Source organism: Dipodomys merriami, unplaced genomic scaffold, assembly GCF_024711535.1.
Source record: "Dipodomys merriami isolate MVZ:Mamm:240054 unplaced genomic scaffold, mDipMer1.0.p SCAF_7, whole genome shotgun sequence".
Lineage (NCBI taxonomy): Eukaryota > Metazoa > Chordata > Mammalia > Rodentia > Heteromyidae > Dipodomys > Dipodomys merriami.
In genome coordinates, this window is record NW_027206290.1 from 39,942,303 (window position 1) to 40,085,601 (window position 143,299).

At 45.6% G+C, this 143,299-nt stretch overlaps 1 protein-coding gene and 1 non-coding gene across 2 annotated transcripts; both read left to right on the forward strand.

Annotated features, from left to right (window-relative positions):
- The first annotated feature begins 27,782 nt into the window (after window positions 1–27,782).
- On the forward strand, window positions 27,783–103,766 carry Man1a2 (mannosidase alpha class 1A member 2). The gene is made up of 13 exons (XM_070006440.1): window positions 27,783–28,229; window positions 38,640–38,895; window positions 42,114–42,210; window positions 46,645–46,763; window positions 54,797–54,877; window positions 64,561–64,655; window positions 73,865–73,988; window positions 76,500–76,593; window positions 86,419–86,534; window positions 88,934–89,153; window positions 92,970–93,142; window positions 96,935–97,050; window positions 100,616–103,766. The coding sequence occupies exons 1-13, from the start codon at window positions 27,928–27,930 to the stop codon at window positions 100,746–100,748; spliced, it is 1,926 nt and encodes a 641-aa protein (XP_069862541.1). The 5' UTR covers window positions 27,783–27,927; the 3' UTR covers window positions 100,749–103,766.
- On the forward strand, window positions 76,189–76,319 carry LOC138817377 (small nucleolar RNA SNORA38). The gene has a single exon (XR_011368834.1). It is a non-coding gene; the product is annotated as a small nucleolar RNA SNORA38 (small nucleolar RNA).
- Window positions 103,767–143,299: the final 39,533 nt, after the last annotated feature.

Below are 143,299 nucleotides of genomic sequence, written 5' to 3' on the forward strand. Positions count from 1 at the left end.
GCCTCCCTCTTCTTTTCCCCTCTTTCTCCCTCCCTCCTTCCTCTTTCCTCCTCCTCTCCCTCCCTCCCTCCGTCCCTCCTCTCCTCTCCTTCCTTCCTTCCTTCCTTCCTTCCTTCCTTCCTTCCTTCCTTCCTTCCTTCCTTCCTTCCTTCCTTTCCAATTTATTAAGCTACAATCACTATTCTAGCATTTTGGAATGTGTGAATAAGAAGACAAAGTCCTGGTTCTCAAGAAATTATAGACCATGAGGATTCTTAATTAATCCTATCTGAAGCTCTGTGATATCTGAGTTCCTCTGTTTGTCATAGGGTTCTTGATAGGATTAAATAATCTTTTGTTTATTCTCCTTCAATATGTTATTTCCCCGAGTGGAATAAACAGTGGCACATGGCTGAAGTGGACTCCAACTCCCAGTTATCACTTGTCCTAAGAACCATGCCTTGCTACAACATTCATGAACTGAAAAGGAGTTTGGTGCCTCAGGAAGATGAAGTGGTCCAGTGCTGGTGGCTCAGGCCTGTAGTCCCAGCCATTCAGGAGACTGAGCTCTGGGGACTGTAAGTGTAAAGCTAACACAGGCAGAAAAAGTCTGCAAGAGTCTTATCTCAAATTAAGCAGCAAAAAGCCGGACATGGAAATGTGAATTAAGTGGTAGTCAGTCTTGAACAAAAAAAGCCAAGTGAGAACACAAGGCCCTGAGTTCAAGCCATAGAACCAATACACACACACACACACACACACACACACACACACACACACACACACACACACACACACACACACACACACACACACACACACACACACACACACACACACACACACACACACCCCACAGATGAAGTAGGGTACTTCCTTAGTTGCTAAACTGGGAGGAAAACAATTATGTGTCATATTAAAAAAGCCAAGCATCCCCGCCCTGCTACCCACAAACACTCAAGAAGTGAATATGGATAGTAAGTCTTAGATCTAAATTATATGCATCATTCTAGCCAAGGGGGGATGTTGACATATTACCAAAAATTGAAAGGAAAGAGAACTAGTAACTGAGAAGTGTTTATATACCTTTAAAAATATCCACACCAACAGCAGACGGTAAACATGGCCATTTTCCAATTTCACAGTGGGTACCACAGACCCAACAGGGTTAAATAACTTTTCAGAGGCCCATGGCTCTATCTAGCATTGTTTCCAGTAGCAATTTTAAAGACCACATATAAAATGTGTATCCTATAATCATGCTTAAAGTGAACATGCATAAGTTGCTATGTACAGGACTCTTACAGAAGGAAGATTAATTCAGTAAGTGGTAATAGGTTACCTACTGTATTATTTTAAGGTTAATAAAAAGAGAAGGAGGGCTGGGAAGGTGGCTCAGTGGTAGAGCGCTTGCCTTGCATGCATGAGGCCCTGGGTTCGATTCCTCAGCACCACATAAGCAGGAAAAAAAAGCCGGAAGTGGTGCTGTGTCTCAAGTGGTAGAGCGCTAGCCTTGAGCTGAAGAGCTGAGGGACAGCTGCAGGCCCAGAGTTCAGGCTCCACGACCGGAAAAAAAAAAAAAGAGAAGGAAGATTGGAGAGACAATGGAAAGAGGACAAACCAGGAGCAGGTACACCCAGTGATGTCTTTGGACAGAGGAAGAAATCCTAGTGTTATAGCACAGTAGATTTACTTCTATCCTTTGTGTATATGTGTGTGTAACAGTACTGGGACTTGAACTCAGGGACTAGGCTCTGTCCCTTAGCTTTTTCTTTCAAGGCTGGTGCTCTACTACTTGAACCATACCTCGACTTCTGGATTTTTGCTTGCTAATTGGAATTAAGAGTCTCATAAACTTTCCTTCCCCAGGCTCTCAATTTTCTGAGAAGCTAGGATTATAGGCATGAGTTACTTACTGATCGGTGACAGGATAACTTTTGCTGACAAAAATTAATTCAATATCTCAAAATTGCTACTAGAGAGGATTTTGAATGTTCCCAACACAGAAAGGTGATAAATGCCTAAAGTGATAGATATGCCAATTACTGACTTGATCGATAATTATACATTGGACCCACGGATTGAAATACCATACTGGACCCCATGAAAGTATGTATAATTACTAGGTGCCCATTAAAATCAAAATACGTTCTCATTCCTGAAACTAAAATAACCTCTAGATGGATCAAAGATTTACATGAAAAACACGAAATCATTGGCAACATAGAAAAGCAAAAGGATGTGCATACACACATGCGTATATATACATATATATCCTTAGAATCGACAAGACTTTTAAGAAATACAACAAAACCCAGAAATAATAGTGGATTAACATCACATTTGTGACTTGGTTTTTTTCCTTTGTTTCTTTCCTTCTTTCTTTTCTTTCCTTTTTTTTGGTCGGTTGTGGGGCTTGAACTCTGGGCCTGAGCACTGTCCCTGAGCTCTTAAGCTCAAGGTGAGTGCTCTACCACTTGAGCTACAGCACCACTTCTGGTTTTCTAGTGGTTTATTGGAGATAAGAGTCTCATGGACTTTCCTGCCCAGGCTGGCCTTGAACTGCAATCCTCAGATCTCAGCTTCCTGAGTAGGTAGGATTATAGGCATGAGCCACCGGTGCCTGGCTTTGGCTTTTTTTTTTTCTATATGAGTGCTAGAATTTGAACTCAGAGCCTCACATTCTTGCTCAGCTGTAGCTCTATTTCTTGAGCTACATACAGCTTCACTTTCTCAAACCCAGAAGTTATAAAGGAAAAGTCTGATTATATAAAAATGAGAGTTTGTACAGCCAACATCAATCCCTATTTTTAAAAAAGAGCAAGAGAAATATTTTCTTTGCTTTGAGAAAGCTTAATCTAAGATCTCACCTTGGGCTACATTGGATTTTAGAGTCAATTACTAGCAGGTAATCAACTCTAAGGGTGATAACTCTAGCGTCTGGCTGTATCTTGTACTCATAGATCTTGCTTGACAAAGTGTTAGCAGACACCCAATTAGAAACAGAATGGAGGATCAGTATTCTGTATCCTGGACTGTATGCTTTTTGCTAGTCTCAAATTACAACTCATTCATGAAATTGTACTTGGGGACTTCATGTAGGAAAAAAAATGCCTGAGGCTTCAAAAATTGAATGAATAACTGTAAAACACTTGACACACGTAACAGTGAGAGCTGAGATGCCAGATAGCCAGAGTTTTGTTTGTCTGTTTAGACACAGCCCAACCTGATTTTGAACCTGAGAGACCCCTGCCTCAGCTCCCTGCCTGCTAGGGTTACAGGTGTATCCCATTGTGCCTAGCACTCCTTGAAACTGGGTTTCAGTCACAGAAGACAGAAAAAGCACAGGATGAAGAGGAAGGAAACCCCACTGGGTCCTAGATGGAACTAGGTGTTCCTGCACTAGGTACAACTTTGTTTGAAAGATCTCTAGTTGAGAAGAAGCAATAACTGAGTTTTGGGGCTTTCCTTAGCAGAAGGATAGATATGTCCATTTAGAAAACATATCTGCAAGCCTCAAAACTGGCAGGCCTCAGAAGCAAAATACCAGTGTGGTAGCACAGTGCTGACCAGAGCTCAGATTTCCTGATTGATCACTAGGGGTGGGACATGGGGTCTGAGCACTTCCTGCAAGCTTTATCTGGTACAGGAAATGGAAGCAGGTTTCTGGAGGATGTCAGGGGCCTCGCGCTTGAGGTCTATCCTCAGACCCAAGATGTTTTTCCATATGAGTGGCTAAGCATCTGGGAACTGTGGAGCAACTATTCCGGGAATGTTACCAATTGTAACTACACAGGTAAAATTGCTAAGCTCTCCGAGAACCGAGAGAAGAAAAAGCTGGAGACACCCTAGGAGGGGAGACGGGTGAGATAAAAAACCCAGGCCCGGCTCGCTGCAAAGCAGCAGTAACTAAGACAGAACACATCAATCACATCTCCAGCTGCCAGTCCAAGAATAGGCTTCCAACTGCATCCTGCTGCTTAGACCCCAGACGTTCAGGAGGAAATCCCCATGGAGAGGAGGAGCCGCCAGGACCCACTGGGACAGTTACTAAACTGCTAAAAGGCAAGGGCCTGACCTCGGCCCTCACCTCCTCTGAAAATCTATAGGTAGCTGTTGAGAGCTATGAGAGGCTGCAACCAAGAAACAAATGGGGGCAAGGATGGAGAAGAACTGGAACGTGGCCGAACAGAATTGTTCCTTGGTGGACACCATAGGGATGTGCCAAGTGGCAAAGCCGTCTTGAGTCTTCCCCAAGGTCACGCAGCAGCAGCAGCAGCCCAGGATCCAGTAGGCACTAGAGGCCCAGGGGAGCCGTTGGGCCTCCTGTGACAGCAATCTCTAGGCCCCTGGGGAGCTCCAGGGCTCAGAACTAAATTGAAAACAGGAAGGAGGGATTTGATGTGTAAGCAGTTGGAGAAAGCAGGTCTCAGGCCATTATGACCTGCCCATCTTGCCAACAACCTGCATGTGACCTGCGTCCCTACACGAGAATTGCTGGGGAAGGATTCAGTGACGTTGGAAACTGTGGGTACAGGACTGGCATTTTCTGAAGGAAGGGAAGAGGTGGACGTGGACAGCAGTGGCCGTGTGCCAGGCGGCTACCCAGAGATGTCAGGGAACCCTGCATAGATGATAGAGAGGGAGAAGATCCAAAGCCATTGCTCTTGAGGGTGTCCCAATGTTCCCTTCCTGTGAATGGGAACATATTCAGGGGAAGTAGCACTAGCCAGACACTGTGGCTCATGCCTGTAATCCTAGCTACTGAGGCTGAGATCTGAGGACCGAGGCTCAAAGCCAGCTGGGATAGGAAATTCCCTGAGATTCTTATCATATAAATTACCAAAAAAGCCAGAAATAGAGCTGTGGCTCAAGTGGTTGAGCACAAGCCTTGTGCAGAAAAGCCTGGGACAATGCCCAGGCCTTGTTGAGTTTGAGCCCCAGGACTGGCACGTATACACACACACACACACACACACACACACACACACACACACACACACACACACACACACACACACACACACACACACACACATACACACACACACACACAAAATGGTAGAGGTGTTACCATTAGGAGTACAAATGTTGGGAAATCCCAACGTAGAATCGCCCCATCAGCATTTGCCATTTTCCTCTTTCATGGCACTAGATTTCATCTGTAAAGTGCATTTGTTAATAATATCTAGACCTGGAGATGAAATCATACCACTCGCAAGTTCTCTGAAGTCATACATAGATGATTTCATGGTTTCTTTTTATTCCCTACAGTCACAGAGTTTTGATAACCTCAAAATAGACACTGACAACCGCTGCTCTCCCAGCAGGCGATCCAAGGCAAATACTGAACAAGGAAATTACTGAGGACAGGATGTCTGGGCAGCTCCTCGGCTTAGCGACTGGAAGCCAGATGCAAAAGGGGCATTATTTTGAAACGGCTTGTCCCTGTCCTCCCTGGCCCCTTCTCATTCAAAAACCTTCCTGTGACCCAATTAGTAATTATCAACCAATCATAATACAGTGGAACCTAATTATAATGGGGTCAACCAATCAGCATAGCACAAAATATAAAAACCTTAGAGCCACCTGCAGAAGATGAAAGAATGGACAATGGAGGGAAAGAACACAGGGCAGATGGATAAAAAGAGGGAGCAGCAGCCCAAGTAGTTTCTGTGGCTACAGGGCCAGAAGGGCTGGGTGGACTCGCCCACCAAAAACAAGGGCAGAAAATTCTGTATCCACACTGACTATGTCTAGGGGTTTTTAAAAAGAGGTAGCCGAGTAAGAACCACACCACACATGTGGTTTTCAGGTAAGGGGTAGGTTTATTCATCGTTCCAGCTGGCACCAGGCCATCTTGGTCCTCCATGCAGTGGGGAAAGCCCTGGGAAAGAGCTGGGAGAGTTGGGAAAGAGAGAGAGCTGGGAAAGAGAAGAGAAGGAAAGAGCTGAGAAAAGAGCTAGAAAAGAGTTAGAAAAGAGCTAGAAAAGAGAGCATCTGGGCCTGGGCTAGGTCTTATCTGGGGTATGGGTAGAGAAAGGTGTGGCCACATCAAATTCAGATGTGACCTCAGCGGATGCAGATATGACCTCTTCCAGGTGTGCCAGTTGCTAGGTAACGCAGGTACTGGGTGGAGACTTTGTTGCGAGGAGGGTGGAGTCTGCTCGCCATCCAGGAGCGGACCTTACAGGAGTCTGGCTTAATTTGTCCATGCAGAGTGCTAAATTCTATTCATATATAAATTATTATTATTATTAATTTGTTGGTCATGGGGCTTGAACTCAGGGCCTGGACGCTGTCCCTCAACTCTTCAATCTCAAGGAGAGCACTCTACCACTTGAGCCACAGCATCACTTCCAGTTTTCTAGTGGTTTTTTGGGAGATAAGAGTCACAATTTCCTGCCTGGGCTGGCTTTGAACTGTGATCCTCAGATCTCAGCCTCCTGAGTAGCTGGGATCACAGGCCTGAGCCACTGGCACCCAGCTAGAGTGCTAAATTCTATTTCTATTTTTTTAAGCTTCCCACAAAGTTCCTTACTGTCATGATGAGGAAGTATGTAGGCCATGACACATCAAGATTTTGGTTTTTATTAATTAGGAATCATTCAAGATGAACCCATTAATCACAAGCAATGCAATCCTTGCAAACTTTTCCTTAATTACATGAAGCTCTGCTTTATGGTTAGAGTGTGTGTGTGTGTGTGTGTGTGTGTGTGTGTCTGTGTGTGTGCACATATGTACTGGTATTGGGCTTTGAACTCAGAGCCTGGACACTGTCCTTTAGCTTTATCACTCAAGGATGGTGCTCCACCACTTGAGTCACAGCTCCACTTCTAGCTTTTTTTTGTTGGTTGTAGGGCTTGAACTCTGGGCCTGGGTACTATCCCTCAGCTCTTCAGTTCAAGGCAAGCACTCTACCACTTGAGCCACAGTGCCACTTCCAGTTTTCTGAGTGGTTTATTGAAGATAAGATTCTCACGGAGTGGGCTGGGAAGGTGGCTCAGTGGTAGAGCGCTTGCCTTGCATGCATGAGGCCCTGGGTTCGATTCCTCAGCGCCACATAAGCAAAAAGAAAAAAAGCTGGAAGTGGCGCTGTGGCTCAAGTGGTAGAGCACTAGCCTTGAGCTGAAGAGCTGAGGGAAAGCGCCCAAGCCCAGAGTTCAGGCCCCACAACCGGACCCCCCCCCCAAAAAAAAGAAGATTCTCACGGAGTTTCCTGCCCTGGCTGGCTTTGAACCTTGATCCTCAGATCTCAGGCTCCTGAGTAGCTAAGATTACAGGCATTAGCGCTGACGCCCAGCCATTTCCAGCGTTTTGGTGATTATTTGGCCATAACAGTCTCACAAAGTTTCCTGCCTAGGCTGGCTTTGAACTACAATCCTCAGATCTCAGCCTCCTGAGTAGCTTGGATTACAGGTGTGAGCCACCAGCACCCTACACCTTCACGATTTTTGTTCTGTCCTTGTTCTTAATGTTTTGTTTTAAATTGGTGCATTTTAAAACCTTTTTGAGAAGAACCCTTATATTGAGTGACTATAAAAAGAAAACTAATATCGCTTGCCATAAATAGGGGAAACTTACATAATAAAAACCAACACAAGGTTACACAGCTCTAGCAAGATTCCATTACACATGCCAAAAGCTCTTGGCCTGAGGCTTTTCTCTCTTTTCAAAAGGGAGATTAGCAGGTGATGGACTTTCAAGGACCAAATGGGAACTTTCTTCCTGAAGGAACAGCCAGCCCCGGGGGAGCACGGGGAGCATGGGGGTGGGGGGGGGAGGGAGCACAGGGAAGCACGGGAGCGGGAAGAAGCTTTTCAGTGGGTGACTCCCTGCCATTCAGCAGCAGCGTCTGGCTGGCTCTGATAGCGGCTCTCAGGCCACTGGGCTGGAGAAACCCAGGTCCTGACCTCCAGAACAAATGGGGAGAAATGCATCTTATTGCCCGTCGGGAATCAGAGAAAGAAGGCAGGTTTCTTTTTAAAGGTGGGGGAGGGTGAAAGGCCAAAAATAAATAGTTTGGACAAATAAAGAATCAGAAACAAGAAAGCAGGCAGATGAGTGAGCAGGAATCCTCCCTGGCACACAGTGAACAATAATCCACAGTCAGATCTCATCAGGACTTCTCCCTAGAGGGGCAGAAAAGCACAGGCCAGTTCTGACCAGCTGAGACACCTGTGCGGTAGCATGTGCACATGTGTGTATGTGTGTGTGCATGTGTGTGCACATGTGTGTGCCTGTGTCTTTAGCCCAACAAACTTCACTTAAGGATTCATGAATATACATTGCATCTCATTTCCTCAAGATCAGCTCACTGCTGTTATGAATGCCTCCCCTTCCGTCTCCTCCCCTCCCCTTCTCTTCTCTCCTCTCCTCTCCTCTCCTCTCCTCCCCTCCCTTCCCATTCTACCTCCTCCCCTCCCCTCCCCTCCCTCTCTCCTGGCTTTGTGTGTCTTTGTTCAATTATTTGTTGGGGACACCAAGAACATGAGCTCTTCACTCCCAACTCCCACCCCCCACGTAACAGCAGGTGCAAAAGACACATCAAGGTAAGGCAGAACAGGAAGGAAATCACAAAGGGTGAACTTGTGCTTGAACTTGAGCAAGGACAGCTCAAAAAGGAACAAAGGATACTAATGAAAGACAGAGGTCCACAGTGATGTCATGTCTAGTCAGGATGACGCAAGAGAAAATCAGGGAATTATTCAAAGAAGCCCTCCTCCCCTTCCGGGGGAGGAGGAAGGGAAAGATGGCGGATGCCTACCTGTTGTACCTCCCACAGCACCAGAGGGCTGAAGCTGCAGGCCCAACGGGTACTTCAGGTATTCCAGCTGCTCTGAAAACGAACCCATTCTTAATTTTCCCCTAGAGAAAGATGGCAAATTGTCCAGCTGATTTTACTTCTCAGATAGCTGTTTTGCATGGAGAATTTGAATTGCCCATCCCTTAATTTGTTTTTCTAGAAGGTAATAAAATGTAATTTATAACTGGTGGGTTCAGTAGCCAGGGAGATAAAAATTCAAAACGCAAAGCATTGGTATTCAGGACCTTTAGCTATTCTACTATGTATTCTAGTTTACAGCAAAGGGAGATGGTCACTTGTGGATTCTGTAGTACCATTTACAGCTCAGAAAATCATTTTTCGTGATTGAGGCAGAATAAATACTTAGGACCTTAATATAGCTCCAGGCAAAGCCTATGCTTAGATCACAACAGAAGTTACATGTTTATCTTGTGTGTGTGTGCGCGTGTGCTCCCATACAAGGGCTTGAACTCAGGTTGGGGCATTGTCCTATAGCTTTTTGACTCAAGGCTGGTGCTCTACCACTTGAGCCACAGCTCCGCTTCTGGCTTTTTGGTGGTCATAGAAGAGTCTCATGGACTTTCTTGCCTGAGCTAGCTTTGAATTGAGATCCTCAGATTTTAGCCTTCTGAGCAGCTAGGATTACAGGCATGAACCACAGGTGCCTGGCCACATATGTTTATCTTTTAAGTCTAGCATTTACATATGCGAGAAAACATGTGATCTTTGCCATGCTACACCCGTCTTACTTCACTTACTGTGATGGTCTCCAGATGCATACATTTCCCTGCAAACAACATCATTTTAGTTCTCTTTTTGGCTGAATACTCCATACTTGTTTCGTGTTATTTCATGCACTCTCGGTTGAAGGGCAGCGGGCTTTGGTAAATAGCTTGCCGTGTGCTGCGTGTGCCATGCTGACTTACACCCCAGAGCTGTCTTCCTCAATCCTAGGTTGGCTCTCATTTTCATTTTTTTGTTTTGTTTTGTTTTTTAAGGACCCTCCGTATTGATTTCCACAGTGGTTGCATTAGCTTTGCTTCTCACCCCTCTCAGCCTTGAGGATGGCAATGCTGCCCCCAGTGAGATAAAATCACAATGCCATGTCCATTTTATTTCTTTAATGGCCAAGAACACTGAACGTCTGTAGATATTTGTTGGCCATGTGTCCTTCCTCCTTCAAGAAGGGTGTCTGCCCCCTCTGCCCAGTGTGTTTCTGTGGGAGTTCAGGCGTCCAAGCTGCCCATGTGCTCTACTTATCAAGCTCTTATCAGATGTACAGAGGGCAGATTTTCCGCCTCTTCTAGAGGTTTGTCTTTTTAGCCGGGTGACTGTTCCCTTTGCCGAACAGAAGCTTTGAGACTTGAGGCAAGCCCATGTGTCAGACCTTGCTCCTACTACTGGAGTTCTTCTATCCTTGCCAGTCCTGGGGCTTGAACTCTGGGCCTGGGCACTGTCCCTGAGCTTCTTTTGCTCAAGGCTAGCACTCCACCACTTGAGCCACAGCACCACTACCAGCTTTTTCTGTGTATGTGGTGCTGAGGAATCCAACCCAGGGCTTTATGCGTGTTAGGCGAGCACTCTACCACTGAGCCACCTTCCCAGCCCTCTACTGGAGTTCTGTTCAGGAAGTTACTTAGGCATGCGTGGCTTCTTGAGGTGGTGTTTGCATCCAGAGCCCAGAGCTGTGTATCTAGGTACATTTGGGAAAGGAGAGAGAGAGAGAGAGAGAGAGAGAGAGAGAGAGAGAGAGAGAGAGAGAGAGAGAGAGAACTTCTCAGGTAGGAATGAGGCTAGTGTTTGAGCGGCAGGCAAACAAGAGGTGACTCACCACTCCAATTTAAAAGTTTCTAAAAAAAACTTTTTGGGATTCTTTATTAAAGAGTGACATAAGTACCCTATTACTAATATTTAATTTCATGCGCTGTAATAGGGGACCTTTATCCCTCTCTCCTTCTGCAAGTTTATAGCTTGCACGTTAAATTTTAGAGGTTTAAATATATCATCTCTTCACGACTCTGTAGGTTTTAATTATCAAAGTAGCTACATCAGTTTTTTTTTTCCCCTAGCAAAATCACGGTGACCTTATTTTATAACTGAAACAAAGCCCAACGCTTGGTTTCCACAGCAGGCAGTTAATAGGTCACTGCATAAAGATTTATCTCTACTGTGTGGCCAGAGAATTTCCAATCAGGTTGGTGAAAACCTGGGCTCATTTCTTTAAACACTTCAGACAAGTTAGGCCTTACTTCCATTAAAGGCCACATCTTGGACCAAATAGGATGTATTTTTTATGGAGACTCAAAAAAAAAAAAACCAACAAACACTGCCATTAGTCAATGTGGAGAATAATCAATGTAACAACTAATTTTAATCTACCTACAGGGAAAACCTTGACCACGTTTTCTTCTGTTAGCATGAAAGCAGCTCTATTCCTGAGACCTGAAAAACAGGCAACGTTTTGTAATTGTGCTTACTCACCTGACAGGAGAAATTTGTCCTCCAAATATTAAATATTCCTCCAAGTGAAAATATTCCTCGAAAAGGAAGCAAGAAATAGCAGATATATATGTGGGCCTGTGTGTGTGGTGGGAGCGTGGGGGTCTTTCTTCTCCTGCCTCTTAGATCCAGCAGTATCAACCTATCTTGTTTACTACTGTGAAATCCTCCACCTGCCCTCTCCCCCAGAATTGTGATTAAAATCCTCAGTCTCTGTATCCCCATCCCCACACCAGCTTTCCTCTCCCGGCATAAAATCTGGTGCCTAAACGCCTCTTCTGTGATCTCTTCTTGTGTGGGATTTTTCCTTTGGAATAAGAGCTAAATCAGGAAAAGGCCTTGACCACAGCTCACTGCCTCTGTCCCTACCCAGAGGCCAGTTGGGGACCCGCAGTCTCAGGGCCCCCGCTACTTAGCACAGACGCAGCTGCTTTGAAAAGCAGCTTCTCTTCCCTGCTAACCTCATGCAGCAAAATGAAAATGGGAAATGCAGTGATATTCTATTCCGTTTCCTCTGCCCATTCTAGTGAATGTGCGATGGGAGTGAGATGTGGTTTTTCTTAGCAAATAAACATTTGTTAAGTATAAAACACAGTTTAGAGAATCTACTTTGAAAAAGAAAATCCTTAGCTGGTCATTCCTTGTCTTCTGTCAACAGAGACCTGGAGCCGCCATCCTCCTTTTAAAAAATACAACATTAGAGGCCAGGGCTGGTGACTCACGCCTGCAATCTGAGCTACTACTCAGCTACTCAGGAGGCTGAGATCTGAGGAATGGAGGCAAGGCAGGGCCACAGCCTGGGGCTCTGGGTTCTTAGGGGTCCAGGCTGTCTGCTGAGATCTCTGGCTTCTTCCTATTAACTCTGATATTGGGAACTTTATTTATTTATTTGTTGGTTTGTTTGTTTATTTTTGGCTGGTTGTGGGGCTTGAACTCTGGGCCTGGGCACTGTCCCTGAGCTCTTAAGTTCAAGGCGAGCGCTCTACCTCTTGAGCCACAGAGCCACTTCCGGATTTCTGCTGGTTTATTGGAGATAAGAGTCTCATGGACTTTCCTGCCTGGGCTAGCTTTGAACCGTGATTCTCAGAGCTCAGCATCCTGAGTAGCTAGGATTACAGGAGTGTGCCACCTGCACCCAGCTATTGGGGACTTTAATTCCTTCCTTCCTTCCTTCCTTCCTTCCTTCCTTCCTTCCTTCCTTCCTTCCTTCCTTCCTTTCTTCCTTCTTTCCTTCTTTCCTTCCTTCCCTTCTCCTTCCCTCCCTCTCTCCCTACCCTTCTCCTCCATCTCTTCTGTCTGTCTGTCTGTCTTATCAATATTGTGGTACAAGATGAGAGGGAGGTTTCATTGTGATGTTTCCATACATGTAAACAGTGTATCTGGACACCCCTCACCCCCTCCATCTCTCTCTCTTCCATCCCACTCCCCTTCTTAAAACAATTTAAACAGGTTCCATTGTTTGTTTTATGCAAATACATGATGTAGATCCTATACATCCTCATTCACCCATATATATGAGGTCCCTATAGTTCCATTCACCCTTTCATTAGATTCCCCTCTCACTGGAACCCCCCCCCCACACACACCTGTTTTACTTTCCTGTCATTTTCTTTTAGTGTGTGTTAATTACCCCAAGTCACTTCTAGGGTTTCAATGTGCATAGGCTGTGTTTTGCTCAGAATCAGCCTCTCTTCCCCTCTCCTCCAATCTCTCTTGATCAACAACTTAGATTGAGGTTCCTTATACAGAGTTACCCTGGCTTCCTATCTACCCTCTGTCTTCCTTTTTCCCCCGTTCCCCTTCCCATGTTGGGGCTATTTTTCAACCTCTCTAGTTTTGATAGCAGCCCTGAGTTCTATTATCTCTAAAATGGAAATCACTAGGTTCTAGACATTCTAAGAGCGAGTGTACGTGAACTTCCTGGCATAGGTGAGCCCCTCTGCAAAGGTGAGGTGTTATCCTTTGAGAGTGGCGCAGAGGTGAGGCTTTCAGAGGGCCTGTGGTGGGTGGCTGACGGCTCTGGCATCTCTGGACCTGGGTAGTGAGTGGACAGCGAGGGCTACTTTCTGCCTGGTTGTAAATGATGGCTCTTATTCCTGTGTGCAGTGTGGGGCTCCTTTCTGGTTTCTGCGTGGAGCCGCAGAAAGGAAGGAAGCCGAGTTCCCAGCCAAGCCGGTGTTTCTGCTCCGTGCTCCGCCTCTCCACGAGCTGTCTAATGAACACTGGTACAAGTCTGCCTACAAGACCTGCCAGCAGTGACCTCGGACCTTTCACTCTGTCCGCCCTGTTTTCTTGCGGAGGTAGGTTGATATGACAGTTGTGGTGGTAACGTCTATTTTTATTAAATAAGGAAAGGAACCGAATTAGAGGAATTAGGACAATTAGGGTGCACGTGGTTTGTGCTGGGTTTTAAACCTGTTTTAACTGTTAACGTTCACTTCATTCTGGCACTTTCCAGTGCTTTCCTCATTGCCCTGTCCACTCATCACTGCAAGAACCTACACAGAAGTTACTTTAGCTTGACATCACCGAGGATCTGAGAGGGTGTGTGGCCGGCTCCAAGTCATCCAGCCGAAAGTGGCCAAGCCCTAAGCCATCCAAGCTACAGCTGTCTCTCTGCTCCTCATATATATGTCATTTTTTGTCCTGGTCCAGGGGCTCGAACTTAAAGAGTCTGGGTGCTTGTTCTTCGGTGTTTTCTGCTCCAAGCTGGCACTCTATCACTTGAGCCATACCTCCACATCTGGCTTCTTGCTGGTTAATTGGAGATAAAGAGTCTCACATGTTTTTTTTCTGCCCAGACTGGCTTTGAACCATGATCCTCAGATCTCAGCCTCCTGAGCAGCCAGGATTACAGGTGTGAGCGCTGGCATTCACCACCCTCTCCCTCCTCCCCCCCACCCGCTCCTCTTGGACTGCTGCTGTTTGAAATCATTTATGTAGATTAAGACACCTAACTAAATCACTGTTATGTTCTTTGGGCAGTCTCCCAAATAAACTTGCTCCCACTCATGCCCACCCCAGAGCTTTTGTCCAGTACCTCTATACCTTTGTGGGCCAGCCAGATGGCATAAAGCTCTCAACTTTCAGAGAAGCCATAAACAAAGGTGTCTACTCAAGCCTGATCTGAGGGTTGAGGTTGGAAGCCAGTCAGGGCAAGAAAGTCTATGAGATTCTTATCTCTAATTAACCACCAAAAAGCTAGTAGTGGAGCTGTGGCTGAAAGTAGTAGAGAACTTACCTTTAATGCAAAGGATCAGGGATAGTGAATAGGTCCTGAGTTCAAGTCCAAAGGCCAGCACACACACAAAAGAAATATGAGTCTCATAGCTCTCATTATTGCCTTTTTAATGACTGGAAACTTCTAGTCTGTAGATTTCCGGATTCCCTTTTAGTGGTTCCAATAGGCTTATGCCTGTTCAACCAGTCCTCTTCTAGATTAGACTTGAACTTTACTTGATTTTTTTCAGGCTCAAATTGGGAAGGCTGAAATCTACATTTAATTTGCATTTTGCTGTACAGTCAATATAAAACCTTATAATTCATAATTCGAAATTTGCAAGTCCTGTAGGCCATTTTCATGCTTGGAAGCTATTAAGCAAAGTGACTTTAGAATAACAGCTTTTTAATTTCTAGCATTTTAGTTGTCGAATATGTGGCCAACTCATCAACCCCAGCTATGGAAAAATTGTTCACAGTGTTGAAAAAAATACTTTCAGTGTTTGTCATGAGGTATGATGCCCTTTCCTAACTTCTCTAGGGCTTTTGTGATGTGGAAATGTTGACTTTTGCCAAAAAGATTTCTCTGTACCCATGGAGATGTTCATATGACTTTTGTTTCTGTGATTTATTCTATTTATTGGTTTGCATATAACGAACCATCCTTGCATCCCTGGATTGAAACCAAGTTTATCACAGCAAATGGTCTTTATAATGTGCTGCTGAATTTTGTTTGCAAGTATTTTGTTGAGGACTTGCATCTATGTTCATCAGGGAAATTGGTCTGTACTTTTCTCTCGAATGTGTATCTTTTCCTGGTTTTCATTGCAGGGCAATTTTGGCTGCACAGAGTGAGTTTGGAAGTGTCCCTTCCACGTCCATTTTGTGGAACAGGCTGAGGGCCGTTGGTGTTAGTTTGTTCTTAAAGTCTGAACCTGAAGGTCTTCATCACCGCTTCAGTCTTGTTTCTTCTTATTGGACTGCTTAGGTTGTTTATGTCCTCCTGTTTCAATTTAGGTAGGTCCCACTGATCTAGACATTTACCCATTTCTACCAGGTTTTCCAAATTATTGTAGCATAAGTTTTCAAAACACTCCCTAATGATCCTTTGGATTTCAGAAATATTTATTGAACTCTCTCGTTTTTATCTCTAATTTTATTATCTCATTGTTTTGGTTAATTTGATTTTAGCTTGTCAATCTTGCTTATATATATAAATGATATATAAACAAATATACAAACATATTTATCATATATATGTATATATAATCGTGTGTGTGTGTGTGTGTGTGTGTGTGTGTGTGTGTGTGTGCATGTGCCAGAACTAGGACTTGAACTCAGGGCCAGAGCATTGTGTTGCCCTTGGTTTTTTCACTCAAGGCTGGTAGTCTATCACTTGAGCTATATCTCTACTGCTGGCTTTTTGCTGATTAATTAGTAAGAAAGAGCCTCAGACTTTCCTGCCTGGGCTGGCCTTGAACTGCCATCCCTGACTCCCAGCATCCTGAGTAGCTAGGATTACAGGTATTGAGTCAATAGTATCTGGCTTGTTTATCTTTTAATTTTTTTGTTGTTGTAAAGGTGATATATGGAGGGAATACAGCTACATAAGGTAATGAGTATATATATATATATATATATATATATGTATATATTTTTTTGGTTGGTCGTGGGCTTGAACTCTGGCCTTGGATGCTGTCCCTGCTCTCTTCAGCTCAAGGCGAGCACTCTACCCCTTGAGCCACAGCGCCACTTCCGGTTTTCTAGTGGTTTATTGGAGATAAGAGTCTCACGAACTTTTCTGCCAGGGCTTTGAACCGTGATCCTCAGATCTCAGCCTCCTCAGTAGCTAGGATTACAGGTGTGAGCCACTGGCGCCCGGCTGAGTTCATTTATTTTTGAAGAGTGTTACCCCCTCTCTCATTTTCTCCTGCTTCCCCCCCATACCCCTCCCTGCAAGTTGTAAAGCTCATTCAACATAGTGTCTAGTGAGTATCACTGTTGCATTGGTTTATCCTCTGTTCCGCCATTTCTGTGATTCCCCTTTACTTCTGCAAATCAGATAAACATATATACAAGACCAGGGGTAGAGAAATCCCTTTGTCTTATCGGTTTTTTTGGTTCGTCAGTCTTGGGGCTTGAACTCTGGGCCTGGGCGCTGTCCCTCAGCTCTTTAGCTCAAGGCTAGCACTTTACCACTTGAGCCACTGTGCCACTTCTGGTTTTCTGGTGGTTAATTGGAGATAAGAGTTTCACGGATTTTCCTGCTCAGGCTGGCTTTGAACCGTGATCCTCAGATCTCAGCCTCCTTTGTAGCTAGGATTACAGGGGAGAGCCACTGGCGCCTGGCATTTGTTTATCTTTTAATACAGCAGTGGTGAACCTTTTTTCTGCTAAGGACTGCTTGGATATTTACAACATTATTTGCAGGCTATATGATATTCTTAGTTCAGGCTGACAGGCCTCAGTAAGCTGTCCAGAATATGTGTCTGTCCCAGCATGTACCAAGAGATTTCTTGGGCCCTCAGGCCAGACATTTCCCACTCCACCAATTCTGTTTCATTGATCTTTCTATTGTGCTATTAGTCTTCATTTCATTAATTTTTAATCTGATCGTTAACTGTTTCTCTACATCTACTAATTTTGAGTGTGGCTTATGATTATTGCTCTAAGGTCTGGAAGAGCATCATTTGCTTATTTATTTAAGATGTGACCACTTAATGTAGGCTCTTGTAGCTCTGAATTTCCCTCTTAGGACTGTTTGTTGCAGTATTAAATATCCCAAAGGTTCTCTGAAGTTATGTTTTCTTTCATTTCATGGCAGGGATTTAAAAATGTCCTCCTTGGTTGTCTTCTTATTTCTATGGTCAGTTGTGATGAATTTATAGTCCTTTTGTATATAATTAATGTTTTCCCTTTGATAACTTGATTTTATCTTTAGTTCTGTAATTTCCCTATATGACAAAGGGTTTAGTGTGCTCATATCTGCACGCTAACTACACACTATGTTCTGATATTTTTTTATTACAACACTTTCAGCATCTCCACTGGCTTTTTTTTTTTCTTTTCTAGGGGGGTCCAGTCGTGGGGCCTGAACTCTGGGCCTGGGTGCTGTCCCTCATCTCTTCAGCTCAAGGCTAGCGCTCTACCACTTGAGCCACAGCGCCACTTCTGACTTTTTTTTTTCCTGCTTATGTGGTGGAGTGCTAGCCTTGAGCTGAAAGAGCTGAGGGACAGCGCCCAGGCCCAGAGTTCAGGCCCCATGACCGAACCCCCCCAAAAAAATAATAAAAAAATTTAAAAAGCCTATTATTTTTCTTTTTGGGATTCCTTTAAGATATAAGTTAAAGCCAGTCAACATAACACCATGAATCTGATCCCCACCCCCTCACATTTTCTATTTATATCCCTTTTATTCACTGCTCTTTCTCTTCAACTTTGGCTAACTCCAGTGACTTTTTCATGTCAATGAACATGATTTTATTTTTCAAGGTTTCTATTAGTCTCTTTTCATATTTACCAGTTACACATGAAGTCTGAGTGAAGAACTGGTAAATATGACATTATTGATCTGAGAAGACAAAAATACATAGGTCAATAATCTTTGCCAGTTTCATAAAGTTATGTTTATCAGGAGTAAATTCACTTCACTTTCTGAGTATTCATTTATTGAATGACTTTCTTCGTGCCAAATATTTCTATATGTTTGGAACATGGTGGTTGGGCTCATTGCTGGGGAGGCGTTTCTAGTTGCTTTTTTTCTATTTTGTTTTAGATTATATTATTATTATTATTATTATTATTATTATTATTTTAAAATCTCATTCCCTCTGTGGTCTCCTCTCCCTGTTTAGTTTTTCCTTTACTGGCCTCCTAGCTTTCTAGTGTCCTGTTGGCATTTGGAGGTGCCTATCCCTTGGAAGTAATTTGGGGACATAGCATCGCCTGTCCCATGGCCAGCTGCCTGTCCAGGCTCCTAGTTCCAGGAGGAGCTGTCCCTGCCTCTCCAGGTAGTAGGGCAGTGTTTTCAGAGTCTCCTTCACCAGCTCTCCTGTCCTCCATCTTGAACTATCTGAACTATCTTTTGCTCCGATCACCCTGCAAAAGACAACACTTTTGGCTTTGGTTTTGGTCAGTCATGGGGCTTGAATTCGGGACCTGGGTGCTGTCCCTCAGTTCTTCAGCTCAAGGTGAGTGAGTGCTCTACCACTTAAGCCACTGAGCCACTTCCAGTTTTTTTTTCTAGTGGTTTATTGGCAATAAGAGTCTCACAGACTTTCCCCACACGGGCTGCCTTTGAACTGTGAGCCTCCGATCTGAGTCTCCTGAGTAGCTAGGATGATAGGCGTGAACCAATGGTGCCTGGCAACACTTTTGGCGTTTGAACCTGAGACTCCATGAGCGTTTCAGTGGAGGTATTTCCTATTTCAGTCCCATGAAAAATGTTTTATTTTGCTCTGCGCCCGGTTATATCCTTTTGGTTTTCTCTTTTTACATTTTAGCCATTGGTGCTGTTTCTATATGGAAGAAAGGGAGTGATCAAGTATGACCTTACTGCACCAAATGGAGCAGAATTATTTGTGTATTTCTTCCTTTCTTTTACTATCCTTTTAGGGTTTTTATTTTTATTCTTTGGCAGTACTGTGGTGTGAACTTAGGGCCTCATGTTTGCTAGGTAGGAGTTCTACCATTTGAGCCATACCCCTGCCCTCTTGAGCAGAACATTTCTGTGTGTATCTCTCCATCCTTCTCTCTCACAATCCTTCCCTGCAGTGCATGTTCTAGACATAATGAACTACTTTTAGCTTCTTCAGGGTCAATAAGTTGCATGTCTCCTGCACCTGGAATCCAAGGAGACAGTGAAATAAAGATTTAAAAAAAAATTCAACATAATTATAGATAAGTTAATAAAAACATCTCTTGATCTGAAATCCCAAAGGAGTTGACATTACAATCTGGTGACTCTCAAACCTGGTGGATTCCAGCCTCAAAATAAAGTCACCAGAGGGCAAAGTTGGGTGTGTAGAAAAAGTGTATTTTATCCAGAATGAATGTGCCAGGCTGGCATGGGAAGGGAAAAGAGATTGAGTCCTCGGTCATTAGGGCCTGTTTCTGAATGAGTTCCACCCAGCCAAGAACTATGAATCAATGAACATTGACACTACTCCCAAGTCCAGTGTTAGTTACTTTGGTGTAGCTGTGATCAAAGTACTTAAGAGAACCACTTAAGGGAGGAGAACCACTTTTGGATCATGGCTTTTGGGGAGTCAGTCCCTGGCCTTTGGCTCTGGTACTGAAGGGTCTGTGGTGAGGTAGAACATCATGGTGGCCAGGGCATGCCCAGGAAGCTCTTCATGTCATGGAAGCAGAGAAAGGAATTCCAGTAGGAGGTCCAGGCCCACCTGCTAATGTTTCTACCACTTCCCAGAACAGTGCAGCCAGCTGGAGACCCAATTTTGACTCACAAGCCTGGGGAGCAAATTCCACCTTGTACCATGGCATCCAGTAAACTCCCGAGCACAGAGAATAATGAATAGAGTCTGGAGCCTGAAGCTCCAGTGCTCTGTGGTCATCCCGTTCTTCTGGGGTTGGGGAAAGGAGCTTCTCCCCATACTTGCCATGCACTCTGTCCCTTTTTAAAATCTGTTGTGGACTTGAACTCAGGGCCTGAGGGCGCTGTCTCTGAGCTTTTGTGCTCAAGGCTAGCCCTCTACCACTTTGAGCCACAGCTCCACTTCCAGTTTTTAGGTGGTTCATTGGAGATAAGAGTCTCAAGGACTTTCCTACTCAGGCTGGCTTTGAACCATGATCCTCAGATCTCAGCCTCCTGAGTAGCTAGGATGACGGGTATGAGCCACCAGCTCCTGGCTACATTTTCCTTGATACAAGTGTTGTCTAAGGCTTTCCCCACCATTTCTCCTGCCAGTTCCGACTTGTCCTCATGGCTATGATAAAACAGTAGTGAAGTTACTGAATTCCAAGTAAGGGGGAACATTACCCAGTTTAATCTCTATAACACCCCTAGTGAAATATGCATTTTTATTTTCATATCACGAATAAAGAAACTGAGGACAGGGAACATTTCCAATATTTTGAAGATCTTATCTTGGAGACAAGATTAGACCCAAGTCTCTTGACCTCTGGAGGTCACGTTCTCTCCATCCTATGCAGCTGCACCCCATTGGTAGTTCATCTTATATGCCTAGCACACTGCATAACACCTGGCACAGTGAGTGTCAATTATATTTAACTAAGGAGTATATAAGTCAATGAAACACATCCTCAAACTAGTGGCCAAGAGGAAGCTTAAAACAACTCTGTTATGAAGATTTATGAAGAATGCTTCACCGTCTTTGGCATCAGATTCCCTTTTCGTAACGGTGGATGCAATGCATCCGGTCATGCAAGCTCCCCGTCAAGCACTGGGAGTTTCAGGGAACTCTGCTGCCCCTTCCATCCAGGTCTTTCCATGGGCTTTCTCCCTCTGGCTGCAGAAGGAGATGGTTATTCTCAGGGTCCCTTTGCTTTGTCCCCCGTGTAGGCCTGTTAGTCACCTGGGGACGTGGCTTATTTGTACTGATGCTTCACATGATACTGACCTCCGACCTTGCGAAGGCATGCTGGGTATTATTCAAGACTTGGTTGCAAGCTGCATGCATGAATAATAACTAAAATTACAGGCTTATGTAGCTGTTAGTCAGCTTTCTGTCACCATAACCTACCTAAGGTGATCAAGTTATGAAGAGAAAAGGTTTATTTTGGCTTATGACTAAGAGGCAATGTGTGGAAACAGACAGTTGGGCAAAACTTCATGGTCATAGAACCGCAGAGAAAATGTGGGGGAGTCTGGGGCCCCCGCGCTCCCGTTCAGGGCACACCCGAATGACCTGAGTCTTCTCAGTAGGCCAGTGCCTTGGGTTCCGTTACCTCCCCACAGGGGCTCACGCTTTTGCCTTTGGTGGACCTTTCAGATCTAGACTCCGGGTGTGTTCCTGGCCCTCGAAGCTCATGCCACCACACAACGCAGGATGCATTCAGTCCCCAGGGTCCCCCAAGCCAGCGCTGGTCTGGCTTGGCTCAACAATCTAAGGCCTACCTCCCCAGTCAGGCGCCCTTATCAAAGCCAGCTATATGTAATTCGAGGATACAATGGCACAGGGTAAGTTTACCATTCTTAAAGACAGTCCAGTAGCAGGAAAACAGCCAGGGGGACCAGAACAAAAGACTAAAAACCCAACAGCAAGCATTGATTCCCACAGCTCCATGTCCAGATTCTAGGGCACCCTGGGGTGAACTGTGACTCCCCAGGGCTGGGGGCAAACACCTCCCACCCCAGCTGTGGCTTTGCTAGCTTCTGCCCACATAGCTGCCCTCCCAGCCTGCTCTCTCTGAGCCTGCAGCTCTCCTCAGCAGACATGTTGCCCTGCTTGCCCCTCTGACTTCTGTGGCCTTCAGAGAGCTTCGACTTGACCCTCACAGCTCCCCACATCATCCTGCCATGACTAGAGATGATGGCTCCGCCACACACTCCCTGGCTTTCGGGGCTTGCTTTCAGTGCCTTTCGGATGCCAGGACTGTACATTTTGCATGCTGTGTGTTTGTAAAACCAGCACTGCATTGAAAACATCCTGAGTCCACTTGAGTTCTGGCTGCTGTGGCCTCTGAGTATTTTGCTGGGTGGACATGAGCAGAGGAATCTGCAGGCACTTGGGCACAGCAGGCATTCCAGTCCCTTGATCCTGATGTACCCTCAGCCCAAGACTCAAGTGCATGCACACACTTCTGCTTACACCGCCTCCCCTCTTCTCTGCTTCATGTTTTTGGCACAATCCAGAGCCATGGACCAAGACTGGAGAAGGGACACAAGCCAGGCGTGTGCGGGGCTCCACCTCTCAAACACCAGAGCCGCCATGCAGCCTGGGATTTTTAGTGAGCTAACAAGCTTTGTGGAACATTTTAGAAACAAGTCATTTGATCCCTAAACAGTCCTACAAAATAGGCAGAGATGATATGTCTTATAAACAAATGTCAGGAATGGAAATAGGTTTGAAATCAAAGTACAGTACTCTGCGCTGACAAAGGACAGCACTCTGCCCTTTATTCATGCTCTCTCTCAAGAATGTGTGAATAGCTCAATTTTATTAATGGATTCATTTGCCCGAAATGAACCCAGGCTTTGAAAAGCAAGGGTGCCTTCTAAGTCGTCTGATGATATCCCCGTGTTTATGACCCCCCTGGGTCATGGCAAACTTCTTTTCCTTGTGATGTAGGGGGTGGCACTGCTGCTCCAGGTTTGCTTTCCCAGCTCCAGTGTGGGTGTGGGTATGGGTGTGGGGGGAATAGGGCGAGGCCATCTGTTTATTGGAAGAGGGAAGCTGGGAAGGTTCTATTTAAGTGGCCGGAGAAACCAGCTATGGGCTTGTGTAGGTTCTGCTCCCAACCTTCCTCTTCTGGTTTGTTCAAGGCCCAGCTTGGGGAACACTTGATCCAAGAACCTTCCCTGCCAACTGAGGCGTGGTGGAGATGCCTACCCCTTTACTCTGGAGCCCAGTGCTCCCGCTAACACAGCCCTTCCCCCCCCCCCCCCCCCCCCCCCCGCCAGTGCTCCTCCACGGTGCCATCTTACCCTCCCATCTTACCCTCTTAACAAATCAGGCTGCTGTTCAACACTCCAAGTTCAGAGTGCGAAGGTTCTCGCTTCTTTTGCTGCTATCTCTATTACCTTCCTAGAGCACTCACTTAAAACACCCATCTTTAAAAAAAAATGTGCCCAGTCCTGCGGTTTGAAGCCAGGGCCTGGACACTGTCCCTGAGCTTTTGTTGCTCAAGGTTAGCACTCTACCTCTTGAATCACAGCACCACTTCTTTTTCTGAGGTGTTTATTAGAGATAAGAGTTTCATAGACTTTCCTGCTCAGGCTGGCTTTGAACCACCATCCTCAGATCTCAGCCTCCTTGAGTAGCTAGGATTACAGGCATCAGCCACCAGTTCCCAGCAAAAGAGGATCTTTTATAAGCAAATAAAATGGAGGTACTTGAGTTCAGAAGCAGCCCAGACTTTTTTCTTTTCTTTTGTTTGCAGACTTGGGGTGCTAACTTAAGAACTTCATAGCTTTGAACTTCAAATTTTTCTCGAGCTTTGGGAAAATTGTTTCATAGAGGAAAGGAACAGTAGAAGGGGCAGGATCAGAGCGTGGTTGTTTGTGTTCAGTGGTCCTTTCTGGCAATTTTCCTCTAACATTTCCCTTGAATGTTGTGAGAACTTGTTGAAACTATAAATGAATGAAATTTTTGTTTATGTATGTACATATATCATTTTTTAATAACCTGTATCATTTAAAACAGGGTTAGATAATTATGATTGTGTATGTATAACAGGTGTTTAAACTGTTCTGATAATGGGAAAGTCAACATAGAATTAAACAAACAAAATTTAACAGTTACACTGCAAGTGGATGTCAGGATCTTATAAACCCACAATCTGTAGGAGTCCATTTTGTTTTAATAATTGAACAATTCCAACTGCCCAATTAGTGGATATGGATATGTCAAATCACTTTATCTGCCGCTTTGGAATCTTGTCTACACCTCTGATCAAAGCCTTGCCACACGTTGAAAATTAACTATTCTCTTGAGACTCTCCAGGCTGAAATTTCTGTCACATGTGCCCCCACCCCCACCCCTGTGCACTCTGCTTTCTGCTGGCAGCCCTCAGGCGGACAGATTGTGTATCCACCTTCCTATGACTGAACTCACCAGCTGAAATCTGATCGGAACTTTCTTAAGTACCAGTTTATATGTTTTTAATTGATTTAACTATAAATGTGATGCAAACAGAACACAAAGGGGGAAATCATATAGCGTATCCGCATCCGGATGCTCTAAGTTGGTAGGAAAGCAGCCAGGTAGAGGATAGAGGCCTATATAGTCTGCACAATGCAAGCTGTCATGTCAACGAAAACCTAACAACAAGGGGCCAGGAGGCTGCAGAAGAATGATGAAGTAAGGACAGAAGAATAAGGAAATGAGGGATGGATGGTAAATAAATGTTGGGCATCACACCCCTACAGGAAACAGAAAGAACCACCAGCCAGAGGCCATCCAGCTCTGTTTAACCCATGGCCAAGCTCTCTACCATGTCGATGCCACGTGCACTTCCTCTGCCATGGCTCTCTGCCAGGAGATTTTGTATCACTTTTACTTGCGTCTGTGTCTTGTCTGAATTCTTCTCTTGCCAGACATAAGAACTTGATAGGAGGTTGTTTGTTGCTCTAATCTCTCTGGTAACATATTTGGTATACTGGGCGGGAACTGGCGGATTACATGTCTTTTTTGACTTCTTCATATATTTGTTCTTACTTTCTCAAATGTTTGTTTTTATATACTTGTGATCATAATTAAGGAATAAATTTGCAATTTGATCTACTGAAAAAAATACTGTTTAATTCTGCCATGTTTCTAGAAGTTTGTGTGGGTAAAATTGTTCCAATACTGCTGGGTGAAGCAAGAAAATCAATGACCTTCATCACAGACTACATTTATATAACTGCAACAACCCCTAATTTAAGTAATGATGCTTTTACTATCATGAAGGAAAAAGTCAATTTAGCAATCGGGCAAGGGCAAGAAAGAGAAAAAGGCCCAGGTCAGTTGGGTGCTGCTGACTCTCACTTGTAATCCTAGCTATTGGAGAGGCTGAGGTCTGAGGATCAGGGTTTGCAGCCAGCGCAGGCAGAAAAGTCTGTGCAACTCTATTTCCAATGAATCAGCAAGGGGTTGGAGCAAAGCTGTGGCTCAAGTGGTAAAGCATCAATGGGAAACTCCTGAGATCAGGCCTCAGTAACTCCATCCCAAAAAGAGACTAGCTCTGACTGAGCTTGCTGGGGGAGACCTATTTATCACCAAGGTCATAGCTAGTTTCATCTGACTGCTATTTCTTGTGGTTTATAACTTGATGTCAACCTGGATAATATTTACTTTTCGAGATTTATGTAACTTGCTATTTAATTTGGAAGTCAATACTTTTTTTTTCTCCTGAAATGCTCATGGAAAATAATGACTTCAACAGTAGGAAGTCAAAATACGTCTTTTCTTTTTTCACTGGGCCTCAGTCCTGAAGCCTTAGTCATAAAACTGGCACATGTAATGGGAAGGCAGGAGTTCCTCAGATCTACTCTCCTCTAGTGTCCCACACAAACCTCACTTTGGACGGTGAACTGGCGACGTGGCCTTGGCGACGTTTTCTTCTGGAAAGGACAAAGTCTTCTTCCATCGTGTGGGAGGAGGAAGCTGGGTAGGCAGTGCTCCTAAAAATCCTGCCCACTGACCTGGGCCGCGGGACAGAAAAGTTTTTGCTTGATTTACAATCTAAAGCCCGGTTCCTACTCTGTCATCTCAGGGCCTCCTCTGCCATCCGCGATCAGACAAACTGAAAGGGAGAATTAAGCTAATGAGAGACAACGGGATAGGGCTGAGGAGTGTTGTTAGGAGTCCATGGCCCATGGCCGGGGCTCACGCCTGCGATGCCAGCTCCTCGGGAGGCTGAGATCCTGACAGAAGCCAGCCCGGGCAGCAGCATCCGGGCACTCTTCTCCATCTGGCCATCCAAAGGCAGGTGTGGCCGAGTGGCTGGGGGGGTGGGTGGAGGCCTCCCGGGGGGGACAACCCCATCCCCCGCAGAAGGCGGAGACCGGCAGGGCGGGGGCTCGGGCCTCAAGTCGCAGCTGCTCTGGAGGCTGGGCTCTGGGGAGCGCGGTTCGAAGCCAGCTGGGGCCGGAAGTGGCGCTGTGGACAGAGCGGCTGGCCTTGGGCAAAACAGCTGTGGGGGGAGGGCGCCCAGGCCCTGAGTTCGAGCCCCGGGGTCGGCACAAAACCAAAACCCAAGCAGGATTTGCTCAGATCCCGTTAGGACCGAGCGCAAGCGGCAGGTGACCGGTGATGGCCGGCGCGTACCTCCTCGGTGGCCGCTGTAACCCCTCCCTGGGGGAGAGGGAGAGTGGATGACAAGAGGGTGCGTTCCAGAAACTGCGCTGGGGAGCCTCGGGTCTCCCGGCGCAAACTGGGAGAGGAACTCACTGACCCACGGCAGCCCGGCACGCGGCCGGCCTCGGACGACACGCCGGCGCGCGCCGGGGAGGCGCTGGGGCCCGGAGCGAGCCCAGGGGCAGTCCAGCCTCCGGGACACCCCTTGGCCGCACCCTGTGGGCCGCGGTAACCCGGGCTCGGCGCACCCCACGAGGGCCGGGCGAGCCTCCGTGGACAGAGCACGGGGCCCGGTGCTCCGCGCCGGCCGTCGCGAGCCCCCTCCCCCAACCGCCCCCCCCCACCCCGCTGGCGCTCGCCCTCGACCGCGGCGGCCACTTCCGGGGGCCGCGGCCGGGAGCGTGCGCGCGCACTCGGTCCCCTCCCCCCCACCCCGCCGCCGGGGACGCGCGCTCGCCGGGAAGGGCGGCAGGCCGGCCCGCGCCCCTCTCCGCCTTTGTCGTTCCCGCCGCTCCTTAGAGGCGAGCGCCACGCGAGCCGCGGACTGGCTGGAGCGCACGGCCGGGCAGCGAGGCGCGGCGAGACCTGCGCCTGTGGTACCCCTGAGGCGGCGGGGAGGAGCCGAGCAGCCCTGAGTCTCACGCCCCGCCCCGCGTCGCCCCGCCCCGCGCACGCCGCGTCGCCCCGCCCCGTGCTGCGTCGCCCCGCCCCGCGCACGCCGCTCCGCCCCGCTTCGGCCCTCCCGCCCCGCCCCGCGGCCGCCGCAAGAGGAAGTTCCGCTCGCTGACACCCGCGCGGCGGCGGCGGCGGCGGCTCGGGCGGCTTCCCGGGCCGCGGCGTTGGGCACCCGGCCGCGCTGCGCTCCCGCCGTCGAGCGTCCGAGCTGCGGGCCCCGCCGAGCTCCCCTTCCTCCCCGCAGGGACGCGGCCGGCGGCCGACGCGGCCGCCCCTTCCCCGGCGTCGCTCCGCCCGGCTTCCCGGCGCGCCGGGCTGAGCGACCTCCCCGTGGCGGAGGCCGGGAGACCCGGGGTCCCCTTCCCCCCGCCGGCGCGGAGGAGGCCGCGGGGCCCCGTGCTCCGCCGGTGCGGCGCGCGGCGGGAGACCGCGCGGAGCCCCTCGCGCCCGGCGGCGGGCATGGGAGCCGCCACCCGGCGGCGTCCCTGCCGCCCGGCCCGCCCGTAGGCGCGAGGCGGGGAGCCGACGACCGCCGGGGAGGCGCCGGGGCCGATGGCGGGGCGGGCGCGCCACGGGGCCCGCCCGGGTCTCGGGGCGTAACCGGAGCGCGGGGGCTGGGGGGAGGCGCCCGCCTCGGACGAGCGCCCCGGGGCGGCGCGGCCTCCGGGGGGCGACGGCGCTCCCGCCGCCGCTTCCTTTCGGCCGAGGTGCTGAAGCTGTTGGGCGGCCCGGGGCGGAGGCGAGCGCGCCCCGCCGCGGCCCCGCGCCATGACCGCCCCGGCGCTGCTGCCCCTGTCCGGACGGAGGATCCCCGCCCCGAGCCTGGGGCCGCCCGCCTTCCCGCACCACCGCGCCACGCTGCGCCTCTCGGAGAAGTTCATCCTCCTCCTCATCCTCAGTGCCTTCATCACGCTGTGCTTCGGGGCCTTCTTCTTCCTGCCGGACTCCTCCAAGCACAAGCGCTTCGACCTGGGCTTGGAAGACGTGCTGATCCCCCACGTGGACGCCGGCCGCGGCGCCCGGGACCCCGGCGTCTTCCTCATCCACGGGCCGGACGAGCACCGGCACAGGTGTGTACCGGCCGGGGGCGCCCGGTGGGTCCCGTCCGTCCGTCCCTCCGCCGCCACACGTCCGGGCTGTGAGGGCCGCCGGCTCAGCGCCCCGGGCCGGGTTAGGGGAGGGGGACGCACGGCGAGAGCCCCAGCGGGGAGCGGGGCCGCGTCCGCCCGCGCCGCGCGGGCCGCCACCCGCGTGAGATCCGGGCATCGGAAACGCGGGGGGCTCTTGTCCACCCCGGGGGGCGCGGCTGGCCGGGGTCCCCCGCGGACAGGACGGGGCCGGGGCTGGGACGCGAGCCCGCGCTCCAGGTCGCCTGCCCGAGGCGCGAGCCGTCCTCGGTCCCCGGCCCCTCGCTCCGTCAGCCCGGTAGCCGAGCTGGAGGGTGGCTATTTCTACTCCTCCCTCTGAACTCTCGCCGGGACCCGGAGGCTGCGCCCTCCTGAGAGTTCGGGCTCGTAAAACCCGCCCTCGTGGTTTCTGGAAGTACTTCTGGATGGCAGAAAGCACGCACGTTCTTGATCTCGGTTGCAACTTCTCGCAAGCTCGCGGATTCTGAGCGGGCTCCGGCTCAGGTGCCGGTCTGCCTTACACGCATCCGCTGCCGCCTCGAGAGCTCGTTTTCTTTTTCTCAGTCTCCTTAATGTGTTGTTTGGTCGATGGTGGTTGAGGGTTGGACTTTCTGGAGAGCCCGGCACGGGGGAAGGCAGAAGAACTGGAAAGCAAAGGCCCCTTGTGTGGCCCAGAAACCTTGAGGACACTATGGTGTCTTGAGGGAAGGAGGGAGGGAGGGAGCGAGAAGTGAACTGGCCCGGGCGGGCTGTAAGATTCCGTGTGACTTGGGCAGTAGCTCTGTGGATCTCTTTGCTTGCACAGGTAGTTCACGCCTCAGGACGCTGAGATCTGAGAATTGAGGTTTGAAGTCAGCCAGGAGACTCTTGACTCCAGTTAACCACCAGAAAGCTGGAACACTGGTTCAAATTATAGGGTGCTAGCCTTGAGCAAAAAAAGCTCAGGGACAGTGCCCAGGGCCCTGAGTTCAAGCCCCAAGACAGGCGTGGGGAAAATTTTTTTTTTTTACAAGAGTTGTGTTGGTTGCTAGCATTCACAAATGAGATTTAATATAAAATTCTGGATTTCTGATTTCTATTAAAAATGAAACTAGTGTAACACTTTTAAGTCTGTATTTTCAGATGGTAACAGTCGGAATCTGTCAGCAGCTGCTCCTCTTAAGGAGCATGTATGTGCTTCCCATTCTATGCTGCTCAGGGTGTCAGGGAAGTAAGTAGAGTGAACAACCGTGTTTCATCCTTCAGTCAGAATTGTGTCTGAATTGAGAGCAGATATGTTGACCTCTGATCCTTTCTAAAAGTGGGGAAAAATACAGGCTTGAAGTAAGGACCTAAAGTTGAATGTTGGTTCTGCACATAGTTATGTGACATTGAACAGGGATATGTTCCTGTAAGCCTTCATTGACCGGCCTGGTATCCACTAGTTGTGTAAGACTACGCACTTGAAATTAGTGCCTTAGAGTTTCCCAGGTTGTTCAGGTCATGATTGGTGTGTGTATGTGTATATGTTTACATATATATGTATTTGATATATATATATAATATATATACCATATATATTTTCCATTTTTAGTACTTGAGAGATTTTAAATTTCACAGTTTTAATTTTAAATTGCAGATTTTAAATTACAGTTCCAATTTTCTCACCATCTTTACACATTTAATTTCTGTGCCTTTCCTTCATCCTGTTCTTTCTGTTGTTTTGAGACAAAAGTCTGTCTTCATAGCCCAGGCTGATCTCAGACTCGGTGATTTTCCTGTCTCAGCCTCTTAAGTGCTGGGAGTACAGTTGTGTATGAGCATGCTGTGCGCCTTTACCTGTTCTTAAGGTTCTCTGTTCCAGAGGGTTGGGGCAATTTTGTTGTTTTATCCTCAAGATATTGGATACTCAGTTTCTCTTGTAATGTATTCCTTCTCTTTTGGCTCATGGCTATTTTTCCCACTTTCCTTACTCACGTGAAATAGATAGTAGGACCTATTCATATTTAACATTTGGCAACAACAGACTGGTGTAGATGTTTTGGCTGCATTGTTTTTTTTGGTCTTTGGATAATAGTATTGAGTGAAATCCCTTTTCCTCTCTATTGCTGGAGAACAAGTTGGTCTGTACAGTTCTTAGACTATTTTACTCTGTTCTGATAATGCTAGCATCTTTGGCAGTCTCAACTGTTTGCATTCTGGAGTATGTCTTTATACAATTCCCAGATTCAAAATACAGCTGTCAGAATGGGTAGTCACTTAGTCTTTTTGTCTTGTGTCACACCAGTCAGAATGCAGTTGTTTATCCTACTTATAAGACCCTCCCTTTTAAGACGCTCCAAAGGGTGCTGTGTGGGCTGGGAATGTGGTTCTGTGGTAAAGTGCTTGCCTAGCAAGCATGAAGCCCTGGGTTTGATTCCTCAGTATCACCTACACAGAAAAAGCCAGAAGTGGTGCTGTGGCTTAAATGCTAAGAGTGCCAAAAGAAGCTCAGGGACAGTGCCTAGGCCCTGTCTGGCAAAAAAAAAAAAAAGTGAAAAAGTTTAGCCAGGTTTCAGTGGCTCACGCCTGTAATCTTAGCTACTCAGGAAGCTGAGATCTGAGGCTCACGGTTTAAAGCCAGCCTAGGCAGGAAAGTCTACAAGACTCTCCAATCAATCAACAGAAAACCACAAGTGGCACTGTGGCTTAAGTGCGCTTGCCTTCAGCTGAAGAACTCAGGGACAGTGCCCAGAGTTTCAGGCTCTGAGTTCAAGCCCCACAACCTACCAAAAAAAAAACCCAAAAAAACAAAACAAAACAAAAAAAACCAAAACCAACAAAACAAAAGGCACTGTGTGATAACATAAGAATTTCCAATGCCCATCAGGTAGCTCACACCTGGAAGCGCAGCTACTCAGGAGACTGAGACCCAGCACCACAGTTGGAAGTCATACTAGGCAGAAAAGTCTACAGGACTCTTATCTCCAGTTAATCATCGAAAAGCAAAGTAGAGCCATGGCTCAAGGGGTAGAGCATCAGCCTTGATTGAAAAAGCCAAGTGAGAAGGTGAGGTTCTAAGTTCAAGCCCCAGTAATGGCATCCCTCCGTCTTCCACTCCCCCCTCCCCCCCACATACACACACTGTAAAGGGAAAAGGGAAGCTGTGCACTGCTATGGTTGTGTGGTGGTCTCTGTCCCTGCTTCCCATGGGGCTAGACCATTGAGTCTCAGATCTGGAACAGTGGGACTGGGAAAGAGTTCGGGCTTGTTTGTTTCTGGAAGTGAGGACCAGATACAGTTACAGATGAGTGAAGAGTTCTTCTGATGCTCACATTTACTTCCTGAGGGCTGCCACCCCCCCCTTTTTTTTTTTGTCAGTCATAGGGACTGAATTTTGGGCCTGGGCGCTGTCCCTCAGCTCTTCAGCTCAAGGCTAGCGCTCTACCACTCAAACCCAGGGCCTCATGCATGCAAGGCAAGCATTCAACCTCTGAGCCACCTTCCCAGCCCAGGGCTGCCCTTTTGATAGTCTAAAGTTTTTTTGTTTTTCTTTTAAATAATTTTCTGTCCCTTTAAAACAAGTTATAATAATGTGGAAGAGGCTGTATATGAGGACTGCTCACTGAGTGACACTTTGTATACTCCTTGTTTTGGTAGTATGGGGTTTGAACTCAAGACCTCTCACTTGCTGGATTTATTTGCTTGGCTGGTACTCTTATTTATTTTTTTGGGGGTCTGGTCGTGGGGCTTGAACTCTGGGCCTGGGTGCTGTCCCTCAGCTCTTCAGCTCAAGGCTAGCGCTCTACCACTTGAGCCACAGAGCCACTTCCAGCTTTTTTCTTTTTGCTTATGTGGTGCTGAGGAATCGAACCCAGGGCCTCAGGCATGCAAGTCAAGCGCTCTACCACTGAGCCACCTTCCCAGCCCCTTGGCTGGTACTCTTATAGGAGCCACACCTCCAGCTTGGCTTTTATGATGGTTCTTTTAGAATCTTATGGACTAAGGACACCCTACTCTCCTTCCCAACTTAACCTCAAACCATGATTCTTTGAATCAGGTGAGCTGTTGGCCCATCCTCCTAAGTAGCTAGAATTATAAATGTTAGCCACTGGTTCTAACATTTTGTATGCTGTGTGTGTGTGTGTGAGTGTGTGCGTGCACGGTGGTACTGAGCTTGAACACGGGACCTCATGCTCTTGCTCACCTTTTCATTCAAGGCTGGTACTCTGCCACTTGGGCCACAGCTCTACTTCTGGCTTTTTACTGGTTACAGCTAAGAATCCTGTGGGATTTGTCTGTCTGGGATGGCTTTGCACCCAGATCCCAGAGCTCCATCTCCTGAGCAGCTAGTATCACAGGTGTGAGCCACTGAGGCCTTGCCTATTAGGTAGTCTTTAAGTTAAAAAAAAAAAAATGCATTTCTGGGGGCTGGGAAGGTGGCTCAGTGATAGAGCGCTTGCCTTCCATGCCTGAGGCCCTGGGTTCGATTCCTCAGCACCACATAAGCAAAAAGGAAAAATCCAGAAGTGGTGCTGTGGCTCAAGTGGTAGAACCCTAGCCTTGAGCTGAAGAACTGAGGGATAGGGCCCAGGCCCAGAGTTCAGGCCCCACGACCGGACCCCCCCCCCCCAATGCATTTCTTAGGTATTAATTATTATGCTATATTTAAAGGAGTTTACAATCATTTGCTTACCTGTTTCTCCCAATAGAACAGACTCCTTAAGGACAAATGGCTATATGTTTATATTTAGCTTTGTGTTTCCAATGTCTGCAGTACATTTGGTCCTCTGTAAAATCATGCTCCTGCTGAAGAAATGTCTGTGGCAAGGTGAGACACTCCTCCGTAAGTGGAGGGCTGAACACGACTCTAGGAAGAGGGGAGGCTGCTAAGGCAGGTGCTGGGGAGAAGTAGACCGTCTTTCATGAAAGGAAAGATTAGACATCATTCATGTTAGTCCCCTGTAATATAAACATTCCCGAAAATGTGTCTAATATATATGTTATACTCCACAATGAATTTATCCTGGAAGAAGAAAGCAATAGGGAATATAAATATGTTTTCACCTATTTAATCTTTAATCTTCTCATCTAATATGTAAAGGAGCTATTACTAATCTCATTATTATAGATACTCTAAAATTTAGATCAAAATTGGAAAGTTATCCATACAGAAGTATCTGCTAGAAATCAGTATTACATGTTAATTAATTAAGCAAATTATGTTCACTGAAAATGATAAAAAATATTAACATGGTTTGGACTGTTTTTATTCCTTAGCCAAGAAAATGATTTTCTCTAGTTGTGTATATTCTGTCAAAAGTTTATTTTGACTATCACTGAATTTTTTTATTTTTTATTTTTTATTGTGAACATACTGTACAGAGGGGTTACAGTTACTTGGGCAAGATAATGAGTACATTTCTTATCAAGCATTGTAGCCTCCTCCTTTGTTTACCCTTCCCAGCCTCCCCCCCCCCCATCACTGAATTTTTGCTGAAAGTTTTTCAATGTTAGAACATGTTGTAGTGAAGTCTGTACTAGAGGTTTATCATTCACTTGGGGACATTCTTTCCAATGACCTATGTGGGAATGTCACGTGAAAAGGAAGGCATCTTTGTATACTTAAAAGAACTTTGCCTGGAACAAGAAGTAGATTATCTAGGACCTGACCTCTGTTGACGTGTATTTAGATAACCTAGTTAAGTTCTTTGTCCTCCTAAATGTCTTCATTTATGAAACAAGGGAATTGATAGGATCATTTCTTACCGCTTATGCATATAAAGTTTAAGTAATTTGTGAAATAAGTAACTTAGAACTGTGTGGTGATTAAGGTCACACAGCACAAATACCATGAAGATGAAATGTATTCTACTAAAAAGAAATTATTGTACACAAAACTAAAGGTTTAAATCAGTTTAGAAATTACTAAAATTTATATATGACTATATATGAAATATATATTGGATTTAAAAGTAAAAGTGAATGAAATAACTTTTAGATGTTCTTGTTTCTTACTAGTATAAAAATATAACTTATTGATTGTTTTATATGTCAGCCTGAGAAAAGTTGGATATATTCATAAAAGTGTTTTCAGATGTCATTAAAATTTTTTGTTATTGTTTTTCTTAAGGTGATATACCAGAAGGGTTATCATTTCATAAGTCAGCTAATGAGTTTATTTCTTTTTAGGCAATGTCCAGACATCATTTTGAACTCCATTAACAGTCATACTAGTTCCTTTGTTATTTGTTATTTGTCAGGTAGATTTTGTGGAGAAGAGTCCTTGAGTAATCTCAGGTCTTGTGAAGGCTCTTTTTTCTTTCCTTCTTTTTTTGTTGGTTGTGGGGCTTGTACTCAGGGCCTAAGCTTTTTTACTCAAGGGTAGCACTCTTAACACTTTGAGCTACCGCTGCAGTTTGGATTTTCTGAGTGGTTAATTGGAGATGAGTCTCAGACTTTCATGCCCCGGCTGGCTTTGAACCGAGTTTTTTAGGATAACAGGTGTGAGTCACTGGCACCTGGCCAATTTGTGAAGACTCCTATTACATCTGAAGCAGTTTTCTCTAAGACTGTTTCCTAACCTTAATGAGCGATACCTCTGAAAGTATCTATTTTGTTCTTCTCCATATCTGGACAGAACTTGTCTTGGGACAAGTTGTCCAAATATTTCAAAAAAGGGAAATGCAGTAATCTATAAGGAACAGTTCAGGTTATTGTTTTGCTGTTTGACATTTTCATATTTATAAAACCAACCTCTGTTATTTAGATATGTAGGTATCTTGGCCTATCCTTAGTGTTATTGACATTATCCCTGAAAATAATGGTGACATTTAGCTGGGTGCTGATGGCTCATGCTGGTAGTCCTAGCTACTCAGGAGGCTAAGATCTGAGGATAATGGTTCAAAGCCAGTCCAGGCAGGAAACTCTGTGAGACTCTTATCTCCAGTAAACTACTTAAAAAAAAGCCAGAGAGCTGTGGCTCAACTGAGAGAGTGCTAGCCTTGAGCAAAAAGAAGCTCATGGACAGCACCCTGACTGAGAGTTCAAGTCCCAAGTGTGCATGTGTGCTTGCACACACAAAAATTGGTCATGGGCACAGAAATGGAGGGACAGAGGGTGAGCAAAAGTAGCAATGGTACTCAGCAACTATGTTGAAAATGAACTGTAGAACCTGTAGCGGGGGGATGAGAGGGGAAAATAGAATGAAGGAAGGATGACATTGTCCTGAAAGAAATGTACTCATTACCTGACATGTGAAATGGTAACCCCTCTGTAAGTCATCTTTATAATAGCAATAACAATAAAAAGAAAGAAGGTCTTGTTTATTTATTCAGTGAGTGTATTTATGCTAAGCATTATGCTAAGTATCGGGGATTACTGGAGAATATTATAGTAGATGAATTTTGACCCTGGAGACTACTGAAATTCAAATCTTAATGCCATTGTTTTGCCAAAGCATATCTTAAGCCAGATCCTGCAGGTCTTAGCGATACCTTTCACCTGTGTGATGCCTATAGATCATTGGCATTTTTTAAGAGTTCAAATAATCGATTTGAGTTTTCCCATTTTGTTTTTCCTAGTATGGCTTTATCACTATCTTGTATATTTAGGTATATGGATTGGAAATAAGGGACAAATATTCTGATGCTTTTTTTGATCAGGAGCCAGGGAGCATGCTAGGGAGCATGTGGGGAAAAAATGCACTCAACATTGTGTTACATTGAGATCTGGTATAATTCTATTTTATATCAGTTTGTGCTCCATTGCCCCTTATAAGCTAGGGAGGGTGCTTTTATGATTGTTAGATTTGAATATGATGACAGTTTTAATTTGAACTTATCTGACCTTTTTCTTTTCCTTCTTTTTTTTGGTGGGTTCTGGGGCTTGCACCTCAGGGCTTGGGCGCTGTTCCTGAGCCTCTCTGTATTCAAGGCTAGCATTCTACCACTTTAGCCACAGCACCACTTCTGGATTTTTCTGTTTATGTGGTATTGAGGAATTGAACCCAGGGCTTTGTGCATGCTAGGCAAGCATCCTACCATTCAGCCGCATTCCCAGTCCTAACCTTTCTTTTTCTTTTTCTTTTTGGTGGCAGTACTAAGGCTGAATTCATTTGTGCTCTGACTTGACTTTGTGCTCAAAGCTGGTGTTCTACCACTTGAGCCATTGTTACACTTCTGGCTTCTTGGTGCTTAAGTGGAAATGAGAATAAGACTTTCCTCCTTGGGCAGACTTTGAACCATGATCCTCAAATCTTAACCTCCTGAATAGCTAGTCATGTGCCCCCAATGCCCAGCAAGTTAAATGTGTTATTTTTTTAAAAAACACATTTCGGGTTGATTGTGGTTTTACTCACACATACAAAAGTGAATTGCTTGCTTTCTCCTCCTCCTCCTCCTCGTGGTCGTGGTGGTCATGGTGGTGGTGGTCATCATCGTCGTCATCTTCCTCCTCCTCCTCCCTCCTCCTCCTTCTCCTTCCTCCTCCTCCCTCCTCCTCCTCTTCCCCCCCCCCCCTTGTATTTTTGTTTGAGACGAGTTTCTGGAGACTTGTTAAATTACTGCCCAGGCTAGTCTCAAATTCCTGGGCTTCAGGTTGTCAAGTGATTCTCCTGTCTCAGCCTCCTCAATAGTTTGGAGTACAGGTGTGTATACTGATACTTTTGTATGAACTTGCAGAAATTTATGTTAGTTAAATGGGTTCCATATTTCTCTTACTATAGGTAGGTTATTTTTATACTTCCTGTTTTTAGTTTCAGTGTAATTTATATTGTCCCTTCCCCTCCATTCTTTTCCCTCCCTTCCTTCTTTCCCTCCCTCCCTTCCTTTCATAGTTTCTGTCAAGTAGTTGTACAAAAGGGTTTCATTTAACATGTCACTATAGGTATAATGCCTCTTGATCAGAATAACACTTTCCTAATTTTCCCTCCTTTATTTTCAATTCAAGTAACTGAATTTTTTTCCTAAGTAGGGATTTAATGTGTGTGTGTGTGTGTGTGTGTGTGTGTGTGTGTGTGTGTGTGTGTGTGTGTGTGTGTGTGTGTGTGTGTGTGTGTGTGTGTGTGTGTGTGTGTGTGTGTGTGTGTGTGTGTGTGTGTGTGTGTGTGTGTGTGATAACTTAAGGACTGAGTTAATGTTTTTCCATAGGGACGAGCAGTTTTCCCTGTGTTTTTACTTTCTCATGGATTTGTAATGCCAGTTCTACTATGTGGCATTTTTCATTCCTAAGTTGCTTGGAGTTTTCTGTTTTCTTGGTTCTTTTGTATATTTCTGTTGGAAAAGCTTGCTGTTTCATAAGGGCATCTTGAGAGGCGGTTCTTCTGGCTGTTTCTTCTGCCTTGTTCTTGGGCTTGTCCTTCTTAATTCTGAGCCCTTCGATGTATTTATTTTTGGATTAGAGACATGCCACCAGTAACAGCTATGCAGATTTCAAAATCCAGTAAGCTGAACTATGAGACCACTGTGGTCTCAGGCATTGAGGTTTTATAAAGGTTCCTCTGCTCACCCAGCACCGAATAATCAGTTTTATCTGGATCTACTAAATTGGAGCCTTGATTGGCAAGGCCCTGGAAGTTTTAAGTAGTAGTCATGCCCGTATCAGCTGGGAGCCATTGCACTGTGAAATCTGGGTTGTTTACGGATTTTAACAGCATGTCCCATACTCTATAAATGAAAAATTGTTTCTTCTTTCTTTGGCTCTAGGTTTCTTTTTGTTTTTCCTTGTTTTGCTTCTCTGGCATTTACCTCTCTTAATTCTCTATTATACTTTTTCTTCTCTCTAGTGTTTCACTGGTCTCTTTAGTCTTCTGAATTTACTTATAAGTTATTGATTGACATTTTCTCTATTCTCATTTAGTCCTGAAATTACGCTTTGTTTCTGGGTTTTTCTCTCTCTGTACCATCAACATTGAGGTTTCATTTTCTTTCTCACCCCCGGTTAACTTACCCTATTTTTGGAGCAAGTCTGAGTTGCTCACACTGCTAGTAATTACCTTTGTTGTTGTTGTTCTTTTGTTTTGATGCCAGTCCTGGGATTTGAACTCTGGGCCTGGGTGCTGTTCTTGAGCTTCTTTTTGCTCAAGGCTAACACTCTACCACTTGTTCCATTTCTGGCATTTTTTTTGGTAGTTTTTTGGAGATAAGAGTCTCATGGAATTTCCTACCCTGGCTTGCTTTGATCAGCAATCTTCAGATCTCAGTCTCCTGAGTAGCTAGGATTGTAGACATGAGCCACTGGCGCCTGGCTAGTAATAACCTTTTTATCGCCAAATTAGGAAACAACTGCCAGGGCTAGTTGGAAGGAGTCTGAGTTTAAAGGAAGTTTGAAGGTTGATGTCCTTAAGAAGGCCTGCTTCTACCCATCTTTCCCCTCCCCCCCCTTCATTTCTAATAGGGAAGAGGAAGAGCGTCTGAGAAATAAAATTCGAGCTGATCATGAGAAGGCTCTGGAAGAAGCAAAAGAAAAATTAAGAAAGTCAAGGGAGGAAATCCGTGCAGAAATTCAGACAGAGAAAAGTAAGATACTCCAGGAACTGAAGACAAAAGAAAATAAGCCACTGCCACCAGTTCCTGTTCCAAACCTTGTGGGAATCAATGGGGGAGACCCAGAAGATACTGACATAAGAAAGAAAAGGGAAAAAATCAAAGAGGTAATGAACAGATTTGTGATATGGTGGTGTTACAGATGTGTGTTAGACTTTATGTAAATTATATATTTATATATCTATGTACTGCATATATATTTTCAGTTTTAGTTTTTTGGCTGGTACCAAGCTTCCAACTCAGTCTTACTTGTCTTTGCTTGCTTGGCTGGCACTTTACCATTTGAGCTATGCCTGTTTTTTAATTGGTTACTTTGGAGGTGGAATCTCAGGGCTTTGCTGCTTGGACTGGCTTTAAATTGTGCTCCTCTGGGTCTTGGTTTCCTGAATAGTTAGAGTTGTAAGCATTAGTCACTGCTTCTAGCTATGCTGTCATCTTTCATCTTATTTGTTGTTGGGTTTACACTTGCAGTTCTGGTTTCAGGTTGGCAGAAAAGGCTAGAGCAATGTCTCTTTCTTAATATTGATCATAATGCAATTATTAGCCAATTAAAATCTAGATGTAAGGTTGTTTTGATGCTTAAATCACTCATACTGCTAGAGAGTTTTTGCAGTGCAGATTTTATTTTATAAATAATGCAGAGTTCATTTATAATTTATCATTGAATAAGCAATTTAAATATTTGGTTACAAGGGACTCTGCTAGATAATAAGTAGATCTTCTCATAAACATGTTCCAAAGAGAGCATTGCCGAGAGTGATGGCAAAAGCTGTAATCCCAGCTGCTTTTGAGGCAGATGTTGGAGGATTTGAGGTCTGAAATCAGCCCTAGGCAAAAATAACTAACGTAAAAATGGGAAGAAAGTTTAGTGACGGAGTTAAACTTTCTTAATTAGAACTCCTGATAATTCTGGGTAGAGTTTGTAGTTGTACCTTTTATAAAGAAAGATTTTGTTAAGAGTGTAACAACAGGAACAATATTTTAAAAGGCTTGTTTATTATAAGATACTACATTTAATTCACCTAGTCAAACACCCTTGTTTATATTCTGTTGCTGGGTATAGAAGGCTTAGCTGATGTTTTAAGCCTGGTCTTACGAATTATTATAAATTCTTGGTGTTGGTGGATTCAAAATAGAACTATACTCTATGCACAGACTGATTAATACACTTCCTTTGGGCCGGGTTTGGGACACATTGATGGATTTTTTTTTCTCGATACCTGACTAGCTGTTTTATATTCCATACTCATTTTTTGGAATGCTTCCTTCTCTACGTACAATTCTGATAGATAACCGTGTCTGTTTCAGGGGGCCCCAGGCAACCCTCAGGCTCAGTGGTACACTGAAAGTAAGCCACAGCATTTGGTTTAAGTTTGTTGAGCTGGTAGCCTGTCCCTTTACTAAAGTCATTGACTATTTCTAGTAGTTTTTTTGTAGGTCAAATAAGGTTTTTTTTTTAATTTTTTTTATTCAGTCTGGTCCTCTGTGAATAGAGGTACATTTTCTGATTTCTTTTTCTTGGTACACTGGCCTTCCAGTACAGTGTTTAAATAAAATGGTGAGAGTGGTGTACTTGATTGTCATTTTCTTTTTCTTTTTTGGTGGTTGTGGGGCTTGAACTCAGGGTCTGGGCACTGTCTCTGAGTTCTTTTGCTGAAGGCTAACACTCTATCACTTTGAGCCACAGCTCCAGTTCCAGAGTGGTTAATTGGAGATAAGAGTCTCACAGAGTCTTCTCTGCTTGGGCTGGCTTTGAACTGTGAACCTCAGATCTCTGTAGCTAGGATTGAAGGCATGAGCTACGGGCACTGGGCTTGATTGTTCTTAACTGTAGAGGTTAATAAGCATTTAGTCTTTTACTATTTAGGTTGAGGCTCTTCCTTATGGTTGTAATTTATTAAGGATATTTTACTTTTACTATTTAGGTTGAGGCTGTTCCTTATAGTTGTAGCTTACTAGGGATTTTTTTAAGGGTATTTTTATCATGAGTTGTTGAACTTTTTTCAGAACAACTACGTTTGTCTAATTATTTGATTTTGTCTAATTATTTGATTTTCTCCTTTTATCATGTTAATCTGATGAGTTATATTGATGGATTTGTAAATGTTGAACTAGTTTTATATTCCAGGTTGAACTGGTCTTTCCGTATTTTTTTTTTAAAGGAAGTTTGTGTTCTTGGAATGTATTGGCTTAGAGTTTTCTTGTATTTTTTATTTTTATTTTTTGGCCTGGTTTTGGTATCTGAACAATGCTGGCTGCAAAAAAAAAATAGGGAAATGTTTTAATGAATAGTATGCTGTAAAATGAGTTGATTTTGTTACACCACAGTCTGCTATTATATAATATTCAGCTGATATATAATTAAACACTCCCCTGCTGTATCTTTCAGCACTCCTTGGGTTATAAGAAACCCAGTTCAAAATAGCTGATACTGAAGTATACATTAGCTTAATGGCTCTACACCAGGGCTTCAGGCTTGACTGAATCTGAATTTGTAGATGTAATTGTCAGTAATATATATTTGTCTGTCTCTTTCCTTCTGTTAAGTTTTTCCATGTTAGGAAAGAATTAGCTATTATCAACTTTTGTACTATATTCCTTACATATTACATAAATCTTGAGAACACAAAATGGGAGTCCCCCTTTTTATACCATTGTCCATATTCAGGACTGAAAGGATTTCGTTGTCTTGAATCATACGTTCCCAGTCCCTTTGTCTAAGGTGGTGATTGATGACCATTTGTGGGCCAAATGCTTCTAGCTACCTTTTTTTCTTTAAAGTTTGGCTGAGGATGTGGCTCAAGTGATTGAGCATCCACTGAGCATACAAGCTGAGGGAGTGTAAGGCTCTGAGTTCAAATCCCAGCACCAAAATAAAAATAAGTTTAATTGGGATACAGCCAGAACCATTCGGTAACAAATGCTCTGCTTTTGTGCCTCCACTGATCTGCAGTTGAAGGGTAAAGGATGTTTAAGTAGACTGAATTAATTGGTAGTAGAAGCAAGCCCCTTGATTGGCAGCTCTGTCAGCACTGCTAGTGAGGGAAGTGGGGCTGTTCCCAACAGGATTGACAGTTTTTAAAAGAATACCAAATCAATAACTTGTTTCCCCCACCCCTGGAAATAACTCGCCAATTACACTTAATTTGTTCCTGTTGTGTGGACTGAGATTTTCACACTGATGTAAGTGTTAATTGAACAATATGCTAATATAAGAGACCTAGAAGAATGGGGAAGGATATAGTAACTAAACCCTAAATTACATGAAACATAAAAATATAGGCTGAATCATTTAAATGATGGACTGTGGTTTTTCTCTTGGCAGATGATGAAACATGCCTGGGATAATTACAGGACATATGGATGGGGACACAATGAGCTTCGACCTATTGCACGGAAGGGTCATTCCACTAACATATTTGGTAAGTTTTCATTGTCTGATTACTGATTCTGTTTTTCTGACTCCCGTCTTTTAAAACAAGACCTTTTTAAAGTGCTTTGTTACATCTGTGGCATTGTAATTTGAATGCATTATGTTTTTGTGTAAGATTTCTAGTTGCTTTGGGTTGCATTTAGTAGATTTTTCTTTTTTAAATTTTTAATATTTATTTGAAGGTGAGGTTACAATTGAATAGGTCAGGTAAAGAGTTCATTTCTTTTTTGATACTGTTACCCTTTCCTTCAGTTTTTTCCTTCAGTGTCGCTGCCCGCCCCCAAGTTTTAGAGTTAATTTTCAACATAGTGTCTAATGGGTTCCACTGCTGCATTTGTTCACCCTTTATTCCTCCATTTCTGTGGCCCCCCCCACCCAAAGACAGATAAATAGACCAGATAAAAAGAAAAGCAGTAGCAAAGAATAAAGCCTCTTGTTTCCATTTCCTGGAGTTCATTTTGATAAATACTATTTTATATGAGATGCACATAGGCGTTGCATCTTTGTGCTCCTCTCCTAAGAACATCCTCCTTTGGTCTCACTCTGTGTGACTGCCTAGAGTCCTGTATAATTTATCATGTACTGGTGTATTTTCGATCTAGCTTCCAAATAGGAGTGAAAAAGGTGCCATTGGTCTTCTGAGCTTGGCTTACCTTATTTAACATGATTTGTTCCAGGTCCATCCGCTTCTCTGCAAATGACATAATACTATTCTTTCTAATGGCTGTGTAAAACTCCATTGTGTGCATGTACCACATTTTTGGATCTACTCATCTATTGTTGGGCCTCTGGGCCATTTCCACAACTTGGCTATTGGGAATAATGCAGCAGTGAGCATGGATGTGCAAGTGTCTTCACAGTGTCCTGGCTCGTGATGCTGAGGGTGGATGCCCAGCAGTTGTATGGCTTGGTCATAGGGAAGGTCTATGTTTAGTTTTTGATGAAACTCCAGACTGCTGTCTAGAGTAGTTGTACTAGTTTACATTCCCACCAGCAGTGCAATAGGCTTCCTTTCCTCCATATTCCCACCAACATTTGTTGTTGAAATTCATGATGTTGGCCAGTCTTACTGGGGTGAGATGGTATCTCAAGAGTTGTTTTGATTTGTATTTCCTTTATGGCCAGGGATGATGAGCATTTCCTCACGTGTTTCTTTGTCACTCTTATCTCTTCTGAGAAGTCTCTCCTTAGCTCCTTTGCCAATTACCAATTGGTTTATTAGCTTTGCGTGGGGTTGATTTCTTGAGCTCATTGTATATGGAGACAATTGGTAGATTTTGTTTTTTGATCCAATCTTCTTCTCTATGTAGACTTTTCTACTTACATATAGATGATTTAGTAATTTACTTGAGTATTTTGAAGCTTTCTTTTTCTTCTTTTTGTTTCTATCAGAAAAAGCAGGTACTGTTTTAGCTTTTTCTCCAAGATAATGCCATTTGTGATACATTATGGAGGAGGAAGGAAAGAACGGGAAATTCTCCTAATGCTTTGTACATTTGAGAAAGAAAAAGGTGATTTGGTTGGTAAATTAGGTCAGTTATGTTGTACATTCCTGGCTACTAAGGAAAAATTAAAAAATTTCCTTCTAAAATGAAGGAAAAATGAAGTATGTGTTTGAGTGGAGTTTGAGCAGGAGCTGTGTTCATTCTGAGTTTGCTCTTATCCCTCTTTAGTCCTCAGTCCACTTGTTAAAACTTCCCAGTTTCACTGAGCACATCCTATTAAACACACGGTTAAGTCTGGAGACTTGCCAAGTTGGTCTTGTGCTTCCCCCATTTTCCATGCTTATTGGTAGATAACCTTTTAAGGAATGGTAGGCAGAGATAGGAATGTTTCAGTGGGGGAAGGCACATATATTTATCATGGGTGGCACAGCTTTCCCTTCCTTTCTTCTTCCCTTCCCTTCCCTTCCCTTCCCTCCCCTCCCCTCCCCACCCCTCCCCTTCCTTTTCCTTCCCGTGGTAAACTTATTTTTTACAGCATTTGAATGTAAGCACCTATTGAAAACAAGAAGTGGATGTTGGAAGTTGTTCTGTGGCTCAAATGGTAGAGCACTAGCCTTGAGCTGAAGAACTGAGGGATAGCACCCAGACCCAGAGTTCAGGCCCCACAACTGATACAAAAACAAAACAAAAAGAACTTCTTTGGAAGTGGTGCTGTGTGGCTCAAGAGGTACAGCGCTCGTCTTGACTGGAGAGCGCAGGGACAGCACCCAGGCCCAGAGTTCAAACCCCATGACTGACAAAAAATAATAATATGTATATGCCAAATAGATACTGGTCTTGCTACTGTTTAGCAAATTTATATTTTGTGTTTTGGAAGACAGGGTGCTACTATATAGCCCAGACTGGCCTTGACCTCTCCATCTTCCTGCCTCTGACCCTTAAGTACTGGCTGGCATTACTGCAAGACACGCCCCCTCAGGCCTGGCCAGCATGAGTGCTTCTTACCTATATATTCTAGAAAATTTGTAAGATAGGTTAGAAAAAGGTCTTTTTTGCATCAAAAGGAAGGAATTTTGATTTGGAATGGAGTATTAGACACTTCATGTAGGATTTTATTTCCCACATAGAGTACAGACATACGTATATGTAAATTCTGTTCATTATTTCTACTGGCGTTTGCTTTACTAATATTTTGTTAATAGGTATTGTATTTATATTGTTTTGATATCTTTGTAGTACTGGACTCATAAAAATGAATTGGAAAGTATTCTCTGCTCTTCGTCCTTCTAGAAAGGGGATGTTTAGGATTAGTTTTATTTTTTCCTTAAATGCTTTGTATAATTAGTGGGTGAGCTCATTTGGATTTGTCTTTTCTGTTTTCAATGCTATTAGCTTTTATTTTTATGTGTTTTGTAGATCTCTTCGCCCTATGAATTACTATGTCTTCTTGACAGGATCATTAAAGCCCTCAAACCAAAGCCAGACCAAGATAGTACAGGACAAAGAAACTTATAGACAGATATCACGTATGAACTTAGACACAGGCAAATCTTAGTAAATTTAATGAATTAATATGTAAAAGAATAAATAATCATGGCCAAGTGCCTTTGGCATGCATGGCTGGATATTGGTCAGTCTGATTGAAGATATTAAGGGAAAAAGAGAATAAAGTAGGTACCAGAAAAATATTTAATGACATTCAGTGTCCAGCAATACTAAAACCTCTCAGCACAGTAGATTAGAAAGAAGTTTCTTTAGCTTAATGAGAGGATATCAAGACAATAACAACCATATAGTAGAGATATATATTCTCTTATGTGTATATATTGTGTGTGTTCATGTGTGTGTTATTTCAGATGTGGGTTTGTCTGTGTGTGTGTGCGTGCGTGCACGTGCACGTGCATGTGGGTGCCAGTCTTGAGGCTTAAACAGAGCGTAGGTACTCTCCCTGAGATTTTGTGCTCAAGACTAGTGCTTTACCACTTGAGCCACAGCTCCACTTCTGGTTTTTTTTTTTGTGTGTGTGTGTGATTTATTGGAGATAAGAGTCTCAAGGATGTTCTTACCTGGACTGGCTTCCAATTGCAATCCTCAGCTCTCAGTCTCTGGAGTAGCTGGGATGACAGGTGTAGTCCACCAGTGCCCAGCTATGTGTGTAATATTTTAGAACTAATGTTCTAGACAATACCACCATGCAGGGAACCGGAAGGGAGAAAGCCAAGGAGTTCATCAGGGTGGCTTGGAGTGCTTGCCTTGTGAGTGGGAAAATAGCCTTCCTGATGGGCTGAAGAAATTATTAGGAATATATGAATGAGAAAACGGCATATAAATTAAGGACAACCATGGAAAAAATGGATGTGTTAGCTTAAGTCCTCAGAAGCAAACTTTTTTACCAAATAGAAAGGAGAATGGAAGAAGAACAAACAGAAGAAAGTGAGATTGTCCTGTTTCCCTTGTTGTGTTTTCTGTATTGAAGTATCTTATTTTGGTATCAGACTGGCTTCGTTAACACCTCTGTCTCTCCCACCTCCCTTTTTCTCTGGAATATTTCTTTAAAGATCAAGTAGGCAGATTTTGTTACTTTGATTTTCTCTACTCATATTTTATGGTTTCTTTTTTTTTTTGTATAATTTACTTATGGTCTTTTTTCCCTGATGTACTGGGGATTGCACTCACAGCTTCAAGTTCAGTTAAATTCAGTTGAGTTCAGGTAAGTAAAAAAGTGTTTTCTATTGTGACCATGCAGAAAGTTAAGGAGAATTACACTTTTGAATTTTCTATTAGTTATCAGTGTGCCATCTTTCACAAATTATATTAAACTCCTTATGTTCTAAGGAAAAAGTGAGCACTATTCGGCATTCTCTTTTTCGGTCCTTACATTCTTTATATTACATATAAACATATGTATATGTATAAATAAAATGTTCCTTATATGAAGGGGATGTTTTTAATGACAGCTATTTTTCCCTCTAATATAGGAAGTTCGCAGATGGGTGCTACCATAGTAGATGCATTGGATACCCTTTATATCATGGGACTTCATGATGAATTCGTAGATGGACAAAGATGGATTGAAGACAACCTTGATTTCAGTGTGGTGTGTATACCATCAGTTATTAATCTCTTATATTACCTATTAAAAAAGACACCGCTGGGCATGTTGGCTTTTGCCTGTAATCATAGCTACTCAGGAGGCTGAGATCTGAGAGACCCATATAATCAATTAACTTGCAAAAAGCTGGAAGTAGAGGTGTGGCTCAAGTAAAGCTAAGGGACAGCGACTATGCTCTGAGTTCAAGACCCAGTACCAGCAAAAAAAAAAAAGAAGAAGAAGACATATTGTCTTAATGCTATAATCTGAACGTTTGTCTCCTCCCCAACTGAATGAATGGAGTCTTAATCACTAACGTGATGATAGTAGGAAGTATGGTTTTCCTGAGGTGACTGGGAGAGCCCTGTCCTGATTAATATGATTAGTGCCCTTATAAAATAGCTCCCAGAGCACTGCTGTGACCCTTGAACCATTGAGGACACAGTGAGAAATGTGTGAGCCAGAGAATGGCTACTCAGTGGGCACTGGATGAGCTGGCACATAACTGGGCTGCCCAGCTGGCAGAAGTATGGTTTCATTGACTACATAGGATGATACTTTAGTTACTGTTTAGTTATTGCCTAAGATACACATCACAGTAGTTTAAACATAGGTATTAATTGTTGCAAAAAATTGTTTCTTCTTTTGGGATTGTCACTTATCATGTAGTTTTTACCTGCTTTTCTTGCCATTTTCCTCATATTTCTGGCTCTTATCATGTAGGCATTGTCTTAAATGTGCTTCCGCAGTAGTTGGGGGAGGAAAAGCAGTGGACAAGACATAATATGGACCTATATATAAAGTGCTTTGTGAAAAACAAACATAAACAATAAACCTTTTCAAAAGAGGTTTAATGGTTTGTCACAGCAATGGTGAGCCTTAATAGAAAGAGGCCTCTGCCCTGGCTTAGCTGTGGAGCCTACAGGGTACATTCTACCCTGTGATTTGAGAAGGTTGCTGTCCCACCATACTATTGTGAGGTTACTTGAGGTACTCTGGTACAGAGTAAAGGCTGAACAGTTGTTAGGATTCAGATTCCTGTCTCCCATGGTGCTTTGCTTCCTCCTTCCTCTCTAGGGCAGCATTCTCTATTCCTCTCTGTGCTTTTCTTTCTGTAGTGAGTCATCTTTCAAACTGTTATTGAAGTCCATCCTTATGTCTTTACTGATGATTTTCCTTGTGCTATGAAGACCAAACTGTGTGTATTATTCTGTGTTACCTGAGCATTGTAGTGCTAGACATATTTATTGGTATTTCTTATTTAGAATAATTCATGTTTTCACTTATGTTTAGGTTTGGTTTTGAGGGGTAGAAAATCTAATGTACAGGGGCTGGGAAGGTAGCTCAGTGGTAGAGCGCTTGCCTTGCATGCCTGAGGCCCTGGGTTTGATTCTTCAGCACCACATAAGCAAAAAGAAAAAAGCCAGAAGTGGCGCTGTGGCTCAAGTGGTAGAGCACTAGCCTTGAGCTGAAGAGCTGAGGGACAGTGCCCAGGCCCAGAGTTCAGGCCCCACGACCGGACCAAAAAAAAAAAAAAAAAAAAAGAAAATCTAATGTACAATCACTGAAACAAGATAAAGTGTAATTTCTCTGTCATCTTAGCCAAGTGCAGGCAATTGAGGCTGCTTTTCCTAACTCCTTAATGATCAGGACCTGGGGTCCTTTGTCTTCTACTTCAGTTGACCTCATCATTTACAGTGGTTCTTCACAGGGCAGACATCTTAGCTACTTTCCAGTCCCAGAAGAGGAAGAAGAGATAGCTGGAGATGGGCCGATTGTTCTCAGGAGTGTCACCTGCATTTTCCTCATGTTGCCTTGCCTGTCTGTGCAGAGAACCTGGGACATACAGGCATTGTTTTTATTTTTCTCCTTTACAGCTTTGTAGCCCTAATAGATTATATTTTGTATATCTAGTATATAAAATCCCTATTCTTCAGTGAGGAGGATATATTCTTATATTTTCTTTTAAACATTTTAAAGTTTTGCTTCACTCTTTTTTTTCTAAAGAATTACAAAATATAGTTAATATTCTACAGTAAGAACTACAAAACATAGCCAAGAGAAATGAAGCATATACCATGCTTCTGTGTTACTTATCTCTGAATTTATCTTTAATACAATGCCAATAAATATTTGAGCAATTTATTCTTTGTGGAAATTGATAATTCCAGAATTTAGATGGAGGCAAAGGGAGCCAAGAATAGTCAATAAAATGTAAAAGAAAAAAAAATTTGAAGATTTATTCCAGAGGATGTAAATACTTATATGGCTATAATAGTAAAGATGATGTAGTATGGGCAGAGAATCAGAATGTCTATGTACATCTCATTTATGCCCAAGTGTCACTTTTCAGTATATGATAATGGCTTAACTGGGCATCCATATAGGAAAAGAATTGATAGAAAATGTGACCCTTGCTCCCACCTTATAAAATTTAAATTTCAATTGGAATATGAATATTAGTATAAAATACAAGAACAGATCTCATAGGATATCTGAGAATTTCATTGTGACCTTGGTATAGGGAAAAGGGTCTTACATAAGATACAATGTCTTAAGACTGAAAGCGATAATCATCAAAGGTGCTTTTAGCCTTTATAGCCTTTAATCCTTGTAGAGTAGCTTATGTGTGCAGGGTGTAACAGGCAGCTGTCATTGGTCCTAGCCTGCTTATTTCTATATGCCTTTTTGTCATACATTGCTCATTTTAGTTTGTTCTTTTACTTGTGTCTTTTTCTCTACTAACCTGTTTTAAACAAAGTATTTTCAGAAGAAGCTTGTTGATTCCATCTGAATCTTGTTCTCTGAGGACATTCTTAGTTCTCAGTCCTTTGTTATTTCACATTCTAGAAAACTTGAAATTTTGATGAGGATTTCACAAAATATATAATTTGGAGAGAGTGGAATCTCTCTTGTGTATCATTGTACCAATGGAGGCTCAGTCAGAGACCAGAACTACACCATCAACTGTAGGATTTAATGTTTAGAATTGTTAATTGAGTAATGGGAGCCAAAAGACCAAATGAAGGCATGTGGTATTACCAGAAGTAGTAAGTAGAGGAAACAGCTACCACCCATGGGACTCCGAGAACATGGGAAGAGGTGGAAATCCTTACAGTGTACTAACTTGGGCTTTGTGGAACTAGTATCCAGAGCTACTATGGCAGGCATTGCTGATATCTTAGTAATTCTTTTTTTTTTTTTTTTCTGTCTGTCATGGGGCTTGAACTATGGGTCTGGGCGCTGTCCCTCAGCTCTTCAGCTGAAGGCGAGCACTCTACCACTTAATCTACAGCGCCACTTCCGGTTTTCTAGTGGTTTATTGGTGATAGGAGTCTCACGGTCTTTCCTGCCTGGGCTGGCTTTGAACGGAGGTCCTCAGATCTCAGCCTCCTGAGTAGCTAGGATTACAGGTGTGAGCCACCAGCACCCGGCCATCTTAGTAATTCTTACAAAGATTGTCCCAGAGTAGACTCTATCCTCTAGGCTGGTGCCTTGCCACTGCGTGACATCTAAGGGGCACAGGAAGTCTGGTTTGGATGTGAGGAAATGAATGTCCCCTGGGGCCCGCTGTGACTGTCCAGGTGAAGCACTGTGAGAAACGAGACGTACACTGGGTGGAGAGAATATTTCTCCTTCCTCCAGTCTCCCATTGGTGGGACCCAGCTGCAGTCCAGGTGTGGGGTCTCAACAGGAATATATCAGAGTAGAGCACTGAAGAGTGAGCCTGAGAGAAAGCTTTTCAGGGCGCATTTCCCATTCCTCTACCTGCGCTCTACCACTTGAGCCACAGTGCCACTTCCAGTTTTCTGGTGGTTTATTGGAGATGAGAGCCTCACGGACTTTGCTGCCCAGGCTGGCTTTGAACCCCGTAGATATCAACCTCCTGAGTAGCTAGGATGACAGGTGTGAGCCACCGGTGCCTGGCTTTGTATTTTGTTTTTTATTCAGTTATAAAAAATATTACTACAATTGTAAATATTTAGTCTATTAACGTGCTTGGAGGCGAGCCTTCCATCTTTATTTTTCTCTCTAGTTGACATCTTGTTCTTTCATCATCTTGTTCTATTTCTCTCTCCATATTTTGGATTGTTTCATGTTTCTTTTTTCCATCTACTCTCTTGACTTTTATACTTTCCATTTACATTCATATTTTGGGTTACTCTTACACTTTGAGCATATCTACTTAACAAAGTTGAAAATCAGTCCGTTTTTGGCCCTTCTGAAGAACATATCTGTTAGACTATATTAGACTTTGCCAGAAAACCAAGCAGACATCCTGGTACAAAGAACAAAGGAAAGGTCTGTTGCCAGCAAAGGGACAGGCAAGACCCCATCTTACACCAGGTGAGGTGACCTTTTACAGCCTACGAGGTTTAGGAGGCGGTGGTCCTGGTGGGGACGGGGGCCCAGGGCCTTCATCATGGCGACTGGGACTGATGGCTGCTGCCCAGGTAGTAGATACAGGGTCTTGCAGCTGCTGGGACCTGAAGGTCACTCTGGGGGCTCTTGCTGCCTTATCTGGTGGTGGTGCCCCAAAGGAGTGCCATCCAACCGTAAGGGGAGGCGACTGGTTATGCACTGCCTTCATTCCATGGGCCTGGTGTGGCCTAGGAAAGGCGTGTGAGAAACTATGGGAATGAGTTAGCTTAGCTCAGCTCCTTCTTGTGTTATTAAGCCTGTGCAAACTCTTCAGTAATGGATGAATCACTACTTTTCTTGAACGCCACTTTTCAGAGCACACGGTGCTCTGCGTTCTGAGGATCTCTTGTCTCAAGTTTGTCCTCTAGTGTCGAGAGAAGCACGGTACAGCATGGACGCAGGCTGCTGGGTGGGTTGCGCACACACGAAGGTGTGCCTGAGATAGTGTAGGCAGTATTGCTGTCTCACGTGGGGGATATTGAAGGACTCTTTACTATAGTGACATATCTAGGAAGAGGCTCAAGGCCGGGGAGGCCCTGTGCATGTTAACTGTGTGGCTGAGAACAGCACGAGAGGTTGCTGGTTGTTTTCTTCAGCCTTCTAAAGGCAGGAGGCTGTTGTGTTTTTGCTTTAGCCCTGCTGTGGGAAGGCAATATCTTTTTATAAGCTAATGTCTTGTTCTCCTTGCTTTTATGTTTTGTTTTCCTCTGTGTGAAAATGTGGTAATTCTATTTCCGTATGTCTGTGTGTGGATTATTCTTTAGAAGACTCATGATGAGGATTGATGTTTTCTCAGCTCTTGAGGATGCTCAGTCATTACTCCTTTCAGTATGCCTCTGCCTGTTTTCTCTGTCTCTTCCTCTATCTAGAACTTGTCTTGTGTGTCACTAGTCAGGGAAAAAGTAAAGAATCTTACAAGTAATCACAGTGATCAGATGTCGGTAATGTTATTTGAGGTAATAGTACAGATAAGTAATAGTGTTGATGGATACTATTTTATACTGACCGTAATTCGGATAAGGTGACATTTTTGCATAAATTCCTAAGTATTAATAGAGTAGTCATTTAGCTAGATGAAGGGAAGCACCCTGACAAAAAGAAAGTGAGAGGCTGAGTACTTGCCTCGAGGTTGGCAGTCCTGGTGTAACAGTGGGGCCTCACAGAGGGAGGTCAAGGGGAGAAGTGGGATCCAAAGGCATTGGGCTGATTGGTCATTTCCTGGGGGTGTGGCCAGGGGCCACGGTGGTATGTTTGCATACTTGATGCAGCTGTAGAACAGTGAGTTTCCTTCTGCAATTCCCTCTTCACCCCAGCCATAACGCCTGGCTCTGAGTCTGAATGCTTACCCTGCTTAAAGGAAAAGAACAGGGTACATGAAAATGAAAAAAAGGCTGGGTGCCTGTCATCCTAGCTACTCAAGAGGCTGAGATCTGTGGTTCAAAGCCAGCCCAGGCAGGAAAGTCCGTGAGACTCTTATTTCCAAAAAACCACCAGAAAACTGGAAGTGGCTTAGTGGCTCAACCGGTAGAGTGCTTGCTTTGAGCTGAAGAGCTGAGGGATAGCTCCCAGGCCCAAAGTTCAAGCCCCCAAAAAACAGACCAAAAAAAAAAAAAAAAAAGAAAGAAATTTTTTTACAATTTGGCCAATACAGGCTAGAGAAATTCTCTGCCTCCTGCTTTTCCTTGGTGTTACAGCTTACAAAAAGGCTGAAGCAACGTCAGGAAATGTGCCTGTGAGGGGGTCGCTGTGGCCTTTGCCCAAGCCCAGGGTCTGGCTCCTAGCACCAGGGACCAGGGGTTTTGAGGTGGTGTGTCATGTGGGGAGCAGAGTATATAGGCACAACTGTGGAGACTTTGTATTTCTCAGCTCCATCCAACTGGAGCGTAGAGAGGAAGACCTGGATGAAAGCAAAGAAACTGTTGGGCAAGTTATTACTATACTTCCATCTGTAGAAGGCCTTCTGCCCCCATGTTAAAGCGGCTATGTGTCCTGTAGTACTGTAGTATGCTGTGTATTGGAATATATGAAGTAATGCTAAGCATGTTTTTTTCAGGAATGGGTTTAGATAAGTCATAATATCAAAATGTTAGATTTTTTTTTGTGTGGTACTAGGGCTTGAACTCAGGGCCTTGTGCTTGCCAAGCAGATAAATGTTCTACCAATTGAGCTAGGCTCTGAGGCCTTTATGTTTTTGTTATTTTTCATATAAAAGTCTTCTACTTTTGCTTGGGGCCTTGGACCATGATTTTCCTATCTCTATCCTGAGTAGCTGGGATTATAGGTGTGTGATACCATACTTAGCATGTTTTTGAGTTAAGGTCTAACTTTTTTGACTGAGTGCACTTGAGCCACAGTCCTCCCATCTCTACCTCCCTCTAGCTAGAATTATAAGTGTGAATCATGCTCAAGAAAAATTACATTGTGATAGTTCCATGTTAGGAAAATATACACATTTGTCTCAACAAATGATGTGTTCTGTCTATAAATACTGGAAAGATTTCAGGATAATCCACTTTTTCCTTTTAACTTTTTGTTAAAATTTAATTATGAAATTACTAATTAAATTCATAATTCATATTTATATATACTTTATTTGTGAATTCATGGGTTATACTGTAGTTCTGCAAGTACTGGAATTATACCATGAATTGTTTTTCTAACCCTGTTTCCATGCCTACATATAAATACACACACACACACACACACACACACCACACACACATATAAAATCTTTGGGATTATATTTAGGTTATTAATGTTTCTATATATGTGCCAAACTTCTTTTAGTTTACTTTTTTTAAAAATTTGGTTCGTGGGGCTGGGAAGTGGCTCAGTGGTAGAGCGCTAGCCTTGAGCTGAAGAGCTGAGGGACAGCGCCCAGGCCCAGAGTTCAGGCCCCACTACCAGACCCCCCCAAAAAAAAAAAAATTGGTTCGTAACTTTGGTTCTTTTAAACAATTTGCATTTCAGAGAAATTTCAAGACTCATCAATTTGTTATTCAAACTATTGATTTTATGCTTACAGTTTCTGCTTTCCTAGTTTACATATTGTCATTAATCTACAACTTTATTATTATCTTTTACATTTCTAAATCATTTTTCTTTTTGATATATATGCGATTGTGTCTACATGAATTTGTCACCTAGGAGCTGGTTTCCTTAACGTTATTAATTCATTATTTACACTTGTACTGTTTCAAGATTTACTAAGTTATTTATGCAGCAGGAAGAATATTTAAAATTCATGAGCAGAGCTGTAGGGATGAGACCAGAAGGCTGGAGTCAGTGAGAGGGGAGTGATGTTCTGGAATGTAAGAGGTGGAGGCACTTATGGTGGGAATGGCAGTCAGAGCAGGCCTCGGTCATTTGTTTCACAGTGCTGTGGAATATACAGGAAGTGGCCCATCAGTTTCTGGGGCTGGGGCTTGGGCTTGGGCTTGGGGGCTGGAGGGACAGGGGCAGTTGATTCAGCAACACCAGCAAATGGCAGTTGAGGTTATAATTGCGTGGGAAGTGGAGGTACAGAAAGGATGCTCATTCCAAGAGCTTCTGAACCGATTTGGCAACTATAAAGCATTACGTGACCACCTGTGACTATTTCCCACCTGTTTCCACAGAACTCAGAGGTGTCGGTGTTTGAGGTTAACATTCGCTTTATTGGAGGCCTGCTCGCAGCGTATTACCTCTCAGGAGAAGAGGTGAGTATCATGGAAGTGACATGGAGCAGCCCACAACTTGCCTGGGTTTCATGTAGTTGACAAAGCCGTCCTTCTGTGAGATCTGCACTGAACTGCACCACCCAACAGGGCGCGAAACTGCTGAGACCAGATTGAGATGAATGGGAGCGTTAGTGCAGGTCCTCATGAGGCAGAACGTTTATTACCAAAATGTCTCATGTAGAAATTGAATGCAGTGTATTACTATGAATAAGTAATAGAAGATTTCAAGTTCTCCTGTCTGCAATTCTTGGTACAGGACACAGAGACCCACTTGAGACCCATACTGCTGGAAATAGGAAAATGGATGTGAGAAGTTACTGTTTTGCTGCTGTACTCTGCTGGGCTGCGTTTTGGGAATGGGGTTGGCTAGTGGAGGAAAGACAAACGGGAGGAATTATTCTAGTTTGTTTTTTTGAGACACTGCTTCACCCATATTTTTGATAGGCTGCATTTGTTTTGCTTTTGTGCTGCTGGGGATTGAGTCTGGGGCCTTTCCTGCTAGTCAAGATTCTCACTGAATCACACCCAAGGGTTTGTTGGTCTAAATGATTTGTAAGTCTTTTCTTAGATGCAAGAAAAGTTGCTTTATTTGTTTGTTTTGTTTTGGTGCTAGTACTGGGGTTGTAATCAGGCCTTCATGCTCTTTGTATGGCTTTTTCACTCAAGGCTTTACACTTGAGCCACACCTCCACTCCCAGCTTTTTTGATGGTTAATTTTAGGTAGGAGTTTCCTGCCTGCGTGTGCTGGCTTTGAACCTCAGTCCTCAGATCTTAGCCTTCTAAGCAGCTAGGATTTTAAGTGTGAGCCGCCAGTGCCTAGCTAGATCTACATTTCTGAGCTATGCAATTTTCCTTTCTCTGAACAACAGCATTTTTCTCTAAGGGAAAAGATTTGCTCCCTTTTTGTTTATCTGAGAAAGTATTTCTTTTTCCACTGTTGAAGGATAATTTCACAAGGTACAGAACTCTAGATTGGTGCTTTTTTTCTTTCCTTAACATTTAAAAACACTTTCTTACTATTTGTATGCTATATTGGCTTGTTTTCGACTACTATAACAAAATGCTTGAAGCCTGTTTATTTAGTTTCTAGTTTCAGAAGCTGAAAGTTCAAGCTCAGTCATCTTTATCTGGCATATGGCATTAGGATTACATAGTGTGACAGGCAGTAGAAGAGGTTTGTGAGCTCATATGTTCTAGTTTGGGTGATTTGTAGAGACCTATCCTTAACTATATTTAGTGTAATTGGGAGCCAGTTCATTTTATTACCATGTATTCATTTGTTACTATGCTTTTTTTTCTTGTATTTGATTTTCTAGATTTATTGACTTTTATAGTTTTCTTTGCTAATTTTCCTTGCTAAAATTCTTCATGAGCATCTTTGAAAAAACTATTTTTTTTCAATTTTTGATTGTTTTAGCTTCTCTATTGTTTCTTGCTTTGTCTGAACTCAAGGCCTAGAATGAATAGATTTTTTTTTTTGCTTTTTATGTATTTCATTACTTTTGATTGAATGATAGATATTATGCATAGGACAGTGAAAACATGTTAATAGTTGTGCCTAGAAGAGCATGCTAGTGTTAGGGTAGGGGTCAGTGCAGTCAGGGGTTGAGATAGGTTTGTGTATTTCATAGCTAGGTTTACCTTTAGAGTATTCCTGGTTGCAGAGTCTTTTAGTGTTACCTTGTAATTGTACTGTGTCTGCTCTGTAGGAAGTTTTTCTTATTGTCTGGCTCTGTTAGGCATTCCCTGTAGGTCTGGGCCTCAGAGGAGGTCTCTTCATTCTTATCTCCCATCTCCATCCAGACTGCAGTTACTTCTTATTCTGTTCCTAGCCTCTGTCTGTCTGTCTGTCTGTCTGTCTGTCTGTCTGTCTGTCTGTCTGTCTGTCTGTCTGTCTGTCTGTCTGTCTGTTCCATCCCTCTCTCCATCCATCCATCCATCCATCCATCCATCCATCCATCCATCCATCCATCCTTTTCTTGTTTCAGCCTTTGTATGTTGAAAGCCATGAATCCACATCAGTAGCTGTTATTGCAGACCAGCACCACAAGGGTCACTCTAGCCTTCTTTTTTTGGGTTGTTCTTTTAAGCATACTTCTTACTGTTTCTACATATATTTACCTATTTGCTGATTGTTCCTGGCTGTTGACTTTCTCCTGACTGCTAGATTGCTGCTACCTTCAGCATCCACATCCTTTCTTCCCTGGGACCACAGGGATCCTGTGTGCCTTTGCTTGGCTGGCCTTACCTGCAGTGTTTTTCTGAAGCCCTTTTTAGGCCATCACCCTGCTTCCTAGGCATATCTCTGGATGGCCCTTGACCTTGGGAGCTTCTGGAATGAATTATTAAGTAACAGTGAGAGGAGAACATGGAAGGATTTTATATTTTAGTGTCTTCAGTGTTAGAGTTTGTTTTTGTTTTTGCAGGTTAGAGGATATAAAATGTCCTTGAGAAAGGAGAGGAGCCACCTAGCAACAACTTCTTTGTTGTTATTGTTATTGGTACTGGGGTTTGAACTCAAGGCCTAGACACTCACTGTCCCTGAGTTTTTTTGATTGAGTCTAACACTCTACCACTTTGAGCCACAGCTTCACTTCCAGTTAAGAGTCTCATGGACTTTTCCTGCCCGAGCTGCCTTTGAAACTCAGTCCTCAGATCTCAGCCTCCTGAGTAGCTAGGATTGCAGGCCTGAGTTACCAGGCTCCTGGCCTACCTAAACATTTGTGCTTATGTCTCGAGTGCTAATTTTTTTGTATATGGTTAATGGAGTTGATTGTTTTCAGAGCAATATGAATGTTATCCATAATGAATTTGGAGTAGTTTCTGCATGGGGAGCTTGAGTTATGGCTCCTTGTTGGTTGCCTGTCTAGAGGCTGAGCACATGTGAAGATTTTGCTTCTTGATGTCATGGAAAAAGCTCAGATGCTGAAGAAATGTGTGATGCTTCTGTTTTGCGACTCCTGAAGACTCAGGGAAAGAAGAAACATGGGCCTCCTCATCTATCACCACGTGAGAACCTTAGAGCAGTGTGAGAACACAGGTGGAAGAGCACGCTAGTGCCTGACACAGTGCTGTCACTGTACTCTATGCCAAATGCCGGCCTTTCTCATGTGGTCAGTGCTCTGTATCGGTAAGAGGAGAGATATGTCAGTCAGCTTTACTGAAAAGGAAGGAGAATGTGTTATGACTTTCTCACACAATAGAACTTGTCCTGACAAATTTACTTTCCAGTGTGATCATTTTATCTCGCACACCTTTTTTTTCTGTGAAAACTAATAATGAGGTGTCTTAAAAATAAGTGAAACAAACTGGGTGCCAATGGCTTATGCCTGTAATCCTAGCTACTCAGGAGGCTGAGATCTGAGAGGATCATGGTTTGAAGTCAGCTCAGGCAGGAAAGTCTGTGAGACTCTTTATCTCCAATAAACTACTCGGAAAAAGCTGGAAGTGGAGCTGTGGCTCAATTGATAGAGCACTCGCCTTGAGCAAAAGAAGCTCAGGGACAGTGCCCAGGCCCAGAGTTCAAGCCCCAGGACCAGCAAAAGAAGAAAAAAAGTGAAATATAGAAGAGTAATTTAAATATGACATTATTCTGATACTGAATGGACAATAGATGCTATTATCTCATTGGAACCAGAAAGTTAGCTGTAATTTAGAACATAACAGTGGAAATATGTAACTAGATTAAAGAGTGCTTTACATGCATCCTGTTCTCTGGCATATGGAAGTGAGTGAGGATTACATGCCATTCTAACAAAGTATTCCTCTTGTGTTGATTTATTAATATCGTAAACTGAAGCTTTATCATTTTATTTCTCAGCATAAGGCTATTTATATTACCCCCAAGTTAAAATATCTTGATGATTTATGATGTTTACTTGGTGCTAGCTTCAAATATATGATACTTCTTCAATATAACCATTGCCTTTCTCATTTTTTAGTACTTATCAAAGTGGGCTTCCTTCCTGAATAAGATAGTGTAATTTATGTGGATAACAGCACCTAAAATGTGTCAGATAAAAATAGACAAATTATTATGTGGAGTTTAGGGCTTATTCACAGATAATAAAAACAAAATAAATAACAGCGGTATATTTTTACCAAAATGTAAATATACTCTATTGCCGATAGGTCAGGTTATTCTTGAATAAATTCAAGGATATTTTCCAAGACAAAATAGCCTATAAGCTTGAAGTCCTTTAAGTAAAAGTAAATTACGAAAAGAAAAAAAAAAGTTAAGTGCTTGAGTAGAGGCAAGGCATTGGGTTCTGCCTCCAATACCACCCCAATCTTGAAGGAAAGAAGGAGTAAAAAAAATAAAAATAAGAAAATAAAAAAAGGAAATGTTGTTTTTCCTGATTCAAATATCAGAAATTATTGTCCTCATTATATTAGTACTCGAATTTTGGAAAACATGGTTTGGCTTGAGAAGTGGCTGCAAATTCCATTGAGAATTTCAATCATATCTGCAGACATGCTGGTGATTGGGCAGAATGTTGCACTGCACTCTGTTAACATAGTAGATAAACAGTTTCAGGTACATTCTCCAGCATATGTACCTATGAAGTTATGTATGCATTTGTATACATCTTGATGTGCTTGAAGTCACAGTGGTAATACTAATTCATTGTTCATGAATGTGATGGTTACTGATTTGATTAATCAGAAGACAGAATTTATAAATAGCTATAACAGGAGCTAGAAATTTTGGAGTAAGGCTTAGGACAGAAGGGAGCCACCAAGAACTCTCAAATGCTTCGTGTAGCTCTGCCCCTTCCTTGGGTAAGCACTGAGCTACACCGTAGAGGGGCAGACATCACATGGTCCTAGCTCACACTGAAGAGTCTGAGTATCCAGTCAGGCGCTGCCAGCTGTGGGGAGACAGTTGAATTTTGAGTTTCAGAGCCTTGTAAAAGAAAACTCAGCGTATAACCGAGTATGTAGAGACCTGGAGTCTCTGAAACACATACCCATCACAATGACCAGAGTGCAATTAAAAATGATTCAGTGTATGAAAATACAAGGGAAAAATGTGGCTCGTATATCTAAAAGAAATATAACTGATAACCTGTCTTGAGGTGACTAGATACTGAAATTAGTTGATGAGGATTTTATAGCAGCTTTTACAACTGCCCAGTGGTATGTAGGAAAACATTTCTGAAAATGCGTAGGTGGAAATCTGAATAACATTGGAAAATCTAGGAATGAGAAATAAAGTATAAAGTATCCAAAGTTAAAAAAAAATTGTGTTTGCCATTTGGAAATCGCAAGAGCCACTAAACTTGAAGATAGATCAGTGTAAATTATTCATTGCGATGCAAAAGAGATTCCTAAATCTTAAAGGAAATCTTAAAAGAAAGAACAGAGGTTCAGAAACTTGTGGAATGATGTTGGAAAAGCCTAGCTTGTATTTAAATTGGAGTTCCAAATGGAGGAGAGCAGCTAGATGGAAAATGTAGTTGAAGAAGTAATGGCTATTGTTTTTCTTTTATTGGTGATAGACCTAATTTCAAAGTGGGTTCTCAACAAGATGTGTTCTAAGCACCCCTAGGCATGTCATGATCAAACACCTGACCACCAACAAGAAAGAAAAAATTTGCAAGCATCTAGGGAAAAAAATGACAGTACTGTGTTTGGATGATTTAGAAGTATTCATTAGAAATCTTAGTTGATTTTTCTTTTTAATTTCTTTAAAAGTATGTATTTGTTTAAAGCAAAAAATAGTATTTTACATTAGTATTATTTATAATATATATAAAATCCATGGCAACTGGAATAAAAGACCAGTAGATGAAATGAACCTGCACAGTTAAGGTTTTTACTTTTTTTTTTTTTCAGGTAAGGGGTAGGTTTATTCATTGTTCCTGCTGGCACCAGGCCATCTTGGTCCTCCACGCGGTGGGGAAAGGCCTGGGAAAGAGAGCTGGGAGAGCTGGGAAAGAGAACTGGGAGAGCTGGGAAAGAGAGAAAAGAGCTAGAAAAGAGAAAAAAGAACGTCTGGGAAAGGTGGGAAAGAGAGAGCTAGGAAAGAGAAGGGAGCTGGGAAAGAGAAGAGAAGGAAGAGCTGGAAAAGAGCAGAGAGGTTTTTACATTTTATAGGAAATTGTACAATATTAATTTCAAGTAGACTGAAAAGTTAAAGATTTATAGTTGAGTTACTAGAGCAAACACTAAATGGAACAAACACAAACATCAATAGCTCAGGAATAATAATTTTAAACCAGGCCAGGTAGAAAGGAATTATCCCCCCCCCCAAAAAAAAAGAAATAACAATAGAGGTGAGAAACAAAATAAAGTAGGGCTGAGAGTATAGCTCAGTGGCAGATCATGTGCTAGCATGCCTGAGGCCTTGGGTTGGAACTCTGTCAGCATGGGCATAAAATCAAGGGGTTTTTTGTTTTTGTTTTTGTCAGTCATGGGCTTGAACTTTGGGCCTGGGTACTGTTCCTTACCTCTTCAGCTCCAACGCTAGGGCTCTACCACTTGAGCCACAGCTCCACTTCTGGCCTTTTCTGCTTATGTGGTGCTGAGGAATAGGACCCAGGGCCTTCATACATGCCAGGAAAGCACTCTACCTCTGAGCCACCTTCCCAGCCCCATCGTGTATTGTTTTATTTATATATTATATCTCCCATTGCACTGTTCTGAAGCACTTCTTGTTTTCTTCTAGTAATTTCATAGTTTGGATTTCACATTTCAGTCTTCAGTCCATTTGAAGTTGACTTTTATATAGGGTCAGAGAAAGCATTCTAATGTTATTCTTCTCTGTGTGAATATCCAGTTTTTCTGTTCTATTTATTAAAAGGTTCCTTCTTCTACAGTGTGCCCTTAGTCTCTGTTGGAAATCAGCTTGCTGTAGCTGTGTGGGTTAGCTTCTAGTCTTGCTATTCTGTTTGTCTCTGTATCTATTTTCATGCCAGTAGCATGCTGTTTCTATAACTGTGGGGTTGTATGCTTTGAAATGAAGGAATATAATACCTCCTACGTTGTTCTTTTGCTCAAGGTATCTATGGCTGATTTGTTGTTGTTGTTGTTATTGTGATAAAAGTGTCAGTGGGGAGGGATAACACTGCTAGGAAGGAAATCACTCATTACTTATATAACTGTAACCTTTCTGTACATTACCTTGATGATGATAATAATAATAGTAAAGTATCAGTGTATTCACACAGGAAGAAATTGTAAGCCACTGAGGGCCCAGACTTAGAAACTCGGGGGGGTGGGGGGCAGGCAAGGTGGGGGGGATGCTTAGAAGTAAGGATTTGATGTAGAATGGCTAGGAACCATGTGTATCATGCACTGGTGTGTCACATATGTTTCCTGTGTATCGAAAAGCAGGTTGCCTTGTAGAAGGAGCTGTGTGGTTGAAGGAAAGACTTGGACAAGAGTCTTATTTTTTACTTTGATACTTTTTGGATTTTTGGATTTACCTGCCTGGCATACTAAAAACTAATGTGTTTTAAATTGGCTATCAAAATGTTTCTCACACTAGGGAATGTGACTGTAATATATTTATTACTAAAAGGTTTGTATATGAATAAAATAAAAGTATACCCTTGAATTTCTCAGTGTATTAGGGTGTTTTCTTTTTGAACTGTTTACTATATTTGGTTACTGTTTAGTGTAACTTGTTAAAGGTAGTTGAAATTTAGACAATATATTATTGGCTAGTTCTAAATGAGAAATGAAAGTGCTTTCTATTTTAACTCATTTGAAGTGGTAGCTATTTTTTTTTACCATTTTGAATATTAATTTTTTAATATAGAAGAGATGTTATATAGCTGGTCATAACTAATATAACTGACTAATAAGAGCTAATTTAACTCTGGTCTGAAACTTGGAGCTAGGTGCTGGTGGCTCACGCCTGTAATCCTAACTGCACAGGAGGCTGAGATCTGAGGATCATGGTTTCAAGTCAGCCTGGGCAGGAAAATCTGTGAGATTCTTATCTCCAATATACCACTCAGAAAAAATCCAGAAGTGGCACTGTGGTTCAAGTGGTGTAGCACTAGCCTTGAACTAAAGAAGTTGAGAGACAGCATCTAGGCCCCGAGTTCAAGCTCCATAACTGACAAAAAAAACAAAACTTGATCCTTAAGTCCTGATGATACTGATTATAATAGGTTGTAACTTATCTTTCCTAAGATATGAATGTTCAAACTGAGAGAACTGAGTTTACATGTGCTTTTCTGAATTAGTGACCTAAATCATTGTGGGTTTTGTATTGAAGTAGATATTGAAGGCAATGGTAAATTGTAGCTATGTGAAGTGGATTGAAGGATCGGTGAAGTCAATTTTGTCATATTTAAGGAATCTTGCAGAAGAACATCTTAACATACTCTTTTTAACCAATTTTTAAATTGTTATAAAGATGATGTACAGAGAGGGTTACAGTTACATAAGATAGGTAATGAGCACATTTCTTTTTGGACAGTGTCACCCCTTCCCTTGCCCTCTCCCAGTTTTTCTTTCCCATCTCCCACCATCAAGTTGTAGAGCTCATTTCCAACATAGTGTCTAGTGAGTACCACTCCTGCATTTGTTTACCTTTGTCCCTCCATTCTGTACCCCCTCTTACACTTCCAAAGACATCTAAAAGGGACAAACAGAACAAAAAGAAAACAAAAACAGCAAAAAAACAAAAACCTCGTTTCCATGCCCTGGAGTTCATTTTAACATCATACTTCTTTTTCTGCTTGTAACACAATATTTTCTGCCCCCAGCAATGTAGGAATGCTTTGCTTAATACAATCTCAACTAAAACCTGATTATATGAAAAATAAAACTTTGTATATGAAGAATAGCAATTGGTGGCTGTTGACAAGGTAGCATCTTAAATAAGCTGTTTGAAATCTGTTTAAGAGCAGATCGGCATGAAGTGTGTAGGGTGGAGAGCACCACTTTTCTAACAGTGTTTGAACCCAGTTCTATTCTGAAGTTGGTGCTCCTATCCCTGAGTTAGTGGTCTTCAGTGTAAAGTATACAAACCTATTTACTGGGCTATATTAAGCAACAGTAGATTTTTAACTGTCTAGATCTTTTTGCTATTACATGCTAAGAAAATAGAAGTCTTAACTATGTACAGATAATAGTAAATGACTTTAAGTGTTTGGAAAGATTACTGATGACATGTAGGCAGTTTGTTGCTTTGAGTACTGAAAAGCCAGGGTAACATGGGAGGATGAAACATGTATAACTCTTGGTGTAAACTTTGAGTGTGAACTCAAATATTTTCTTTCATTTTCTAATGCATTTAGACTTCCATGAAAAGTGTCCAGACCTGTATTTCTATTGGTTCTAGGGTGTTTATCCAAATTGTGTTCCATCTTTCTTTTGCTTTAATATTTGAACTAAGATTGACTGCCTATCTTGTATGCAGTATTATATAGCCTAGTGTTTTCTCATAGTTTTGTTTTTGCCAGCTGAAAATACAAATAATAACGCCCACACCGCATCTTTTCTTTTCAGTAGGTCACGGTTCAGGGTGTGCATGTAGGATACCTGTGCTTAGTGTCCAGCTTGCAGACATTTACTCTGCTTTCTATGAGATTTTTTTCCCCAAGCTCCTTATACCTAACTATACCTCTGTCCGTAGCTATGAGTGGGAGCAATAACCAAGTGCATGCTGATGGCTATAAGTTATAATTATGTTTTTATTTCAGATATTCAAGGTCAAAGCAGTACAATTGGCTGAGAAGCTCCTGCCTGCCTTCAATACACCTACTGGTATTCCCTGGGCAATGGTGAATCTGAAAAGGTAAACTCTTCCATGTGGTTGCTCATCAGGAAGAATTCAGTTAACTGATTTTTTTTTTTTTTTTTTTGGACCTTTAGTTTTCCAAATGTTCTGAAAGTCTCCGTGTTTTTCAAGACTTATTTTGATTTTCTCTGCATGTGTGTGACTGGATATTGCTTTAAACTGTTTTCTGTTCTGTTTTAAAAGTATCTTTACTTTGAGAGGGGTCAGCTTAGCCTCATTCCAGATGGGCCACCTGCCTTAGCCCTCATTCCAGTCATTACTCTATCTCTCTAAGCCTGGGTTTGTCTCCTTTACCTGTGTGTTTATGCACCATTTGTTTCTCTTATTTATTTCTACTTAACATGGTTAACAGATTCATAAGTCTTCCTTTCTCTTTTTTCTTTTCATACTCTGCCTGCTTTTGTTCTCAGTCAAAGTGTGAAAAGCAATGTGCTAGAAATTAGGACTTCTATTGTTGAATGCCATCATTTTAAAAAATGATGACGGTACCATTCATGACATAGTGTAGGGTCTTTTAAGACTATAGTTGCGAGTGAACTCCTAAAAGTATTTGCAGTCTGTTTCATTCTGAAGGAAAACACAGATTTTTACTTGGATGAGATGTTTTTATTATATAACTGTGTAAATAATATGCAGATCATGTACAAATTAAAATTTGAGTAATGTCAATATTTTAACTTGCATTTAAATTGTGTATGCTGGAATTTTTGCTGCTCATTTTTTTTCTCCAAGTCATATTTACCATTCATCATGTAGACTTTGTAAATTACATGAAAATTTGATGGATGAACTCCTTGCATTCAGACCCCTTGGAATAAAAGTTAGGAGCATCTATTTTTCTGGAGGTGTGACTTTATTTTTAAAAATAACCAATTTCATCATTTCTTACTAATGTAGAGTTTTGAATTACCTTGAGAAGTCAGCCTTTAACAGTGAATATTAATTTTGCTTTATGCCTTTCTGGTTTCATCTACTATGTATAACATGTATTAGCTCGTTTATGAGGGGAAGCTGGCTGGGGTTCTAGAGACACCACCTCATAGGGGTGTGGGCAGTCAATTCCATATGTATATTTATTCTCTTAGTATCATGAAAGATTTTCTGATATTTTCTTCAGTAGCTTGCTAGTGTGCTATAGCTTTCTTAGCAATTAAACCTAATTCTGATAGGGAGAAAGATTGGAGGGGCCTGCCTTTTTCTTTTAACATAAAAGAAAAAACTGAAAAAACAAGCTTATGTCACAGAACATTGTTTGATAAAAAGTTTTCAGGGACCACATCGTGACCATTTTATAAGATAATTGCCCACTTAATTTCTTAGTATACATGTATACAAATGCATTATTGGCATTTACATCATAAATGCAATTATTTGTCTCTTTTTGTATGTGTACTGGAGTCTATGCATTTTCCATATAGGCTTTGCCAGTAACCATCTCACATCTCTTCTGTAACATGATGCAGTATTCAGAGACACAGCATGTACACTTGGCAGAAGCTTCCTTGTGTATTTATGTATCTTTAAATTTTATTTTTACTATTTTTAAGTACTTATACAAAGGAGTTCCTACTCAGCAAATCAGTTTATCAGTGCATCTTTATTGGTAGCACCCCTTCATTGTTCTCTCCTAGCCCAACTCCTCTCCTCAGTTTTGTCAGTTTCATAGGATTTGCTTGCTCTCCACTTCCCCTCTCTCCTTGACCTATGCCACACACCTTTCAAGTAAGTTTCCCAGTACTTACTTGGTAGGACTGTGAGTTTGGTTTTCTAGGGGATTACATTGTTTGAATTCTTTTTCTAGCTGGGCCTTTTAAATGGTTTATTTGGATGCTTCATTCGTGTGTGTGTGTGTGTGTGTGTGTGTGTGTGTGTGTGTGTGTGTGTGTGTGTGTGTGTGTGTGTGTGTGTGTGTGTGTGTGTGTGTGTGTGTGTGTGTGTGTGTGTGTGTGTGTGTGTGTGTGTGTGTGTGTGTGTGTGTTTTGGTGGTCATGGGGCTTGAACTCGGCTTGGGTGCTGTCCCTGAGCTCTTCAGCTCAAGGCGAGTGCTCTACCACTTCAGCCACAGTGCCACTTATGGTTTTCTGGTTGTTAATTGGAAATAAGAGTCTCATAGACTTAACTGCCTAGGCTGACTTTGAACTGCAATCCTCACATCTCAGCCTCCTGAATAGCTAGGATTATAGGTGTGAGCCTCTGGTGCCTGGCTTCTTCTGTGTTTTATAATTTCTCATTTAATGATACCTCATTGGACATACTTGAGATCATCCATGTGAGACCCAGCCTAGTTACATCATACTTTGTAAATTCATTTCTGAGTCAGTGGTACTAGTTTCCATTATTTTTCTATCTACTGCTATGATAGCCTTCTGTTATCTGGGCGCTGGTGGCTCACGCCTGTAATCCTAGCTACTCAGGAGGCTGAGATCTGAGGATCACAGTTCAAAGCCAGCCTGGCAGGAAAGTCTGTGAGACTCTTATCTCCAATAAACCACTCAAAAGCCGGAAGTGGTGCTGTGGCTCAAGTGGTAGAGCTTGCCTTGAGCTGAAGAGTTGAGGGACAGTGTTCAGGCCTTGAGTTCAAGCCCCACTACCAGCCAAAAAAAAAGAATGATTACCGGATCAAAGGGCATATGTTTTTCTTCTGTGGGATAGATACTCAGTTGTAAGTTTGCTATAGGAAAGGGATTTAGTAGATGCTACTGAAGTGTTTTCTGCATAGTCTGTGGAATATCACACTCTTGCCCCTGTGTGGGAGCATACGGGTCTTGAGGCGCATGGGTGCTGTTGTTTCCCATGGACTGGTGGTTGTCACTCATCGCTGTTTTTTGCCATTGTTTGGCTTCCCCATTCCATTACTTCATGCTTTATTTGTCCTATTTCTACTTGGAGTTATCTTGTTATTTTAATCTTTCTCCATACATAGTCACTAATTTTAGACCTCTCCTCTGCATTAATTATTACTTTCCTGATTAAATTAATGGTAATGTTGTAATTCCTAGAATAATCACACAAGCAAAAAGAAATCAGTACAGAAACTAGAATACTCAAAAAAAAAAAAAAAGCTCAATAATGAGGACAGAAAAGAGAACCGAAGAACTGATAAGAAAAAATTATAATCCTAGCTACTCAGGAGGCTGAGATTTGAGGATCATGATTCAAAGCCAGCTGGGGCAACAAAATCTGAGACTTACCTCCAATAAACTACTCAGAAAAATCTGGAAGTGACACTGTGGCTCAAGTGGTAAAGCACTAGTCCTGAGCACAGAGAGGCTTGGGGACAGTGGCCCAAGCCCCAGGATTGGCTAAAAACAACAACAACAACAAAAACCAACAACAAACCAATTCTAGGCTTGTCTGAAGGACAGTAGTGAAAAATTAAAACAAATATTGCCTAGAATCATCAATACAAATCTATAATTGAAGGATAACCTCAAGTTTAAAACCATATTTAGGGGTGGAGAATATAGGTCAGTGATGGAGTGTGTGTCAGATAAGCTTGAAGCTCAGGTTTAATTCTCAGGGCTGGGGAAAAAATAGAATGTATGTGTGTGTGTGTGTGTGTGTGTATATATATATATATTACATATACATATATATGTATATATATCACATATACATATATATGTATATATATAGACTCACACTTAAGCATATATAATTAATTATAGAACTGACCAGTAAACATTTAAATGATGCTAAATCCTAATGGTAAGAAACAATTATAAAACACTCATCTAGTTATGAGATTTCCCACACAGATAGGTAAAAATCTTGACAACACTTTTTTGGGGGTTGCTTTTGTTCCTTTTACATTTTGTCACAAAACAGACTCCATATTATTAAAACAACCATTATATAAAGCTGTTGTATTTATCCTTAATCAAAGAAGGAGGTTTTTTATTTGACAGAACATTACCATCTTTTGCGAATGAGGAGGAAAGACCATTTTTGCATTGTAGGTTTACATATATAGAAGTTTATTCTTATCAAAAGCCATAAACTTCTTGAACAGGTAAGGAAATAGAGTTATGGGTGAAGGAAGCCATACATAAGAAATTTTGTCATAGTGTACATTTCATAAAAACAGAACTACAAGTATAGTTTAAACTTCCAAGGGAAAGGGGAGAAAGTTTGGTAGTCACAGATAAAATAATATGCTGCCACATAAGAGGTATCATAGGGAGATATTTCTGTTATACTAGAAATATTTATAACCAGGCTATGGCAACAAATGATAAGGATTACCCTATGTAGTCACAGATGTACAATTTGAGAATGAATGGATTTAAAATGATTTATTTACTTAAAGTGATTATTTAAAGCATGTAACAAACTGAATTACATTTTTTTTCTGAATTACATTTTGAGTTTATTGTAAAACATTTTTCAAAATACAAATAATTACTAAACAAAGAAGAATGGCTAATACATTTATCTAAATTTGAAGTGATCACCTTCACTGGTAACTCCTTTTGAGAAAATATTCCTCTTATATTTGCTTAAACCAAATTCTGTTTTAATACAAGACACTTTTAGTTCTAAACTTTTTAAAAATGTGAAATGTGCTCATATTTTCACAAATAGATCTTCTTACTTTCATTTAGAGTACCTCATGTAAATAGATTTTTTTGTTGAAATAAGACGTGTGTGTGTGTGTGTGTGTGTGCGCGCGCGCGCGCGCGCACTCTACTGCTTGAGCCATAGTGCCACTTAAGCTTTTTTGGTACTTAATTGGAGATAGGAGCCTCATGGGCTTTCCTGCCTGGGCTGGTTTCACACTGCCATCCTCAGATCCCAGCTTCCTGAGGAGCTCGGATAAGACTTCTGATTTTTAGATTAGTGTAAGTTTTCTTCTGACTCAGATAACACGGAGCTGCAGGACTTGCCAGTTTTACCCCATTGGTGTCGACAGTATGAATATGTGTCACTGAAATATTTCTTTGATTTAGATGATAAAAATAACATTTATTTGCTCTATAAATACATGTAATTGAAAATTGTTGTTCTGCGAGGTGATTATTTCTAAAGTCAAGATTTGCCACTTGAAATTGCACATTGTTTGAGTGCTTTAATTATTTAGTTCATTCCATTCTTCTGTTTGGATAAATTGCAGCCAACGTTTGAAATTGGACTCGTTTCGTTGAATACACTGATTAAATATTTTCAGTGGATTTTGAACAAAATATAAACCAAAATATAGATGAGTCATTATTAAAACATTTAAATACAATTATGGGATGCTAAGGCTGAGCTAGCATGGGCTTCGTGAGATGTCTGTCAAGCATTTCTTTATTCCTGTTGCTGGCGGTCAGTCAGGAGAGAAACCATGTTTGTTAATTGTGTTGTATGCACAGTTTTCGTGTTTTTCTGATGAGTATGTTTGAAAACCTACATTTTAATAATGAATCATAATTTGTAGAAGAAATAGATCTAGTAGGTTTGGGGCAACTCATCAGTTTTTGTAGTTGGAAGTTTCTGTGCTCATGAGTTTTCTATAATTTGTATAGATCTTTTGTGAATCAGTAGAGTATATGTAGATGTCAAATGTAATGTTTAGATCCTTTCTGTGACGCTGTATGTAAAATAGAAAATGAAAAGTCTTTTTTAGAATTTAGTATTTTGAAAAATGTACGAATGTGCTATGAATGAAACATAACTTCGTGAGTTTTGGCCAGAAAATGTTTGTAGGATAGACTATTAGACTTTTATATCTGCCCACACATCGTCCATCTGCTATATAGAAACTTAGCTGATTTTTCTCAATGACATGTTTTGTTCCTAAACATGCCATAAATGTCTGTAATATTCCATCATAATTCCAATACAAACAAAAACGCAGAGATTTTTCCTTGGCCTAGAGAATTCTTGCATAATCTGGATTGTGTCTAGCTCTCTAAACTTAACCTTTACTTATCCTTACTCTGAGCTCTAACCATTCCAGCCCTGCCTTTCTCTCTGGGCCATTGTGCTTGCTGTTTCCCATACTAGGAATTCTCTTCCAAGTCTCTTCATCAAGGCCTGCTTTTCACCGCATCTCAGCTGAAATTGTTTAACCTCAGAAACTCTTCTCTGAATATAACATCTGAAGAGTGGAGCTGGCTAGCCAGCCTTTTCACTTGCCTCCAGAAACTCTTCTCTGAATATAACATCTGAAGAGTGGAGCTGGCTAGCCAGCCTTTTCACTTGCCTCCCCTCCCTCCCGGCCCCATCTGCCTCTCTTGAGTAGTGTCTCATTGTGTACCTGTGGTTGACCTGGAACTTGCTGTGTAGCCCAAGCTGCCCACAAGCTCACCATTTTCCTGCCTCTGCTTCTTGGGCACTGGCATTTCAGGCATGTGCCACCACACCCAACTCTAATGTACTTTCTGTTGTTTGTTCCATACTGTTATTTCCTGCTTGTTCTCTCTCTTTTTTTTTGGGGGGGGGGTCCGGTCCTGGGGCCTGAACTCTGGGCCTGGGCACTGTCCCGCAGCTCTTCAGCTCAAGGCTAGCACTCTACCACTTGAGTCACAGCGCCACTTCCGGGTTTCTTCTTTTTTGCTTATGTGGTGCTGAGGAATCGAACCCAGGGCCTCAGGCATGCAAGGCAAGCGCTCTACCACTTGAGCCAACTTCCCAGCCCCTCCTGCTTGTTCTCTTCATAGCAGCTGTCACTTGTTCTGTGGGCTTACTTGGTGTGGGAGCAGACATGTTACCTGCCAGGCTTACCTGGGTCCCTCTCATAGCAGAGTAGGGACTCATTATTTGTGAAGTGAATGATGGCTTTACATAGTTACTATGTTTTTTATTATTTCTTTGATTTTACTAGTTATAAAAATCTCTTAGTGGCATTTCCTTCCATAATTTCCAGAGGCAGTGTAAAAATAGCCATCTACAATGAAAGAAATTTAAGCAAGGTGGTGATATATCCCAATGTAGATTTTAATATATTCTTACACAGGTCAGTAAAACAAAGAAAACTGAATTGCTATTGTACAAGTAGATATATTTGAGAAGAAAATATATATTTGACTTCTTCCTAGAAGTAAGAGAACATCGCAGAGAATGGTTTAGAATTCTAGTCAGAATAGCCCATGAAGAATAAATCTGGACTTAAATTTCTGAGTGGAACAACTCTTATCAGATTACCCTTTCACCAAAACAATCATAAAAGCTAGACAAAGATGTATAAAAACAAATGGTTTGAAGGGTCCGTGCAGCTAGCCAGGGCTTGTGGGGCTGTGATCTTAAAGAAGGCTGTCCCCCTAAGGCCGCTTTGAGGCAGGGTCTCCTGACACAGGGCAAACTGGCCTCTCCTGTGTGCTAATGCTCCAGACCATGTCCTGAGGGAGAGCCCTAGCCTAAAGTCAGTCTTTGAGGGCCAGAGGAGACTGTACCAACTGTCAGGTCTTGAACTGCTGCAGTGATTTGAGATATAACACACAGTCTCAGGTAGGAAGGAATCATGGAGGAAAAGCGCAAGCATTGATGTCATAGGTGTTGTACAACTGCATATACATTGGACAAAACGCAAAGAAACCCAGCAGAAACTCGCAGAAGGAGCATAGCAGGCAATGAAAAGATTTAACAGCCCCATTGGACTAAGAGACCAGAGACTGGTGCTTGGCGAGGAAGCCAGCATCCCTGGTTTATAGCTGAGGTCCCAGATCCACTGTATCCAACCTGTGCTCAGGAGAAATTAAATGTTTCTTAAAAGATAATGTCATTTAAGGGGCTGTGAAGGTAGTTCAGCAGTAGAGTGCTTACCTCACATGTATGAGGCCCTAGGTTTGATTCCTCAGCACCCTATAAACAGAAAAGGCTGGAAGTGGCACTATGGCTCAAGTTGGTAGAGTGCTAGCCTTGAGCTAAAGAGCTCAGGGATAGTGTCCAGGCTTAAAGTTCAAGCCTGACCAACCAAAAAATAAGATATGTCAAGTTTTCGTTTGTGTAGTCATGTTGCACATAAAAATAGGGTAGGCTAAAAAAATGAAGTAATATTATCCTACAGATTGTATATATAAAAACTAAATATCCACAAGATTACCACTATAAGTTTTCAAAATAGAAAATAATTGTATCTGTCCCAAGGGACAATCAATAGGGGATTGATTAAATACATTATGCATATTTATAGAATGTGGTAGTCTTCACATAGGTACTACCAGAGTTGTTTGAGGTAGGGCCATTCTTTATTGTATGATGCTGTTCTGGTCATAGCAGAACATTTTCTGTCTTCAGGACTAGCACAATAAATCCAAGTTTTGAGACAAGTTAAAATGCTCTCACATATTGGTGTGCCTCTGGAGTGGTATATTCTAGCTGAGAGCCTTCTCATCATGGAGGTCTGGGCAGCTCAGGAAAATGAGAGTGCTGTTTGTGGTCTGATATGGAGAAAGTGCTCAAGCGCATTGCAGGGTTTCAGTGCAAGGGGCAGAGCAGTTGGCACAGTTGGCTCATGCTGTATTTTAAGGAAGTAGGAAAATAATAACATAGGGTTATTTACATATGCACTTGGGATGCTGAGTATGTAGGGTATGAGTGAGGGTGGAGCTTGGTGGTAGAAAGTGAATGAGAATGTATGAAAGCTATTCAAATGTATATTTTTGGTATCTTTTCTTCTTTTTTTTTGAAACAAGGTTTACTGTGCAACCCAAGCTGGCCTGAAATCTCACTGTGTAGCACAGGATGGTCTTGAATTTGTAATCCTTCTGCCTTAGCCTCCTGAGTGCTAGGGTTATAGACACACACACACGCACGCACGCATGCACGCACGCACGCACACACACACACACACACACACGGGTTTTACAACACACACAGTGTCTTGGGTTTTGGAGCTTGAACTCAAGGTCTTGTGTGTGCTCATGGCAAACTTTGGCCTGGCTTTTGACTAGTTATTTGGAAATGGAGTCTCAGACTTTCTGCATGGGCTTGCTTGGTGCCTCAATTCTGGAGGTCTCAGTTCCCTAAGTAGTTAGATTACAGGTGCAGCCAGCAACCAGCTATTATCTTTATTTTTATTTTTTTAATCTTTATTTTAAACATAGGTATAATTGCCTATTAAGGTATTTTATAATTTAAAATTTAAGTTTACTTAAAGTATTGTGTTTTATATATAATACTTCTAATTATATAGTTTCTAAGATTTATATAAAATGTATATGTTTATTTTTTAAAGTTTTGATCTTTTTCAACCTTTTTCCTTTATCTTGGCTTTCATTTAGTGGAGTAGGACGGAACTGGGGCTGGGCATCTGCTGGTAGCAGTATCCTGGCTGAATTCGGCACACTGCACATGGAGTTTGTTCACCTCAGCTACCTGACAGGGGACCTGGTTTACTTCAAAAAGGTTAGTCACCCTTCTTCTTGAGTTTCTTTGTCTCAAGAGTCCTTGAAGAGTTGTCCAAAGTCCTTTCTATGTACACTTACCAGGATTCTGACCTTTGTTATTTCCCTACTTATAAATCATTCAAAGAAATCTCTTTCTCGGGGCTGGGAAGGTGGCTCAGTGGTAGACCACTTGCCTTGCATGCATGAGGCCCTGGGTTTGATTCCTCAGCACCACATAAGCAAAAAGAAAAAAGCTGGAAGTGTCACTGTGACTCAAGTGGTAGAGCACTGGCCTTGAGCTGAAGAGCTGAGAGCACCCAGGCCCCACGACCGGACCCCCCAAAAAAAAATCTCTTTCTCTACTTAGATAAATTATTAAATCATTAGTTTAGAGGTTAAAACGACCCTTAGGTTTAAAAAAAAATTCATTGAAATTTCTATCCAGTATTGTTCTGAAAGGTCCTTGCTAGTGTGGTAAGACAAAACCAAAGTGAACAAAGAGCTTAATTAATGAAAAGGAAGAAAGAAAATAATAATTCATAGATTACATGGCCGTCTACCTAATATACTAGGGCAGTATACTCTTATTTTTGGTGCTAAGGATTGAACTTAGGAACTTGTACAAACTAACATTCACTCTACATCTGAGTATACCCTTGTGCCAGTCTCCATAGAAACAGGTTTCATATTTTTCCATAGGATATCAACTTTGACTTTCAAAATCAGTAGCATTTCTCTATACCAGCTACAAAGGGCAAGAAATATCATTTTTTAAAAAGATACTTTGTAAATTTCCCCACAAGCCAGTAATATTACCAAAGATAAACAAGTTAAAAAAAAAAAAAAGTCCAAAACTTTACTGAAGGACGTTGAAGAGGTCCTAAATAGGTGACAGGTGGATCACAGGCTGATGGACCAAAAGTCATGTTCTGAGAAGCTATGGAAGGAATCTTAGGAAAGCTGTGTTTGTGCCTGCAGACTGGTGAGGGGAGGGATGCAGCATTGCCAATCTAGTTGGCAAGGGAGAAGCAAAAGCTAAAAGCTATGTTTATATCAAGACTCAGTCTATTCTCTTTTATCAAAACTTTCTTATGAGTAGCTGAGTCAACAAAAAGGAACATGAGGGGCTGGGAAGATGGCTCAGTGGTAGAGCGCTTACCTTGCATGCATGAGGCCCTAGGTTTGATTCCTCAGCACCACATAAGCAAAAAGAAAAAAGCCAGAAGTGGCGCTGTGGCTCAAGTGGTAGAGCGCTAGCCTTGAGCTGAAGAGCTGAGGGACAGCGCCCAGGCCCAGAGTTCAGGCTCCACAACTGGGCAAAAAAAAAAAAAGAAAGAAAAGAAAAGAAAATGATAAAGAATAGTACGAAGTTGGTTCATGGAATTATTACCACTGAGAGTGTTGTAGATGATACTGGTCTCCAGTATGAAGGAACAGGGAATATCGATGATATTCCTGAGCCCATTGCTAACGTGCCATAACCAACTCCAGCCAGGTTAGCAGTGCTAAGACGCCATGGGAAAGGATTAGCTTCGCAGCCAAGTATGGGAGAGAAAGTACTAAGGAAGTCATTTGTGTTAAGTAGGTTGTCCATCTCAAGAGAAAATGAATGTATTACCTATGCAGAACACTTCAGATACATTCTCCAACAAACAAGAGCAAGGACCAGAGCACCTGTGTTGCCATGCTCCTCCCCCCCCCCCCCCCCCAATAGCTATTATCAAGTCTAACCTCCTAGAGGTAGTCACAGTCACAAAGCACAAAAGCTCTTACCCGGGGAACGGCTGCAGCTGCTAGCATGCCCCTCGGTGTTCTCCCCTCTGTCTTCCACGGCACCTGTGGAGTTGAGACATATGTATGAACGGAACAATATTTTTAAAGTCTAACAGTTTGGTTTTAATTGAGTTTTAGTAATTAAATTCAAATTTAACTTTTTCAAATTTATACTTCTAATAAAAATGTTATGGTTACATTTCTATGAAATTATCTCTGTTCTTGAAGTTATTTCTGTTCTTATATTCAATATTATGTTATACCTGTTCATAAATATCTGTTTATTATACTTGGAATAATACTTATCACTAAGGTTTCTGATAGCTGTTTCTGGATAGGAGGGTGTTGAGATTTAACAGATTTCTATCTGCATTTCTTTTCTTTGTTCTACTTTTTTGTTTGATTTTAAAATTTCAATCATATATCTTATAAAAATAAGGAACCAGTCCTCCCACAAAAAGTTGTGTCTTTTGTTCCCTGTTATTGGACATGTAAGAATTGGAGGCAAAGACATGTGAATTTGGAGAAATCTAAGGCCAGCTTGCTCTCTAAGCTCAAGATCAACCATACTACATAGAAAAATTAAAAAATAATAAGGAACCGTTTAAAAATTAGAAACTTTTACTGACCACCACACACAAAAAGGCAGACGTGGGTGTAATACTTCTTAAGTAATAGAGGAAAAAGAGCAAAAGCTTAGGCTTTGTCAAGCTTTGATGACATTGGTTTTGTTAATTGCATTCTTTATTTTGTTTAGGTCATGCATATCCGGAAATTACTTCAGAAAATGGACCGTCCAAATGGCCTTTATCCAAATTATTTAAACCCAAGAACAGGGCGCTGGGGTCAGTGTAAGTATTTCTAGTTCAATCGATGCTTTGTTTAAAGGTTACTTGAAAGCTGTGAGGTGTTAGAAAGTTTGGCTTGGGTCTGCTCCTGTGCTCTTCCTGTGCCGTTACCTTTGGCAAGTCTAACCTGTCCTAGGTTCAGCTCTTCTACTTGTAAAGTGGAAACGGTAACACTTAACGACTTTACTGAAAGTTAGTGTCTTAGTGTAAGGGGTATTCTAACTAGTATCTTCATGGAAATAAGAACATGGCTTGGGATAAGTATTATATCAGGAATCTGAGACACAATGAGCATTTTGACTGAGTAGAAATGGGACATTCGGTGGAGCACCAGCTCATGTCTATAATCCTAGCTGCTCAGGAGGCTGCAGTCTGAGGATCCCTGTTCAAAGCCAGCCCAGACAGACAAGCCAAAAGACTTACCTCCTACTAACCAGGGAACATCTGAAAGAGGTAGAGATGTGCTAGCCTTCAAGTGGATGTACTAGCCTTCAGCAAAAAAGCTCATCAGGGGCAGCAGCATCAGGGTCCTGAATCCAAGCCTCATTACTGATACACATACACCCCCCCCCCCCAAAAAAAGAGTTAAAATGAAAAAGGCTCTCTGACAAACTATATCTACTTATTCCTTTCACAGGAAATGTTCTGCTGTCTCTTATTTACCAGGCTCTGTGCCAAGTTCTAGCTTGAGACTAGAGATAAAAAGAAGAATAGAGAGGTGTGACCTGAATTTAGGGAGAATTTAGGCTAGCAGGACTAGTATGAATCTTGGTTTTTTGTTTTTTGTTTTTTATTAAGGTTTTTTTTTTTTTAATGGTGATGGCTGGGAATGTGGCTTAGTTGTAGAGTACTTGCCTAGCATGCATGAAGCCCTCAGTACCACATACACAGAAAAAGTTAGAAGTGGTTCTTTGGCTCAAGTGATAGAATGCTAGCCTTGAGCAAAGGAAGCTCAGAGACAGTGCCCAGGCCCTGAGTTCAAGGCCCAGGACTGGCTAAAAAATGGAGGGAAAAAAAAAAGAATGCTTATAAAGAAATATAGCATGGGGGCTGAAAGGTGGCTCAGTGGTAGAGCGCTTGCCTTGCATGCCTGAGGCCCTGGGTTCGATTCCTCAGCACCACATAAGCAAAAAGAAAAAAGCCGGAAGTGGCGCTGTGGCTCAAGTGGTAGAGCGCTAGCCTTGAGCTGAAGAGCTGAGGGACAGCGCCCAGGCCCAGAGTTCAGGCCCCACGACCGGACCCAAAAAAAAAAAAAAAAAAGAAATATAGCATGTATACATAGAATTTTAGTATTTACATGTTGTGCTAGTCCTGTTCTCTTTTGAAAGGTAGACAAACTAATATAAATGTGTTACAACTCTGCCTCTAATAAAACATGTTTGGGTCATTTTTTGAGATTAACGAGCATAATGAAGTAGTACATAAAAAACAAGTTATGATCTTTCAATTTGGTATACTGAAAACACTTAAATTCTGCCAGTTCTCCCTGCCTGAGTACCAAGAGGAGACCTTCACTGTGGCATTGTCTTCAGGCTGCTTTTAAGGATGCTGTCTGTATTTCCGGAAGGTCAGACTGGCTGGTCTGTGCAGTTAGATCTGTCATAGTCTGGATGCCACCTTTGAATTCGTCTCATGTATTTTTCTTCCCTTGAGATTCTTTGCATGCAGCTCACTGTTCTCTTTAATTTGCAGAAAATGTAAGGTCTGATACCGCAACTGAATAGAAATGATACTTTCTGAAAAAGCAGACCCCTGAGAATTGCATTGCTAAACTATAAAAAAAAGTTTTCTTTTTCCATGAAAGAAAAACTGGATTAATGACTACTTGGTGATTTAGATGAATGAATTGCAGATTTTTACTCCTTAGAATTGTATTAAGATTTGGAAATATTCTAACATCTGAGGCAAAATTATGCTTAGTTCCTTTTGTACCTCTTGCCAGGATAGAGTTCATTTCAAAACTATTTAAATATCTTAAGATAAAAATCACTAAAATTCTAAATATGGCAAGACAGATAACCAGAGCAGCCTTTTCTAAGAGTGTCCCCTAAAGAAGAAACAAAGGAAAAGGTGTCCATATTGCTGTGTGCAAGTGTGTTAGCCTCTTGTGTTTCCTAACAATTAAAAGGCAGTCTCAGCCGGGTACTGGTGGCTCATGCCTAAAATCAGAGCTACTAAAAAGGATGAGATCTAAGGATTACTGCTCAAAGCCAGCCAGGACATTAAAATCATAAGACTGCTTCTCCAATTAATCTCCAAAACACTGGAAGTGGAGGTATGGCTTAAGTGGTAGAGCAGCAACTTTGAGCAAAAAGCTAAGGAAGAGTTTGAGGCCCTGATGCAGGCATGTGTACGTACACACACACACCACACCACACCGCACCACACCACACCGCACCACACCGCACCACACCACACACAAAAGCATACTGTCAAAACTAGATGGTTAAACACACACACACACACACACACACACACACACACACACACACACACACACACACACACACACACACACACACACACACACACACACACACACACACACACACACACACACACACACACACACACACACACAAAAGCATACTGTCAAAACTAGATAGTTAAAAATCCAAAGGACAATGGGGTGCCCATGGCTCAAGTCTGTAATCCTTGCTCCTTAGGAGGCTGACATCTGAGGATCATGGTTCAAAGCCAGCCTGGGCAAGAAAGTCCGTGGTACTCTTTATTTCCAAGTAAACGTAAAAAAACCTGGAAGTAGAACTGGCCTTCAGTGAAAAATTGCTTAGGGACAATGCTCAGACCTTTAGATCAAGCCCCAGGACCAGCACACAAAAAATCTAAAGGATGGAAAATGAACATTGGCAAAGATGTGGAAAAATTGGAACCCTTTTTCTCGGTGGTGGGATGTGACATGTTGCAGTCTCTGTGAAAACTTGGCAGTTCCTTGAAAAGTTAAACAGACAATTACATATGAACAGCAATCAACTCCTACACAAACACCCAAAAGATTTGGAACAGGAACCTAGGAAACGGTATGCCCGTATCCACAGCAGCATCACTTACAGTGGGCAAGAGGTAGAAACAGCCAGCCAGGGTTTGAATGTGGTGTGACCACTAATAAAGAGTTCCTGAGCTAGAGTCCCAGGTCTGAGTGTGGTGTTTTTTTGTTTTTTGTTTTTTGGTCGGTTGTGAGGCCTGAACTCTGGGCCTGGGCGCTGTCCCTCAGCTCTTCAGCTCAAGGCTAGCGCTCTACCACTTGAGCCACAGCACCACTTCCGTCTTTTTTCTTTTTGCTTATGTGGTGCTGAGGAATCGAACCCAGGGCCTCAGGCATGCAAGGCAAGCGCTCTACCACTGAGCCACATTCCCAGCCCCTTCTTTACATATTTAAAAATTGAGAGCATCTTATTTTTCTTTTCTTTTGGGTCCAGTCATGAGGCCTGAACTCTGAGCCTGGGCGCTGTCCCTCAGCTCTTCAGCTCAAGGCAAGCGCTCTACCACTGAGCCACCTTCCCAGCCTGAGTGTGGTGTTTTTGAGGGGTGGAATCGTTCAGAGGTTAGGGACTAGCCTTATTAGGCAATGCTTTCATGGGATGAGCTAGATCTTAGAGAGAGGCGGCAGCTCCACTCCTTGGCTCCTGCTTACAGCCACCTTTCCTCTCTGTTTCTCTGCCATGTTGTGGCATTAGGTCTTCCCCAAAGCAGAGGCTGTTGGCCTCCCTGATCTTGAACCTCCAAAACTAGAACTAAATAAATCCCTGTGCCCTTGGCATTTTGTTGCAGCAGCAGCAAATGGAAATAGCCCATGTGCCCAACAGGGAATGTGTAAACAATGTGATATAAACGTGCAGTGAAGTATTACTCAGCTCTAAAAAGTAATGGGGCCGGGCGCTGGTGGCTCACGCCTGTAATCCTAGCTACTCAGGAGGCTGAGATCTGAGGATCGCGGTTCAAAGCCAGCCCGGGCAGGAGAGACCGTGAGACTCCTATCGCCAATAAACCACCAGAAAACCGGAAGTGGCGCTCTAGCTCAAGTGGTAGAGTGCTCGCCTTGAGCTGAAGAGCACAGGGACAGCGCCCAGGCCCAGAGTTCAAGCCCCACGACCGACCAAAATAAATAAATAAATAAATAAAAAGTAATAGGGTTTTGACATGTGATCCACTATGAGTGAGCCTTGAAATTGTTATCTTGAGTGAACAAAGCCTGCCACAAGAGGATTGTTTTATGATTCTACTTATGCCAGGTATCTGGAGTGGTCATATTCATGGAGATAGTTGATGAGAGGTAAGCAGGGGCTTTGGTGAGAGAGGAATGGGGAGGAGAACACCTGCTTTCTATGGATTGGCAGCGATGGTGGTCATGGTGCATACGTCACATGACTGATATCACCAAAGGATACAATTCAAAGCATGAAAATGGCAACTTTCTTATTCCACTTCCACAGTAAAAAGCCCAATGAAAACAGCTCGTTCTTCACTGTTTTGTCCCACAAAGTAAATTCAGGCGACTTTGTAATACATTCCTGCCAGCAGTTACTAATTTGGAGAATGCTTTAGAAAGAGCTGTTGACCGGTTATTTTGGCAAAGGTCTTTGAAGCCCTGCAGAGCTGCCCTTATACCCGTTGGGCAGCTGCAGTCCTCACTGAAGTGTACAATGTGTTCTTTCTCATGGTTTTTCTGTTTTATATCAGCTTCTGAAAAGTATATCACATTCCATTATTATCTTTGAGCAGTATACATCTGTCACATCTATAAATAACGTGCAAAACAAACATTGAACAGAAATTCAACAATCCAGCTTTGGCTAACTGTATTATAATTAGAGTAATGATAATGTCTGATGTGCACATAGCAATCACCATGTATAATTACTGGTAATTACCTTCAGGAAAAGTACTTGGCAGCAGATAGAAAGGAATCTAGTAAGGAACCTAAATTTAAAAGCACATCTTGAGTTTTGTTGTTTTTAGTGATTAATATGAAGAAAATATAGGAAGTCAGTCATTACAGACTCATTAAATTTTATAGCCGTAGATTTAGAATTGTGGAAAAAATAACAATGGGTATACTGTTGGGAATTATGAGACCTATCTTGGCTTTCCAGCTTAATTATTAACTAGGTTATTGAACTTCTCTATGCTTCTGCTTCGTCTCCTAATTGAAGTTACTTAATAGGATGATTGAGTCATATTTGTGAGCCACTGTGTTTAAAAATGTTTCACATTAATTTTTATTCTAGAATTTCCTGTAGGAACACTACAAGAAATAGCTTCTATTAGAGATTTTTTCATGACTAATTTCAAGGATGCTGGGATAGGTCATGCAAACCATGCATGCTTATGAATGTTCTGTATGGGAATATAGTTTCTCAATGTCAAGAGGCCCTGAACTGGCATGGCTCAAAGTGGGAGTTGAGACTCAAGTAGTAGAGCAGAAAGAGCCTACTGAGAGCATGAGATTCTTTTTTGTTTTGTTTTGGTCAGTCATGGGGCTTGAACGCTGGGCCTGGGCACTGTGCCTGAGCTCTTCAGCTAAAGGCAAGTGCTCTACCTCTTGAGCCACAGCACCACTTCCAGTTTTTTGATGGTTTATTGGAGATAAGAGTCTCACGGACTTTCCTGCCTGGGCTGGTTTGGATCGCGATCCTCAGATCTCAGCCTCCTGAGTAGCTAGGATTACAGGCGTGAGCCACCAGCGTCTGTGGAGCATGAGATTCTTGAGTTCAAGCCCTGGGACTGGCACTGGTGCACACCGCACACACAAACATATACACACAATTGTTTTCCTAATTGTTGACTTTTCAGATTTTAACATATATTCAGGATACAAGTCCTTTAGGAAAAATACTCTTGACTACCAAGTACTTTTTCTCTGTTTGTGGCCTGTCTTTTCATTCATTTGTTAATATTTTATTTTATTTTATTTTGTGAACATACTGTACAGAGGGGTTACAATTACATGGGCAGGATAATGTGTACATTTCTTATCAAGCATTGCAGCCTCCTCCTTTGTTTACCCTTCACATCCCTTCCCAGCCTCCCCCCATTTGTTAATATTGAAGAGTAGGAAGTTCAAATTTGCTCTCCATTTTTGTCAGATTTTTTTAATTAACTTTTTTGGTGTCACCTCTAGGAAATCTTTGCCTAATTTATGGTCACAAAGATGTTTCTAAAATTTCCTAAGTAAGTTTTTTTGTTGTTTTGTTTTTTCCCAATCCTGGGGCTTGAACTCAGGGCCTGGGCACTGTCCCTGAGCTTCTTTTGTTCAATCAAGGCTAGCACTCTACCACTTGAGCCACAGCATCACTTCTGGCTTTTTCTATTTATGTGGTACTGAGGAATAGAACCCAGGGCTTCATGCATGCTAGGCAAGCACTCTACTGCTGAGCCACATTCCCAGCCCTTAAGTACGTTTTATATTCAGGTCTGTCATCCATTTTGAGTGGATTTCTTATAGGGATCACCTTTTGTATGCGTGTGGATGTCCAAGTGTTTGAGGACAATTTGTTAAAAGGTAGTCATTTCCTCCACTGCATTTCCTTCCTATCTTTTGTTTAAAATTAGTGGTCTAGGGGCTGGGAAGGTGGCTCAGTGGTAGAGTGCTTCCCTTGCATACATGAGGCCCTGGGTTCGATTCCTTAGCACCACATAAGCAAAAAGAAAAAAAGCCAGAAGTGGCGCTGTGGCTCAAGTGGTAGAGTGCTAGCCTTGAGCTGAAGAGCTGAGGGACAGCGCCCAGGCCCATAGTTCAGGCCCCAGGACCGGACCCAAAAAAAGAAATTAGTGGTCTAAGTTGGCTGTGGTGGTACATACTTGCAATCTAACGCTTAGAACACCACTTGCAATCTAACGCTTAGAACACCAGCCTAGGCTATACCGTGAGACCCTGCTTTAAAACAACAATAACAACAAAATTGTCCATTTAGGTATGGGTTTGGTTTTGAACTCTGTTCTCTCCTATTGGCCTGTTTATCATTATTCAGATACTTTTTTTGTTTTTGGTTGGTTGTGGGGCTTGAACTCAGCCTGGCGCTGTCCCTCAGTTCTTCTGCTCAAGGTGAGCGCTCTACCACTTGAGCCACCGCTCCACTTACATTTTCTGGTGGTTCATTGGAGAGAAGTCTCATGGATGCTGCTGCCCAGGCTGGCAGATCTCAGCCTCATGGGTAGCTGGGGTTATAGGTATGATCCAGTAGTGCCCAGCTACCGTCATGTTCTGAGTAGTATCTGTTTGTAAGTCTTGGAATCCATAGTGTTGGCCTTCTGATTGTTTTGCTTTATGTCAAAATTGTTTTTGCTGCCCAGGTTCTTTGCATTTCCATTTTATTACTTTTTTTTTTTTTCTGTCTTCTATTACTTTCTGCTTGTGTTGCTGAGGATCTACCCTTGGGTCTCCTGGTCAAGTACTTCATGAGCCACATTCCCCATCCTTCCATGTTAACTCAGAATTGTCTTCCAGAAAAGTCTGCGGGGACTTTGATTATGATTGCCTAAGATCAATGGACTATGGACTTCTTTTTTTGTTTGTTTGTTTGTTTTTTAACTGTATTTTTTTTGTCTTTTTTGGTACTAGGGATCAAACCCAGGACATTGCACTTGCTAGGCAAGCGCTTTGCCATTGAGCTACATCCCAGCCCGGACTTGGACTTCTTTTTTTTTTTTTTTTGGGTCTGGTCGTGGGGCCTGAACTCTGGGCTTGAGAGCTGTCTCTCAGCTCTTCAGCTCAAGGCTAGCGCTCTACCACTTGAGCCACAGCACCACTTCCGGCTTTTTTCTTTTTGCTTATATGGTGCTGAGGAATCGAACCCAGGGCCTCAGGCATGCAAGGCAAGCGCTCTACCACTGAGCCAACTTCCCAGCCCCCTTGGACTCCTTAATACTAGCAGTTAGCACGAAATATTTCTGCCTGTTCATTTATTTAGGTGTTCCTTTATAATTTCTCAAAAGTAGTTTACAGCTTGCAGGGTATAGATCTTTCATATCTTGCCAGATTTATCTGTAAATATGTCATGCTTTATGTTATAAACTGTGTTTTTCTTTCTGTCTTTTATGGCTGTTGCTAATATAGAAGAATTAGTTGATGTTAGTATATTAATCTTGTATATGTGAATTGCTGTACTCAATAAATTGTTCTAGTAATTTGTAAATACCATTTGAATTTTCTATGTAGATCGTATTTTCTCCAAATAAGAGACAATTTTAGTTTTTAATTTCTAATCTAGCTGCTGTTTAATTTTTTTATTGTTGTTGTTGGTAATAGGACTTGAACTCAGGGCCAGAGTGCTCTCCCTGAGCTTTTTTTTGCTCAAGGCTGGTGCTCTGCTTCTTTTGAGCCATAGCTCCACTTCTGGTTTTTTGGTGGCTAATTGGAACTAAGTCTCACAGACTTCCTACCTGAGCTGGCTTTGAACCTCAGTTCTCAGATCTCAGCCTCCTGAGTGAGTAGCTAGGATTATAGATATGAGGCTATACACCAGACCCAGCTGTTTAATTTTTTTTTTGGTGGGGGGTGTCCGGTCATTGAGCCTGAACTCCTTGCCTGGGCGCTGTCCCTCAGCTCTTCAGCTCAAGGCTAGCGCTCTACCACTTGAGCCACAGCGCCACTTCCAGCTTTTTCCTTTTTGCTTATGTGGTGCTGAGGAATTGAACCCAGGGCCTCAGGCATGCAAGGCAAGCGCTCGACCACTGAGCCACCTTCCCAGCCCCCAGCTGTTTAATTTTTATGCTTAGTTGTACTAGCTAGAACTTAATGTTGAAGAAAAGTAATGGTGATCATTCTTGTCCTGTTCCTGATGTTAGAGAGCACCCTGCCCTTCATCATCAAGGGAGTTGCTTTCCTTCCTTCCTTTCCTTCCCTCCCTCCCTCCCCCTTCCTCCTTCCCTCCCTCCCTTCCTTCTTACCATCTGTCTGTCATCTTGCTATCTCTATCAATCCATTTATCCATCTTTCTTCTATTGTCTCATTGAAGGAGTTTGCTGGGGTTGATGAGAGGTGATTTTTTTTGTTGTTCCTGTTTTTTAAATCAGAATGATGGTCAGATTTTGTCAACTTGTTTTTATTATTATGTTTGCATTGTTAATACAGTAAACTACTTTGATGGATTTTAAATACTATATCCTGAACTCCGAATAATGTTTTGTGAGGTTTCATTTTGTTCACTGACATTACTGTGTAGGTTTCCTTATTTGTCTATTTTAGTATGCTTGTTGTGATCTTATAGGATTATTAATGAGGTGATATCTCATCTTCGCTTTCTCCTGAAGATATTCTTAGTTCTTTAAATATGCTTGGAATTTGCTGGGTTAGCCATCTGGCCTGGCATTTTTTTAAGAAAAGTTTTAGTGTGTGTGTGTGTGTGTGTGTGTGTGTGTGTGTGTGTGTGTGTGTGTGTGTGTGTGTGTGTGTGTGTGTGTGTGTGTGTGTGTGTGTGTGTGTGTGTGTGTGTGTGTGTGTGTGTGTGTGTGTGTGTGTGTGTGTTACACACCTTTTAATTCATTTTTTCTGATTAAAAAAAATCTGTTCTTTCTCAAGTGGATTTTAGTCATTCTGTCTTTTCAATAATTGTTTACTTTACCAAAATGTCTTAACTTTTTGGCATAAATTTGTTTTTAATACTCCCTAATGTCCCTTTTGTCCCTGTAGATTCTATCTTACTGATTTTTGCCTCACACTTCATAATGTATTTTTCATTTGGGTTGTTGTTTTGGCTTTTATAGTGTCTTAAGGTTGGAACTGAGGTTTTTTGGAGGGTGGTTAATTGGAGATAAAAGTCCAGTTGCATATTTTTCTGCCAGATTGACTTCTCTTCTCCCTTGTTATAGATCACACGTCTGTTGGGGGCCTGGGGGACAGTTTTTATGAGTACTTGCTGAAAGCATGGCTGATGTCGGATAAAACTGACCACGAGGCCAGGAAGATGTATGACGATGCTGTGGAGGTAGGTGTGGGAGGCCTACTTACACTGTGTGTGTCTCATACTCACACACAGCACCACACTACACTGTAGGGTTCGAATGGAAATCCTCCTTTTGTCTGGTCTTTGTGACATTTTAAGGAAATTGTTGAAGAATTTAGTATACCGTATTATTGAAATTTTAGCTACTTTATAATTAGTGTCTGTAGAGATTAGAATGTCTAGTTGACTGTGCATTTCCATCAACATTTTTTTCCCCAAAGAACTACTTGAGTCCACACTTGGCGAACATCATGGGTAAACACTACAGTAGTGTCAGCACTTTACAGTGCTTTTTATGTGCAAGGATTGTTCTAACTCTTTGTCCTTATTACCACTTCACAATAATGTACTGAAGGTCACACAACTAGCTGGTAGGTGACGAGGGCTGGAACTGAACCATCTTGTTACAGATCTGTCCTCCTTGCTGTGTGGCTGTAGTTCATCTTCATGTGACCTCACAGAACAGTGTTTTCACAGGTTCAGCTGGAGCAGGGTCATACCAGAATGTTGTCAGTTTTGGTGCTGTTAATGTTAGTAAAGATGTGTTCGACTTCTGTTTACTAGTGGTAGGAGGGTTAAGATAGGGTCTCACCAGAGCCCATGCCAGCCTTGACCTTGGGATCCTCCTGGATCAGCCAGGAGTAATAATATAATATCATATACAACATTGTCATATATATCATATATAATACTTCTGAGTCCAAAAGAAAACTAGTAATAAAAAGCCCAATTTTTTACTTTTATACTAGCAAGTTCCTAAGGACAAGTTGACTTATAGGTAATTATAACCTAGTAAGATATGTTGTAAAATATAATAGAAACATTTATAACAAGTCCTTAGACATTTATGGAGTACCTCATATGCAGAGCATGCTAGCTGTGAAGTCCACAAGATGGAAACGTATGCCCTGTGCTTGTTAGATGTGTTAAAGACTATCAAGGTAATGGAAACAGCTGCAGAAATTTATAGTTCAGTGAGAATCTTTGACCACTTTTGGCTCTCAGCCACCTCCCATTCCTCCATGCAATTAATTATTAGTTATAAGAGCACCATTCAGCTGGGCGCTGGTGGCTCACTTCTGTAATCCTAGCTACTCAAGAGGCTGAGATCTGAGGATCACAGTTCAAAGCCAGCCCGGGCCAGAAAGTCCGTTAGACTCTATCTCCAATTAAGCACCAGAAAACTGGAAGTGGTGCTGCTGTGGCTCAAGTGGTAGAGCACTCGCCTAGAGCTGAAGAGCTAAGGGACTGTGCCTAGGCCCAGAGTTTAAGCCCCACAACCAACAACAACAACAAAAAAGACCAAGAATACTATTCATTCTTAAAATTATTTATTGAGTTCATTGTACATGATAGCCTTCTGCAACAAAAGATGGTGAGTAAGGAATCATATCCACAGTCCTGTGACATGTGCATCACCATTACAGAGTACAGAATCAGCTTTTCCAGGGATGATTGTTCTTGTCTGAAAACAGCCCACAATAAATACATGGACTTACTCTTGAAAGAAGGATTCTTATTACTCTCATGAAGAATTGGTGTAATTAGGCCTAATCATACCCAGTAATTTTTTTCCAAAGAGAACTGAATGAGTACAGTTTCTTACAGTCTTCCAAAGAGATATTTGTGAGGCGTAGAGAATTAATTCATAGCCCCTCTCAGCAGAGTTTGAAAGCATAGTCCAAAGAAGCAAAGCTCTTAAAAGGTCTCAGCTTCACAATGAGCTGTGATTGTTATTCTCTACTATTTGTTATACTCAGCTTAATGGAAAACACCTCCCTCACCACCCACATCTTAGTAAAGCCGACATGTGTGGAGGGCAGATTTGAGAATGGGACCCTTCATCTCTGCACCACACCTAGATAAATGCTTGAGTTTGAGAAGTAAAGGGCTGAGGATGAAGAGTTAAAATTTAATTTGAAAGCTTTGTAATGTGCACAAAGGGCTTACTTAGTAGGCTCAGGTGGCAGAATGACATGGACAGTGAGGAACCTTTCTGTTTACTTATGAGCTTGGCTGTTTCAGTTTTTACCAGAAGAAATGGACAAGCCTTTAGGTTATAACTTTTTATCATGATCTCATGATAGCCTTACCATAATTTTTACACATTTCATTCAGCTCAGGAAAACAAAGGCTGCAGTGGTAATGTTATGCAGAGAGATACTCTACACCTCGTTTCTCCTTCCTCTCTTTGTCTTGTGCTGGTGAGCCCAATATCTGCCCCACATTATATTCGAGATCAATCACTATTCTAAAACTTACTGTAAGTTACTCTCCCAATTTATAACAGAATACCATACTACCAGCATTTTTGATGCCAGACATAAATGTTTGGACCTCAGCAGTTTGCTTCTAAGATTCCCAATCTTTGTTTCTCACAGGCAATAGAAAAACACCTGATCAAGAAGTCCCGAGGAGGGCTGGTCTTCATCGGCGAGTGGAAGAACGGACACTTGGAGAAGAAGATGGGCCACTTGGCCTGCTTTGCTGGTGGCATGTTTGCCCTGGGTGCAGACGGCTCCAGAAAAGACAAAGCCGGCCACTACTTAGAGCTAGGGGCAGAAATTGCACGAACTTGTCATGAGTCATACGACAGGACTGGTAAGAATAGCCTCAGGCTAATCACTTAGTCTATAAAATCACTTCTAAATGGAAAAAAGTATGTCCAAGAGTTAGAAATACTGTTCACTTTAAAATATTTGACAGCCGGGCGCTGGTGGCTCACGCCTGTAATCCTAGCTACTCAGGAGGCTGAGATCTGAGGATCGCGGTTCAAAGCCAGCCCGGGCAGGAGAGACCGTGAGACTCCTATCTCCAATAAACCACCAGAAAATCGGAAGTGGCGCTGTAGCTCAAGTGGTAGAGGGCTTGCCTTGAGCTGAAGAGCTGAGGGACAGCGCCCAGGCCCAGAGTTCAAGCCCCACGACTGACAAAAAATAAAAAATAAAATAAAATAAAAATAAAAATAAAAATAAAATATTTGACATAAGCATAATAAGTCATTTTCTTTGGAACTTTTAAGTTTAATTCTAGGAATGCATTTCCCTATATAATTTTTTTAAACATTCAGAATTCTGCTATTTTTATTTTTCCCTTCTAATTTTGAAGTAATTATTTAAAGATAAGTACCTGTTTGGGGTTATAAAAGTAAGCCATATTTTAGTATAGTATTAATAATATCTTAATATTGTCATATAATAAAGATCCATTTTTAGCCATTCATTTCGTCTTCTATAAAACTGCTTATTCAAAAGAACACAAACTGACTAATTTAGGTCATACTGCTTTCCCCTACATGATTGAGAAAATAAAAATAATAAAAAATGAATAGTAGTTACCTTAAATATGTAATTGGTATCCCGCTACCTGGTAGTTTATTATCTACTCAGTTCACTAGTAAGTGTTTGAGTTGTTTTTGTGCTTTTGATTAAAAACTGTCAAGATTCTACTGAGAAAGAATGCAATGTTTCCTGACCTTCCAACTGTATCTGGAAAACGAGATGATTTCTAGGGTCTATAGGGAGTCAAACAGTCTTAGTCTTTTCAGAATGTTTGAAGCATCTGTTTATATACACTCTTAGCCAGCCACTCAGTACAGGCTTGGTATCAAAATTACATGGAAAGCTATTGAATTTCTAAAACAGTGCCTGAAAGCACTCTTAACAATGTAGCAATGGAAGAGAGCTGACAAACACTGGACTGTACTCCCATGGTTTTCTCTGGCTTTAAAAATGCATTTTTCTCACCTGGATGTTGGTGGCTCATGCATGTAATCCAGCTACTCAGGAAGCTGAGATCTGAGGATCATGGTTCAGAGCCAGCCCAAGCAAGAAAGTCTGTTGAGACTCTTATCTGCAACAAACTATTCAGAAAAAAACAGAAGTAGTGCTGTGACCCAAGTGGTAGGGCGCTAGTCTTGAGCAAAAGAAGCTCAAGAGACTCAGAACCTGAGTTCCAGCCCCAGGACCAGGAAAAAATAAAAATAATAAAAAATAAAATGCAGGGGAGGAGGGGGGCCCGGAAATAAAAGGAGAAAAAAATAATAAAATTCATTTTCACTATGAAATAATGAGTAATGTAAAAACCTAAAATCTAGAAATTTCTATGCCTATTTCAGAAGTAGAGCTGTTGGTTTAAGGAAATAACTGAATTTCTTTTTAGGATTATTTGTAATTAGATATGATGACACAAAATTTGCACTAGTTCATAAATCTGTCATGTTATTTGTAGTAGTAAGGAATTGTATTCCTAATGAATTTGACACCTCAGCCTTATGACTGACTAAATCAGTATTCTATTGTTTAAAAAAATGTAAGTCAAATCGACACTAGAACAGTGTTGCTTTATAGTTAACATTGGTATGTCGTGCAGATTAAGTCCATGACCTAAGTTACAAACAGCAGCTACTTTATTTTCCATGCTGATGATAGGGACTGTCAGTTATGCATTTAAAATGTAGCCTAGAAGCTGATGGCTCATTCCTGTAATCCTAGCTGATTAGGGGGCTGAAATCTGAAGATTGCAGTTATAATCCAGCCTCAGGATAGGAAAGTCTGTGAGACTCTTAACCCTTCAAAAAGCCAGAAGTGGAACTGGCTCAAGTGATAGCCTTGAGCAAAAATAAACAAACAAATGTCATGAACAGCCCCCCACCCCACCACACACAAATGTAGCCAAGAGTAATAAACCCAAAGACCAGGTAAGATATTCAGGACTTTTTAGACAGGGATATTTTATGTAGATTTTGATCAGAAATCAAATAATAGCTCTAAATCATAGAATTTAATAAAGCAGACATACTCAAAATAGTATGTGGTGTAGTTGTTACAGTTAATTATTTACTCAATTGAATGAATCACCTGTTGGGCATGGCTCATTATTTTTCTGGGTACTTACAGGTTAAAGTATGACAAGATACAGATTTCTCTTGCCTCTTAGAAATTCATAGGATACCAGAGGTGTAACAGGATTGCCTTAACTTGTATTCTGCATTCACATTTCATCCTGACGGTGTTAACTCCTTGTTCTGCTTGTTTTCACATGGTCAGCCAGTCCATAAAACATGACTGATTGGTGTTCTGTATTTATTCACAGTTTTTTTTCTTGTCTTCCATTTTGACTTAGATCCTTTAGTTAGTTTTCTTAACTTCTCTGCTCTATTTTCTTACAACTGTGCTATAAAATTTTGCCACTATATTTAAGAATTTTTCCCAGGTGCCAGTGACTCATGCCTGCAATCCTAACTACTCTGGAGGCTAAGATCTGAGGCTCTCGGTTCAAAGCCAGCCTGGGCAGGAAGGTTCATGAGACTCTTATCTCCAATAAACCTCTCAGAAAACCAGAAGTGGTGCTGTGGCTCAAGAAGTAGAGCACTAGCCTTGAGCTAAAGATCTGAGGGACAACACTTAGACCCAGAGTTCAAGCCCTATGACCAACAAATAGAATTTCCATGTCCTTCTCCTTGATAGTTCTTTCAGCTACATTTATAACATAATTAATAATGCCTTGAGATTTCACATTTACTTGTTTTTGGAATTTTGTTAACTCAAAATTTAGTGATCTTAATATATCCTGCCAAGGGTTTGTGGGAAACATGACTGGTGTGTTCATGATGGTGAGCCGTGCATCAGTGGTGGGGACAGACGTTGTGGAGAAGGAGTGCTGTGTGGAGAGGGAGCCTAACCCCATCAGAGGCCAGAGCTCTCAGGCCTGCTCATCTCCTAAAGTTGCTGCCTCCTCATGGCCACCACGTAGGCAGCCCGGCACCTGTGGAATTGGTCAGACTACACAAGACCCTCACGCCTTTCCTGTAGTTCTCTATTCTAGTCTAGTTGAAGAGCATCTGTCATCAAAGAAATTATACATAATATTGAAATACATGTGGAATGTCTGTGTTTTATTTAAATTGATAAATAGGGAAGTTGCTGTCTGCTGAAATTCTTGGAGATTGGTTGTATATATAAAGGCTATAAGTGAAGAGTGATTCTTTTTCAAATTGCCTTAAGTTTTATAATACTTCTTATATATTAAAATTTGCTTTTAAAAAGAAGGTAAGTCTGCAACTGTTTTGTCGTATTGAATGTATTGTATGTATGGAAAAAAAATTGGCATACTAAAAGTGTATCTTAACTTTGCATAAGATGGACTACATAGGCTGTCCATTTGTTCTGAAGGAGTCATAGGCTCTCAGAGGTGACTAGTTCAGCTGTGTTGATGTGTGTTCTGAGAAATATTTCATACCAGAATAAATAGGAATATTTATAAACCTATAAGAAGACCAAAACGGTTCTTTTTAAAGTGACTCCTTTTGTAAAGGGATGGCAAGAACATGGCAGCAAATTCCATTCTTCAGGGAAGAAGCTCTTGCAAAGTAATGCAAATGTCTTCTGCTCGTTTGTTTCTCTCGGCCTGTCATAGCACTAAAGCTGGGTCCGGAGTCCTTCAAGTTTGACGGTGCCGTGGAGGCCGTGGCTGTGAGGCAGGCCGAGAAGTATTACATCCTGCGTCCAGAAGTGATTGAGACCTACTGGTACCTGTGGCGATTCACACACGACCCAAGATACCGGCAGTGGGGCTGGGAAGCTGCACTGGTAACTAAGCCCATGTCTCCTATATCTGTGAGAGTATTAACCAGCCCTCATCCTGGTGTTTTGCTTTGAGTCACTTCACGTTTGTCTGATGAAGAAACTCTTCAAAAGTTGCCCTGAGTGTAGAATTCTCCGTTCGCTGCTAGGAGTGCTTCCTACTGGTCATCACTCTGGTATTAACAGCCTCTTCCCTTTCTTTCACAAGGTCCTGGCCACACAGGAGAGGCAAAGGTGGCCAGTGCAGTCTCTTTAAAGTAGTTTCATCTTCTCTGAAGGTGACCTTCCATTCACTTTACCCAGTTCCTCTAGGAAATCACTCTAGGAAGACTGGGTAAATTGTTAAAATTTTTCTAGACTGAGCCTGGTACCATAAATTCAGCCTCAACACATTCAAATATGTTAGCACACTTTTCTTAGTGTAATCTGTATTTTGCTTTTTTGCTTTTTAAAAATTAAATCGGGGTTAGGGAAGTTGCTCAGTAGTAGAGTGAATGTTTAGTGTGTGAGAAGCCCTGAGTTTGATCCTAGCACCCCCTAGAAGAAGTTCCAATGATACAATTTTCTTTAAGAAATTAGATTGTTAGAGATAAAGGGAGCCTCATTTGACTGCTTACCACACTCACCTGTTCTTTCACTTTAAACACCTGTTTATTGTACTTTATTCTAGACTTTAATATTCATACACATGTCACTTCTCTAAAAGTATTGTGTGTAATGCAAATGCTACTTAGGAGTTGTTCACAAAAAAAAATTGCTAGACTGAAAGGTTTGGGATTGAGAATTTATTCCTTTTTTTGGCAATGGTTGGAATTGAACTCGGGACCTCAGGTTTGCTACTCATGACTTGAGCCATGCATCAAGTCCTTTCATCTTAGTTTCCCGGCAGCTTTTGCCCTCCCTGACTTCAAACTGTGGTCTTCCTCTTCTCTGCCTCCTGAGCGGCTGCTCCTGCAGGCTGCACAGAGTGGGGGATTTTTAATGGTTACTAAGTAAAGTTTACTTTCTGACAACTCCGTGGCGCTCTGTTATCTGGGGTATAAAAACTGCTAGTCTTTTATGAAAGTTTAGCTTCTTCCTGGGGAAGGCTGTTACTGTGATAAACAGTGCTGTGATTAAGTGCTCATATTCAGATTAGTTGAGGTTGCAGTGAGATAAGTGTTGGTAGTGAATTATTGTGCAGACAACACAAGAATGTGGGACAGGATGTGTGTGCTGGCAGAGTTGGAGCCATAACCAGACCAGCCTTACATACCTAATTATGGCTGCCCTGCTTAGTTGTTTAGGAGTATAACATATACACGTGCATGTGTGCATGCACACACACACACATAATTCTTTTTAAGGCTTACTAAGTGATATTTTATGTAGAAGTAGGTTAGGTAAAGTCCTGGGATGTGCTTGGGTACTGACTATCCCGTCCTTTTCAGTGGTTTAGAAGAAGATACAGATACATCTGAATCGGAGAGGTGGAACGGGTGGCAGATGCACATGTTCGCATTGGAAAATACCATAGGATGATCCTTTTTTGGGTGCCTTCATCTCCCTGTGTGCTTTATTACAGTGTGTCCCTACTTTTGGCTATTTTAACAGTCTCAGATAGCAGCAACTAGTTAGAGCATCTACTTTATAGACTCTACAGCCACATACAGACCCAAGGACCGTAGACCCTTGGTGTCTGTGGGTTGGTGATTCTAAGGAGACCCTGTTGGTATCCAAGAATTTCAGCAGCAACCTGCCTATTTATCAATTTAAATAAAATGCAGGGAGACCCTGCAGAGGCTCAGAGTGCATGGAGGTTACTGAGAGCCTTTTCCTTTTGTGTGCATGTGATATTTGTTCTGGTTTGTTTTATTTTACTTTTTGTTTTCCATTGTGCTTAACCAAAAAGGTAGAATAAATCTACCAACCAGGTAAGCTTCCTGCATAACCCGGGCAGACCAAGAATTGAGCTAGTTACCTTCTAACTTCGAGTTTGGACCATGTTTCACCACAAGAAGATGGCAGCTGGACACCCGAGTAGATGCACTGCCATCAGCGGCTCTCCCAGCATGAGCTCAGGCTGTCCTTGTAACCCTTGTTGTATTCAGATTGTCAAGCTTGAGTAGGTTATACATGAAAGTCAGCGAGTGAGCAAGCCCGAGGGAGACTATGAGCTTTACATGGCTTCAAGTTCAGTCCCGCCCCCTGCTGCGTGGTCAGAACTGTTCTGATCATTCTTAAGATGGTGATCTGTGCTTTGCACTATCATGTCTTGTATTCAGAATATGTTTAAAATATTTAAATATGCTAGGCACTGGTAGCTCATATCTATAATCCTAGCTGCTCAGGAGGCAGAGATCTGAGAATCACAGTTGGAAGCCAGTCCAGGCAGGAAAGTCCATGAGACTCTCATCTCCAGTTAGCCACCAAAAAGTCCGAAGTGGGGCTGTGATTCATATGATAGAGCACTAGCCTGGAGCAAAAAGCTCAGGGCCAGTTCCCCAACCACCGTGAGTTCAAGCCTAGTTTGTTTTATAAAATGAAGCCTTAAAGCCAGCTGTGATGAAATGGAGTTATGAATGGACAATCTGAGCACTCCTACTGCTCAGTTTTTAGGAGAAAAGAAAAACTGAAGAACAGGAAAGGTAGCATGACGTAGAAACTGTAAGTCATGGCAGCGAGGATGAGCTCTCCGTGCCTTCTTTGGGCAGGGTCTCAGAGAACAGAAAGAAAAGAACCAGAGTGCCTTCCGTGTAATTCGGAACTGTGGGCAAGTGTGGGTAAGTGATGGCTGAGTTCAAAGTTTAGTTGTGAAAGATTGTTTGATTCAGCATGTTTTATTTAGACATGTCTGAAGATGGAAAAGGAGGTGCAAAGTTAAGGTTGTTCCAGTGACATGTTAAGAGCCATGCGAGTGGGTGGGGAGCGCTCTGCTCGTCGTGGCCATCCGATCGTGGCATGGTTTGCCTCCTAAGGTCATGGCAGTGTGGACGTGGCAGTGTATAAACGGTCTTAGAGCGGCCTCGGCGCGCAGCCAGACCCTAGTGGCTGTGAGCTGTTGTAACTGGTGCTGTAGCACCCTGCAGCCAACACCACCTCACGTGGTCAGCACCCCACAGGTGATCTCTGGTCACACTTCCTGTAGGGAGCTCCTGAGTAGTAGCGTTTTATCAGCCGGGGTCACTGTTTTTCCTTGCAAGTGACCAAAGTAAAAAAAAACTCAAATTTTTCTTTCAAACTGGCCTGTTTTGATTTTGTTTGTTTGTTTGTTTGATTGTCTGTTGTGGGTCTGCACTCTGGGCCTAGGCGCTGTCCCTCAGCTCTTCAGCTCAAGGCTAGTGCTCTACCACTTGAGCCACAGCGCTACTTCCGGTTGTTTCTGTGTATCTGATGCTGAGGAATTGAACCCAGGGCCACATGCATGGAAGGCAAGCACTGTACCTCTGAGCCACCTTCCTAGCCCAATGCTTAATTATTGTAGACAGGTCCCTCATTGAGGACAAGTAGCCTAAATTTGACATGTAAGTTAGGAAAATAGGAAGTATTGTAGCATGATTAAACATGGTGGGACCTGCCTATTGTCCCAGCATGAGGAGGCAGAGGCAAGGGGTCTGCAGGTTGGAGGCCAGCGGTAGTGTACCTGGAGAGACTCTGTCTTTAGAAACAAACTAAGGAATTGGTGGAGATTTCCGTATGCCTACTTTTATGTTTGTTATAATTAAAAAATAATATATTGTTAATCAGATTTCATGCAGCTCTCCTGAGCTCGGAATTGCAATCCTTGATTGTCCTTCATCCTTGACTGTGTCTTCACAGGCCATCGAGAAGCACTGCCGGGTCAGCGGAGGGTTCTCCGGGGTCAAAGACGTGTACTCCCCCACTCCCACGCACGATGACGTCCAGCAGAGCTTCTTCCTGGCTGAAACGTTAAAGTAAGTGGAGCCAGTGCAGTGTTGTAATTAAACTTACTTTTCCCTGGTAACATAAAGTTACACCTATCACTGTTTTGATGCAGGAGTTCTGGTGTAATGTTTAAGTCAGGTTAACTGTGTTCAGACATTTATCAATTCCTTCTGGTGAAAGCTTTCAACATCTCTGGTAATGTCTGGTAATAACCTGCGGTGGCACACCAGAATGTTCTGCCCACGGGTCACTAGTTGCAGCTGGGTAACCTTGCCTGTCCTTCCTTTCCTCCCGCTCACCCGCCTGCCCTCCCCTCTCCCCGTGTGTCTGACCCACAGCCAGGCCCTGCAGTCCTGTGCCCTCCAGCAGCCACTACCTTCCGCCCCGCACAATAGCTTAGTTCATACGCCTCTCAGATGACAGTGCTTCACTGCTTTTGCTAGCTGCCTACCTTATGTTTCTGTACTCCTTTACTTTTAAAAAAAGGTAGACTCGTTTGCTCTATGATTGCTAGATAATGAATTATGTCTGTGATTTATTACACTACATTTTACTCTTAACTTTTCATAGAATTGTCAATTTTGCGTTGCACTTCAGGAAGAGTGACTTAGACAAGGAAGAGATTTCATTGAATATTCAGTGCCTTTAAACTATTTTAGTCTCTCTCTTCCAGTGCACATTAGAATTCCTTCAGTGCTTCTGTTTTGGTGGGGAGTGGCAGATATGTGTATTCAGGGCCTTACACTGGCATCAGGCAAGCACTATATCGTTTGAGTTACATCCTTAGACCTTGCTGCTTTATAGGATCTTGCATTTCTGCAGATGCTGGCCTCTGACCAGGAGCCTCCTATCTGCCTCCCTTATAGATGTGATTATAAGTGTGTGCTACTACTTCCAACTTGTTTGTCCTCTTATCTTTTTGCTCCAAGGGGCCTCAGAAGTTGCTCCTTCTTCCTTCCAAATGGCTGTGATGACAGGTATGAGCTCCTGTGCTCAGCCTTGGAAAGCTTCTTGCCACAGGGATAAGTTTAAGTGGGCACACGCACAGAGTTTTGGGACATCTGGGGTGGGACTAAGAATTTCCATTTCTGGGGCTGGGAAGGTGGCTCAGTGGTAGAGTGCTTGCCTAGCATGCATGAAGCCCTGAGTTCGAGTCCTCAGTACCACACACACAGAAAAAGCCAGAAGTGGCACTGTGCCTCAAGGGGTAGAGTGCTAGCCTTGAGCAAAAAAAGAAGCTGAGGGACAGTGCCCACGCCCTGAGTTGAAGCCCCAGGACTGGCAAACCAAAGCAAAAAAGGTTATCTTTAAAGCCGGTGGTAGCTCACGCCTGTAATCCTAGCTACTCAGGAGGCTGAGATCTGAGGATTGCGGTTCAAAGCCAGCCTGAGCAAGGAAAGTCCGTGAGACTCTTTATCTCCAAAAAACCACTAGAAAGCAGAAAGTGTAGAGCCACTCACTTTGAGCTGAAGAGCTGAGGGACAGCACCCAAGTCCAGAGTTCAAGCTCCACGACTGACCAAAAAGAAAAAAAAAGAATTTCCATTTCGAACTCACTTCCTTTCCTTTTGCTTATAAAAATAGTTGCTGGAGTTAGTGATAAGATTAAGGTGCACCTAATGTATATTCATTAGCCTGCATTCAACCAGTGGTCAGGGCAGTGCCACAGCCCACAGATATAACCCAAGTTTGTGCTTCAGTAAGCAGACCATGCAGTGTCCCAGCAGATCTGGGAGCACCCACCCCCGACTGCAGCCTGGCCAGGAAAGTAGGTCCCGCAGATCCCCGGTCTAGGATGAGAGAGTGAGATGGAGCCCTGTCAATCCCTGTTCAGCTCTACTCATAAACCAGATGCCACATTCCTCTGTGCTGTGTTTGTGCTCTCATCTAGAACTCCTAACAGTAACCAACCACATGCCTGTTTTGAAAAGAAGCTCTTCATCGAGCCTTTGTAAGGCCCAGCTGAGTATAGGTAAGGTCAGGCATTAGAGATCTAGATGCTCCTGGCTCACTCCTGTAAGCCTAGCTACTTAGGAGGCTGTTTGAAACCAGCCTAAGCAGGCAAGTCTGTGAGATTCTAATCTCCAATTAACAACCAAAAAGCTGGAAATGAAGCTGTTGTTCATTAGCCTTGAGCAAAAAGCCAAGAAAAAGAGCAAGGCTCTGAATTCAAGCCCTAGTTCCCCCCCCCTCTCCCCCTCCCCTCCCCTCTCCTCTTCTCTCTCTCTCTCTCCCTCCTCTCTCTCTCTCTCTCTCTCTCTCTCTCCCTCCCCCCTCTCTCTCCTCCTCTCTCTCCTCTCTCTCCTCTCTCTCCCCCCCCCCTCTCCTCTCCTCTCTCTCCTCTCTCCTCTCTCTCATATGCAGATTTCCTGGCTGTGTAGTGGCTTTTGTTTTGTCTCAATTTTGTGGTGCAGGGGATGGACCTGGAGTCTTGTGCATACATATTAGCCAGGTTTCTACAGCCGGCTGGCCCTCCCTCGACTTTATAGCTTTTGTGCACCTTGGTGCTGCCTGTAGGCAGGACACTGTGGTGAGAGCCATCAGGTAAGCTTCAGATGACTGCTGTTGCTCTGGGGAGGTCGCTGCCCTGTCTTCCTCGGCACTGTGCTGTTACTTCTAAAAGCAGTTGCTCACCCTTCTAACTGACAGGTGCACAAAATGAAGACAAGGAAGCTGAAACTTGTTTTGTCGAGGGGCTGGTCAGGGGGAGGGGGCGAATGCCATTGTAACATTCAGTGTCTGTGAGTGAAAACCAACCCGGGCCTCTTGAGAGCTGAGCAGGGTGGGAAGATGGGGAAGAAGATGCCCAAATCTCACAGACTGACAGTTGAATTGCAAAAAAAGTTACTAAACCTTCTAGAAAGATGTTTCTAAAACTGCCTTAATAGCTTGCTATGCCAAAAACTGTAAGTACCAATGTATTAGGAGCAGAGTAAAAGCTTTTCTGTATTCCAATAATACACTTGACTTGGTTTCCTCAGTGTTGGTTATTAAGAAACATGGCTTCATGTCTAGCTGTACCATGAGCTCTGTAGGCAGTCATAACTTGTTATTGGCACTATATTTTTTTTTTTTCTTTTTGGGTCCGGTCATGGGGCCTGAACTCTGGGCCTGGGCGCTGTCCCTCAGCTCTTCAGCTCAAGGCTAGCGCTCTACCACTTGAGCCACAGCGCCACTTCCGGCTTTTTTCTTTTTGCTTATGTGGTACTGAGGAATTGAACCCAGGGCCTCAGGCATGCAAGGCAAGCGCTCGACCACTGAGCCACCTTCCCAGCCTACTATATTTTTTTTTTTAAAGAATACCTTTGAAGAATTATGAAGGGCTTCGCTTTGTGCCATTTTTTATCACATTGTTTCCTATGCTCTAGGTAGGTGTGTGGATTTCAGCAGGTCTGGCTGTGGTCTTCCCAGGTTTCTCTACATTATGTTCTGGAGCTGTTTTTGTGCTTTAGGTTGTCTGGGTTACCTGAGTTCCCACCATGTATTTTCCATCAGTTGCTCAAAATCAGCTGCCTGTTTCCTCTGCTGTTATTACCGAGCCTCTCTGGTTGCTTGCTGCATTCTAACCAAAGCTCGTCTCTGCCCTTTTCTCCAGATACCTGTATCTGCTGTTCTCCGGTGATGACCTCCTGCCTTTAGACCACTGGGTATTCAACACCGAGGCACACCCGCTGCCGGTGCTGCACCTCGCCAACACCACGCTGGCAGGCGAGCCTGCGGTGCGGTGAGGGCGGGAGCGGTCGCTGGGCTTTGTTTACATGGACCGCTGCAGAGACTGGTCTGCAGAGGCGGCCCTCGAAAACCCGGACCTCTGCGTCCACTTGGACAGTGACGCTCTTCCCCGTGGACTTTCCAGCTTGTAGATATATCAACTTTGAAAATTTTCCATTTTATACCTGACCAAAACATGTGCCGGCACGTGCCGGATGGAGAGCCCATGTGCTTTGATTCTGAACGTGCTGGTAACCTGATCACAGGGCCTCGTGCTATGCTCGGCCAAACAAGCCACCAGCACCGAGTACCGGGCCAGCGCTGCAGGCGGACCCACACATCCCCTCCTTCCTCACAGCTCCGAGTGGCTTCACAGCATATATTTCCCATTGCTTGTCCCTTTTGCTCCATTTTGATAAAGGAATTAAGCAAGCTAAACAAAAACAGCAACAGAAAACCCACAGTGTAAGCGCCACTGCGGTGAGCTCGGGCTGACTCAGGAAAAGGACCAGAATTACCTATCCCGGTCTGAATTTTCCAGCTCCCCATTGGATAACCAGACTGGCAGCCACTTCAGTCCCCATCTATGTCATTGAAATTCCTTGGTTGAATCCGATCTACTGTGGGCAGCCTCGCAGAGTCCTCTCCAAGTCATCTCCACGAGTGTGTGCCGGAGCCGCCTGCGGGTGTGGCCTGGGGCTTGGTCAGAGGTTCGGTCTGGTGTTGGAGCTCCACGGGCTTGACGGGAAGTGCAGGAGGTGCTGGCTGTGGCCCTGAACACTGTTCCTGTAGGAATTCTTGGTTCTTCTAAGCCAAGTCACTTAATCTACTTGATTCCCCCGATACTGCTGGTTGGTGGTCACACATCTTCCAGCCTTGCTTCAGGGGCTGGGCCGAGTTCACCACGCTGCTGTGCAGCCCTGAGCTACTTCTGCACGGGCCCTCCACCAGGGACGAGGACAGAGTGTCTTCTATTTATTATCTCATCACATCGGTGAGAGGTTCACCAATATTTTGTCTTTTAGTTTCTCTGAGAATATTTATATACATCCAAAGAGTTCATGAGAATAGCTCCAAAACCATTTTCAGTACTAAGTGTATGGTGTAATTAATCATATCCCTCCAACTGGGGAATGGACCAGACCCTATCAGACTTTCTCTTACCATCAGATTTCACATTGATCTGTCTTTATAAAGAAATGACTATTTCTTTATATTTTGTTAGAATAAAACTTAAATTATGAGAAACTATAATGTAAGAAAATTACTAATGCTTATAAAATCTCTGTCCCTTGAATTTCTGTGACAATGCAAGACATTTTTTCCTATTTTCATTTAATACCAACATCTTCTACTGACATGAATAAAACTTGGAACCAATACAATTAAGCTAGTATTTACTCTGAATGTAAGTGTCTCATAAAGCAGAGTTGTCCAGGAAGCCTGCTTTGGGATTCTGAAGACTTAACTCCTATTTTAAAGTGTTTCTTTTTAACCTCTGTTATTAGCCTGTAGGAGTTTAATAAATGGACATGATGAAACATTTTAAACATCTTACACCACAAATCATCCTATGACTCCCACAGTGTATTCGATGATCAGTAAGTGATAGCTACCCCCCACTGTCAATAGCCACAGAAAACAAGGACCGAAAGCCAGTCGTTTTCAGTCTTTAAGAGGGTTAAACTTCAGCACATTCTCAGAAATTGTAATTTTTTATTACTTGAAAATTAAAAGCTGAGAAGATGGATTGCAACTTCTTGGGAAGAGAAGAATTCTCAGAGTAGAGAGAAAAGAGCACACATGACACCACTGTCTGTGCAGTCCCAGCAAACACTCCCTTTGGTCAGAAGAATGGGGGGTGGGGTCTCCGCAGCCCAGAGGGGGGGTGGGCACCCTCTACCGCCGGGCCACTTCAGAATCCAGCGAACGAGTCCGGTTCCCAGGGCAGGGCCCACCCACTCCTACCTTCTTTGTGTTAAGAAGGCGTGGGCCTCTCCTGTGCTTTTTCTCTGAAACGCCAAAGTCCGTTCAAGCCAGGTACAAGTGACTTGCCAGGTCCTATTTAAAATCATTTCCTCCAACATCGGTCCTGTCCTCTGTCCCTGAGTTTTCAAGGGCACTTACTTTCTCCTCTGTCCTTTTTGCTCTTTGTATTTTGTGGCCCTCATCGAACCTCATGGCTCAGGCTCAGTACTCACCTAGGAGAAGCTGGCCCAGGAGCCAGCGGTCCCTGGGCTCACTCCACCCTGCGTCTGGAGAAGACACAAAAAGTTGGAAAAGGAGGCAGTGTGGAGCATGTGGTGAATGTGGAGCTTCTCTGCGTGTTTCTTTTAGAATCACACTGTTTGCTCCACACCACCTTTTAAACATTCAACAATATGAAAATGTTGAAGAGAATGAGGCTCTAACAAAAAAAGGTTTTGGTTTTTTTTTTTTTCTGCGTAGGAAAATAAGTTTATTCCCTGGCTGGGTGTGGGGTGTCTTGCCTACTGGTGGGGTGCACCCACATTTCCTGTCATTGGCAGAGGCAGCATGAAAGAGGACAGGCTGAGGTGAAGACACTGGTCCCCGTGGCGCTCGCCCTGATTCTCTGTTATCGCTCGGAGCCTCTCATGCCCTTCCTCCCTACGTGCTGAGAGGTCCCAGCTCTGGGCCAGAGCCTCTCACCCCTCTCATTTGCCAAAGTCTTAGTCAGACCTTCACGCTCATTACTAACACCTGTGCTTGCCGTGCTCCGAGTGGGCGCTTCTCTCCATGAGAGGAGGGAGGGAGAGAGAGAAGATGAATATCAGTCGGAAGCACATGGATTCCAGATTTGTGCCAGAACCTGTGCCTGGTTCTTGGAAAGGAGAACATCTGAAGAGGAAGAGAAAAGGTTTATAATGTATCTTAAGCATTGTGTTACTATATAATACTGACAGAATTGTAGCGATAACTAAGTCTCTTGGGGAAAAAAATGTCAAATATGTGTTTTCTGATGCACCTTTGACTAAAATATTGACTTTAGAAATAAAAACATTTTTATTTTGCTATATCGATTTTAATCACATGATTCAGTCGCTGTTTTTAGAAGTGCTGGTTATTTATACTCAAGAACTATTTCGTCATTTCCCTCACGGGCCAGCCTTGCCGTTGTGAACGCTCTTTGCTCGGGCGGGCTTCCTGCTCATGGCTGTGTTCATGCATTTCCAAGTTCCGGGTAATAGTTTGCAGTAGTAATGTGTTGAGTCCTTTTCCTTTAGATTCCTTTACACTCAGCTTGGTGGCTCCTGTCTTCCCTGCTGTCTGCATAGACACATAGACACAGCGGTATGTGTTCTTCATGCTGGTAGTGAAAAAACAGTCACTAATGTGGGCTACTAGGTTATAAACAGAATATTTAAGCAAGTACGTCGGGGCCGGAAGTAGTGTGACCTACCACGGTGGGGATGGAAGTGGTTCTGATCTGTGTAGTCAGCAGGCTTGTCTGTGTGTTGTGTGTGTGTGTGTGTGTGTGTGTGTACGAGTGCACGGGGAGGTGGTGTTGCTGTCAGCCATATCTGTTGAGATTTGGAAGCATGTGTTATGGAAATGACTGGGTATGTGCGTTCCAGTTAATTTTGCTTTGAAGAACACATCTGTCGTGAAGGGCTGGATTCGGCCTAAGGTTCCGGTTGCTGACCTTGAGTCCACGTGTAAATTTGTGTGAAACCCTCTGACCTTCGGGCTTCTCTCCGTGGTTCTCCCTTCATATCCAAGCAAAATAACATGTCGGGTCGCATTGTATGTGTTTGTGTTAACCTGAAATGACATTTTGTTGTCAGAAGAGTCCAGAGAAGCAGAATAAGGTGGCTGCCCTGAGCCCTAACTCCCTGTGTTAATAGTTGTAGAAGTTGTAGCAGAAAAGGCTGTGTGGCATCAAACACATGCTCTCGGTTCTGCATGTGCACAACCCCCCGAGTCAGGACCCCACGCAGCTCACGCTGCAGGAATTTACCCACGTGAACCTCCTGGAGATGAGATCCTAGACAAGAATGTGGGTTTTGTTTGTTTTCTCTTTTCTGGTGTGGGTACTGGGGCTTGCACTGAGGTCCCGAGCACTATCGCTTAGCTTTTCTTGCTCAAAGCTGGCATTGTTAACACTTGAACCACAGCTCCACTTCTGGGTTTTGGGTAGTTAGTTGGAGATAGAGTCACTTCTTTGCCTAGGCCGGCTTTGAACCATGATCCTCAGATCTCAGCCTCCTGAGCAGCCAGGATGACAGGCGGAGCCACCTGTGCCTGGCACTCAATTAATCAACATCTCGGTGCTGCAGACCCCAGCCTTTGGGGAAACCAGGTCGCAGAACGAATCGTGGGCCTCGTGGCTTCCTTAAGAACAGCGCTAGCAACGACAAATGCTGGAGGGGATGTGGAGAAAGAGGAACCCTATTACACTGCTGGTGGGAATGTACACTTATACAACCACTTTGGAAAGCAGTCTGGAGGGTCCTTAGAAAGCTAAAGATTGACCTCCCTTATGACCCACTTCTAGGCATCTCCCCTGAACAACAGGAACCAATATACAAGGACACGTGCACCTCCATGTTTATTGCAGCACTGTTCACAATAGCTAGGATATGGAAACAACCTAGATGCCCCACCACAGATGAATGGATCCAAAAATTGTGGTATCTATACACAATGGAATATTATGCAGCCATTAGAAATGACAAAATAATGGCATTTGCAGGAAAATGGATGGAGCTAGAAGGAATCATGTTGAGCGAGGTAAGCCAAGAGCAAAGAGACAATGTAGGTCTCCCTGATAAGTGGATGTTAAATCCAAAATGTTAGGTGATACGACAAAATTAACAGGACTTAAGAAACAAAGAACTCCCACTCATCTGGTCAAACCACTACTAAATATCCCCATGCTCTGATCACATGTATGGTATATATGTGTACACCGTTATATGTTACAGACTGTGATAGACAATTTGCTCCAGGAAAGTTAGAATGAACTTGTGACTTTAAATGAGCATCATTATTCCACAATACTGTGAAATTTGGGAAATTATGTAATCACTTAATCACAATTAAAAAAAAAAAGAACCTCTGGGAAGGTAGGGAGGGAAGGGATGGTAGGGGAAAACAATGGAGGGGGTAACAATGCTCAATGGGAAGTGTACTCATTACCTCACTCATGTAACTGTGACCCTCTGTATAGTATCTTTACAATAAAAAATTTAAAAAAAAAACAAAAACAAAAACAAAAAGAACAGCGCTAGACAGCAGGGGCCCTGCCTCTCCCTCAGAGGCCGAAGTCAGAGGACCGCCAAGAAAAGTGGCTCATGGGCCGTTCAGGGCTGCTCTCTACCTCTTTCCCTTCGCAACTACAGTGTCTTCATTGTGGTGGCCTGCAGGCACGCACGCATGCGCAAGTGTGTATGTGTGTGTGTGAGCAGTTAAAGCCTCCCTCCAGTCCTCCAGTCCACACTTGTTCTCCATAACAACGAAGCCACTTCCAACTCAGTTTGAGCCTTGCAACCATGGAACTCCTAAAACTGCCAAGTTCTGCAACTCCACGTCGCTAGTGGACACCAACCTCACCCCATGCGACAGAGGAGAGATTTACTGTGTGTGTGTTGGGGGAGGGTTGTAGAGGAGGGACAGGCAAGGTAGAGGAGGGGGTAGCAGTGTCCCTTCTGCCACAATGTCATGTGACCTGCTCTGAGGTCGCGTGCACTCAGCGCAGCTGTGATCTGTGGGGCTCGGGCAGGCCCTGCGCTTCTGTTCAGCCCAGCAGGGGCTGGAATGTTGCGAAGGTCTCCCCCCAGATTTCACAGCAACAGACCTGGCTCTCAGGGGAGGGAGACCGATCCGGAAATTTGTTTTTGCTGGGTGAAGGTCGCCCCGATTTTCCTCGCTGGATTTGGGGGGTGAAATGCTCATCTCAAATTCACGGGGACAATCTCCCCGGGCGTCCTAAGTGGGTGAGTGTGACCGCGATCCCACACGCCTCAGCTGCTCTCCGGGATGGCACTTCCACACGCGGTATGTGCTACTAAAGATCCTCCTTAAATGAAGTTTTGTCTTTCCTTCGCACCCACACGCGACCGGTGTTCATCTTCTAGCTGCATACAGGAGTGGGGGGGGGGGGGCTGTTGTTCACAGTAACTGGTCTCCCATGCTCCCAGTTTCGCTTGCTTCAGCCTGTCTGGGCTTTCCTTGAAGTTATGGAAAGATGGAGAACAGCCAGCGGGGCAGGTGGGAGTTAATTCCAATTGGTTTTTTAACAAAACACTGGTGTGTTTGCTCTGTTTCTGTGCATGTTTTCCCTAAAACTGTACAACCGTCCTCTCTGGAACTTAGAAATGATGGAGCCACACTCGGTGGCTCATACCTATCATCTCAGGTAGTTGAGAGGCAGACATCAGGAGGACTGTCTGTCCTCCTGTCTGTCCAAGGCCCGTCTGGGTAAAAAGCAAGCCCTCCATCTTGGCCACTAAGCTGAGTACAGTAGTGCCCACTAGCTTTTTTTTTTTTTTTTTGTCGGTCGTGGGACTTGAACTCTGGGCCTGGGCGCTGCCCCTCAGCTCTTCAGCTCAAGGCTAGCGCTCTACCATTTGAGCCACAGCACTACTTCTGGGTTTTTCTGCTTATGTGGTGCTGAGGAATCGAACCCAGGGCCTCATGCATGCAAGGCAAGTGCTCTACCACTGAGCCACCTTCCCAGCCCTCATCCTAGCTTTTCAGGAAGTAGAGGTCGGAGGATCGTAGTCCAAGATGGACTATAGGGAAAAACAATGCAAGACTATTCTAAAAAAGCAAGAATAGCTGGGGGCATGACCCAAGTCCAAAATCCCGAGTTAAAACCCAGTGCCACCAAATAATAATGCATGAGAGGAATGTTTTGATGCACGGGCAAAGCTGGGGTTAAGGGTCATGAGGAATCCAGTCAGCCGCCCTGCCAAGTGTGACTTGGTTTACTTCGTACCAGAAGGCATTGGTGTCGTGCTCAAACTTCTGAAACGGTGGGTTTACCTCATTGATAAGCCATTCTTCCTATCACAGTGGATGCCACCTTGCTTACAGCGTTAGACTGTGGGCGTATGACACTGTATCAGAATAGTGGGCTTAAATTCTCAGGAGCCACTGAGCAATTTTAAGAAGAAGCTGATTTGGTAAAGGCCTGGGCCTGTCTGCTGTGCTCCACACACATCTCACTAAGGTGCCGTTCACGTTCCCGTGAAGACTCGGTTCTCCTAGCTCCTGAGAGCTAAGGATGGCATCTTGAAGCCAGCCTGGGCAGACTCGTCTGTGAGACCTTTATCTTCAGTGAGAAGTAGAGCTGTGGCTCAAAAGGTCGAGGGCCAGCCTCGAGCATTAAAGCCAAGGGAGGGTGCTAGGCTGAGAGTGGGCTGGGCGCGGGATGGCTTACTGTGCTCCAAGGCCGCGAGGAGCAGCTGTGGGTTCCCTGGCGTGCACTCGGGGATCCTGAAGTGCTCAGCACAGCCGGGTGTCGCGGTGATAGCCCCGCTGTTGGCCAGAGCGGGGGCTGCGCTGACTGTTCACACTGCTGGCTGCCAGGCTGGGAAGCAGGATCTATATCCATTGTATCCAAAGTGAGTGGCTGCGCGTGAGACTTCACTCACTCATTGCGGGGGGGGGGGGGGGGGGGGGGAGGGGGGCGATGAGGGAGGGGGACTGTTTACAATCGAGACAACAAAAGCGCACCAAACCATCATTCTCCACAGCCTTTAGCCGAACAGCTAAACCTGAGCGCCTGCCCTGGCGCTCTATCTTTTTTTTTTTTTTTTTGTCGGTCGTGGGGCCTGAACTCTGGGCCTGGGCGCTGTCCCTCAGCTCTTCAGCTCAAAGTGAGCGCTCTACCACTTGAGCCACAGTGCCACTTCCGGTTTTCTGGTGGTTTATTGGAAATAGGAGTCTCACGGTCTCTCCTGCCCGGGCTGGCTTTGAACCGTGATCCTCAGATCTCAGCCTCCTGAGTAGCTAGGATTACAGGCATGAGCCACCAGCGCCCGGCTCTATCTTTTCTTCTATGAACAACTTAAGGAGCCAAATGAACTTTTGAAGAGAAGAGAAACACCATTTTAAACAGCATTGAACAGCCGGGCACTGGTGGCTCACCCCTGTCGTCCTAGCTACTCAGGAGGCTGAGATCTGAGGATCGAGGTTCAAAGCCAGCCCAGGCAGGAAAGGCCATGAGACTCATTGCTAATAAACAACCAGAAAACCAGAAGTGACGCTGTGGCTCAAGTGGTAGAGCGCTAGCCTTGAGCTGAAGAGCTGAGGAACAGTGCCCAGGCCTAGAGTTCAAGCCCCACCACCAACAAATAAAGAGGAAAAAAAAAAAGCACTGAACAACTAGTAACGTGTGGAAGTGAACATGAAGGAGAAAACCCAGCACCCGGAGCAGCCATTGAAGGGAGGGGACTTGCCAAGAAGGAAGAATATCCGGGACCTGGAGCTGCTCCAGCATGCATGCACACAGCAAGGAGCACCCCCCCCTGCCCCTGCCCCTGCCCTCCAGGGGCTGTCCCAATGGGCAGCATCAAGCCTCCAGCCCCCCCAGCTCGGGTCTCCTTACCATCCTCCCCTGCTGTGGAAATCTGCACCAAGTGGTGGTTAAAAGGAAACTGAGGCACGGGGCCTCGGAGGACGAAGCTTGCACATGTGCACATGTAGGATGCAGGGTGTTGTAAGCAGGTGTTGGGAGCATGACAGCGTGCAGGAATCGAGTGAGGGGGATGGGGTGCGTGGCCGGGGGAGGCCCCAGGCCCGGCCTGTGCGCTCAGCAGCCCCAGCCTGTGCGCTGAGCTCTGCTGATGGAAGGAGCCGGAGTCCCCGGCTTCTGGGTTTAGCCGGGCTATTCCAAGCCGGGAAGCCCAGAGCCAAGGTGTGGGCCCACGCAGGCCTGCACAACCTTCCTTTCCCAGCCCTGGCAGCCATCATGTGGGGAACGTGGGGCTGCCTGGCTTTTCCAGTGCCCCAGGGCAGAAGACAACTCTGGCTCCTTAGACAAGAGGAATTGTGAAGCCGGGAGGGTGGGTCTGGAGGATGTCTACCCTAGAGATGGGTGCACCCCAGCCCTCGAGAGGCCAGGCCACTGGACCCTGAGCGGCATCCCTGCTGTCCTCCGTGGGGGGCTCTCCGCAGGCCGGCCCCACCCTGTCCATTTTGAGCCTGTGCTTTGTCTGGAGCTGTGTTTGGGTGAGCACTGGGACGTGCACTCACACGGCTGGCACCAGAGGGCGCCCCTGCCCACCAAGCCTCTGGGAGAAAGCCCAGTCCCTGGAGCCAGGGCTGCTGGCAGCCGCAACCACTGCTCAGAGAACTGGTCATGAAGCCAGTTGTGGGCGCCAGTGCCACTGGGAGCCATGCACACAGTGTCTCCACGCACGCGAAACCTTCACACACGGGGGCTCGGAAGGTGGCTCAGTGGTAGAGCACTTGCCTTGCATGCCTGAGGCCCTGGGTTCGATTCCTCAGCACCACATAAGCAAAAAGAAAAAAATTCGGAAGTGGCGCTGTGGCTCAAGTGGTAGAGGGCTAGTCTTGAGCTGAAGAGCTGAGGGACATCGCCCAGGCCCAGAGTTCAGGCCCCATGACCGGACCCCCCCAAAAAAAACCTTCATGCACACAAAATCACACACACGAAATCTCCATGCAGTGGAAACCTTCATGCACGTGAAATCTCCATGCACACGAAATCTCACACATGAAATCTCCATGCACACGAAATCTCACACATGAAATCTCCAGGCACACGAAATCTCCAGTGTCTCTGGGCACATGAAATCTCCATGCACATGGAATCTCCACACACAGAGTGTCTCCATGTACACAAAATCTCCATACACATGAAATCTTCACACACACACACACACACACACACACACACACACACACACACACACGAAGTTTCCATGCCCATGAAATCTGCACGTACATGAAGTCTTCACGTCCATGAAATCTCCATGCACACAAAATCTTTACACACACACACACACACCCCACACGAAGTCTCCAAGCGCAGCGACTCTCCCTCTAAGCCCGTTTCCTCATTGGACGTGGGGTGGCAGTGCGGCTGGCCCTGGCAGCTCTGGAGCACAGACTGACCTCCGTGGCATCTCCCGTCCAGGCTGGGCCTGGGCCTTTTCTCCTGCCTCCCCTGGAGTGAGGCCAGGTCCGCTGGATGTGAGGTGGCCCCCAGGTCCAAACCCCGAGCCACGCCAGCCTTCTTATCAGGCCTCCAGCGGGCTGTGGCCCCGGGCCCGCTATCCACCCGGCTGCGAGCAGTGCAGTGGGCAGCGAGGTCGCTGTCTCCAGCGCAGGTTGCTCCCGAGGCCAGGCCAGCGCCCCTTCACCGGGTGCGAGGGACCTCGCAGGCGGCCACCAGGTCCTTGGAATCCTCGGCCGGTTCCTGGAGTGCAGAGGGAAGAGGCATGCCACACCACGGACAACCCGCTTCTGAGAAGCCCAGGCTGCAGGTCCGCCTTCTTCCCTTTGGCAAAGGCCTGCGGTTTATAGGGCACACGGCGCTCCACGCGTCCTCGGTGCCCGCCTGGCTTCCTTGTCAGCCACCACGGCCCTTCTTGGGCTGGTCCCCATAGCCGGCCGGGGGGGGCGGGGGGGGACACCTTTCCTCGCCTGAAGCCACAGCTGTTGCTCAGGTCGGCACAGTGTCTTGAAGAGGACCGCAGGCCGCAGATTAGCAGCCAAATGTGCCAGAAGGTTCCAGGCTGGCCGGGCTCTGCCTCCAGTGACCTCCTGCATCGCCAGCTTCCTCCTCTGGGAAGGAGAAATGTTCATCCAGCTTCGTGGAGACAACACACACAAGAAGAAACCAAGGGTACGCCTGTAATCCCAGCGCCTCGGGAAACTGAGATTCTAGGATCCCAGTTCCCAGCCAGCCACACAGCAGGACACTTCCTGAGACTTTTGTTTTGTTTTGTTTTTTCCAGTCCTGGGACTTGAACTCAGGATCTGGGCACTGTTCCTGAGCTGCTTCTGCTCAAGGCTGGCACTCTACCACTTGAGCCACAGCGCCACTTCTGGCTTCTTCTGTTTATGTGGTACCGAGGAATCGAACCCAGGGCTTCATGAATGCTAGGCAAGCACTCTACCACTGAGCAACCTTCCTGGCCCAGTTGTGAGACCCTTATCTCCAATTTGCCAGCAAAAAGCCAGAGTGGGGCTGTGGCTCAAGTGGTAGAGCACTAGCCTTGAGTGAAAACAGAGGACAGGGCCCAGGCCCTGAGTTCAAATCCAACACCAGCATGAAAAAGAAAGAAAAAGAAACCAAAGGGGAGTGAGGCAAGCTTTCCCCCATGACAAATGTGCTTACAGTGAAGCTCAGTCACCCCAGCCCGGGCTCCAGCACTTGGTTCTCTATTTTGTCCCCAACGGTCCCGAAGCTGTCAGCTGCTTCGATGTGGGAGAATTGTCCAGGAAGTGCCTCACCCTGTCTGCACTGTGATTTCAACCCTGGCTGCATCGGTCGGTGAAGGTGGACAGTGAGCAGTGGGGATCCCAGACCCTTCTGGGGGTGGCGTGGCCACTCGGGGTTCCGAGGTCCTGTGAAGACCTTGGTGAGCACCTGCTCCACAGGTCCTGGGACAGGCGGGGACAGGGCCAGGTGGGGACAGGGCCAGGCGCCCCTGTGCCCTTGGTGCCAACGCACCATGGGAAGCAGCGTCGTAAGAAATCAGCACAACCAGAGGCTGGTGGCTCACGCCGCCATCCCACCTGCTCAGGAAGCTGAGGCTGTGAGACTCTTATCTCCACGTGACAGGCAAAAAGTGGACATGGGACCCAAATAGTAGAGCACCAAGTGAGAGCGCCAGGCCCTACATGCAAAGCCCTAAGACCAACACACATGTACACACGTGCACACATGCACGCACACATTCACACGCACGCACGCGCGCGCGCACACACACACACACACACACACACACACACACACACACACACACACACACTTCCCAGCAATGTACAGTCTGTTTCCTCTTTTCTCGAAACATCACCCAGTGGTTACTGAGCCCTTCGAGGTTTAGATAGCGCATGCGCGTTGATCGCCAGCAGATGAGTAGACTTGAGAGAGTGGAGCCCGTGACTAAGCAGGAGGTACGTCCCTCAGGGTCCTGGTGCTTGGATTCGAAGGCAGACAGTGCCGGGGGGGGGGGGGGGGGGAGTCATCGCACGGCCTGGCACGTTCTGGGGAGGGACAGATCTGCGCTAGGAGAGCCGCAAAGCCACACGGAAGGCAGAAACTGCCGGAGAGTGCGTGTTTGCCGCTTCCTCGTCTCTTTTCTCCCCTGCTTGCTGCCAGGTACTGGGCTTGAAGTCAGGCCGGATCTCTCACTTAGCATTTTTATTCCCGGCTGGCGCTCTGCCGCGCACGCCGCACCTCCACGTCTGTCTGACTTTGTGCTGGCTTCTGGAGCCTTTCCTGCCCAGGCTGGCTCCCAACCCTCAGCGTCAGCTGTGAGTCTCCTGAGCAGCCAGGGTGCCACTGCCGGCAGCCCGTGCCCGCCGGCTCAGCTGACTTCCCGTGGAAGAGGGGCCAAAGGCGCCCTCTCCCCAGGTTCCCAGGAAGAAAGCCCGGGGGGGCCTAGGCAGGAGGAGGAGGAGGAAGAGCAGGAGGAAGAGCAGGGGGGAGGAGAGGAAGGGACAGGGAGGAGGGGAAGCTGGCTCTCTCCCAGCCTGGCGGGGGGCACTGCCAACCTCACCCCGAGGCTGTGCCTTGGGCTGTCTGGCCCCCCTCCAAGCCAAACCCCAAGCCCAGCCTGAGCGGGCAGAGGGGCCGGGAAGCCATCTTTGTGGGAGTGCTTGGCAGTGTCTCGGGTGCGGGCTAGGGTGGGTGTTGTGCGGGCTAGGATGGGTGTTGTGCCTGCACAGCTCCGGCATGAGAGGATCATGAAGCACCTAGCATGTGCTAGGCCCCTACTGAGTGCTCTAGGTGCAGTCTACAAGCCCACCAAGCCCTGGAGCATAGCCGGATTCCATTTTGCCCATGAGAGGCTAAGGGTCAGAGAGGTCAAGTCGCCAGCTGAAAGTCACACAGCATTAAGCCATCACACACAGTTCTATCTGCAGGCCCCCCCCATCCACATTCCATTGTCTGAAGTGTGTGTGGGGTCACCGGAAGGGATCCGCTGCAAAGTGAACCCTGGAACAAAAGTCCCAAGGGCAAAATGTACCCCACTCCGTTGACCCCAGCTTGCTGCCCTGTGACAGGATTGCAGTGACATCTGGAAAGTTCTAGAAGTGGCTTCTGCCATGGCCGTCGCCGTTGTCATCCCAGCTAGCGGGAAGCCGTCCAGCCTGGCGGCCGGCCCAGCGCGGGCTGCTGCCCTTATGCTCAGATCCCCAGGGAGGAGGCGTCCAGCAGGGAGCCCCCGTTGGGGTGGGATGGGGGACGCTGCTGGGCCTCCGGCCAGGCCTGGCAGGGGTGAGGGAGGGAGAGGCGGGCGGAGCGGATTACTGGGCATTTGAACTCAGCCTCAGAACAGCAAATATTGATTCAAGAAGCTGCCCCAGGAGCTGACATTTTTATAGTCAACAAACAAAGCTGACCCCCTCTGCCCCCCCCCACCTCCCTTCTCCCCGTGGCCCAGCCAGATTCCTGTCACCTGGGCCTGAGAAGACAAGGAAGGGCCGCTGGGAAATGTCCCCTGGGGGGCCTGGCTGACGTCATCTGCTCACCTTTGCAGGCCGGGCTCCAGGGTGAGGGTGCAGGGTGCTGGTGGTGCCCGCAGGTGCCAGAGGCCCTTAGGGGACAGAGCAGGACTTGGCACCAAAGCCCCCCAGAGGCCACAGCCGCGACTCTCCCAAGCAACTTCCTTCCCTGCTTCCCTCATTCATGTGCAAAGGGCCTGGGGCTCCCCAAAGAGAAAGACACCAAGGTGGACAGGGGCATCTGGCAGCCCCACAGAGCCCGCTCTTCTCCAGGACAGCAGGAGGGCCAGGCAAAAGCTGGGCTATGTGTCCTCTGATGGAAAATGACAACCCTTTCCCCCCCCCTCCCCCCAGCCTCCTGCTTCTTTTCCCTGCCTGGGAAGGAGGAGGTTACACCCAAGCGCCCTGGCTGAACTGCCACAGCTCTGGGCAGGCTGCTCTGGGGTTCCACTTCCCCATCCCAAGTCTGCGTACACCTGGTACCGCCGCTGGGGCTCAGCTCAAGTCACGCCTGACATATGAGAAAGAATAAATGTTTGCTCTCATCAAAGTAAAGCCTGTCAGGCTCATGTCTGTAATTCTAGCTGCTCTGAGGCTGAGATCCAGAGGATCGCAGTTTGGTAAGGCCAACCCCCGGGCAGAAAAATCCTCCAGACTCTTTCCCCAAAATAACCAGCACGTGGCAGGACTGGAGGCATGGCTCATGTGGTAGAGTGCGGCTGAGCAAGGATGCTGAGCAAGAGCACCAGCCCTGGTAAACAAACAAGTGTGAGTTCCTGTGTTCATTGCTTTGGCCCCAGAATGACCACAATCTCTGCTCTGCGGCAGACATCACTAATCCATTGCGGGACCCTTGGTCTTGAGGGTGAGTTCCCAGGACATGGACAAACGTTGCTCTCTCCACCACCCAGCCTGATGCGCAGAAGATTGTGGATGTTCCAAGAGGTGGATTCTAGGTCCAGTGTCTGGAGAATGCTCCAGAGACCATCCTCAGATGGCACCGAAGCCAGGACGGTCCTACCTTACAAGAATGCCTCCAGCCCACCCAGCCTGATCGTGCAGACTCTTTGTGTGTGCGTGCACATGCGTGCATGTGTGTGTGTGCACCAGTGCTGAGGCTTGCACTCAGGACCTGAGCTCTACCCCGTAGCTTTCTTATTCAAGATTGGTGTTCTACCACCTGAGCCACACAGCTCCACTTTCAGCTTTTTAATGGTTAATCGGAGATGAGAGTCTCCCAGACTTTCCTGCCCAGGCTGGCTTTGAACTGCGATCCTCAGATCTCGGCCTCCTGTGCAGCTAGGATGACAGGCGTGAGCCACTTGTACCTGGCTTAACACATAAATTCTAATGTTCCTGGTTCCTGGTGTATCTGTCCTTCCTGAATGTTATCTGACCTTCGAAGAAATTAGGAGAGAGAGAAGGAGAATGTCAAATTACTGACAGACCAGTTTGGTCCGCCAAATGAGGAAGTCTTCTTTGCTTTTCGATCTTTACAAGGGAAGGGAGCTTGAAAGGATCGATCTACTCTTTATTTTTCTTCTTTCTATAATTCTTTTCCTTCTGTAAGCCAACCTTGTCTGCTCAGCTCATCTGAACAAAATAGACGGTACGTTTCTCCATTAGAGTCACAAACAAAAGTCAGTGAAGAGCTGTAAGAAAACCTAAAAGACGCTTCTGCCAGGCCTGGGAACGCACTAAAGCCCTCAGCTCTCTATCTGTGCCTGGGACCTGAGCTCTTCCCCGCTGCAGTCACCTTGTTCTAGAAGGAAAGACAAGATTCAGACTATAAGGTCTGAACAGGGCACCTCCCTCTCTCTTGGCTAAGTCTCCGCTCAGTATCTGTTAACTAGGTAACTGGCGGACCAGGAATCAGTCGCCTTCCCCTCCTGCTAGGTCACAGGCTGAGCCACCTCCGGTCACACGCCTGCCTCCCATCTGACCTTAGGAAGGTCCCAGGCCCTGAGGTCACATCCGGATCCAGTGTGGCCACACCTCTTCCTGTCCCTGACCACACCTCTTCCTGTCCCTGGCCTAGATAAGTTCTGGTCCAGGCGTGGGTCATGCCCCCCCCCCCCCCCCCCCCCCCGTCATTCTCCCCCCCCCTTTCCTTTTCAGCCATGCTTTTTCACCATGCATGGCAGGGGCAGCAGTTCCGTAAATAGACTTCTTCTCCTGCCTGAATAGCGCATGTTCTCATCGGCTACCTAATGAAACCTACCTATTTAATATACCTTACCCAGACCATCTTGAGTGGCAGGCAAACCACCCCACACTGATCACGTTAAAGTGAACAGCCAGCCCGGCAGGAGCCCCCCCCCCCCCCCCCCGTTCTACTCTGTCCCAGGGAGCACGAGAGGACGGCTCCAGATCCTTCCAGGACAGAGCCAGAGCTCAGGGCCCAGCCGGCCGCACCAGGACTCAGGACTGTGTGAACCCCACGGCCATTCTCACCCCACCCCGACTCTCCCCACTCCACCCTAGCCCAAGGTCTGGGCCTGGAGGCCTGGCGATGCCCTGGGCACTGTCCTCTCACAGCTGCCGTGAAGAAATCTCCTTTCTCCGCCTTCACAGCGTCTCTCTCTACTGCTGGGGTCTGAGGTCTGGGGTCTGAAACCCTGGCTCATGACCTTGGAGACCTTGGGTCTGGGGGTCCTGGGCCCTTGGGCAGGACAGGGCATGCAGGGCAGTGTTACCCAAGTGGTGGCCGCCTCAGCCTCTTCCCTGCCAGCACAGCAGGGACTGATAACAGGGGCCGATTGTGGAGCTGAATGTTGGCTGCCCTCCGCTCCCGCCCCCTGCAGCTTTGCACCCACCCTCTTTGGGGCCTTGTCTCTTGGGGGGCCTAGAGTTTCCATGTCCAGAATATAAAGGAATAGAAAACCCTCAGGCAGGCTTCTGAAAGCTTCCAGCTCTGTTCAGAAGTGGTGGTGAAGACGCAGCCTTTGGTTGACAAAATCTGGGGGTTGGGGTGCTGTGGCTTAGGGCGGGCCTCGGGCTTGACAGCTTTGCTGTGGGGTGAAACACTCTCCGGTGCGCCGGGTAGAAAAGCCTCTGTCGGAACAGGAGGGCGGGCGACGGGCGCAGAGAGCGGGGCTTGCACCAAAGTCACAGGCGCTTGGGATGCCTTTCATGGAGAGGGGAGTCCCGGGGGTGAGTGTCCTGGCAGGTTAGGTAGACACAGACATTCTGAGGCTTTTTACCTGAGCCGACTTTGAGCAAGGATCTTTGGATCTTAGCCTTCTGAGGATCTAGGATTACAGGCGTGAGTCACCAGTGCCCTGCCCGGTTTTAACTCTGAAATCTTCTGATATTTGTTAGCAGGAATACAGTTTCTGTCTCCGTGTCTGTGTGTCCTGCCTCCCTTCGCCCCCCCTCCCCCTTGGGCTTCCCCTGCGTGGTGACAGGTGGTCAGATGCCCACTGAGATACTGGGCACAGCAGCCTCAGCCACCACTGGCCACACCTGGATACTCAGCCATGCTCTCTCTGGACTGTGCTGTGTGGCTAAGCCGTGGTGTCTGTTACTGTTACTCTGAGTCATTTGGCCTAAAGCGGCCTCCACACATCCTTGAAGTTTGGGCTAAAGGTTTCACCGTACGTGGTAACCTGTAAGCTAACTTGACTGTGTGGTCGTTACTGACTATGCCGGCTGCCCGGCATTGGCTAAGCCTCAACCAGTCATAAGCAGCCACCTGTAAAAGCCTTGCTCAGCTCAAAGCAAAACCACAGGCACCAGTGGCTCCCGCCTGTCAACTCAGACACTCAGAAAGCTGAGATCTGAGGATCACTGTTTGAAGCTAGAATGGGGCACACAAATCCAAGAGACTGGGCTGGGAAGGTGGCTCAGTGGTAGAGTGCTTGCCTTGCATGCATGAGGCCCTGGGTTCGATTCCTCAGAACCACATAAGCAGAAAAAAAGCTGGAAGTGGTGCTGTGGCTCAAGTGGTAGAGTGCTAGCCTTGAGCTGAAGAGCTGAGGGGCAGCGCCCAGGCCCAGAGTTCAGGCCCACGACTGGACCCCCCCCCAAAAAACAACAACAACAACAACAAACAAATCCAAGAGACCCTCCTTTCCAAGTAAGTAGCAAAAAGGCTGGAAGTGGAGGTTTATGGCTCAAGTGGTAGAGCACTAATGATCAAAAGCCAAGCAAGAGAATAAGGCCCTGAGTTCAATTCAATCCTCAGTACACACACACACACACACACACACACACACACACACACACACACACACACACACACACACACACACACACACACACACACAGAGCTCAGAGCTGTTTCTGTACCTCATTCCCATGCTCGTTCCTTTTCTCTGTCAGTGTAACTGATCTTTGATGTAGAACACTTAGAGCCATTTTGGATTGGACTATTGCCTGATTCGAGGATCAGAGGAAGCCCATCAGATCCAAAGAAGGAGCTCAAAGGAGATCAGGTAAATGGGGTACACTTGCAGTCTCCCCGACTTGGCATGGTTGGCCGGTCCAGGTGGCCACGGCTCAGTCAGAACCAGGGCGGTGCGTCACCGAGAGGGCCGACGTGTCCTTGTGGTGCCCTTGGTCACACCTGCCCGTTTGGTGGCTGCTGAGGACCTGGTATGCGTCTCCCGGAGGCTGAGCTGGTGTGGGGTCAGGGTTGGAATCGGTTTTCCTGCGAGACATTGGGGTCACCTCACCACATGGGCTTAGGGGGGCAGTGCAGAAGGAAAGGTATTCAAGGCGATTTGCTGGCTGGGGAGAAGCAGAGGTCGGCCAGCTCCTAGGGGACAACACCCCGGAGCAAGTCCTGTGGTATCCAGGCCAAGAACTGGCCCAGGCCCCTGCTTCTCTTCAGTGGTACTGGCTAGTCCTAGGCCTCCCCAGAGGCCTGAGCCTGGGGCTGCCAGAGGGCCCAGCCCTGGGGGAAGTGGAGGGAAGCCAGGCTGAATTTCTCTCTCGCCCAAGATGATATGGATCGGCTTCTACCTCTCAATGCCATGGCGCAGGTGCCACGGCTCTGTGACCTGTGTGGCCCTTCCTCCCACTACAGACAGGAAGTTAAAGTTCAAGGCTTGGTCCTTTTGCCCAAGGCAGTAGGTACTAAATGTCAAAGCTGGGGTTCCATTCCCAGCCCGACTTCTCAGCTCTGACTGCAGCCATGTGTCCTGTGTTGCTTCTCAGAAACTTCCCGGTCCATGGGCCTGCCAGCCAGGGGTGTGGACAGGGACCATGTCAGTTGATGACAAAACAAAACAAAACAAAAAAGACGTTCTTAGCTTGGGGTTGATGGCTCACGCCTGTCATCCTAGTGACTCTGGAGTCTGAGATCTGAGGATCACAATTTAAAGCCAGCTAGGGCAGGAACATCTGTGAGACTCTTCTCTCCAATGAACCGCTCCAAAGCTGGAAGAAGCAGGTGTGTGGTTCAAGTGGTAGAGCTCCATTGATCAAAAAAGGCATTTGAGAGCACAAGGCCCTGAGTTAAAAAAAAAAAAAAAAGGCATTCAAGAGCACAAGGCCCTGAGTTCAAACCCCACAAAATATAAAAATAAAAGGATGTCAAGGCTGTGTGATCTTGCCAGGGACATGAGTCCCCCCACCCACACCATGTCCCTAGAATCAGACACTTGTCCCTATTTTGTTTCTAAACACGGACGACAGTGATTTGGGGGCAGATTTTCACATGCTGGCCTGCAGGACCCCCGGCTGAGGGTTTTGGGGCAGGTTCCTGGAACTGCTGGTAGCCAGTGTGAACTCCTGTGCTCTCAGCCACATGGCTGCCCAGACGCTTTCCAGAAAAGATGGGTCGAGACGCCGGCCAGGCCAGCCGGGGAGGTTCTGAGGGAGGAGGATCGCCACACACGCGGCCTCCTTTCTCTCTCACCCACGTGGCAGTGTCCTGAAGACCAGCCCGTGTGACCTCGTGCCCGCCCAGACACAGGGGAGGAAGTAACCGAAATAGCCACAGCCTCGGGTCTGCTCTGGGCGTCTGCAGAGGTCCCCACGGGCTTCCTGCGAGATCTTCCCCTGATAAGATAGACCACAAATGGGGGGTCCTCTGCTGGGGGGGTCTTCTGATGGCCCTGTGCCAGAGGCCAGCTGCAGGGCTACCTGCTCGTGAAAGTGTCAAGCTAAGCTGTGTGTGAGAAACAGGACTTACCTGTCTGCATCCAGCCAGAGATGGTCCTTGCCAAGGTTCATTATTTACTCTCTGAATTATGCAGCTTCTTCATGTAATCCCCAGAATGACCTCCCGAGGTGGACTTAAGGGATATGCTTATTTCGTTTTATGTCTATTCTAGTTCATTCCATTCTGTTTTTCTCTTAGTTCATTCTAGTCCATTATTCTATTCTTTTGGTGCCAGTCCTTGAATTCAGGGCCTCACATTCTTGCTTGGCTTTTTTCTCTCAAAGCTACTACTGCTTGAACCACATCTCTGTGGCTGGCTCTTTGCTGGTTAATTGGAGACAAGGATCTCTCAGATTTGTCTGCCCAGGCTGGCTTCAAACTGTGATCCTCAGATCTCAGTCTCCTGAGCAGCTGGGATGACAGGCATGAGCCACAGTGCCCGGTGTCCCTCGGCTTTCTGTCCTGTGCCTCTGGCATCCAGGGTTACCCCCCCCAGATCACTGTCTTGAGTGGCTAAGTGTGACCAGGGCTGCTTCTCCTCCCCAGGGCTTTGTTTCCCCAGCCTAAGAAGAAGACCTGAGGGCAAGGGGCAGGGCTGGGGCTGGGGAATGCGCATGTGTGGCCCGGCTCCAGTGTGTGCAGCTGCAAAGGGTATAGGGAGGCAGCAGATCGCAAAGCGGAGTGCAGTGAAGGAGCTCCACAAATATTTGCAGGAGAAGCCGCACGAAGGCTGCGTTCTGTGTGTGCACGCAAAGCCCTTCTCAAGAAAAGGCGGCCTGGGCGGGAGCCCCGCAGGGGTGCGTGGGAAAGCCCGGGCCGCTGGCCCCAGGCGGGCAAAGGACCTTTAGCATCTCTCAAAGGAGAACAGTTCCCTGGTAAAGACTTCCAGTGAGTTCCACGGCAGCTCTTCCCCAGGAGCCTGGCTAAGGTGTTTGGAAAGCACAGGGGTCAGTAAATATAGGTGTTCCCAACCGGGCGCCAGCGGTTCACCCCCGTCATCCCAGCTCCTCAAGGGGCTGAGGTCTGAGGATCATGGTTCAAAACCAGCCTGGGCAGGGAAGTCGGTGAGATGCTTGTCCCGAGCTCTCGGGGGGGGGGGGGGTAGGGGGGTAGGGGGGGGAAGGGGGCACTACCCCCTGCTGGTTAAAGGGAGGAGTGTAAATGTTCCTCACCTGCGGGCCTTGGTGGGGTCGACACCCACCTTCTGTGGTCCTGTGCCCTAGGGGGGCCCCCAGCGGACTGCACCCCAGGCCTGCCTCGAGGAGCAGGGGGTGTGATGTCAGACTCAAGCTGAGCAGCTGGGGTCTGAGGCTGGGCAGGGCAGAGCAGGGTGGGGGACAGGAAGGAGATGACGGCCTTGCTGTCCACGTATTGGGAGGGTTGGGGGTGAGGGCCCACGCCACACCCTCGTCCGCTCCGCTGGCTGGGACCCTCGGCCCTGCGGTGGCACAGGTGCTGGGGGTCAGACTGCGAAGGCAAGGAGAGCGAGTGGCCTTCAAGAGAAGTGGGGATTCCTAGCTCGGCCCTGGACGCCGAGAAGGAAGAGAAGGAAGCCGACTAGGCCAGGGAGAGAACAGAGACAGGACAGATAGACAGACAGACAGACAGAATCAGAGAGGACACAGACAGAGACAGACAGAGACAGAGAGACAGAGACAGGCAGAGACAAAGATAGAGACAGATGGACAGACAGAGACAGGAAACAGACAGAGACAGACAGAGAGACAGAAACAGACCCAGGTACAAAAAGAGACAAAGATAGAGATGGACAGACAGAGACAGAGAGAGACAGACAGAAAGGGAGAGACAGAGAGACAGAGACAGGCACAGAGACAGAGACAGAGATGGAGACAGACAGACAGACAGACAGAGAGACACACACACAGCCTGGCAAAGCTTCCATGTGCTATTCCACCCTGTTTCTGGCCACTGGAGTTCTCTGGGTGAATGAAATTTTCAGGAAAAGTCCCCAAGCCTCACAAATTCCCCTCCCTTAGTGTGTCTGTGCCGTGGGCCAGGAGTGCCACAAGGTGGTCCACACTGGACATGCGGGCATGGACGGAGCAGAAGGAGCTGAGCAGAGCAGGCCCGGCCCGGCGGAGGCGAGCTTCGGGGCAGCTGGGGGGGGGGGGGGGGGGGGAGAGGCAGGGAGAAGAGGGAGCCAGCTGACGCTCCCCCCAGTCACCCAGACGCAGCACATCTTCACGCCAGCCCGCACCCCTGCCCCTGCTCACAGCCCCGAGAGCAAGGTGGAGGCCCTTGGTTTGGCCTCCATGGTCTCCAGCCTCACATCCGTCCTCCCCAGTCACAGGCAGCTTCCCCTCATCCCTGTCCCCCTCCCTGTCCCCACTCTGTCCTCCCTGGAGCCCTGCTGCTGTTACAGTATGTTCCCTTCTTCTAGAACGATCTCCCCATCCCTCTCTGTTACTTCCTCCTCGTCCCTCACACATCCTTGAATGGGGCCAATTCTCCCTTCACAAGTTTCATGTTCTTGTTTGAAAAACTTCTTACAGCTGAAATGGCGCTTGTTTTGTACTAGCCAGTGTATGCTTCCTTGGCCGGCCTTCAAAACCTGTGGCGACCTGGGTTTGGCCTTTTCAAGGGCCTCAAAGCTGAGCACCAAGCAAGGCTCAGTCAATATTTGTTGGATGGATGGAGGAGTGAAAGGATGAATGGAAAGCAGGATGATGGAAAGATGAGTAGAAGAAAGAAACATGGATGGATGCCAGGTGGATAAAACGATGGAGGGATGGATAGATGGATAAATGGAAGGAAGGAAAGCAGTTGGATAAGTAGATGAATGGAAGATGGACAGAAGGAAGGACAGAAGGAAGGAAGGATAAATGCATGAATGGGAGGGAGGATGGATGCATGATGGGTGGTGGTTGGCGGATGCATGGTTCTAACTTGTCAGCTCGGATATTGCACCAAACTGCTGCCCACAAGCCAATAACCAACGGTGAGCTTCTGGACACATGGGCGGCCGGCTGGGAGCTCTGTCTCGGGGAGCATGGGTGAGGGGGGATGGTATTGTTCTTCAAAGGCTGAGGTCTGGCCTGCCTGGCCTGATCAACCCTTCCACTCCCAGCCTGGTGATGCAGACATTTCTATGGTGTGGAACCCAGGCAGGGAGAGGCATCGATCTGTCCTTTGAGGGGCACGCTGGCCCCGGCACCTTGAGTTTGTCCTTTACTCTCTGTGTGACCTTGGGCAGCCATGAATGTTCCCAGCCTCACTAGGCTGCTTTTGTGGTGGGAAGTGCTCCCCGCTCCCAGTCAGTCCTACCTAGGGGAAGCAGGTGCTCTCATTGGGAGTGCTCTCAGCTCCCTACCAGGCTGGGGGGAGGGGGGGAACATGGCCTCTTTCGTCTGGGACCCCGGGCTAGTCAGGCTCCACACGGGAATGCTCGCGTTTCACTGGGAGCCAGTGGCTCACACCTGTCATCCTAGCATAATCCCCGCTACTAGAGAGGCTGAGATCTGAGGATCGCAGTTTGAAGCCAGCCCAGGCAGGAAAATCCGTGAGACTCTTATCTCCAACCAACCAAAAAAAAGCCAGAAGTGAAACTGTGACCCAAGTGATAGAGTGCAAGGGACAGTGCCCAGGCCCCCAGGTTCAAGCCCTAGTCCTGGCACACACATGGGCGTGCACACGCGCACACCCCCCTCCAAAAAAAAAAACTGCACAGCAAGTGGAGCAATTTTGGGATTTCGGGTAGAGAAGGCATCGGTGAGGATCCTGCTCTTGGGGAGCAGCGGGGCTCCATGTGTGTTGTGAAGCTGGTCCCCCTCAGTTCCCAGGAGCCAGAGCCCCTAAGGGGGAGGTCAAGCTTGCTTGGCGGCCCAGGGGCAGGGCGAGTGGCCTTGGGGTTGTGTACTCAGAAGGACAGCCCCAGCTGGGCAGGGGTGACGGCTTGGTGCTGAACATGAATGCCTGGCATTCGCTGGGAGTTTGCTGCGTGCCAGGTGCTGTACCGTGTTGAAAACCTCACCTCCCGGAGCCTCACCCTCCTCCGCATGGGAAGAGCCTCACACACACCCCACCCCCACCCCGAGGTTAGCAGCAGGAAAACGAATGGTGGGGATGGCACGGACTGGCCTGGCTGGGGCCCAGCCACAAGGAGCTGCTACCTCTCACCACTGCCCAGCGCCCACCGAGTTCAGGGCACCAGCTGCTGCGATCTGAGCTGTTTCTCCCCCTTGCTGGGCTGTGCCAGGGCCTGGCCTCCCCCTATCCCTCCATGCCAGCCCGGAGCCCAGGACCTGGGCATCTGTTAGCTGGGTTTTCCCACTGGGGCTGAGAGGTCAGCCGAGCTGAGTCACTGAGGATTTCCTTGAGATTAAGGATCTGAGGCCCAGGGACCTGGTTGCAGTTTGAGGCTGCGGACTCTCCCAGCCAGACACTAATCCCACCGAAACACTTGGCATTTCCAGTCGTTCCGGCTGGAATTAAATGGAAATCAGTGTGTAAAGCACAGCCAGTATGCCCAAGTAGACCAGGCTTGAGTTTTTCCACTCAGGCCTGGTGTTCTACCACTTGAGTCACACCTCCACTTCCAGCTTTTTTTGCTGGTTGATTAAAGAGAATAGCCTTTTGGATTTGTCTGCTCAGGCTGGCTTTGAACCTTGGTCCTTAGATCGCAGCCTCCAGGATAGCTAGGATTTTATTTCATTTTTTCTTTTCTGGGTCTGAGACCAGGACTCAAACTCAGCAACTGATACTTTCTCTCATTGGCTCAGTGCTCTACTGACGGCGCCACACCTCCAACCCCCTGAGCAGCTAGGATTTCAGGTGTAAGCCATTGGTGCCCAACTGGATTGTCAGACTTGCACACACAGGAGGTCATGGGAGCCGGCTAGCTCTCCTCTCTTACCAGTCACTTCTTCCAGGAGCTCATCCCTTCTCCTCACATTGATTCGTGGGTCATTATTTTTATTTTTAAAAAAAGACCAAGAAGCCCTTGGCATTGGCATCCATGTTATTTGCCTTCCCCCGCACCATCCTGTTTCTCACAGCGAAGAGACAAGCCAACAGCAACACGGGCTCCGACCGCAGACCAGGAGAGACGTCCGGGCCTCCGGTTGGCTGCGGTCCCCTTCCCATGGGTCGTCCTTCCAAAGCCAAGTCCATAAACTTGGGGGGCAAGTGGATCGTGGCCACACCCTGACCAGCACAGAGGAGGTCTGAGCGGGGTCCAAGAGGGAGGACTGAGGTCAGCACGGTGTCCCCTGCAGCCCTGCTAGCCCAGAGGGCTTGGTACGCACCCCGTTTTGCTGTCTGGAAGAGGATTCATGCATCCTGACCTCACTGGGCTGGGATTCCCATTTGGGGGTCACTTCAAGCCAGGAGGCAAAGCCCCCTCACCCCCAGCTGTGGGTCCTTTTCCCCACTTGGGGTTTTAGGCATTTGTTCCCCCTTGCCTCTGTGTTCTTGTCTTTTTTTTGTTTGTCAGTCATGGGGCTTGAACTCTGGGCTTGGGCGCTGTCCCCGCACTTTTCAGCTCAAGGCAAGGGCTCTACCACTTGATCCACAGCACTACTTCCAGTTTTCTGGTGGTTTGTTGGAGATAAGAGTCTCACGGACTTTCCTGCCTGGCTGGCTTTGAACTGTGATCCTCAGATCTCAGCCTCCTGAGTAGCTAGGATGACAGGCATGAGCCGTGGGCGCCTGGCCTTTTCTTGTCTTTTTTTTTTTTTTTAATTATTTTTAAGCCGGGCACCTGTGGCTCATGCCTGTCATCCTAGCTACTCGGGAAGCTGAGATCTGAGGATCACAGTTCAAGGCCAGCTGGGCAGGAAAGTCCGTGAGACTCTGATGCCCAATAAACCACCAGAAAACCAGAAGTGGTGCTGTGGCTCAAACGGTAGAGTGCTCCACTTGAGCTGAAGAGCTAAGGGATAGCGCCCAGGCCCAGAGTTCAAGCCCCATGACTAACAAAAAAAAATTCTTTTTATTTCATTTTATATATTTTTTTCTTATTTTCACTTCTTTCTTTCTTTCTTTCTTTCTTTCTTTCTTTCTTTCTTTCTTTCTTTCTTTCTTTCTTTCTGTCTTTCTTTCTTTCTTTCTTTCTTTCTTTCTTTCTTTCTTTCTTTCTTTCTTTCTTTCTTTCTTTCTTTCTTTGTCTTTTCTTTTTGGTACAGGGGATCGAACCCAGGACGGTGCACTCACTAGGCAAGCGCTTTGCCACAGAGCTACATCCCAGCCTGTACATCTTTCTTTTTAATTTTCTCATTCTCCCTCCCCCCCCATCTTTTTATTTTCTTCTCCATTTTCCCTCCACTCCGTCGAGCTGAGTCATGGCGGCTTTGACTGTCCCTGGGGTCCAGGGAGCCCCTTTGTGTCAGCTCCCGTCCCCAGCAGGAATTTTCCCATGGCTTTCTGTGGGCACAGCTCTGTGATCTACCACCCCAGGGCTGGTAGCTCTGCCAGCACCAAAGACTTTCCATGCAGGCCTGGGGCCCGTGGGGTTGCTCTGGACTGCAATCCCAGAAGGCCCTGAAGAAGCTGCCTATAGGGTTGGCAGGAACTCTCGCCCCTGCTCCCCAGGTCCCAGCAGTGTGTGCTCTGCACTTGTGGGGTACAAGAACCAACTGGCAGTGGAGGAGGCTGCGGGCAGAAGCACGGAGAGAGAACGAAGCCTTGTTAGCCTCAATGTACCGGTGACGGGGGCCTCCTGGCCTTTCTCTGTCCAGCCTATAGGGATTTGGGTCTCCTCAGAGGTCAGTGCCTTCGGCAGGGCCTGGTGGCTCATGCCTGTAATCCTAGCTACCCAGGAGGCTGAGAATCTGAAGATCATGGTTTGAAGCCAGCCCTGGAAAGAAAAGTTCCTAAGAGTCTTATCTCCAGTTAACCACCAAAAAGCCATTAGTAGAGCCATGACTCAAGTGCTAGGAAGATAGCCTTGAGCAAAAAAAAAAAAAAAAAAAAAAAAGCCAAAAGAAAGCAGTTAGAGGCCCTGAGTTTGAAATAAGGATACTGGGCCTCACTGATGCCATCTTGGCCATGTGGTGGATGGCAGGGAATTGGGTTTAGCTGGTGCCATCTTGTCTTCATGGCGGAGGAAGGTGAAGCCCCATCCCCAAGGTGATGGGCGTGCCTGCACCCTAAAGCCCAGGGCGGGGACTTGGATGATAGGTTACTGGACCTGCCAGCCCTGTGCCTTGAACTCGGAAGATTCTCCAGTCTCCTGTGACCTTGCCCCTTGCCCTTGACTCTGCTCAGGCCTGCAGGAGCTCAGGCACGAGGTCGCCACACCTTACGTCTGCTGGCTCCCACAGGTTACCGTGGCATCCTTGTCAGCTCTCCACCGGGGCTGATCTGGTTTGTTGGCTTCTTGGTTGTTTTCTGCTCTTTCTTTCCTCTCCTACCCTTCACAGCTCAGTTTTCTAAGCGTTAAGTGTATGCGAGGTCTTCGTAGGTCTTCGGGGCAGGACTCCATCTGCCAACACTGGCTTTCTAATAAAGACTCCCAATTCGACCTCTCAAAATGTGGCTTCTCTGTTTCTTGAGACTGAGTTCCCAAATAACAAATTCAAACCCCAGTGTCTGTCTGTCTGTCTGTCTCTCTTTCTCTCTCTCTGCCTTGCAAGTGCCTAATGATCCAGGTCCCACTGACTTCTTGAATTTTCTCTGAAACTACCCCCCCCCCCCCCGGTCCACCGTCTCTCATCACCCTGACTTCTTGTTCCTCGAAGACACCAACTCTACATGTTCCCAGCAACTGGGATGGGAGCTGTTTGTACAATCGGTATCTGAAACGATGCTTAGTATAGGTAGAACCTATGCACGTGTTCAAATTAGTGTTTTCAAGTGGTGCTGTGGCTCAAATGGTAGAGCGCTAGCCTTGAGCTGAAGAGCTGAGGGACAGAGCTCAGGCCCAGAGTTCAAGCCCCATGACCCAAAAAAAAAAAAAAAATAGTGTTTTCACACATCTGACAGCAGTTGATATCCTCATGGGAATGGAGGTGTGCTATGGTTTGAATGTGGTTTGTGCTCCAGAGCTTCTGGTGTTAGGCACTTGGCCACCACTGTGGTATTTTAAGGGTGATCAGAGCCCATCCATCTTCCTCTTTCTGGCTTCCGGTCTTGTGGTGGCATCTTTTATTTTACGGGCACGTCTGTCACTGTGGCGTTCACCAGCCATGATGAGATGTAACTAAATGGTGCTCAGCAGAGGTAGGCTATTTTAGACTTTCCGTCCCCAATTCTACAAGGAAAGCTCTTTTCATCAGATATATCCAGCTTCAGGTAGTTCACAACAGGAATGAAAATCAGACAAGTGAGGAAGCATCAGTGTGTAGGAGGCACAGGGAAGAGGGGGACCTGCCCAGTTGGGGAGGCGGCTGGCGGGGAAGACCAGCTCAAAGGGGCTGAGGTCAGACTCCCCCGAAGCCCAGTTCTGACCAAGTGATTTGTGGCAAGGGGCTGGAGAGTCTTGTGGAGGAAGGTTCCGGAGACCTCAGACAGCCACCAGCAGGGGAGACTTGAATGGTGAAAATCTCCAGAGCCGGGAGATGGTTGGGGGACTTGGGGGACACTTGTGAGGACATGGGGAGTCTGAGGTGGATGTATGTGCAGCTATGGAGAAGGAATGGGGCCTGGGAACACGGGGGCTGGGGGTTCATTTGAGGGGTCAAGGTGACCGGGCTAAGGGAGCCCAGGGTCTCCGTGTGTCCGTGAAGGTACTTCCAGAAGAGACTTTGCATTTGAATCCACAAAGCAAGTAGAGATCTCCCCTACCTCACTGACAGATGGATGGGTGGACAGACAGATGGACGGATGGGTGGATGGGTGTGGTGGGCATCAGCCACTCATTTGAGAACTTGAGCTGAGCAAAAATGGCGGAGGAATAATGACCTCTCTGTCTGTCTGTCTGTCTCTCCTTGAGCTGGGAAATCAGAGCGTCTGGTTTTTAGGTGTGTGGTCTTAGAGACTTAAACCAGCCACTGTCTAGGGGTAGGAAGGGCCTCAGGCTGGATCATACCCTTGGTGTTCCTGCTTCCTGCGGCTGACACATGAGGGGTGGGGGTTCCCCAGCTTCTATAATCCCATAGGCCAACTCATAATGCGCATCCACATCCATGTCTCACAGTTCCTGTTTCTCTGAGAACCAGGCTAGGACAGGGACCCTCCGAAGGAGCCACTCCCTGGTGTCCAGGGGGCCAGGGGAAAAACTGGCTCAGGGACAGATTTCCAGACAAGGGAGGAAGAATGGTGGGCGGTTCCCTGTGCCAGGGGCTCTACCTGCCCTCGCCCCGAGCACCTCCAAGCGAGCTCTGCTGGCACACCTTGCCAAACCTGGATCTGAAGCTCGGTGTCTTTCTCTGTTGTATGGGAGGGAACAGACGCAGCACAGTGTCCAGCACATGTTCAGCACTCTGGTCCCAAGTACCTACCCTTACTATTCATATTATAAGCTGGGCGCCCAGGCCTTACGCCTGTCTCTTAGCTATTCAGGAGGCTGAGATATGAGAATTGTGGTTCAAAGCCAGCCCAGGCAGGAAAGTCTGTGGGACTCTTTTTTTTTTTTTTTTTTTTTTGGGTCCGGTTGTGGGGCTTGAACTCTGGGCCTGGGCACTGTCCCTCAGCTCTTCAGCTCAAGGCTAGCACTCTACCACTTGCGCCACAGCGCCACTTCCGGCTTTTTTCTTATGTGGTGCTGAGGAATCGAACCCAGGGCCTTGAGCATGCAAGGCAAGTGCTCTACCACTGAGCCACCTTCCCAGCCCAGTCTGTGGGACTCTTATCTCCCACTGAAATAAGGACACTGGGTCTAAGTGACATCTCCTGATCCTCACCACCATCCTGGTGCTTTGCTTTTCACTCAGCCCCCAGGAGCCAGATGTGTTATGTTGTTGAACCCAGGAGAGTTTTGCTCCCTAAAGTATCTCCCTAAGTGGAAGTTTTTACTGGCTCCTGAGTATTTCCCTGTAGCACTTTTGATGGGCTTGGGTCTCCACCCCAAACTTGTGGAGTTTTTTCCTTTGAAAGCTTTGTGCAAGCTTCTCTCTTGGCTGCTGGTCTTTGGGACAGGAGTCCACCTGCAGTTCCTGCTTTCTAATAAAGACTCCCAATGCAACCTCTTAGAGTATGGCTTCTCCCCATCACGCTGATCAAATTCCAGTGTAAGGGGGTTGGGAAGGTGACTCCATGGTAGAGCACTTGCCTTGCATGCATGAGGCCCTGGGTTCAATTCCTCAGCACCATGTAAGCAGAAAAAGCCGGAAGTGGTGCTGTGGCTCCAGTGGTAGAGCACTCGCCTTGAGCTGAAGAGCTGAGGGACAGTACCCAGGCCCAGAGTTCAGGCCCCATGACTGGCCAAAAAAAAAAAAAATTCCCATGTAACACAATTAACCACCAAAAAGCCCGAAGTGGAGCTGTGGCTCAAGTGGTAGAACACCAGCCATGAATGGAGAAAGACAAGCAAGAATGTGAGGCCCTGAGTTCAAGCCCTCACAGTTAGAGGGGGGAGTAAGGAGGGAAGAATATAAGGGCTCCTAGGCACAGGAGGAGGTGGATGTTGAGACCTCTGCTCTGCATCTGGGTGGGCTTTTACAATGACTGTGGAGCTCCTATGCTGGGGTTTGAGGCCAGGGTAGCTACAGGGCTGGGTACACAAAGAGTGCAGGCGTCAAACTTGACTGAACTACGAGAGGCTGGAAGCAGAGACCACAGAGTCGGTGTGGGGTGTCCGGTGGGGCGGCCAGCCGGTCTTACATCTCCATCCTCTTTAGGGGTGCTCCTGGATACCTCCAGCTAATAGCGGGCAGAAGTTGAAGCCACTTCAACTTTGGCTGGAGGTTATTCTAGCCTGGTGTTTTCCTGTCTGCAGGCCAAAGACTAGGCAGATAAATAGTGTGCAAGCATGTAAACACTGTATTGACTGGTCCGTGTGGCCCGTGTGTGTGTGTGTGTGTGTGTGTGTGTGTGTGTGTGTGTGTGTGTGTGTGTGTATGCATGCGCCAGTCCTAGGGCTTGAACTCAGGGCCTGGGTGCATTTCTGTCAAGACTGGTACTCTACCACTTGAGCCACAGCTCTCTGTCTTTTTGCTAGTTAGGTGGAGCTAAGGGTCTTAGGGACTTTCCTGCCCAGGCTGGCTTCGAACCGCAGTCTTTGGAGCTCAGCTTCTGGAGTAGCTAGGATTATAGGTGTGAGCCTCCCCCCTCCCCCCAGGTGCTTCCTGTTTCTACAGTTCTCTCATGTCTCTGCCAAGCACTTCTGTGTCATGGTGACTTCTAGAATGTAGCCCTTCCGTCTGCGGGCACCACACCAGTATTCCACAGCCCTCAGCCCCTGGAAAGGGAGTGCACAGTTGTGACTCAGACTGAGCGGAGAGCAAGCCCAGACCCTCAGCCTGTAAGCAGTAAAATCCCGAGCCATTCCAGAATATTCATGGGCTATTTGGACATTTGGAAAACAGATACAACACTCATAAAGGTCTTAGTTCTAAAGTTGAGTAAATGTGAGCTAGTTATTAAAATTTATGAGAAGTCTCAAACGTGACTTAATTTCATTCCCATCATTAGTTGGAATACTGATGGAGCTGTTATCTTTATTATTTATTCATGTGTCATAACTGGGGCTCAAACTCAGGGCCTCACACTGGTGTTTCTGCTCCAAGCTACCACTTGAACCACACTGCTACTTCTAGCTTTTTGCTGGTTAAGTGGAGACAAGAGTCTTACAGATTTGCCTATCCAGTTTGGCTTTGAACCTCAGTCCCCAGGATTAGCCAGGATTACAGTGCCCAGGGGAAGTTATTTTGTTCTTCCTTCTTGCAGGCATTAAACTAAATTTGGCCTAAGCCAGCCTCCATAGTTTGGCCCAAAGCGGTCTTGATCTTTGTATATAATACCTTTAGCTCACTGAGTAAACAAGTCCTAATCTAACCTAAGTGTCTACCCTTCTAACCAAGCAACTGAATCTTAGCCAATCATGGCAGTTGAGTTTCAGCCAATCACAGGCTAGCAATTGATTAGATCTTTACAACAGCCAATCAGATGGCTTCTGCATGTCATTTTTCAGTTCTCTGACTGTAAATAAGTCCAATACATTTGGTGGGCCATAGTGAAGTATTCTTGTGTGGAATGCTGTCTAGTTCTAGAACCTTTTTACTTAATTAGCTTATTTATTTTTATGTGCCAGTACTGAGGCTTGAAGTCAAGGTCCTCATGCTCTTGCTTGGCTTTTTTTTCTTAAGGTTGGTGCTCTACCTCGTGAGCCATATCTCAACTTCTGGCTTTTTGGTGGTTAAGTAGAGATAAGAGTCTTATAGGCCCTGGCTGGAAAGTCAGTGAGACTCTTATCTCCAATAAACCACCAGAAAACTGGAAGTGGCGCTTTTGCTCAAGCGGTAGAGCGCTTGCCTTGAGCTGAAGAGCGCAAGGACAGTGCCCAAGCCCAGAGTTCAAGCCCCAGGACCAACCAAAAAAAAAAAAAAAAGTCTCATAGATTTCTCTGCCTAGACTTTTAACTGTGACTCTCAGCTCTCAGCCTCCTTAGTAGCTAGGATTATAGGTGTGAGCCACTGGCACCCGGTTTAGAACATTTTTCTTGCTCAAAAAAACCCAAAACTTTGTTAAATTGAACTAGACTCCCTTTTTCTTTTAATGGAGGTTTGTGTAACCTAATGTTACATAATTGAGCCCTTTCAACCTGGAAGCTTCTGTTTCATTTCCTAGGTCAGGGAGAGCTAATACTTCTGGCTTCGGAGGTCTGAGGTGGGTTGAGGAGAGGCTCCTTTTGACAGCCAACCCTGGAGAATGTTTATAGAGGGATTCGAAGCTGGCAGAAACTCAGGCCACCCCCAGAGAGCCTCAGCAGTCACACCCAAGTCCTCCAGATGAAAAGGAACGGAAGGGTCACACTCACACCGAGTCAACACACCGAGTCTCTCAAAGGAGAGCTAGGTCCCCCAGGGACCTCAGCGCTGAGCTCCGGGGATGAGAGGGGCTGGGGCTGGGTGTGGTCTGCACAGGCCTGCCCGGACGGCCCTGCAGCCACGGTCTGGGTTCGAATCCCCATCCTTGCCTTGCTAGGGCTGCGGCTTTGTTAGGCCCTGTAATCCGTCCTCTACTTTGTCCTATAGAGCAGTCCATCGCTGTCTGTGTGCCAGCCGTGGCCAGGAGGAAAGGCTCGAGGACCGAGTGAAATGAGGCACGCCTGACCTGGCCCTCAGAGCATTCCCTCATAGCGGTGCACATTGGGACCCACTGAGGCAGGCTGGACAGAGGGACATGTTGCTTTCCTAGGCCTACCTGTCTCCCCCCCTCCCTCCCCCTGCTTCCATTTGGAAATGAAAGCCTCTAGGAGGCCAGACCCGCTGTCTAGAGGTGCAGTGGATGGACTGGACACAGGATGCCGGGAAAGCCAGGGCTCTGCTCTGTCAGTCTGTCCAGTGGTAAACAACCCAGGTTGGGCTGCTGCTGGTTAGTCTGCAACCAAACACACAGTGTGGGAGGTGCTGTTCACGCTTCCTCTCTCTCTGTCTGGCCTTGGGAAGCGAATGCCATGGGTCCTGGAAACAGTGTCCCCTTCCTGGGGCCTTCTCCACCCCTGCCAGCCCCACTCCACCTGGATGGCCGCCCAGGGGATTTGTCCAGTCGCAATACAAATAGAAAGTTTTATAGCGGGTCGTTGGCAGCAAGCAGAGTTGTAATTGCTCCATAGCCTGTTAAACCAGAATCATTGTCACCCCAGGGAATCATGTCCTCCCCCATCGACAGACTAAGGTCAGACGGAGGCTTGTCCCCCTCCTAGGACAGACAGACAGACAAAGGTCAGACAAAGGCTAGTTGTCTCTCTTCCCCAGATAGACAGACTAAGGTCAGACAAAGGCTCATCCCCCGCACACCTCCCAGACATACAGAAGGGGCCTGGGTCCAGGGGCCAGGTCTCCTACTGGACGCATGGTCACCTCCAGGAGGGGAGAGCAGGGGTAACCCACCCAACGTCCGGGAGCAAGTCAGAGCAAGCTAGGACTGGAGCCGGCATTTCTGTGTCCTGTACCTCGGTTGGTTTTGTGGGGATGGACCCCATTCTTGGATGTTTTACAGAGCTTAAATGGCAGTGAAGCAGGAGCTGAGTTACCCCAAGTTGTTAGACATGCCCTTTTGGGAATTCTCAGCTAATCATTATGTGTGTGTGTGTGTGTGTATATGGTGTGTATGGTGTGTGTGTGGTGTGTGTGTATGGTGTGTGTGGTGTGTGTGTGTGTGTGTATGGTGTGTGGTGTTTGTGTATGGTGTGTGTGGTGTGTGTGTGGTGTGTGTGTATGGTGTGTGTGTGTGTGGTGTGAGTGTATGGTGTGTGTGGTGTGTGTGTGGTGTGTGTGTGGTGTGTGTGTATGGTGTGTGTGTGTGTGTGTGTGTGTGTGTGTGTGTGTGTGTGTGTGTGTGTGTGGTGCTGGGGCTTGAGCTTTCACTTGGCTTTTTTGCTGAAGGCTGACACGCTCCCACTTTGACCATACTTCACTTTTGGCTTTTTTTTTTTTTTCTGATTAATTGGAGATGAAAATCTTATGACCTTTCTGCCCAGGCTAGCTTGTGAATTGTTTTTGGTGACACCTGGATTTGAACTCAAGGCTTACGTACTTGCTAGGTCACTGCTCTACCAGGTGAACCAAGTGCCAGCCCTTCTGGTTTATTTTCTTTGGGCAGTAAGAAGCTCACGTGCGTGCTCAGGCAGGCCTGGACTGTGATCCTCCTATTTATCTGTCCCAGGAAGCTGGAATGTCCAGTCTTCACTGGTTCAGGCCTGGTCTCCCGCCAACCGTACTCCTCCCGATGTCAACCTTGGGAGTGGGTAGGTGACAGGCCTGGCCAGGACACATGGACTCAGCCTGTTCTTCTGTGCTGTGTGTGACAGCCAGGGCAGGCTCTGCCAGGACCACCAGACCCCTGGCAGACAGTCCTGCAAGGCTCGAGGAGCAAGGCCTTGATCTGGCCCTCGACGAGGAGACTTCCAGGAGCCTCTGGCCTCAGCTCCGTGTACTCAAGGGTGGCACAGCAGGCCGGGGGGAGGCCTGGAACATTCTGGAACATTCCCTTCTTTCTCAGGAGAGAAAATTGAGGGAATTCTTTTGGATATTGTGAGCTTAATTTTTTTTTTCCTTGAAAACTTCCTGATTACCACACTCCTATGGCGTACACAGCGTTAGTCACCGCGTTATCTTAAGATGCGGAAGTTGAGGCTTCTCAAGGTGGAGTAAGTTACTCAGAGGGGACAGGCTGAGGAGGGACTTGAACCCAGCACTTTTGATCTGGGAGACCATCATACCCCCAGACTCCTGCCCTGTGACCTGACCTTCTGCTAAAGACTTGGCTTAAATGAATGTATGGTGCCTGTAGGGCCGCCCTTCGGGCCTCCACTTCCTCTTCCCTTGAGCAACTTGGCTCTTGGGGGTGGACCTGGCTGTGGCTTCTCTCCTGAGCACTGAAGCAGGGAAGAGGGGATCGGTGGAAAGACAATGAAGACAACGAAACTAGGATATGTAGGGGGGGAACTCTATCAAGAGAAAGACTTTGCTGGAAGGTGGATGGGAGAGATTGTCCTTAGGTGATAAGATTTGATAAACATGACAGATCTACTTTTTCAGCCAGGTGTAGCGGCTCACACCTATAATCCTGGCACCTCAGGGAGGATGAGATCTGAAGATCGTGGTTCAAAGTCAGACTGAGCAGAAAAGACCTTTAAGGCTCTTATCTCCAATTAACAAGCAAAAAGTGAGAAGTGGAGCTGTGGCTAAAGTAGTAGAGAGCCATCCTTCAAAAACCCTGAGAATGTGAGGCCTGGAGTTCAAGCCCTAGTTCTGGCAGTGTGTGCATGTGCGTGTGTGTGTGTGTGTGCGCGCGCACAGACCCACATGCGCGCGTGCGCGCGCGCACGCACACACACACACACACACACACACACACACACACACACACACACACACACAGAGTAGATAAAAGTCTTACAGATTATAAAAATCCCATTGTTTCTATCAGAAAAGGAGTCCCCAGACGCAGATCCTCTGTGGCAGATCTAGGCCCTGGTCTACTATGGTGGAAAGAAACTAAAGACACCGGACGTTTCTTCCCAGCTCAGATATCTTGAGGATTAATGAGATAAACAGGTCTGCAGCTTGGTATTCTTAACCTGATTAGAAAGAAAATAAGAAGGCCATTATCATGCCTGAGCTTTAGAAAGGCCCTTGAACTTTGGCTGCCCTGGGTCTTGCTGTGGGGCTGGTTGTGCTGTGGCTGCACTGGGTGCAGGGTAGGACCAGCCCAGTAGACCAGGCCACCAAGGGGTGAGTTGCTCAGCCTTGAAGGTTTCTGGCTTTCGTATGCAGAGAGCCGTCTAAGAATGTGGTCAAAGCAGATCCCTAAGCTCTGCACCAAGAGTTCCGGCTTCAGTGGCATGAGGGAATCTGCATTCTCTCAACGCCCCCATATGCTCCCATTCACAAGGTGGCCATCAGAGGTGTCTTGGACAGGAGTTTGGGCTCCAAGTCCTGCTTCCTTTGACACCTTATGCCTAGGAGAGCAGAGGAGGGGGAGAGCCAGGTGGCTGGCAGAGACCGGGTAGAGTAGGGATGCGGGTGGGGAGAGGGGGTCTAGGCTGTCGCTGCCATCAGGAAACCACAGGGGACATTGAAAGCCTTCAGAATGATTAGGACTCCGGAAACCACCGGAGGCCCTGACGGATGGTGCGTTCTTTTCCATTTCTTCTTTGATTACATTGATCCTGTACTTTTGCTGGTGATGTGACAGATAATTATAGACTTCTCGGCTGCTGGGCAAACAGCCGGCCCCTCCTGGTAAATCTGCCTCTTATACAAGCTCTGGGCCACTGTCTTTACATACAGCCAGCCCCATGCTGTGCCCTGGGTGACCCAGCCCTGTCCTCCTGGAGCTCCTGGGTGACAACTCGTTGCTGGGGCTGGATAGAAGCCATGCTGGGGGAAACTGAGGCCCAGGCCACGGAGTGATCATTATCACACTGCTAACAATGGAAACCTCCTGCTCTCCCTTCCCCGCCCCTCACTCCCTTTTTTTCAGACAGATGTGCGTAGGGCACTGGTGCCACACTCGAAATCCTATTCAGGAGTCTGAGATCTGAGAATTGAGGTTCAAAGCCACCTCAAGCAGAAAAATTCTGAGACTCTTATTTTCAATTAACCAGCAAAAAAGCCAGAAGTAGAGGGGTCACTCAGGTGGTAGAGCACCAGCCTTGAGCAGAAAAGCTGAAGGATGATGGCACGTAGGCCCTGAGTTCAAGTCTCATGACTGGCACCAAAACAAAAAATTTCAGACATTTATCAAACGCCTATTGTAAGATTTGTGTGTGTGTGTGTGTGTGTGTGTGTGTGCACGCGTGTGCACGTGCACACGCACACACATACAGTAGTACTAAAGTTTGAACTCAGGGACTGGGCTCACTCAGCTTTTTCACACAAGGCTGGTGTTCTACCTCTTGAGTCACATAGCCACTTCTGGGGATTTTGTTGTTGGGGTGTTTCTTTTTTTTTTGGTGGTTACTTAGAGATAAGAGTCTCATGGACTTTTCCTTCCTGGGCTGGCTTTGAACTGAGATCATCAGATCTCAGCAGCTAGGACGCATTCCCAGGAAGCTGAGGTTAAGCCACTGTCCCGAGGCTCCACCTGGGCAGGGGACAGCAGCAGTGGATATGGCCACTTACCCAATTCTACTTACACCCTTCCTCTGTCGGGAGGTCGCAGGATGCCGAGTCTGTTTTTCAGTCTGTCTGTCTGACCCCAGCACCTCGTGCCCTCTGGATCTCCACAGGGCTTCTTCAGGCTGCCTGCTAGGCTTAGCCTTTGTTCCCAGCCAATCCAACTGGTCTGGGGGGGGGGGGAGGGGAGGGGGCTGAAGAACTGGTCTGTGCTCAAGGTGGCTGGTGGAAAGCCAGTCCTATTTTCTTCTCCCCATCCCCACTCTCTTAGGATGCATACACCTGCACGGTGATGCTTTTGGAGAAGGTCCGCCAGTGCTTTGATGGGCCTTTGTTTCTTTTTTGGGGGGTCCAGTCGTGGGGCCTGAAAGCCGTAGGGCTCAGTTTGCTCTGCGGCACCGTGTACTTCTTAACAGACCTGTGCTGATAGTGGCTGTACTGGGAAAATCGTGCTAAGAAAGAGCCTGAGGTCTTAATAAAGAGTGCCAGTTACGACCATCTACCTGGAGAGGAAGCCAGATTCCCAGATCCCAGATCCCAGGACAGACCTCAGCCGAGTGAGCTCCTACATGAAAGGCTCTCCTTGCTTTAAAAGGAGACTGGTGGGAGAATTTCTGTCTCACTAAAGCCTGAGATGCTTATCTCCAACTAACCAGCACAAAGCCAGAAGTAGAGCCGTAACTCAAGTGAGATAGAACACCAGCCTTGAGCAAAAAAGTTCAGGGACAGTGCCCAGGCCCTGAGTTCAAGCCCCAGTACAGGCAGGCACACGCACCTGCATGCACACCCCCACACCCCAAGTTTTATTGACATATAAACCTTTTTCAGGGTGACTGAAGTCGGGCACACTCACATTTTGTCCTTCTGTTTTTCTTCTTTCTGCTTTCCTAGGTAGAAGTCACTGAAGTACTCAGAAAGCAGGAACAAGTCTTTAAAGCATTCTGATTGGCTCAGCTCCTGTGGAGGCTGGAATCTGGCAGGGAGGCCAGTCTTGGAAGGATAGTTTCCATGTTGAGTTCCAGGTCCAATGGGCAGAATCTGGTCACTTCCTGAGACTCCTTCCAGTGCTAAGATGCCACAGTTTTATGAAGTAGAAAGAACAGTGTGTAGTTTTTAAAAAACAAACAAAAACAAAACGAACAAAATTCTTAAAAAAAAAAAAAAAGTCTGGTAATGCCCAGGAATCCAAGGGGATCCAAAGAGAATATGAATGACACACAGCTACGAATACAGGGAATACTTTCTCTCTTTTTTCTGTGGGTGTGGGGATTGAACTTGGCTTGGGCGCTGTCCCTGAGCTTTCTCTGTTCAAGGCTAACACTCTACCACTTTGACCCACAGTGCCACAGGGAATTTCTTTTCAGGTTCTTGACCTTCTTCTCCTCCTACATAGAATCATTTGATTTTGTTCAGGAAGTCAAAATTTCACCAAAGCAAAGATTTCTGCTTTGTTTTCCATCATGGGGTTACCTGTGTTAAATGGTATCTGCAAGATCTCAAAAAAAGTAGAAACAGACCAAAGGCCAAGGCAATACGTTTCATTAATTTTATTGAGACTGGAGTTTTATAGAATGATGGCTGAGTTACTTGCCCTAAAGCTTTACAGAGACTGAAAGTTAAAACTACCAGGTTCTTAGAAGGAGCTAGAAGAGATTACCCTTGGGTCTTCATGATAGGCAGAAATTTCTTTTAAACAGCACATAACAAAACACAGATCACAAAAATTAATAAATTGGACTCATTTAATCATGAATAGTTTCTGTTCATCAAAAACAACATTAAATAATAAAAAAAGCAAGCCTCAGATTGAGAGAACAAAGGATTCGAATCCAGAGTATATAGACACTCATATATAAACCATGAAGCAGACTGCTAGGGGGGAATGTATGAACAAATCCTTCATTAAAAGGCCATTAAAATGACCAATAAACATGTGAACATTTCACATTACTGATGGTCATTTAAATCACAATGAAACATCCAGTATTTTTTAAACTTATTTTGTCCATATCAGGGTTTGAACTTGTGGCTTTGCCCTTCCTTGGTTTGCCTGGCTAGTGCTCTACTACTTGTCATATCTCTGGCAGCATTTAGCCAGTTAGTTGGGGGATGAAGTTGAAGGGAATTTTCTGCCTGGACTGGCTTCAAATTACGATCCTCCTGAGTAGCTAGTTTTGGTTTTGTTTTTTTTTTTTTTTTGTCGGTTGTGGGGCTTGAACTCTGGGCCTGGGCGCTGTTCCTCAGCTCTTCAGCTCAAGACAAGCACTAGAGCCACAGCGCCACTTCCAGCTTTTTTCTGCTTACGTGGTACTGAGGAATCGAACCCAGGGCCTCATTTATGCAAGGCAAGTGCTCTACCACTGAGCCACCTTCCCAGCCCAGTAGCTAGGTTTTTAATAAGTGAGAGCCACCAGCACTGGGCTTTCCTGTTTTATTTTATTTTATTTTATTTTTGGTCCAGTCGTGGGGCCTGAACTCTGAGCCTGGGCACTGTCCCTCAGCTCTTCAGCTCAAGGCTAGTGCTCTACCCCTTGAGCCACAGCGCCACTTCCGGCTTTATTCTTTTTGCTTATGTGGTGCTGAGGAATCGAACCCAGGGCCTTATGCATGCAAGGCAAACGCTCTACCACTGAGCCACCTTCTCAACCCTGGGCTTTCCTGTTTTAATATTAAAATACAAAACAGATGATACCAAGATAGGAGAGGAGTGGACCAATCAGAAGTCTCAAATTACTGGCTGGCATATACCTTGTATTACTACTTCCTTTTTCCTACAAGTAGTTTATCATGCTAGGTGATGTGATACATGCATTGGCCTGACAATTCTCTCTGGTTTTCTAGTTTTCTTTTTGTTGTTGTTAATTTTTTCGCATGCTGGTATTAGAGCATGAACTTAAGCCTTCACACTCTTGCTTGGCTTTTTCACTCAAGGATGGGGCTTTACCACTTGACCCACAGCTCTACTTCTTGCCTTTTGCTGGTTAATTGAAGTATCTCACAGACTTTTCTACCCAGACTGGCTTCAAACTGATCCTCAGGTCCTAGCCTCCTAAGTAGCCAGGATTACAGGTGTGAGCCACTAGTGCCTGTTTTTTTGTTAAAATTTTTTTTAAACGTTTTCTTCTTAAAACATATTTTTAAATAGTTGTACAAGTTGTTGAACAAAACAGCCTATGAATGCAATGCATCTTGGTTGGCATCACCTTTAACTCCCCCCCCCCCCCCCCCTTCATTTTTTCTTTGGCCGTTGTTGCTATACCACTTTGGGACACTGGCAATAAATTTAAAGTTTAATAGAATTTTTTTTTTCTATGAGCCAGGAATTCCAATGCTGAGTATGTACTTGGCAGGCATAAATGCTGTGTCTACCAAAAGACATGTAGAAGAACATTTCTAGTAGCTTTGTTCATGAAAGGCAAAACTCCAAACCAACTTAAATGTCCACTAAACCATAAATTGTTGACTATTTGACCCATTTTTACAAAGGACATGGATGAGTCTTACACTATTCTGTTGAATCACAGCAGATGGAGCGGCCCCCAAGTGTAGCTACTTGGTGTTTCTTTCACTACAAGTTCAAACACTGAGGCGTGGAGGCAGGCTGGGTGTGGAGATGGACATAAATGATGGAGATGTTGAGAATCTTGTTATGGGCATACGTAAATGTAAAGATTCATCACTTATAAGATTACTGAATGATATACTTACTATCAGCTGTTTTTTTTTTTTTTTTTTTAAGTAGCCAGGTGCCAGTGACTTACCCTGTGATCTTAGCTACTCAGGAGGTTGAGATCAAAGAATCCTGGTTTGAAGCCAGCTGGGGCAGGAAAGTCTCTGAAACTCTTACTTCCAACTAATTAGCAAAAAAAGTTGGGAGTGGAGGTAAGGCTCAAGTGGCAGAGTAAAAAAGGCCAAGTGAGAGGAAGAGGCCCTGAATTCAAGCCCCAGTACAACAACAACAACAACAACAATCAACTCTATAGCTTGATTTTGTGTCCAACAATAGGGTCTCCGTGACTAGCCCATCGAAGTGCCTGGAAACGTCCCTGCCACCTCTTCACTGTGTCAAGCATGCATCCACAGTCTGGAAGACACCAAGGACACATTTTAGACAAAGACAGGAAGAATGGAGCAGGAAACACTGGGTTGGGGAAGTACTCTACCCGCAGCACTTAGTAGCAGATCAAACAAGCTTAGTTCACGTTTGATAAATAAGGATGAATGTATGAATAGCAGGTCCACGCCCTGTACCCAAAGCACTACGCGCACGACTCTAGTTCTTGTTCTGGCTAGGTTCTGTTTCCTGTCCATGCCCAGTACTGGTGCTTGATCTCTCTCCCTGAGCAGCTTTGGCTCAAGGTTGGCACTCTACCCCTTGAGCCATAGCGCCACTTCACAGAGAGGACTCTCCTGGTCTCACAGACTTGGCTACCCAGGCTGGTTTTAAACCCAGGTCCTCAGATCTCTCCAGTGGTGAGGGTGGTTCACAGGTCAGGCCGGCGGCAGGGCCCGCTCCCCAGCCGGGCCGGGGCTCCGGGACCCGGGTTCCTCCGCCCAGGGCGCCGACGGGATCCCTGGGGCCAGCAGGCCTGTGCTGCTCAGGAGGATCGCGGTTCGAATCCAGCCTGGCCAGGAAACTCCTCGAATCCGGAAGTGGAGGTGTGGCGCACGGCGGGAGCGAAAAGAGCTTGGGGCCGGCGCCCAGAGCCCCAGGAAGCAGAAAGCACAGTGGGCCGAGGAGGGAGAGAGCAGAGAGAGAGAGAGAGAGAGAGAGAGAGAGGACTAGAGAGAAGAGAGGAGCCAGCCAGCCAAGGGAAACCAGACGGGAAACGCGCCCCGCAACTCCGAAGGCACGGCCCCGCCCCTCTCTGTGGCGCGTGCGCAGTGGCGCCGCCGTCGGCTCTCGTCCCGCCCCTCGGCGCGGCGGAGGGTTTACCCGTCTCTAGGCAACCATTCACGCGAACAGCCAATCAGCGCGCCGCGTGCGCGCGTCGGGGCCGCCGTCAGCGCCCCGGCGGGAGGACCGGGCCGGCCCGGCCCGTCGCGCCCTGGCTCCCTCGGGAGGGCCGGCCTCGGGGCGGGGGCGCGGCGGGGCGGGGGCAGGGGC

Bases quoted from the DNA above. Each gene is read 5' to 3' on its own strand.
- Man1a2 (XM_070006440.1), top strand. From the start codon at position 27,928: ATGACCGCCCCGGCGCTGCTGCCCCTGTCCGGACGGAGGATCCCCGCC. The intron at 46,764-54,796 runs GTGTGTATACCA...CTGTTTCCACAG, and splicing joins ACAACCTTGATTTCAGTGTG to AACTCAGAGGTGTCGGTGTT. The intron at 64,656-73,864 runs GTAAACTCTTCC...GCTTTCATTTAG, and splicing joins GCAATGGTGAATCTGAAAAG to TGGAGTAGGACGGAACTGGG.